A 144,179-nucleotide genomic window follows, 5' to 3' on the forward strand; every position below is an offset into this window, starting at 1 on the left:
TGTAAGATGAGTCCTTCCAGAATCACCATCTGCCTGTCACAGAACAGAACCCAGGATGAATTCCTTATCATACTATAGATGTCCTACAGGATAGATTCCATTGGAGAACTTTGAATGAGAGAACACCCTTCTACCCTTCAGAGATGCCTGTTGACACACTGTACATGGTAGTTCATATGTAATTGCCCAAGAAGATGCTGACTGAAAAGTTAAGTGTCTGCTCATGATTTTCTTCTTTTCTTAAGGGTAGACTTGAGGAAGTCATTTCCCTATAGGACACCAAGCTTAGGTTGTGATCTTTAAGGCTAGGAAAAGCCTGTGTGTAGGGAACTGTTCATTTCGGCTACCTCCTTCTCACCAATGGGTACATGGGTCATCTTCAGAAAGTCAAACCTCTTGTATAACAGCTGTCTTGCTTCACCTGTTTACTCTCTTTGGGCATGATTGCTGTGTCCGAGTACCTGACAGAAATGACTTAAGGTGGGGAGGGACTTATTCTGGCTCAGTTTAGAAGTGTAAAGCATATTGTTGTGGGGAATACATTCTGGCTTCAGCAGGTAATTTTGTGATTTGGAAGATTGTGGCAGGATTTGTAGACATTTTGGTGAATTAGGGATCTGGGAGGCTATAAATAGGCCTCAGATGTATTCTTCAAAGAGTTATTCCTGTCACTAACCAGTGTTTGTCATGCTCTATGACTCCGTGCCCGAAGGTTCTACAAAATCCCCAGACAGTTCCACGGTTAGAGATGAAGTGTTCAATCCAATGATTCAGTTGGAGACATGTTACATCCAAACTATAATATTTCATCCCTACCACCATAGGCTGATTGTCATTTCATAACGAAAAATATATTCAGCCCAACTTAAAAGTGCCCATATTCTCAACAGCCCAATGCTGCTCAGAAGTTTAAAACACAGTCTTCTAAGATTCAAGGTAGAATCTTAGCTGTGAGCTTCTGTAAAATCAAAACTAAAAAAAAAAGCAACAACAACAACAACAAAAAACTGATTTAGTAAGTGTAAATAATAGAAAAACAAAATAAACCACAGAGAATGGGATGAGTAACAGCAGGAAGGTTTAGATATTTAAGTATACTTAGGGGATAGGTTGACAGAGACTTGTCCAGACATGAAACTGGAGTCACCTCCCCATGGTTGGGTGGACAGAGCGGGCAGCATGGGAACAGTTTGGGTGTTATAGAGAAGCTGGTGAACATTCAGAATATCTCACTATTCGTGAGGGGATTGAAAATTTCTTCCCCTCCTCTCAGGATTCATTTTTTGAGAACTAGAGCCTCCCGTGGATTCCTCTTGTTTTGTTCTGTTTACTTCTGCCATGCTCTAACTATCCTGAATCCCCCACACCCCTGCATCCCATCTCCAGCTTTCTATCCTTGTCCGAAGACCATAGTTTCTTGAATGGGGTGAGGGTCATACATTTTTCAGTGATGTAGCTTTGGTATCAATTTAGTGTTGGGAGGGCATTAATTCATTGATGACTGAGTCTCTTAATGATGACAATTCTTAGCAGAAAACGGAATGTTGAACAAGATCACAGGGAAGAGTAGTGAGGAGCTGGAGAGATACATCAGTTCACAAAATGTCTGCTGTGTGAACATGTGGTCAGGAGTTGTGACCCATGCACAAAGCTGGGAATGGCGGCAAGTCTTCAGAATCCTAGTCCTGTGAGGCAAAGTTGGGGGAATCTTGGAAGCTTCCTGGCAAGCTAATCTTGCCAAATAGGTGAGCCCCAAGATTAATGAGATACCCTGTATCTCAAAGTAATTTGTAAAGCAACTGAGGAAAATATATGATGTTGATCCAGGGCCTTGATATGTATGCACATGCACCACACACACACACACATCACAAGTGCAATACAAGTACACATTACATAAAATGGAAGTGAGAACTTTCTATAATTGCTCCCAAGGTTCTGGGTGGCAAACAGTACAATAAACAATGTAATTCTTCTGACTTCAAGCCAAGGTTAGAATACAGTTAAAACACTGCCACCCTATTGTATATTGCTGTGGTAACTGTTGTTTCTTATTATACAGAAGTAAAATCGCAAACATTATGACCCTAATAAGTAAGTGGATGAGACCCATCAATATTGTTCAAATAAACAGGATTTTATTAAGCTTCCTAAGTAAGGATGGGGGAATTGGAGGGAGGAGACATGATAATATTTAATTGTGTATGTGTGAAAATGTCAAAAACAAAAAAAAATTCAAATAGATGTTCTTTGAGCTATCTGTAGTAAAATACAGTTTCTGAAATAGTTTGATTTTGAGGAATCATTTTCACCAAAATAAAGCCCAGGTTATCAATTGTCTTTTTAAATAAGCAATAACTGATGCTTTGCTCATATGTGTAGCAGCAGAGGTCGACTGTGGACAATGGAAAGCCCTAGGCAGCTGCAATCGACTGAGAATGGCTTTCTGCCAGCTCTTTACCCTGGGACTTGACTGCACAGCAGTCCTCTGGCCTCCCCCCCCCCCCCAGACCGGCAGGAATGGTAAAAGCACACAACCAAACCACCAGAGTAGCAGCTATTTAAACCACAGCTCACTGAACCTCACAGTCCACCACGAGGAGATTGCTTCAACTTTCCATATTTAAATAGACACGAAATGGAGAGAACTGTGTCACCTCTATTATATTTTCAGTGTGCTCACATGAAAATAAAAGAGTCCAATTTCCTTTGGATGTGTGTTTGGCATCAGAAGTATTTCAGTGTAATGGGAGCATGACCAGGGACTGAAGTCAGGCACCGAAGCAAGAGCATTGTGGAAAATTTTGAAGAACTGATCAGTACAAGAACACCAGCCAAAACTGAGCAAGAGGAAATATCTGGGGAGAATTTAGACTAGAAAGGAAAGTATAAAGTTTGGATTGCTAATGAGGATGTGTACTAGATAAGAAGGAAAATCTAGGTACACTATAGGAAATATTGTCAAGAGAGAAATCTTTAACCGTGCATTAAGAAGCTGAGGATGTATTTGCATATTAATATTTTTAACCTGAACAGTGCTGAACAATGTGTAACAATTTTCAGTATTTTTAAGCCATACACAATAACAAAAATCAATTGAAACAGCATTTTGTAATGTTTCAAAATTATTGCATATAAGTGCTTTTAACGGTGGAATTTTGTGGGTGCCTTTTGCCTACACAGCCAACCCATAGTACAATGTATTTCTTCTGCAGAATTGAATGTGTGTTCACCATTAATTTCTAGTGACACTTTTCTCTGCTATGCCACTGCTTGGTATATTAAAAATTAATTAAATTATTGAATTGAGATTGTATAAAATTTCATTTTTAGGTTATAAATTTGTTCTTGTATTTGAAATAGATTATGAGATTGGAGGACAAAAACTGGGAAAGGAATCCCTGTGAAACAAAGTCTACTAACAGTTCTTCATCTAAATACATAGCATTTGGAAAACCGACAACTTAAAATTTTGATGTTGTACTAAATATTAGCACTTAAAGGCATGTTTATAAAGATGTTTTATAATCTTTAACAAAGAAAGACACCACAGTGAAAGTGACTTTGCTAGCTGAATGGCTGACTAGCTGAAAATTGATGCTGAGTTAATTTTCTGTCTCTGATGGAAGAGTTAAAGAACATTTCCCAATTGGAACATGTTAGATCATGTACTGCTTCAACCTGACTTTCTTACACATGTCGATCTTAGTTGCTAAGAAGCAATCTTATACATGGCTCTGTTACTGTGCCAATCACATTGGCCTAGTTTATGTCCACAGTAAATTACACATTGAGAGGAAAATTAAAAACAATGAATTTAAAGATGTTACTATCTAATTATGAAAGAATAAATTTTGCCTTGGCCATGATTCCAAATTGCCAAAATATGGGTTTAAAAGACAAATAATGCTTTCACATTTGAATATTGAAGAATGTAAAAACCAGTTAAAGTTCCATGCAGCTGACTTAGGTTTTCATATTGATCAGATAGAAATAGGCTTGTATTTGTTATATCTGCCACTGTCTTGTATACTTATTATTACCAAGAGTGAAAATTCAGTTACTTGTCTGGTGAAACATATTTTTATTCTTTTAAATAAACAATACTTATGAAAAAGTAAACAACATGCAAAAGTAACATCCATGTGTAGTTCTTCTTATTGATCTGAGTAGATAAATCTAAGTGAGTTTGCTCAATTCTTTCAACTAGCTTTAATAAATACATGATTCTCATAATTTTGGTTAATGCTGAATAAAATTGACATACACCATTCATTTTGCATGTAGTCCATTTATCTTGTAAAATAAATGAATTAAAAATATAGACCTGGAAGTAGGCACTAAATAGATGATGATACAACATCATTCTATACACAGGCCAATCATGGCAATTTACACATCTGCTGTATATATTTCCACCCTTACTGACAGAGGTGGACAGTGGATACTGACATCATCAACTGATTTTTTTTTTTCACTATAAATCATAAATGAGATGTAAAGAATTAGGTCAAATACAATCATGAAAAGAGGGAATATCATGTGGCCCTCCCTTTAAGCATACCATAGTTGTCTTTCCTTTGGTATTACAGTCATGGTCATGTGAAATCAGCCCTGCTAGGGATGCTCAGAGATATCACATTTAGGCATAAAAAGAAAGTGTCAGTTACAAAGGGAACTGCAGCCTCCTCACTATGTATCCATTAGACCACGTTGTTTTTAAATATTCCCATTCGTTCTCCCAGCGATCTATATCTGAGGCCAGCCCACTTGTGGTTGGAAGCCTTAGGCGAGACTCTAGGGAGAGCATTGTGGTTAACCCTCAAGGTTCAGAGAGCGGCTTTAGAACTTGGTCGAATTTCATCCTCACCTCTAAAAATAAGATGATGTAAAGTATATTCTTCTTGACAATGGGCCAAAAATAACCTTGCAAATACAAAAGTAGTACATTATATTATTGTTTAAAGGCTTTTATCATTCAGGGCAAAAACTGAACAGCAAATCACAGAGTCATATTTTCATATGTGTTTAAAAAAAAAAGACAAGATGGCCAAGAAATGGGTCATTTGGTACAACAGATTTTTTTTAGAGTTGACCGCAGTGCAGATATATTTCACTGGTATTTCTTCTTCCTTTTGCATTTCTGGTGTTTCTGGCTCCCTTCATTCCCTCTCTTGTCTTCTGAGCTACTGTCGGTGTCGCTGGCTTGCCTTTCCCTCTTTCGTTTGTTCCTCTGATAAAGGTCAGTGTCACTTGGTTGCTGGTGAGTCCACTCGTAGGAGCTGGGTCCAGCCTCGAGGTTTAAGGAGTGCGATCCAGATGCACTGTTGGGAAGGGACGCTGTCATGTCGTAGAAAGGAGGCTGCAACATTGGACTGTGCATGTGCCAGTGCTGTGAAGAGAAGACAGGCATGAACACACACTCAAAATGCAGAGAGAAAGGTAACAACTCCCAGGCCCTTGCAGACAGCAGTAGTGGGCCGAGCTGGACCTGGGTACAGCGACTGTATTGTACAGGGGTGGTGGGCATTGCTTCATCTGGGTAACAGGAAGCGGAAAGATCAAAGGTGCCACATAGTTTACTGCCGCATGGATTAGCAGTGTCCAGAAGAAATAGTATGCAAAAATACATAGGTAGTTTGCAAACACAATATAAACGGAAAAAATAAATAGATAAAACAGTATATTTATTTATCCCAAATCATATTCAGACAATTGTCATTTAACACCTTTACCAGTTAAGGAGTTTTTTGTTTTGTTTTGTTTTTTTCCAGAGCTGGAATATTGTGCCCAGGGCCTTGCTCTTGCCACACAGGCACTCTACCACCGAGGTACATCCCCAGGGAGATAAGTCTGCTTTTATTTTCAGGGGGGAGCCTTTTCAAATAGTCACAGTTTATCCTACTTGGAAGCGAAACCATCACTGAAGTTATTTGATTTGATGTAGACTTACATAAAATTTCTAACAGAAAAATTTCTAACTACCATGTTCTATTTTCTTAAAATATACATAGAAACTTCCCAATATGTGGTACACATACTGATTTTAAATTTGAATGAAAATTAAAAGCTTCAAATGAAGCTGAGAGTTCCCACGTTGTAAAAAGACATAGTTGTCACTTTTTTAGGTCAAGAAATGCTTCTTGTGTTTTAACAAATTAGCTGAAATTTCTGACTATTCTAATCAGAGGATAGGATTACCATGAGACAATCTTCCCATGCAAGCTCAGCTGGACCATATATATATATATGTTATTCATAACAGCTTCTGAATAAAAACAAACAAACAGAAACAGAACAACAAAGTTAAATCTCATACCTGTCATTAATAAACCTGTGGTGTGTAGAGTAATATCCCAGAACTTACATTTTTTACTTAAAAAACAAAGAGTTGTGAGGAAAATATTCTAAAATCAAAAACCACAATTAAGATTTCTAGGCTATAGCCAAACTATGGAGACCTTTAAACAGCAGTTCCTTCTAGTAAATGAGAACTTTAAAGTGGCTTTTTAGACAAAATACTTAAATGTGATTGACGGCCACACATACGAATATTACACACTAGGAGAAAATCTCCATTCCTAAGAACATCTTTGGCAATGGTCACTCTCTGGGGATGTGGGATTCAAGGGTTACTTGGTTACTACTGTCATCGCTATCAACTGTCTGTTACAGCTGAGCACTGAGGTCTTCCACACAGGATTTCTCATGACCATGTCTGAGCATGTGCTGGGCCATAGTCTGCACTGATGCCAGGTTCAGATTTCAACATCAAATATTAAGGATGGTGTTTGTAATTGTACACTGAAACAAATGCATTTCACACGTACCGTTTTCTGAAAGAAAAAATATTCTTGAGGTAAAGCAGCATTCGCAATTGGGAAAAAGTGCATGGGAAATGAAGATCTGCCCAGCATTTCATCATTCCTTTGCAAAAGAAGAGAAACAAGGACATCTTAAATTTCCAAGGTACAAAGGTCATTTTCTCATGAAAAAAAAATGACAGCCTTATGTAAGTAGAAGAAAAGAGTTTTCTGGTAGCCTTTAAGAATAAATGCTTGGAACAAATCCACATAATGTATTATTTCACAGATGACATGGTATTACATTAATTTCTTAGTTATAAAGTATTGAATCTACAATATTTAGAATCACATTTGGCTTTCTATCAGGAACATCTTAGATTATGTAATATTTGATAAAAGAAAACACTCAGATATGAACATAACAAAGCAAATGCCTTGCACTCACTAAGAGGACATCAGTTTTATATAGATAGAAAAGCAATTTAACTAAATGTTATGTGCCTTGACTGCTGTGTTAATAATATACTTGTTGATATCTGACAAATTAAGAGAATAAAGCCCATATTTATTCAAAAACATGCATTTGATTACCTGAAGCTGTGTGAGTTTATCTTAACACAGCTCTCAAAACTTTGGCTAGCTGGTTCAGAAGAGCGAGAACTACCTTTAATGAGACAGAATTAAAGAAAATAAAATAGAGAAGAAACATTATTTCATGACACAATTACTTGGAGTTTGAACATTCTAGCATTAGCTCAAAAAGTCATCTAAAACCCCAAATCTGAATGATAGATCAGCATTTGAGAGACTGAGGCAGGAGGATCCAGAGTTACAGGTTAGCTTGAGATATATATATAGTGAGACCCTGTTATATAAAAACCAAACAAAGACAAATATAAAACCCTACCTTTTTAGCATTCAAAATTCTGTCCTAGTTAAGACATATGCACATAAAACTTATATCTCGATGCACATTTACAGATTTTCTACAGGATTATAAATGACTTAATGGAAACTGAACTGTGTCCAAAAGCCATAGACAGATATGAAGATTATTACACAGGCATGGGACTATGTGAGATATACAATGTTGTTTTATTGCACATTACTATAAATTAAAAGTGCCACACTATCACTGACACTTGCTTCCAGAGTACAAAATATGAGTTCCCTAATCATGGATAAAAGCCAACTCAACTTTACACAAAATGCATCAGAACATAACATATCCAAAATTATTCTACCAGTTGGTAGAAAGGTGGGGGGGGGCAAAGAAAAAGGCAGAGGCAACTTTCCTTTTGCAAGAAGACATGGCTTTTGTTACTGTTGACTTTAGTAGATCAATAATAATACTAATACATCAATAAGCCAGCACCATCCTGGGTAGGCCTCAGAGTTACATAGATACCCTCTATCAGTCCTTTCTCAGGCTGCAAACATTCTTTGTACTTCTTGTTCATAGATGACTATTTCATGATGTGTATAACAGATGTCTTTTAAATTTTAAATTCAGGCCCTAGCAATGTTCATGGAATGGTTTCCCAAGAAAGACTAATTGAGAAGGACTTTCTTCGAGATAACAGGTACTTGAGCATTGTCAACAAGGTAAAACAGCCTCGCTATATAAAATTTAGTTATTTGTTTTTAATTTGTGTAGATTTTCACTTTCACGTTGCTAGCAACCTTTATTGGTACTTCTTGCTTGGTTCTGAAATAGAACTTTTAAAAGTTTTGATACAGAAGAGAGAAGTTTGTTTTGGTAATTTGGTAGGTAATAGCAATTAATTACACATTAAAAATTAGATATGTACCCATAACAACAGTGATGACAGAGACACTTTTTATTGTCCTATATTATATAGAATACAAAATGATCAAGCCCTTGAGAATGGTACCAACAAGAAAGCACATTTTGAAGACTGATGGGTGACAGAACTTACCAGATACTGCAAAAAATTGATAGTTCTGATAGAGAATTTTTTATTGTCCTACACCAGAGGTTCTTAACCTGTGGGTCAAGAACCCTTTGGGAGGTCACATATAAGATATCCTGCATATCAGATATTTACATTACAATTCATAACAGTAGCAAAACTACGGTTATGAAGTAGTAATGAAATAATTTTATGCTTGGGGGGGGTCATCACAACATGAGGAGCTGTATTCAAGGGTCACAGCATTTGGAAGGTTGAGAACCACTACCCTATATTATATAGAAAACAAAATGCTTATGCCCCAGAGCATAGCAGTAGTAATAAAGCACACGTTGAAGACTGATCAGGGACAGAACTTACCAAACCGATACTGCACATTAATTGGTCTTCCATACAAACGAATTCCATTCAGCAAAGCTATGGCATAAGACACAGATTCAGGATGCTTGAAGCAGACAAAACCAAAGGACTTCGGCTTTCCATCTCTATCTTTGCAAAGAGTCACTTTGGTTAGTGGCCCGGCCTGTAAGAAACTAAAATTATTTTCTCATAAATCCAAAGATTTTTGTTTTTACACTAAGATAAATTAAACAAATTCAAGTTTGACTACAGTCAAAGAACAGTCATAAATAACTCCACATATAATGCATCTTCCCAATAAACAACACAGCTACTTACTTATGCAACCTTTCTTTTTTTTTCTTTTCTTTAAATAATTTATTTATGTTTATTTTATGTGCATTGGCGTTTTGTCTGCATGTATGTCTGTGTGAGGGTTCTCTGGAACTGGAGTTACAGACAGTTGTGAGCTGCCATGTGGGTGCTGGGAATTGAACACAGTTCCTCTGGAAGAGCAGTCAGTGCTCTTAACCACTGAGTCATCTCTCCAGCCCCCTTACGCAACCTTTCTAGCTTATCAAAAACATTTATGGAAAAGGAACTTATAGGGTGTAGTTTAAAGATTACAAAGAAAGAAAGACTATCTTTATTTTCGGCTTTACAAATCAACTTAGAGAATATTTGAAGCTCAGGTTAAGACAGGACGACCTCTCTGCACATATTAGCCGTACTCAACTGAAAAGTAAATTGTAATGAGAAAAACCATATTGGTTGAGCTGCCTGCTGTCAAGAAGGACGGCAACATGACAAGATGGACTCATTTTTCCTGCTAAGGAACTGCAAAAGTCTAGGGTGTTGGCTCAGTGGGGAGAAGTGCCACCACTTCAGTGTGAGGACTTGAGTTTAAGTCAGCAGAATGAAAATTGCCAGAATCTAGAGGATAAGCCAGCCTGGGGTATACAACAGAAAACAGGTCTCAAACAGAGGGAAACTCAAGGACCAACTTAAGTGTTCTCTGACCTCCACAATCACGGACATGAATGCTTGTACACACACACACACACACACACACACACACACACACACACACACACACACACGTGTGTGCGCTCATATGTACACATACCTGCATATACTCCAGTGTTTCTAGGAGAAACTAAATCTATTATGCATTTTGATTCAGTAACACTGCTTCATAAATATGCCCAAAGGAAATCTATCTGATTATGTTTAAGATCTGGTAGACTAGGTAAGCTATTCATAAGAGTGAACAATTTAAAAAGTGGAAACTAGAAGTATTCCATGGTGACTTCTTAAAACAACATAAAGTACCACAAATTTTAAGTTGCAGAATGTGCAGCTACAAAAACTGTAGTGGGTAAAACAAAGCAAGGAAACAAAGCTAAATATTAGAGAACAGTGTTAATCACATCTGGGGAAAAATACATAAATTAATTATCTCCATCATTGTAGGTTATGTTCACAAGACTGGAACTGACTTAGAGCTGTATACTTTAATAATTATTTTTCTCTGCAGGCTTGGGTAAATATACTCATAGTTGCCTTTTATCCATAAGAAGGTACTGCCATGCTTACAACAGTGCTGTACCTTGGATTTTAGTCTTTCTTCTCTGAATGCTTTGCCTGGGGATTAGCTCGTACTCCCTTTCTCTGAACAGGAGGAAGTTAGGGAAACGATTTCCCCATGGCTGCCTCTCTATGAAGACAGCTTCCTGAGATGCTGTGTCATGGAACTTCACACTCAATATATTTGAAACTGCAATCATTGTCTTTCTCCTACTCTAAATCCCTAATATTTCCTGGTAAAAAGGACAAAAATATATTTGAATTTAAAAAAGGATATTGAGAAATTTGAAATAGATTATAAAAAATTTATATAGTAATAAAGGAATTATTCTGTGTTCTAGTTTTTATTTTCTTCTACTAACATTATAGTATGCAGTGGCATACAAAGACAAGATTTACTTATAAACCTAAGCCCAATTATTTCCTGAGTGCTGGCAGCTGAGCCTAGTAGATTGTGAATGTAGGGCAAATGCTAATCACTGACCCACACTCCCAGTTCTTCTATAATAGTTTTAAAGGTAAAATTCAACTGGCTTTTCTGAAATCAATAATTACATAACTTTCTTTTAAAGTCAGAAGGAGACATTTTCAGGGCAGCTGAAATGGGGTTTTGCTCCTTGCTCCTATTTCTGATGTTACATCTTTCAAATGATCCTTTACATTAGCAGACTCTCCATAGGCAAAGTGAAAACATAGGTTTACTACTCGACCCATTAAACAGGATCTAAATTTTAATCAAGGGGGAAAAGGAAGTCATAAAAGAAGTAAGGAGCTCCTATATATTGCCTGTCCTATACACACAACTGCTGTGGACCTCGCTCTTTCTGACTAGATAGCTCAGGTGTCAGAGGATTCGCAATCCCACAAACCATCACTCCTCAAGGTCTCCCTTGGAGGCTCAAGAGGAAAGCTTTCTGGAGAGCTAAGCTGACTCCTTTTCCCAACAGTGATTTTCAAACCCTATTGGGTCTTAAAATAATGATGTTTTTAGAGGGAAAACTTTAAAATGGCAATGGATAAAGATAAAAATCTTAAATATATGATTTTAAATAATAAAAATGTTAATGTTTAAAAGGAGAGCTCTCTATGGGTAGCAAAGGCATGCTTTACTAGAATTTAGAGACAAAGTAAGTACTTTAAGTATTATTTAAAACAAACAAACAAAAAATCCTTCCATGGCCAGTATCCAAACTTCATTCTCCATATGCATCTCTGTTATTGTGTCCCTGAGAATTTTCTCTTATTTTGAAAGTTCAAGTCACTCTTGATTTCTTTTTATTATTCTATTAGTAATAATATTATTAATATTATTACCAATAACGATAGTCCTATTAGTAGCAGTCAACAGCACTGGCTGTAGCTGTTTTATTGAGCTAAGTTTATTTCTGGCAATTATATTACATTTCAGACACTATTACTCCCATTTGACATTATAGGGCATCACAAACTGAGACTCAAATATTGATTACCCCGTCACCCCCGCCCCTCCCCGTCACACTGCTGTGGACCTCAGCGCTCTGTCAACAGCTTTTGCATACTATTTACCTGTCTGCTTTGCAGATTGGCATAAATCATGGAAAACAGTTTGGATTTCCCCCCTTAAAGCCTCCTGTCAGCACTTGAGTTTGCTCCATCATTCTGAGTCATTAACCAACTAGGTGAGAGGCTGAAGACGCCCCTCTCTGGCAAGTGTGTTTACCAATTCTCATAAAAGCTCCCTAAGGAGCAGGACCAGGGAGCCCAGCAGTTAGTCATGGAGAATTGATTGCCTAGCATTTCAGTAATCACTTGTATGATTCTAGAATAAACCGCTCTCCCCATCAAAAGGCTTGGGACAAAGGGTAATGGCCAGGGACGGGTACCATTTTTTTTTTTCAGATGGGACGTAAGGGTGCTTACTACCCCATGAGGACAGGGACGGGGTTGTATTGTGTTCCCGCAGCCCATCCAGGGCCCGCAGGGGCTCGGGGAGCCCTCACTAGGGGGCTGGCAGACTGGAGGGCAGGGCTGGGAGGTCGTGGCCCACCCGGGGGCTGCAGAGGAGGCGGGGACAGAGAAGCCACTCATCCCCCGGAACGAGCACTTGTGTGTGCCCAAGTGAAGGAAGGGAGACCCGAGCTCCGCTGGGGCGGGGTCCCGGGGCTCCACAGCCGCCGCCCGGCCTTCCCCGCGGACGGTACCTGAAGGAACAGCTCGTAAAGAATCTCTTCCCGTACTCGGGCCTCTAAATTGCCCACAAACACGGTCCTGTCAGCCTCCTCCTGAGCCGGGAACATCCCTGCAGTCCCCGCAGCCAGGGAGAGGTGGAGGCGGGGGGCGGGGGACGGAGGCGATGCCGAGGCCCCGCCCCCTCGCTCCGCTTTCCTGCGCGGCCCCGAGAGAGGGCAGCAGCCGAGCCGCCGGAGCCGGGCGCGCGCCGGGGGCGGGGTGGCCACGCCCCTCCGCTCCCTCTCCCCCCCCCCCCCCGCCGCGGGAACCGCCCACCACCCCGCCAGCCCCGCCCCCATCTGGCTAGAGACCCCTGCGACTGGCCCGAGGGCTTCACCTGCACACTTGGCACACAGTACCTCTTGTCTCTTCCTGAACGAGATTAAAGATTAATTTTAGTTCTTTTTTGCAAGCTATATTTGCAATAAAATGACTAGAAAGGTGATTTAAGATGGACTCTAACTTCAGTATAGATAAGCTTAGAGTAGTGTGAAAAGTTAATTTGCCTCTAAAGAGTAAATGGGTAGATCACTAACATGGTGGTAAATTTGTTATTGTTAAAGTACAATCTAAAGAAACATCTACCTGCATAGATATTGTTAGCAGAGAGAGCTAAACTGAACATTTATTTGTCCTTTAAGTGATCCCAAGACAGGTCTTTGAAAAATATTATGTGGGCTCTGAAAGGCTACTGAACTCAAGAAAACACCGTGTATCAATGAATCATTGGAAAATGACTACCAAGGACCCTCAAATCGTCCTGGAAAGATCATTCAGTAATCAGATCACGACTTGGTCTTTATTTGGTAGAGAGATGGGAATTTATGAGACCTGCTTCTGCTTGGTTGATTGATCAGAAAACTCTTTTCTAAAGAAAAGGAAATAGTTGGGGAACTCTTACAGAAATGTTTAACTTCCTTAGCCATGAGGGACATGCAAATTAAAACTACTTTGAGATTTCATCTTAACACAGACAACAGGGCCAGGATCAATCAGACAAATGACAGAACATGCTGGCAAAGATGTGGGTAAAGGGGAACACTAATCCGTTGCTTGTGGGAGTCCAAACTGTCTCAGCCACTATGGAAATCAGTGTGGCAGTTTCTTAGGAAGATCTGCCTCAAGATCCAGCTATACTCCCAGGAACATACCCAAAGTACCCTACATCCTGCTACGACATCATCCATGTACATTGCTGCTCTATTCATAATGGATAGAAACTGGAAACAGTCTAGGTGTCCATCAACTGATGAATAGATAATAAAAATGTGGCACATTTATAAAATAGAACATTATTCTGCTGCTAGATGTGAAATTAGGAAGTGTCCAGCTAAATAGATGGAACTAGAAGCAATCACCCTGAGTGAGGTAACACACACACACACACACACACACACACACACACACAAATAAATTAAAAAAAAAAAAAAACCCAAGGAGACTCACATACACAAAAACAAATGTTTCCTATTGTGTGTTTTCTCTCATGTGGGGATGTTAGTTTTCAAGCTATCAATATGTATGCTACAACCTGAATAATCACAGAGACATATACTTATTATGGAGCCAGAAGGAAGAGAGAATATTCCAAGGAAAGCAAAATAGAATATGGTGTTATCACGAGAGATAAAGGAGAAACCAGAATAGGAGTGCTAAATGGGTAAGGGGAAAGAGCAGAGTGAAGAGGAAGTAGGGGAATGCTGAAAGCATTTGAAAAACCCATGGGAACCTACTACTGTAGAACCTTTCAAAATATATACATACATATATGAAAGAAATTTATATAGAGTCACCAGTTAATAGGAGAGATAATACTCCAGCTAGACATCTTCTGCCACCAAGTAAAACTCCCAGGTCCAGGGATGGATTACAGCTTATTGAGTCATTGGCCACAGGGATCTGTCTCTACCTGTCACCCCAAATAGCATTTGCCAAGGCTATTGGTTGTTCTTCACAGCTTGATGGTTAGATCCTATTGCTGAAGACAACATTTACCTCATCAAACACACAGAAGTTGAGCTGTTTCCCCCCTGGAAGCTTCACCCTTCCCGAATAGGATTCATGGTGCTGGAACTTGCTCTGTAGAGTAAGGAAAAAGGTAATCATCAATATTACCCAACTATAAACCCTGGGACCTATGACAGTGAACTGCCCACAAGATATACTGGTACAAGAGTGGCACAAGACAGAGTGGCAGGCATCGTGAGTCAGGTGGTCTATGGCGGACTGAGCACGGCTGGCACCTGGGACCATAGACAACGATAAGCACCAAGAACTCGACTGGATAGCTTATAGACCTACTTTTATTTTGCAACTCTCTGACTCTGAATGACATATTGTTATTACCCATAGATCAGCGCCTCACTCAGTCTTTACCAGAGAAACTTTCTCTTCCAGTAGATGGGAGTTAACACAGAGACCCACAACTGGACCATGTGCAGAGTGAGTGACTTGACAGCAGTCAGTCCTAACGGGGATGTCTTCAAAAGCCCCTCCCATTGAGGCTCAGAGATGGATGAGGGAGAAAGAATTGTAAGAGCCAAAGATGGCGGATAGCTCCAAGCCAACAGCAGCATCTGTATACCACAGGAGTGACAAACAGGAAATCACAGAGACTGTCGCAGCATGCAATGGACCTGCGCAGGTCTGAGCTAGATGGGATCCCAGCACTGAGAGGGAGAAGTTGACATGGCCTTCCACCTAACCAGGCAGCAATCTGTGATTAATACCTGCTAGCAAAGGGAAATTCAGTTTTCTCGAATGTAGTTGTCACTGCTGTATCAGCCACACTCCAGGGCAGGCCCCATGCCCAAGGGTAATTGTCCAACACAAAACAAACTCCCTTTTTGTGGGCTTTTTCATGGGCTTTTTCTTTGGTTTTGGCATTTTTTGTCATACTTGCTTTTTAATTTATTTTTTAGTTTTTGTTGATATACACGTATGCATACATACATACATACACACACACAAACACTTACACACTATATGGAAAGATGGATAGATAGATAGATAGATAGATAGATAGATAGATAGATAGATAGATAGATAGATAACATGAAGTTGGGTGGGTAGGGAGCTGGAGAAGATCTGGGAGGAGTTGGAGGAAGAGAAAACATCATCAAACTATATTGCATAAAAGTATTTTAATAAAAAGATACATTTCAAGAAAGCTTCATTTCTTCTCTAACTCTGACATATTTAGTTGTGTGAGTTGGGCAAATAACTTGACTTTGGAATTCAGATTGTTTCTAAGGAATGGATTGGATCAAATGAATTATTTCATCCAGTATTTAGTTTTTGAATTGCTTCTTAGGTGTCAGGAACTGTTTTTAGTCCCTGGAACAAAGGTCACTATAGAAATCTGGGTAGTTGGAGAGACAGGCTTTATCTAGATAATGCAGGTTCCAGTAGCTTTAGTAGTTCCCTTGGTATTACTTCTCAAGTCTATAAATATTGTTTCTTTCTTTCTTTCTTTCTTTCTTTCTTTCTTTCTTTCTTTCTTTCTTTCTTTCTTTCTTTCTTTCTTCCTTCCTTCCTTTCTTTCTTTCTCTCTTTCTTTCCTTTATTCTCAAAATAAATACAGTACAGCAAGAGGGTAAGAGAAGTAAGTGCACACACGATCAGCACTTGAAACTTTCCAGTCTTTGTAGATCTCTTACATATTTATATGTATTTACTTAATAAATCTAATACAAACCAAGATCTTTTCTCCTTAACATTTAACAAACTCAGACAAAAAATTCATTATTTATCCTATTTTGGTGAGTCAAATACAAAATTGTAAACAATATACAAAAATCCAGTCCAGTGTAAGATATTTAAAACAAGTGGTTTGTTTTTAAAAGAAGATTTAATAATATACCCTTTTATCATATCCATATTCTCTCTCTTTTCTGAAGTAGATTAAAAAATCTACCTTTTATCTTATCATTTCCATATCTTCTCTTTTTTCCTTTTAGAGTAGATTCAATAATTTACCCTTTTATCTATTATCTATATATCTTTTTTTCAGAGTAGATTCAATGATCTACCTCATATCTATAACCTCTTTTTTCTTTTTCTTCTTCTAAACAAAAACCCTGAATCTAATCTCCTTGTTTAGTTTTTTTTCCTGACGATTAACAATTAACAACTTGTAACCAACCATTGTAAACAATGACAATATCCATAACTCAAACAACCAAACCATCCACCCACCTCTTGGGAATGTGGGCATCATTTTCTTAAAATTACTTCCTGTTTTCTGGGGGTGAAGACATCTTTAGGGGATTCTGAAAAGAAAATTTTGGGTTAATTGTCAAGTTCTGGGAGAGGTAGCTGTATCATTTGTTGTCCAGTCTCTGAATAATGCAAAGGTGCAGGGCTTATCTCAAGTCCTTGCTCGAATACTCTGTGAGGCTGGATCATCTCAGCTAGCCATCTCAAAATTGTCCTGAGTAGTTTGTAGTCCAAAGCTGATCTTTTGGTGGTGTTAATCAACTTAATAGTTTTATCATAGTCCATGTGGAATTGTCAATTGTTTTGGAGTCCCACCATCCTTTGTAGATTTCAAAGTTGCTGTTGTGTGGTCATGGTTCCCTGCAGACTTTTTTTTTTTTGCCTCCACTGTGGTTTGGAGCAATCACAGTCTGATAAATGTCTGTCTCTCAGAATCACAAACTGACCTTTGCCGATGCTTTCTTGTAACATGATGGTCCTCTGTGATTGTTCTCTGAACAAGCAGCGGTAAACCCTTCATCCCAGGTAGCAGCATCGCCATCACCAACAACATGCTGAGAAGCAGCATGTAGCTCAGAGTAGAAGCCACCACCTCCATGGTCCTGCCACTACTGTTTGTGGCCCAGCCCTGGCTGCAGCTTTTCCTCAGCAAGCCCCCCAGGCTGGCCTCAAACTGGGGATCCTCCTGCTTCTGTCTCCTTTAGCAAATCCTACCAGCATGCACCACCACAACTGGCCTCATGCACCTTGGGCCTGAGCTGGGGCCCTCAAGGCACAGGCAAGTAGCTTTTTCGTAAATTCGTTCCCCACAAGTTGGGCACCAGATGTAACATGAATCTCAAAAGGTCTTATTAATAAAAATAGAACCCAGAGCCAGGTATTGGGGGTAAATGCTGGAAGATCAGAGAGACAGAACAAGCCACAGCTAACATCTCACCAACTTTTCAGCTGATCTTGTATTCTCAAACTGGAAGCCTCTGAGTCCTTATCCAAATGGATCTCAGCTGAACTGCTGCTAAAAGCCTAAAAGCTAAAAGAGTTTCTAGGTCCCAGTCCTCATGCCTTAATATACATTTCTGCTTCCTGCCATAACTTCCTGAGATTAAACGCATGTGTCTTTCCCAAGCAAGACATGAGATCTCAAGTGCTGAGATTAAAGGTATGTGTCACCATGCCTGGTTGCTTCCAGTGTGGCTTTGAACTCACAGAGATCCAGATGGATCTCTGCCTCCAGAAGGCTAGGATTAAAGGAGTGTGTGCCACCATTTTCTGGCCTCTATGTCTATCTAGTGGCTGTTCTGTTTTCTGACCCCAGATAAGTTTATTAAGTTACACAATATATTGGGGGGGGGACACACAATATCACCACATCCTAATCAGATCCTGACACACCTGTGACATATAATGAATACCTATTGAAAAGGTACCTCTCGAAAAAAGAAGCATCTCTACAGTGCATCTTCAACAACTAAGTCTATGGATATCAGACAGCACTTAGTAAAAGTTATGTAAATGAATGTACAGATGAATGAATTAATGAATGGAAACACTTGGTAATGGAAGTTTTCTACAACCATGAATTATAATATGTATACACTATTTAATCTTCACACTACACATAATTCGAGAAATTCCTTCTTGTTAGACATTTATAGTTTCCATTTGGGTGCTACTGTAATGATTCTGAGATGAACACTTTGTTCTCATAATTTTGTGCATGTGTGATTTTATTATGGCACGGAAAGAACTTGTAGTTCTGTAGCAATGTCCTTTGGATGTTTAATTGCTGAGTCAGATGCTAACATTTTTTTTAAAATTCTTTTTATGTTTTTAACAGTATCTTGTCACTGTCTGGCCTCAAACTTGAAATGTAGCCATGGTTGATCTTAAACTTCTTTTGTGCCCGTCTCTTCCTCCTCCTAATTGCAAGGTTTACAGTGGACCACAGTCATATGCATTTATGTGGTATTAGGATCAAACCTAGAGTCTGGCACATGTTCTTGGTACATACTCTACTAATAGAACTACCTCCCAGCCTTTGTTAAATATTTTAAACAGAATTTATATAAATTAAATAAAAATTTTCTGCCAAAGTACATTCTGAAAAGTGGTCTACTAAATAAATATTACTTAGCCATTATAATTACTGTTCAAGTGCTTAGAAGCATTCCTGTTGCACAGAGATCCATTAACCATACATGTTTATAAATTATCATCAACACAACCTGCTCTGTGACATTGCTTATTTTTTACATGTATCTATAAGGTTCTCCCTCTCATATAGTATGTCTGAGCAGGAATAAAATAAATACACAGATATTAATAAAACCTATTGGCATACTTCATATTATATTATCATCTGCTGATGTTTTACTAGGCATTAATAACCCAATGTTCTCATGTTGAAAGCAAGAAAATTATATGATAATAAAGGGATGACATTTCATATTTTGAAACTCTGCTAAATACTGTACTATCTGAAACCAAAAACTCATATGATGGGGTCAGAATGATAGCAATGAAAATATTAATATAAGATACTTTCACTTTACAAGAACAGAAACAAAAGTGTAAATTCAGGCTGTGGTGGTACACACCTTTAATCCCAGCACTCTCAAGCAGAGGTAGGTAGAACTCTATGAGTTAGATGTCAGCCTGGTCTGTAGAGCTAGTTCCAGGACAGCCAACACTACACAGAGAAAAAAAGAGTCTCAAGAAAATATAAATTGTGTCTTTAGGAAAGAGTTTTCTTCTAGTCTATTAAGTATAATCTTTTTAAAACCATGTTTTTCATGTACTGCATACACTGTGTTCCTCCCTTCCCAAATAACATAGCTATTCACTTTTCTTTTCTTTTCTTTTCTTTTCTTTTTCTTTTTGAGATACAGCTATTAACAGCTGAGTGTGGTGGGGGTGTCTACATTCTTTCATTGCCACAAAACAAAATATAGTGAATTCATTCCTAAAAACAGTCTCAATAAAACTCCTAAAGATCAAACACTTCAAATTAATGAGGGCTTATCAGCAGTCACGTGTCCCAATTTCAAAATAAGTATCCCATGTTTGGGCATTTCTAAAGCGTATCTCCAGACTTCAGAATAGTGTCTGTTAATCGATGTAAATCGAACAGTCCATTTTTACTGTATCATTGAAGCTTTCCCAAGGCATTTTTTTCTAAAAGGAATTTTGTTTTGAAGTTGTGATCTGCGTATGTAGAACAACTACTGCTTATTCTTGCTTTCTCAACATTCTTTCTGGGAAAGAAAATAAGAGGAAAACTAAAACAAGCACATGAAGAGAAAACCAGTAATAATTTTTAAATGTTTGTCATATTAAAAACAAAAATATTTTTCCTTTTCAAATTTTAGCTCCAAGAGACAAGCTAGAATCTAACATTTAAAATAGCCACTATCTTTTAGATGCATAATGACATACACATGAAAAGCTGGACAGCTTCATGGGTGTGGATTTTGTTATTGATTTGTACCTCTGTGAAGAACTTAGTTTGTAATCAAAATGATGATAAAACAAAACTTTCCCCGACTTTCTATTTCTGGTATTCTAGTAACATTTTTTTTTTAAAGTATGCTTTCCATAAATATACCCTCCCATGCCACTTCTGAAATCCTGAGGTTAAGGAGTAAAGACGTCTACAATTAGGTTTCCCACTCCCTTAAATCCTACTTGCGTAGCTGAACATTTGTGAGTTATTACAGAGTCTCCGGCTTAAGCATGATCTCCTAACACAAGCCAGTAGGAGACAGTCCCACTCCCTCACCTTTTGCAGATGGGGGAGGAGCAAAAGTCATTTTTACAGGAAAGCTCACCCGACAGAGACCAGCCTATCCACCCAGAACCTTAATGAATTACAGAATTTCTTTTTGGTGAATCCCAGTGTTTCTTTTACAGTTTCTGATTCCAAATGAGAATATACATTTTCCTGTGTTTGATGTGCTGGTTACGATTTGGTAAGATGTTTGTTAATCACTTATCATTTAAATGCCTGTAAAATAGTTAATATGATTTGTATTCTGTTATGCCATTGTAGTGTGAAAAATTTGCTGATTATGGTTTTTATACCAAACCAGATTGCTTTTAAGAGGGTTATGTTTGTGCACTTATATAGATGTGCATGTGTTTGCTAAACCGGAGCTCTATGTTGTATTCATTTGTCTGAAGATTAGAAGCTAGAGAAGAAATATTCAAAGAGGGAATAAGTAGAAACATTCAAGATAAGAAGTAACTAAGCAGTAAGAATTAATTCAAGGTCTGAAAATTATGACTTACTATAAATCTTGCTTTCATGTTTGAAGAAAATTATTGAATAGGTAATTTACCAGTTGCAAAGGAAAATTATCAATACAGAAGGACTTTTCTTTTTCTTGTTTCACATAATGAAAGTTCCAAATGGTCTAATGGTTGTAAGTGAGAACTGTTGATAATAGTAATAAAGCTTACTAATGTTAGTAATGTGACTTTCTGCTTTATGGATGAATGTCTTGTTCTAGCCTGGAGGAAAATGTCTTATTGGTCATGGTTGAACAAGCCATTCTACCTTCTGAAAACAGTAGCAAATTCATAAGTCGAGATAAATAATAGCCCTTTGGTGAATTTTGTGAAAGATTATTTTCTTTTTGTCTTAAATATCTTTTATAAATTCATGACTATGCACTCTACAAACCATAAAACACCAAGTAGAAATTAATATTTTGCTTTTATTTTCAGTTGAGTATTTGAACTAATCACAGTTTTTGGAAGCATTTGAGAATCTAGGCAATAGTGCATAGTTTATATTGTAAATTTTACTTACTGGGATGATCTTTTATAAAGACATTTTAAGTTTGTGATTCGTGGTATCAGCATCTTGACTTGAAAGCTAGAGAAATTTGAACCAGACTTAGTTATCCTCTAATATCATAGTTCATAGTTATTTTGATATCATAGTTAGCACGCTTTGACACAGATGTTCAGAGATTATTGTTTGGACTAGAATTAGCCAGTTTCCTAAGTTTTCAACAGGAAAAATGGAGTTATAATTGTTAAATATTTTTGTTTCTTTCAAAAGTTTGGCTCATTTCTGATGATTACTAAATTAGAATATCAAAACTTTTAGATATTAACAACAAACATGAAATAAATAAAGATTTTTATAATCTAAAAGATGTTTTGTTAACACATGTAGACTTAAGTTTCTTTCATTTAAAAACAATCTCCAATCAATTAGGAGATTTTGCTGGATTTTCAGTAGCCTATTCCTTTTAATTATCTTCTGTTCTGCTTGTACACATTTTGCCTTTCTATGCTATCTATAGTTGGTCTTTCTTGTCAACACTGAACATCATTGATAAAGTCTGCTCTCTACAAAAGGAAAAATATTCCAGGAAACTAAAATGAGTAAAACATTTAAAAAGTATTTATAGACTACAAGACAAGTAGAAGGTAGCTAAACATATTGTATAAAGAAATTTATCTACATGTGTATTCAAATTATATGCACGTGTATTTTTATTGTAGTTGTTAATGGCTAAATTTGCAGTTTAGGGTTGTTTCTGTTATAAGGATAGGAAAATATTGTTTCTGTAGTAAGGTTAGGAAAATATTTCTGTTAGGAGCTAGATAATAAATAGTTGAAGTTTTGTGGATCAATAGCGTCAATGATGTGTCTTTTCAGCTCTGCTATCTGACTTTGAATGAAACTTTAGGCTCAATGAAAACAGAACAGTGTGGGTCTGTTCACAAAGCTTTATTCAATTTATCGAATTAGTTATAATTTTTAAATATCACAAAATTAACATTTTATCTTTTACATTCATATAAAATTAAGAAGTTGACAGAGATGCTTTTAAGAATTAGAACATGACTGCAGTTGTGACTCCTGTTCCAGGGGATCTGACATCGTTACAGAGACATACATACAGGCAAAACACCAAATGCACATAAAATATAAATAAATAATTAATTTTAAAAATATGATGTTATTCTTCGATTACTAACCAAATTTTACTTTCATGACATAGTTTGTGAATTCCTGTGTTTTAGTCCTGTGGGAGACATATTGAAGACAGGTTAATTCATTTCTTCTTTTCCATGTCATAGCTGAGAAAATTGAGACATAGAGATTTGGAGTCTTTTTTTTTCCTCTAAAACTATAGACCTTGCCCTATGCTGTATAGTTTAAATAAGAATTTGGTTAAAATGTAAATTATTTTTGTTAATTTAAATTTTTTAGTATTGCATGCATAAGTACTATATTTAAATAAGTTCCACCACATCGTCTCTCCTTTTATATCCCTCCTTTATATCTACTAGCTCACTCATTGAGAACTGCAATTCTTCATTTGAATAAGGAACCCATTCATGATTGCACTTCCAAGAAGCGCTGTGTAAATTTTAATAGGAATATTATGGCAAAAACCCAGAGGCCACAATCTTTCCATGAGATAAATGAATGTTAAGAGTGATCCAGGGAAACATTTGGTGCTACACTTCAGGATAAGTAGAAATGTTTTCAAATATAATTTTAGAAAGTGTTTCCATTTATAATGTGAGGAACATCTCTCTGTCCATGTAGAGAACAGTTCAATCAAGCAGCCACCCGGGAAGTATTATAAACTCTGCATTCAGTTGTAGTATTACTGCAACCAAACATTGTGAAATTGTACAATTATTTAACCACTATGAATTTATTTTCATATATACAATACAGATGTATGTATCTGCACATATATATGTGCAGTGGCTTTCTGCTACACAGTTTTGGGCTTCCTGCATTCTTAGCTTATACAACCCTGAAAGGCAGATAATCCTTTCTCAGTTGTTGTCAAGTGAGATTGAATTTGAAGTCAAAGATTGTAATAGTAGATAGAGAGCACCCCCCCCCACCACCGACAGGGTTTTTTTTTTTTTTTTTTTGGTTTTTCGAGACAGGGTTTCTCTGTGTAGCTTTGCGCCTTTCCTGGAACTCGCTTTGGAGAGCAGGCTGGCCTCGACGAGACAGGGTTTTTCTGTGTAGCTTTGGAGCCTTTCCTGGAATCCACTCTGTAGCCCAGGCTGGCCTTGAACTCACCCAGGCTGGCCTTGAACTCACAGATATCCGCTTGGCTCTGCTTCCCAAGTGCTGGGATTTAAGGAGTGTGCTACCATCACCCGGCTTGAAAGAGCACCTCTATCTCCTTAAATTCAGTGATGAAAACACCATTCCGTTAAGTGAAGTAAATGAGAAAAATTTGTCTCAAAGAGGATGAAAATGGACTGATGGTTCCATGAAGCATTGAGGGATAACAGACAAGGGTGGAGGGGAGGGGTGTCTTCCAACAGATACAACAGTACAGTTAGATACGAAGAATGAACTGTCTTATCTGTTAAATATTAGGTGGGCATTACCTAAAAAGATGTACTGTGCAGTACCATATAAGAAGAGGGTCTTCATTGTTATCACCACAAATAAGTGGTAAAGAGAGGATGTATATAAGAATCCTCCTGATTGATCTTTATACATTATAGATGTATTGAAACATTATATTACATACTTCTTTTGATTTATATTAGATGTTCAGTTTCATGGGTTTAACTTTGTCATGTGTAATACAAAAAAAAATCATTGTAATCAGACTTCATTATCTGTAGTCTGGCATTCATTTGTCTTTTGCCTAAATTTCACCATCCTCCTCATGGCACTAAGTTCATAACTTAGAAATGTACTGTACATGTAAGGAGTTTTAGTGGAATTAATCCTGAATACATTTGGACCATGATATATCTCCATGTTTAATCAAATCTTCTCTGTTGTTATGTAAAATACCTTTGCCCTTCAGTATTTATTTTATGTGACTATGGATCCCTTATCTTTATTCCAGTCTTTTATTATTTTCTTTCCTGTGGTCTCCTCCTCTAATTCTTCCTCTGTATCCTCCTCCTTCTTTTCTGCTTTCTTGTATTTTTTTTTTAAAAAAAACCAGTGAACTACAGTCACCAGCACCGCTTTGAAAGTAGCTGAAAATAATTTATGCTGTCCCGTTACTGAAAAGTTTTGTATTAAATGCCACTAAATCTGCATACTTTAAAAATTGGATGCTTTCATTTGAGCCCCCAAAAGACTGAAGGCACTTAGCATGTCCCTCACTCCTAAAAGTATCTGCCACGAGAGCTAGGCCTAGGCCAACTGAATATTGAGATGGTCCTAAAATAGATTTAAAGAAGCTTCCTGGTTAGCTAGTCAAAATGAACAAAAAACCCCAAAGCAACAAACACCCCCCGTCCCCCACAAATTCCCAAACCAACTAAAACAAAAATCAGTTAGGGTAGGAAAAAACTTCCAAAAGTAAATAAAGAAAAATTGGAAAATATAAATGTAATTATGGATATATTAATTGAAATTTCCATTATTTCAAAAATTGTAGTTCAGAATTGCTATTACTTATTTAATACAAACCATTTATTTCCTATATCAATTATTCTAAATGTACTTACACTTTCAGTTTCTATTCTCATATTTATGTTAGAAGTAAATGTCACACACACAAAATAAGTGATTAGTACTCTTATGATTGCTAAAAACAATTCACAGTGTCAGCAGATGTTTTTATACTTTCTTAATATTTTAATAGGATAATCACTACTATAATTTTATTATTTTAATTTACGTTGTTGGCTGAGTATGTAGTTTATGTGTGGGCATATGTGTTTATGTTTGATATTAGGGCTATTTCTGAATTTTAAGATGACTTGAAGCTAACATAGTGGTATATACCTGTAATTCCAGAATTTATAAGGTTGAGGCTGGAGGACCCCGGAGAATAGAAGTTCAAGGCCATTCTAGTGAAATAACTGAGACTCTGCCTAAAAACAAATAAAAATTAAACAAACAAACAAATAAATAAAACCTTTAATTTTTTGCATCCTTGGGAAATTGTTGGACCATTACTATTCTATATCCTTTAAAAATATTCTTTTTATCAAAGTGTAACTTAAATGCAGCAAAACGTACAGATTTAGCTGAACGTATTGACATATTTTGAAAAATACATGTACCATATTTTATAAGATATATAAAAATCATATCAATTGCCATGTAAAATATTTCCTGTACCCCAAATGTCCTATGCCCTTTGCAATTCCTTCCTTCTTGCTTCTTATTCCACTTGACACAGATCTCCTTCCTGATACTCTGAATCAGACATCCTTCTTCTAGAATTTTATGTAAATGATTATTTCATTTTCCTAGCCCTTTATATCTTCTTGACATTATATATATATATAATATATATATATATAAAAAAAAAAAAAAAAAAAAAATATATATACATAATATTATTTTTTATATACACACACATATATATATATATATATATATATATTTACTACTGATCAAACTTGTCTATTGCTTGGGGTGTAATAAATTACACAGACTACAACAACTCAACTCTTCATGTGTTTCTTGATTGGCATATGAGTTCTTTCAAAAGTAGGCCTGTATGGAAAGCATGCTATTATGAGCTTATACAAGCTTTTATGAGGATACATTTTCAGCTGTCAATGGTTAACATCTAGATATTAACTATTATGTTCCAATAAGGTGCACATTTTCATTATAATAATTTATCAACCTGTTTTCTGAATTGCTGTATCAATTTTTTCATTTTCTTCCATAGTGTAAATATGTTTCATAAGCTTCACATCCTCAATAATATTCCCCTTTTGCTAGTCTTTAGCATTTAGCATTTTGGTGTGTGCACAGTAGCATATTGTTTTCATATTAATTTACATATTTTGGATAGCTAATGATGTATTGTTTCTTGGGATACTTTGCCATTATATGTGAAGTGTCTTCAATTCTTTTGCCAAGTTGAAAGAGAATGTTATTTTGTCTTCTCTTTATATGTGTAGTCCACACATGCTCTCACATTCATACATAGTTCTTAAATACATGTGTTTCATGTGTACATATTGCTGTATATTAATATTCATGTTAATGCAAGGAAACAATCCCAATTCATTAGATAAAGTACAATTTATTTGTCTCTTTTTCTTCAAGCATATGTTTGTAACTATCCAACAAAGCCTGATAAGCTCATCAATGGGAATATGAGCAAAGAAAATGTCTGCCTCTATCCAGGCATCATTCAGTAGGGAGGGGGAAGATCCTCTAACCCACGCATGACTGTTGATGGGCTCAGTCTACTACAGGCTCATGGCAGACTGAATCATCTGTGGTGACAGCATGATTACATTGGATGTGGCATGCCCAGAAGACAGTATTTCATGGTTCTTCCCCCTTTCTTCTGGTCTTACTTCTTCCCATCCACTTTTCCATATGTTTCCTGAATAATAAGGAGATGACATAAATGTCCTGTTTAGGCCCAAGCACTCATCTGTCACTTATTCTAAGTACTATGAGCAGGACTTTTGATTGAGGTTGGGAGTAGCACTAGCCTATAGGTCTAAATGTAGATGTTTAGAATGCAGCTTGTCAATTTTGCCAAACAGCAGTAGTAGCATCTCATCTAGGGCCCAAGTCTCTTTATCTGTGGATTTTTGGCTGGGTTTACATTACAGACATGAATTCCTTCTTTCAGAATGGGCCTCAAATCCATTCAGAGAGAGCAGTTATTTACCCACCCCTCCCCCAATAGACCTGCCACTCTTCCACCAAGTGTGTTTTTTCAGGTGGATTGGTATTGTTGTTCAGAGGGTTCACAGTGGGGTAAACCATGTTGATGGCTGGTCTTCTGAAGCACCACCCGTCACTATAAAATTGAGCCAGCATGGAGAAAAAAACTAGCTGAACCTCTCTGCATCTTCCAGCCACTGCCTGTGATGTCTTTAACAATAGGAGCTTATCAACTAGATCTGGTGGACAACCAAGAGAAGTGGCAAAAGCCTGGGGTATTGGGCTCCCCTGTGGCCTCTTGGCCAATAACTAAGAAGGAACTAGGCCATATCTGGCATTGGGATTTTGAGAGCAGCATTACTGGGCCTTAGATGCTAACTCCCTCTCCCTTCTGAAATTCTTTCTATAACTCTCTCTGTGTCTGTCTGTCTGTCTGTCTGTCTCTACCTGTGTTCTCCCTGACTGTCTGTCTGTCTGTTTCTCTCTATCTGTGTTCTCCCTCTCAGTGATTTTAAGGTATTTTCTATTTTTGGAGTTAAAAACGGAAATCTTGTGCTACCTTGAATCGAGGACTTGTCTAATTTTCTATATTCTCTCTCACCTACATTCTTATTAGTAAAAGTTGCATGTGTCATAGGACAAGGATGACTTATGCTGTTAACTTCCTGTGAAATTCTGCTTTATAACATTCAAAGTTAAACCAATATCTGTTTTCACAATCACTTTCAGTATTTTAAATGAATTTCTATTGAACCTAATATTTTTATTTAAGAATGACAACATCAGGCCTGGGGAGATAGTTCAGTGGGTAATGACCCTTACTTTGAAAGCATGAGGACCTGAGTTAGAATGCCCAGTACACATGAAAAAGGCCGGCATACCTGTGTCTATAACACCGACATTAAGGACCAGAGACAAGTGGACTTTTAGAGTCCCTTGACTGCCAATTTAGTTAAAATGACAAATCAATAGCTTTTGGGTTAGTGAGCTATCCTGTCTCAAGGCAGTCAAGTTGAGAGTGATAAAGGAAGACACCTGCTGCGCCTTGCTACGGTCTTCTCATGCATGCACTGAGAAGACAGTACATTGATGTGCATGCACCACACACACACACACACACACACACACACACACACCATATCAATAAATGTAACATAATCATGTGTGAGTAGTATCTTTCAGGAAAGGCATAAGGTTGTTAGTCCCCAAGCATTTCCATTTAAAGTCCCACTTTGTACACTTTTGTCTGTCTGATTCATTGTTTCAAAAGGAAAAGCAGAAGTCATTACTATGTTCGTAACCTGAATTTTCTGTCTTAATATTTTTAGGGTATTTAAATTTGCCATCGAAAAGCAAGAGAGTTTATAAAAATCTTGGTGAGTCTGATTGAGTGAATTTTCTCTAAATGTTGGTGAGTTTGTTGAGCTTGCAAACCAGGCCATGCAGCTCTGTCCTCAGTTAATGAAGCAACCCTCTGCTCTTCTTCCACCAAAGGAACCGCGACACGTGTTCATTTGCCTAAGTTTTCTCCATCCTTTGTCTTCATTCTCGTTGTAATTTTAACACCTCCTCCCTTCATGTGTTCCTGCAGAGGGAGATTTCCCTATTTTATATGATTTTATGTTTAGAATATTTATTATGCAGTTGTGTTTTCCTTTAACTGTAGTTTTGATTATCCTGTTCTTTACCTCATCCTGCTTTTTTCTAACTTCTAAAATTTGTCTTAATAACTTCTTTCTCTTGCTTTTGAAATGATATTGTTTTCTTCTATTCTGAATAAGAATGTTGTAAAAAAAAATTAGTAATTGATACTATACCTGGTGATAGATAATTCATTTTTCTGATATCTATTTAGATGTAGGTCTTTCCTCCTTATTTACATCAGAGGAATCTTCCCATTAAAGACAAAGTCTTTCATGGTTTGTAACCAAGCAGCTGTTTGGATTATTTGATTATATTTCACACTTGTTCAAAGTTGGTGATAAATGAGATGAATATGTATGACTCATACAATTTGTTCAGCATAGCAAGTTTATAGCCACCATGGGTCTATACACTCCTCCTTACTTCTTTTTGCTCTGGTACTTGCTATATATGCAGGATCAAAGCTTTTCTAACTGCATATCCATTGTTAATCTGGGAATATTGTGCAAATATTAGAGCTTCTTAATTGGCTTCTTTCCTCTAAATTACTGTGGCATGAATGCATCTGTACTTTCAAAATTATAATTACCATTAGCATTGTATATTATGTGCAATATTAAAATAATTTTGTTAGTTCTTTTATTTTGTTTTCTTGTGCTCAATTTTTAATTTTGAATCACTGAGATTCAAGTTTACTAATGCTTTTAAAGTATTTGACAAGTGCTGAAAAATTTATTTCCTAAACATAATTACCAAATTAATGTTCTAGAAGTAGTACAAACCTATGCTCTCATAAAAAAATCTTTTATGCTTATGCTTGTTCAATAATTCACAATTATGCAAAACTATGAAAAGCTAAATATAAATCAGCCATTATTTCACTGCCTTACAGAGATCACTGCTGTTGAAAATTTTTAGTTAGTTCACTTTCTGGTCTTTGTTCTAGGATGGGTCGATTAATAGATTTTCTCATTGCATTCTCTCAGCATTCAATATATGTATTTTGTATATCTACACTCATCAATATTGGTACAATTTATTTCCTCTTTCTCTGTCCTCTTTTTCTCTCCTCTTTCTCTTTCTCTTCTCAGGTTCTTGCTATCTCAAGCTAAGCTTGAGCTGAAGGTACTTCTGCCTCACACTTTCAAGTGCTGGTACATGCCCTAGAAAGAGTTTTTCACTATTTTAAGTTTACAAGCAAAATGATGCCATATTATTTTGGTTTGTATTAATATAGGTAATGTTGAGCTAAACAGTTTTATTTCTAATAAGTAAGTACACTTCTGTAAAGCTTTTGTGAAAAATTCACAATCAATTTATCTACTGTTAGTGTTGACCTTCCCATGTGATTAGTAACAGCAATAATTTCAGTCTGACATATTCCATTTTATTTTAGAAGGATGTTTGTAATTTTTGACCTATCACACTTGTTCATATTTGTCATTATTTTTATTACTTCTAGTTCAGGAAGTCTTTTTGCTTGACCTGTGTTCAGCTTTAGCCCAGTAGATGCTCAGTAAATCATGTTAAAGTACTAATGAAATAGAATTCTCCTGCTCAGTTGTATAATATTATACCAATAAAACTGCAATCTTATCCTAATGCCCAGTTTGACTTTTTTTTCTTTACAGAGAATAAGAAAACATGTCTTGAATTCTCAAAATTAAATGCAATGACTTCCTTAAAAGATTTATTTTATCCCAAACTAAAGATAATTCTGATGTTGTACTCAAGGGACAATGTAAGCTGTGCAGAACCACTGTTTGAGTCTAATAACTCTCTTAATGTACGTTTCAACCCGTCAAAGAAAACTGTCTGGATTATTCATGGATACAGACCCCTGGGCTCCATCCCAGCATGGCTTCATAAGTTTACTAAGGTGTTATTGAAACACGAAGATGTGAATCTCATTGTTGTAGACTGGAACCAGGGTGCTACAACACTCATTTATAATAGAGCTGTTAAAAACACCAGACTAGTTGCTGAGCATTTGCGTGAGTCAATTCAAATTCTTTTGGTAAGTTTGAAAAATTGAATGTATACATGCTACACAGTATACGGTTTGTTATATGACACCACGAAATTAAGAGATTTTTTTTTCTATAAGCAGTTGGAACTTTGCCGTAGACATAGTGATCTTTTTAGCCTTGCTTTGTCTACTCTAAATAATTTTATATGATTTTTCAATGTGAAAAACCTTTTATTTTAAACTATTAAAAATTTAAAGCTCTTTCCAACCCTGAATTCAGGATGCATTAGTGATCTTATGTGGGGAATGGACATTACTGTAATTTCAGTACATTGTTTTAGTCATCTCTTCTAAGAGCTGGCTCCTATGTTTGTTGTTGGTCAAATGGCAATTGGTAAATATAAAAGGAAACCCATTTGGAAAGTGGTCCCGTCCCAGCTCAAAATGTTGTTCTCAGTGTCCTCCAGCTCTGCTGCCCTTGAGCTGTATTGATCAGATTCAAGGCTGGTTTCAGGTCATCTATTTGGTGCATAATTCTTGTTTACTATTCCAACCTTTAGGGTAGTTCCTATCTGTCCTGAGAACTGGTAGTGACAGTAAGGTTTTCAGAGAAAGGAAGGTCGTGTTTGATTTCTTTGGGTGTTCTTGGTTTTGAAATCTGAATTTTCATTGCAATGAGCTTCCAGACCTATGCCAAGTTGAACAAGCAGAACACAAATGCGTAACACAAACACACCAGGAGTCGGACTGGAGGGCATCAAAGCTCGAGTCTGTCACCTCTCATCTGTGTGACTTTGAGCAATCACTTCACCTCTCTGCCAAGTTTCTTTGTTTCTACAACCAAAGTAATAAAATTCGATTGTCTCTTGCATGAATTGTAAATTCAAATAGAAATATACATTATACACATGTAAATGTGTATATGCTTAAACAAGACATGACATTTGCTTATCTGTGAATAAAATAGTTTTTCATTATTATTTTTGAAATGACAGTTTTAAAAACATTGTGACCCAAGAGAGATGAAGAGGAAATAATTGACACAGAGGAAATTGACCATGTGTAAAACTGAATAATTGACTTTTTCCTGAATTATGATTGCCTCTAACTGATAAACAAAAACTTCATAATGTGGAAAGCATGGTTAAGTTGATAATTTAAGGAAACTCGTAGGATTTTGCTTGCAAAGGATTTATAGGAGCTGGGAGAAGAGTAGCCATAGCTTTATGTTTTGAGAAATACTCCTTCAGCTTTGGGGACATTGCTTGGAGGCATTTGAAGAACAGAATTGCTTTGTGCTGGGAAAGTCCCTCTCTGGCTCTCCAATAATGGTGAAAGTTCAACATCATTTTATTAGACTTCAGGCATCACTGTGTAGTCTTGACCATTACCAACACCTTTCAGCTCCCTGGAAGTCTGCTGGAAGAACCACACACTCAGTGAGCTCACAAAGCTAACTACCTGAGGCAAAGAGATGTTCACACACTGACCTTAGATTCTTTTTCTGTGCTATGTAACCTGCAATCCTGGAACCCACCTTAAGTCCAAAACACTTCATCTTAGCATTTCCAAATAAGAGTGACTTTTATACTTTTACTGGTTCTGCTAAGAGGCATTGATATACTCGGAAAGGAAAGTAGATGAAGGCTAGCATATATTTTGTAATCAAACTGATCCAGGCTTGTATCTTAGTCAATTTGAGCCACTATGATAAACACTGTAAATTGACTCTGTACACAAAGACATTTATATCTCACAGTTGTGCAGACTAAGAGGCCTAAGAGAAAGGGCCTGGTGGATTCTGGGTCTGTTAAGCATCAGGTTCTGGTTCATAGTTTCTATCTTGTTACAGCACTTTTGCACTATGGAAGAACCAAATAAGCTTCTTTAGGTGTCCTTTATTAGGACATTAGCTCCATTCTTGAAGGCCCCAACTTTGTAATATCATCACCTTCTCTATGACCCACTCCCTACACAGACCATAACATTAAAGGTTAGGAGCTTTAGCACATTAATTTTCAGTAGCACAAACATTCAGACTTTGTGACTTAAAACACATATATGTAGCTTGTACACGACTTTAACTTGTGAGCCTATTTCCTTAGTAAAATGGATATTCACTGAATGTTAGTTAGTATTTAATACGTGCCAGGCAGAGTTTTAAGTAATAGGATGGATATGAATAACTCAAAGGGCAAACAGGAATATTAAATATGAAACTTACAGAGCACATGTTGCGGTACCCAGAAACAAAATAAGCAGCCAATCATGCCTATTATTACTATTTGATCATTAAATGCCTTGATAACTAAATATTATTTTATAGATCTCACTCTACATTATGGATGATTAAAATTTAAATCCACAGGTGAAGTTTAATGATGTTACTGGAAATATAGAGGAAAATAAGATATTTCATGATGCAAGCTGAACAAAGCTTTATCTTTTCAAAGTTATAAGTCCCCTTCCTTATGTCCCAGAAATATACGAAGTCAGAATCGATAACGAAGTCCAGAGAATGTCAATATATTAGGAATGATTTGTGATTACTCAAATTAAAATTATTACATTGTATTTTCAATTACAGAAGCATGGAGCATCTCTTGACAATTTTCATCTCATAGGCATGAGCTTAGGGGCTCATATTAGTGGTTTTGTAGGAAAACTATTTCATGGTCAACTTGGAAGAATTACAGGTAAAGCTATTCTTTTTTCTTTTTGTAAAGTTATCATTTTAGACGCTGAGTGGCGGTGGCGCACACCTTTAATCTCAGCACTGCAGGAGGCAGAGCCAGGCGGATCTCTGTGAGTTTGAGGCCAGCCTAGTCTACAGAGTGAGATCCAGGACAGGCACCAAAACTGCACAGAGAAACCCTGTCTTAAAAAAAAAATATATCATTTTAGCACATTATACCCACTAGAGTTTATTCTATTTAAAACCTGAAGGCACAGCTACAAACTATATCCAAATATTACTTTTTCCTAGATTGTTAATTCTTCCTTAGTGATTATGATGAGTAAGAAAAGCAAGTATTGAGTTTGGTAGCTTTATCTAAATGTCAAAGATTACATGGAAAAGTTTGGTCCATTCTTTTAAAATTCATTTATTTATTAGCCAAAAATATTAACTACATAGTTCATTCTCACAAGCACTGTTGAATTTTAATTTTAATTCGCTAGTGCACTCGACCAATCAGTAGTTGCTATTCAAGTCTAAGACATCCTCATTCTCATGTTCACTCAGATTCACACGGTGAACTTAACTGTAGTTAAAGGCAGCAACCACGTGGTGCTCACACAGATTTCCATCCTTTTTCTATGTCAGGTTTATTAAGCAATTATCCATATCCATATCACTAGAAAGTTTATAATTCCAATTAGTTATAAAGGATAGCATTGTCTTAATACAATTTCATAAAAGAAAGGAAGGAGAGGTGAAGTTACTCATATTGACACAGATGTTCACTTACCTGTTGCTCTGACACCACAGAACCACGAAAGTATAAATGATCGAAAATATAGATTTCTTACATTCAAAAAATTTAGAGGAAGAGAGAGGTGGGGTATTCTGTCAAGCAGGCTAAAATAAAATAAGGGCGATAGAAGAGTGTGAAATGAACAATAGTTAAAATAACATTAATTTATAAATTAATGTGGGTTAAGGGAAAACTTGTGGGAGTCAGTTTTTTTTTTTTTTTTTTTTTTTTCCGCTTCTGCTACATGGGTCTGGGAAACTGGACGTCTCTTCCTCAATGGACTAAATTTTATTCCAATCCTTTTGCTACCAGGAAGTCATGATCTCTGGACTTCAGTTATATATCCATATTTCATGGAATTTATAACATGTTCCCCTTAAGAATGTATAGGAAGCCGGGTGGTGGTGGCACACGCCTTTAATCCCAGCACTCGGGAGGCAGAGCCAGGTGGATCTCTGTGAGTTCGAGGCCAGCCTGGGCTACCAAGTGAGTCCCAGGAAAGGCGCAAAGCTACACAGAGAAACCCTGTCTCGAAAAAAACAAAAACAAACAAACAAAAAAAAAACAAACAAACAAAAAAAAAGAAATTATAGGAAACTCTTGGGAGAGATGAATGCTAAGAAAACAGTAAATTCATTCCATTCATGAACCTGAAGAGTATTGGTATCTAAAAAGTATTCTAGACCTATAGACAGATATAGGATGAGGCCAGTAAGAAGAAGAATTCAAGAGAGGTCCAGATGGTATTCATTAGCTCTTTTCCTCAATCAGGAGGAATCTCAGTTACTATTAAATACAAAGTTTCATAGCTTACTCCATCTACTCCATCAATAAAAATGCTAAAATATCTTAATAATATTCTGCCGAGATATTTCTCCTGTGTTTGGACCACCTTTGAAAGCTGTCAATAAATATTTAAATAATGAGGGCACTTGTCACTTGTCAAATTCAGTAACTTTAGATATGTTTGGACATGTTTGAACTAAAATTATAGACACATATTTATAATTGACAATACTGCAAGTTTAAAAATAATGAAGTAGTAAAGCATAATTAGACTGACAGTTTCTATTTTGCGTTTCAGGCCTTGACCCAGCTGGACCAAAATTCTCTGGAAAACCATCAGATAGCAGATTAGATTACACTGATGCAAAGTTTGTAGATGTCATCCATACTGATTCCGATGGTAAAAGAATAAGTTTCAATGAGTTTTGTGTTTGAAAGCAAAATGTGGAATGTAGATCTGATCTCAAGGAAGGGGTTGTAAGATGAGGAAGAGCTGTGGATAAAATGTTTGGGGTTTAATGAGGTTTTTTTGTGTGTGTGTGTTGTTTGTTTTTTTTGCATTGACTTCTGGTATTGTTTGCCTTGTGTTTATTTATTATTTCCTTTTTAGGTTTCAAGAAGCATCTTATTATTGTAAAACATTGAAAATTTATTTTAAAATAATCGTCTTTATTTTATTGGCAGTCATCGACTTGATAATATTTCTTGCTATGCTCAATGCTGCTATTTAGTTTACTGTTCATTTTCCTCTTGTGATGTATACCAACTGGAGTTAGCACAACATTAAAACCACAGATAAGGACTATTTTTCTATGAGGAGAGGACACTTTCTCTATTGACTTTGTCTTTATAATGCTCTCCAATGGGGTGTTGGTACCATTGATTAGAAAATGCTGGACAAATTCATTAGACAAATTATTGAGACTATCCTGAGGCTTTTTTGTTTGGATGAGTGAGTTTATTAAATGGGGGGGGGCAGCGCCTGACTTTGATGTCTTTCTGGATTAAAAGCTGGCAATACTAACATTGACTAAACTCTTTCTACACAGCACTGAGTCTCTTGGTTACTCATCAAACTCATTTTAATGATATTTTCTACATGTATGTTATATAGCCATGTTTATGGTTGCACTACTTACAAAAATAAGGAAATAGAAGCAGTCTATCCATGAATGGATAAACACATATGGAAATGTATATAGCCATAAAGAAAAATGAAATCATAACATTTTGCAGGCAAATGGGTGGAAAGGGAAACAATTATATTAAGCAAGATAAGCCAAACACAGACAAATATCCTCCTTCTTTTATCTCCCCAATCTATTTGTAAATTAAAATTATGTATGTGGGGGCTGCAGAGATAGCTTTCTGGTTAAGACAATGTACTTGTCTTGCAGAGAATCAGGGTTTGATTCTGCACACTGATATCAGGCTTTTCACAAGTGCCCCATAATCCCAGCTCCAGGGGGTATCAGGTACTTCTCACCTCTACAGATGCCTGCAGTGGTGTGCACTTGCCCTCATGCAGACAAACTCACATACAAATCATGGAAAATAATAAAAATAAATCTTTAAAGTTATGCTTTTGTATATATGTATACGTATTTATATTTATATGTGTGTATGTGTGTGAGTATGTGTGTGTGCAAGTGTGTACGTTCTCAAACTACAGAGGGGGCTATAGAAGGGGAGAGAGGGACATTAAGGCAGAGGTGAAGGGGTAAAATAGTGATGGTTATAAATATGTGTGAAGAAAGGAGAAAGGGCAACTACCTAGGAGAACAGAGAGAGCTATTGGAGGGAGCAGACCATCAGGGAGGTCAGTTGGAGAGGGAAACAAATGAGAACACATGTTATGAGATAAAATGTATGAAAGCCATAAAACACCATTTCTTTGTATGATAACCTAAAAATAATTAATAAGAGAAGTTAATTTCAAAAACTTAAAAGGCCGTGTCTGCTATACATATATTCCGTAAACCAAAGGAGTGAATGATCTAACCTTTCCAAACCGACTTGCTACCATGTGATTGTGGCATGCCTGCCTTAAGGACCATTTGTGAGTTCATAATGAATACCTGTTGTTTCTCCTGCATGGCTGTGTAGCCCCCCTTTTTTTATCCTAAGTCATTGCCATGTGGGAGATCTGTCCCAACAGGTGCTTCTTGGTTTTGAACGTTCATGTTGACTGTTATGAAGATAACACGGAGATGTCAGAAATTCCTTCAATAGCTGACTTTCTTATAGGGCAGTGGTTCTCAACCGTCCTAACGCTCTGAGCCTTTCACTACAGTTCTTCATGTTGTGGTGACACCCCCCCCAACTGTAAAATTATTTTTGTTGCTACTTCATAACTGTAACTTTGCTACTGTTATGATTGTAATGCAAATATCTGATATGCAGGATATCTGATATGTGACCCCCAAAAGGATCATGACCCATAGGTGGAGAACCACTGTTCTAGGGTCATCTTTAGAATGCTAGAATTCTTTGTTTAAATCAAACAAGTGAGTAGGTTATGGGGCTGGAAGAGGAATTCTCCACTGCTACAGCAAAGTCACACTTGCTTCTATGAAGTATAAGGATTTCTAGTGAAATAATTTAAGTTGGTCTTCATCTTTATACATTGAACACCCTTCTGTCTGCTTCTGATGCTGTGCATGCCCAGCAGCTTCACGGCTTTCTGCCATATCATGACACATTTCTGAATTCTGTTGTAAGCTCTACCTAAATTGAGTTGCTGTATCTTGATCCATACTCAGACACTAATGTTTATCTGAAGAATGCACTAACATAAAATTGCTTGTACCCTAAGCTAAAGTATTTCCATCTTATCTGGCAGCAAGATTTCGTATGTAAGTATAGTCTCAAGTTTCCTTAGATTTATATCCTGTCTCAGGCTCTTCTGGGTTATAGACTGCAATACTGGTAATGAATTCAGAATTTGAACCTTCTCCAGAGCCCTGGAAATCTACAGGTTTATAGAAGCCCATAAATCATAACCATATAGTCTCATGCCACCCTAACTCAAATTATCCCCATGAAGGCAGCAAGCTTCATAGGTTTTGCCACTGAGTAAATCTAACATCAACAAGCCCAAGGCATCATCAGCCAAAGTGGGAGTAAGCATCACAATGACCTGAGAGGCTGCATGCGACCTCATATTTTTTCTTCTTGTGGTGATCATTACCCATTATATCTTAGCCACTCTCTTTGTGGACCCCAATCTGCTCCCAGATATCCTACTAACTCTCTGTTTCCCATCCTTCATTTATTCATTTCAGTTGTCAAACTTCTAAACTGCTCGGTGAGAAATTCTCTAGCCAAATTACATTAAATATGTTTCCATTTTTAATTTCCACTTTAAAAAATATGCAAGGACTACCCTTATCGGGTGTTTTTTCTTCTTTTTATTGCATTTATTGCTCTCTGATAAATAGTTCTTTTACTTTCTCTTATATTTTTCTGTACCACATGTCATTTCTACTGCAAAGATCCCCCCCCCCGAAGTATCAGGATTGGCCCACAGTAAACAGGTGGATAATAAGTGTGTGAATGATTAACACATGGTTTTCGTGAGAATTAATTTGAAAACATAGTGCCAGAAAACTGCTATTTAAAAATTTGCATCTGTGTATTGTGGTTCATACTTGTAGTCTTAGAATGTATGTAAGAGGCTGAAGAAAGAAGATTGTCCTGTGTTTGAGGCCAGGCTTAGGTTACATAGTGAGTTCCAGGGCAGTCTGGGACATTTTTATATCTATATCTCAAAAGAAAGGGAAAAAGAGTAGATGGAGAATGGTACAAAGGAGGGAGGGGAAGGATGGAGGAGAGAGACAGAGGCAAGAGTAGCTGGAGACAGAAGAAACTAACAAAGATAAAACAGAATTTATCATTGATTGGAAACTTCTAAGGAGCGAGTTTAATGGGTGTTAGCAGGTTATATATATATATATATATATATATATATATATATATATATACACATACATAATACACACATACATACACACACACACACACACACACACACACACACACACGGTTTCTCAAACAACTTTTTATGCCTTATAATTTTATGGGTGTTTTCCCCCTAGGTTTAGGCATTCTAGAGCCATTGGGACATATAGATTTTTACCCAAATGGAGGAAGAAAACAGCCAGGTTGTCCTACAACATTTTTTTCAGGTAAATTAAAAAGTATTTTCATTCTTTTTTCTTTTATTGAAAATAGATTTTATCATATAATATATTCTGATTACAGTTATAGATGATTCAAAATGATCTGAGAAAATAATTCAACATTTTGCTTTCTTAATCTGTGGGTAATATTTTGATATCATAATTTTGTCTTAATGACATAGGAGAGTTATTGGTAAGAAATAATTTCAGTTGATACCACTCAATATACTAGCGTATCCAACATTTGGCAACGGATGAGACCTGTTTTGTGTGTTTGCAACAATTTTAGGTCATCATTTTAAGTATGAAGAGGAATTTTAAGTCATCTAGAAAAAACACACATAGCTAAAGTACCATAGAGCTTGAGTTTGAGCCCAAAATTTAGCACCTGTGGTCAACCTAGGACTACATAATCACAAATTTGTCAATTCTGACCACTTGGTTGTCCCATATACAGAGTGATGCATGGCCTCTGAGTGTGGAATCTGGCTCACTCAATACCATGGCAGGTTAGCACATGATCAAATGTTAGTGTGACTAGAGAAGTTCAAACTAAAGGAAAAAAAATATGAAAGATTGGAAAGGCAAGTGAGCTGAATGAGTCATAACACTACTTGATTCCAGAGGCATGTTTAACTTTGGATCAAAATTTTACAGGTACAGAATTAGAGGAAAGATATCTAATAGTAAACATTGCAGCCTTGTGTTTTCAGAGACTGTTAAATTTAAACAGCTATACTTTATGGCTTATTACTTTATGAAAATGTCTTGTTAATTTCATGAAAAAGTCATGCCCAATTTAAAATTTTAATGGGATTTTTTAATAGGTTGAGATGTAACTGTATTGTGGTCAATGCTTTGTATATAGGAGAAACATAGAATTTAATATAACTTAAATGGTCAGTTTTTCTCTAATTCACTTGAACTTGGTTCTGTGTTTTTACAGTTGTTTTGCTTGTTTTTCTCACCCTCAAGGAGTTAATTACATAAAATGTGACCATCAGAGAGCAGTTCACTTGTTTATTGCAGCTTTTGAAACAAATTGTAATTTTGTTTCATTTCCTTGTGCGTCATACAAAGAGTATGAGAATGGTTTATGTGCGGACTGTAGGAACGGTTATGGAGACACCTGTCCTAGGCTTGGTAAGGGAACTTGTTATGTTTATTACAATTCCTTTTGAAGATGAGTAACATCATTTGGTAGTATTTTAGGCTGGAGGCTAAAATGTGCTTCATATCAATCTACTAACATGTTATGGTTTGGGGGAAATTATCAATGGGGATAATGGTAGACTCAGATTCTATATTTCCTACCATTTTTCCCTAAGGAATTTGCTCTCCCCTATTTCTATATATAGAGGCAGAAACTTCTCCATTCTTTGTGCACTAGGAAGTTTTTTTTTTTTTTTGCTTTTGCTTTTAATAGGAAATCTTAGGCACAAATGAAGAGGTATGCATTATAACTAGCTTCACATTTGCTCTCAGCAGGAAGTCAACAAATACACAGGATTCATGCTTTCTATATCAGTAAAACTTAACAAGGACAGTTACATTGGGAGCTTTTGAAAAGAAAAGTCTGCCAAAGGAAAAGTAAAAAAAAAAAAAATGTCCACAAGAAGATGGCATTAATTGGAGGAGGCAATGAGGACATAGAGGACATAATCAAAGTATATTATGTATATATTATATATCGGGTTAAAATGTGAAAGAATAAATGAATAAATAATATGTGTTGAGGTAAAAAGAAAAAAGAGTCAACCTTGAAAGAGTTCCAGACATTGTTCAGTAATTTCCAAAGAAAATGCCAGGTACCAGCATGGTATAAATATATCAATATCTGGTTAGTATCATAGAAGGTTTTCCAGAAATATTTGCAAAGTGAAAGAGTCTCTAGGAATGGGAGATGATTAAGAGGACCAAAATGAACCCACTACACCAAGCTTGACTCAGCAGTACTAGCTATATAAAGCATGATCCATCCAGGATTTGTCGAATCCACTTTCCATAGATTTCTGCTTTCCACAAGAAGTAATGTGGAAACTTATTTATCTTATATCTCTAGATAGGATTGCTTTTCTGGTGGAATTGTTTCTTCATCTGTGATTCGTGTCAACTATAAGATTGCTTAAGAGCATAAGAATGAGCCAGAGCTAAAAATTCAGAAATTTAAATGAAGTATTCTGTCTACTATATTAAAATTAAAAAGGTTTGAGGTAGAAACAAAGAGGAACTTGAATATATTTAATATGTTACTAATTTCATATTCTGTATGCACCTATATTAAAATATACTCAATACATAAGATTTATATATATTTGTATTATTTATATGTTTATGATATTGTGGCATAATACAATGTTGTATAGGTAGAAAAATTTGGGGGCTTCATTCATGGAGATAAACTGCATACTCAAATTTTGTGTAATTCACTTATTCTGGTGAATTTGCTAAAAAGAGTTATGCATGGACATCTGAATTTATAATATGGTATAAAAACTGATACAAATGGATCTCAGTAATACAGATATGTCAAGCACTAATAAGACTTTCAGAGAGCGGAGTGATTTTTGTGAATCTTGACTATAAGAATTACTTTGAAAATTAATGTAAAGTACCTTACATGTTTTCAAGGTGCCTTTTAATCTATATTTGATGGTGTACCTTGATATTGAGTGATATTTAGAGATTTTTAAATATTTAGTGATTTGAAGAGTCTGTGTGCTGCTTGACAGAATTCAATTCCGGTGTCTATTTCTCAAATCTTAGGTAATCAAGCTCAGCTATGGAAAAAAGGGTTGAAGGAAAGAATGGAAGGATGGCCTCTCAGGACCACTGCGTTTTTGGATACTAGCGCCCAAAGTTCATTCTGTAGTAAGTTGTTCACATTTTAAATAAATGAATCATTATCTACAAGCACATGTTATTTCAGAATAACCAAAACCATGGTTATAATTAATCTTTAAAGATTAATTTATCTTGGTTTCTAAACCTGTATATTGAGGAATTAAGTTATTTACTCCTAAGTACAACAGTTAGTTAAGTATAAGAAGCCTGGAAATATCAATCAGCAGGGAGAAGAACAGAAAGACAATGGAGTCAACATTCCCAAATAATTTTAGAATCAACCCAGGTTAGCTCCATTTAGTTTCAAGCCCTGGTTAGCCATGATTTCTACACTCACATCTCCATGCTTTTGATGCTCTTTCCTCCTCTTCATGCTTCTCTTCTCCAGCTACTTTCTCCAACCTTTCTCCTCCAACCACCCCTTGCATCAAATATTCATTTATATTTCATAATTTCAGCTCTCTATCGATATATCTGAACGTCACTCTCCCACTTCTTCTTTTCCCTGTTAATTTCTTTATTGCTAAAATAAGGCCTACCGAATTACTCAGTAGTAATTTTGGCCAGTTATTTTTAAAGCTAGTTTAAAAAAGTGTGTGTGTGTGTGTGTGTGTGTGTGTGTGTGTGTGTGTGTGTGTGTGTGTGTGTGTGTGTGTGTGTGTGTGTGTGTGTGTATGCGCATCCACATGCTCCTGTGCATTCACACACTCGGAAATGCAGGTGCTAACAAAGACCAAAGGTATTTGATCCCCCTGGAACTAGAATTGCAGGCATTGTTGAATCACCTGACATGTCTGCTGGAATTCAAATTCATGTATTCTGCAAGAGCAGACTCCTAATCATTGAACTAAATCTCTCCAGTTCACCATGAGCCCTTTTTGTTTTGGATTAGCATATCCCTGCATCTATCCTACCTGGGGTATGACAGCTCCAATGTACGTACACTCTATACAGTTGTTTAACTTCATTGCCATTCCTCAGTAGGCAATGAAATTGACAATTGAAGTTGGTAAGCAAATTCAGCTGTATATAATAATCAGGTAATTAAGAAACTTACAATATTTAAATATGTTCTTGAAAAACAAAATGCTGTTTCATGTTATTATTATTATTATTATTATTATTTGATTTGATTTGATATTTGCAGGCAAGTTATAATGTAGTATTGATTTAGCCAAATTATCACCATAGCAAGATTGACAATTGAATGGCAGATTCTTATTCTTCCAAACATGACTCTATGTTTGTTTTTGTTTTCTATAATGATGTGAGCCTTAATATGTTTACCACACTTCAGGGCAGCTTCCACTCCCAAGAACAGTTGGGCAACATAATCTGTACTCAATGGGGAGAAAAAATTAGAAATCTCACAAAGTTGGGTGTTAGGGAAATATAGGTGGATATGATGGATATGGGAGGAGTTGGGGTGTGAGGATGAATATGGTCAGAATAAAGTTTTTGAAATGCTCAAAGAATTAAGAAAAAATATTTTGGAAATAACCCAACAAGAAGCAGGATGCATTCTCCATTGATAAAATTATTCTATCTAAAAATTTGCTGCGTATAAAATATGGGACTCTACTACATATATCATGTGTGCTTTCATGTATTTTTTTCCTATGTGACAAAACCAAACCAAGTTTGAAATATAAAATGATTAACATTCTGTATTTTTATTTTGTAGCCTATTATTTTGTTCTCAGTATAGTTGCTTTGAATGGAACTACGAGGGACGGCTCAATTTCATTTAGTTTATTAAACAACCTTCAGAGATTTGAATACCCTAGGCTCTATGTGTAAGTACCAGTTATCATTTACTTTTTCCAGGAATTGAATGTTTGCTGATTTGAATATCTATGAATGGTTCAGTAGATAATTCAGAGTGAATTTTCTAAATGGAGAAGCTTAAATATTAGTAGCGTTTTGCATATCATGTTCTGATGTTTCATTCTTCGGGAAGATGTTGAAAGTGTAATAGGTAGGACATGCTTTACAGTTCATGGCTTCAAATGTTAGAGGAATGGGAGAAGCCATTGTTTGTCTTGTTTTTGACTCTTAAGTCCAGTATTCCTTGTAACCATTTGCTTGCTCACTTTCTCCAGTTTTTAATGGGATATGATTTTCACAGTGCTGTAAATAAAAACATAATGCCATCAGTCAAAGGCAGAGTGACACAAATTTAACATTTAAAGAACTCTGAATCATAAAGCTCAAAAATATAGGTTGAGGTATCTTTTTCCTCCATTCCAAATGACTATTTACATGCGTATGATTGGATATGCACGTTTCCAAAGCTACTTAATCTTCAAGCCCATTCTCAGTTCAAGTTTGCTGAACATCTGTTTATCTCTTAGATAAATTCTTAAAGTAAAAAAAAAATGTTTTAAGCAAAAGAATGACATAAAGGTGCATGTTTTCCTTGAAATTACAGTTTCCAATGTGCTGGTTTAATCATTTAGAACTCTTTTATGTCTGGTGATTAAATAAATAATAAACTTTATTTAACTATTAGTAGGCCACCATTGGCTTCAACTCTAACCTGTTATTGGTGACTTTTGAGTTGCAGAAGCCACAGCTGTTATCTCCAACATTTACTGCTGTCACAGCTGAAGTAATTATAATACATGAACTGGACACTAGACTAAATATAATTTGTGGTGAGTCTTGGCTCTGGACATATTGTGACATAACAGGTTTAGTCAGCTGCCAACTGTGAGAGAGGAAAACCTCCCTGACTAGAAGCAAGTTTGGTTGTCAAACCATGGTAGCAACATCCTTAATGTTACAATGCTATTAATACTTATGAAAAATCTGCAATGTCACAAAAATACAATACATAGCCATATCACATAATAAAGGTGGTATGTAACATAGAAAAAAAACATTTCAAATCTTAGAATCCATGAAGAAGATCATAAGGAAAAAGTCCATGTTGACAAAATACTGAAAGTCTTCCTAGTGAAGTAAAACTAAGAGCTTCCACCATGGATACTAGGATCATTCTCAGAAATGAAATACTGGGTCAACATCAGGCTAGTAAAAATTGACACAAATATTTTAATGTTGCATTCTACAAATATATTTTTTAAATTAGTAAGAATCATTGCAGATAAATTAGTGATGACAAGAAAATGGTAGTGTAAAAGTAATTTTTTCCTTCTCTTTTTCACCTCTTTAAGTCACTCAAAGAAGATATAGAACATATCATATAAGAATTTTGATCTAAATTCCTTACTTCTGTGTAGGTCCATATTTCATTAAGAGAACTTTTCAACACCTTTCACCTAAGCTTGGACATCGTTTATATATTATATGCTATAATACTAAATGTAATTGAGTAAATAGTTCATTAATAAAGATCTCTTAAATTGTAAAAAGGTTTTGTGTATATTATACAGACATATATAGTCTATTAAGTGTTCTTATAAGAAATATGCTGTTAGCTTTTAAATTAATTCACTTACCCAGATCATTACTTATGACTAAACATATTTAAATGTTTTAAGGACATCTGGGCACTCAAAACTGAAATAGTGTTATTGTTCAGAAGGAAATCACTGAACACTGGTAGAGGCTAATACCTAATTGAATCTCAGTAGTGAGTTTCATGATAGATTACCACTTAACGCGCAGTCAGAAGTCAGAAGAGGAATAAACACATTCGAAAGTAATGCAATCCCATAAGCAAGCTGGGAGAAGTTGCTTTCCCAGGCCCAGATAAAACAGAGTGATTGAACTCATAAATACCACATAGACCAACCTCCTAATGCTGTTGCTTCAATTTTTTTTCCAGTAGGTAAAGAAATTTGTTCTCCTTTATTTTGCAAACAGTTAAACACGTTGAAATAGTGATGAATTTCACTCAACGGATTCAATATATAGGGGATAAAATTATTAGAACATGTATACTTATTACAATATAGCCACCTAAGCTTGGCTGTTTATTTTTTTTTTCCATTAGAGTTATTTGGCATTTGAACTTTTGTTCAAATACTAGAAGAACCAAAGAATCTTAAAAAACCATGCATTTACCTTCAAGAACTGAAACAGGAATATTTGCTTTTCGTACACAATGCACAATATTATACAGAGAAAAATTAGGGTCACTTATGACTATAGCGTGTATGGATGCTGAACTTGACCTTTACATTATAATCACTTTTCTTCCTCCTCCTGATCCTCCTTCTTGTCCCTTTCCTACTCTTCTCCCTTCCCCCCTCATCCTACTCCCCACTCTTCTTATACAGGATGTGTGCACTATATGCTTTTGTTTCGTTTTTTTTTTTTTTGTTAGTAAAGGGGGACTTCACTGGAAATGTGTTGGCTCCTAATTTTCATATGTATTGTTGTGGTGTGGGTCATTGTTTCAAAGTCATGAAAGAGCACTCAGTTACTGTAGTGTGATTTGAAATGTAATGTTTTATAAATTTAGGGTTTTATTTGTTTATTTTTACTATATTGATTGAGTGTATTTTTGTGTGTGGTGGGAGAGCGGGTGCACAGGATACAGTATGCATGTGGCGGTCAGAAGACACATCTTGGATACTGACTCCGCTTCATTCCTGTGGTTTCCAGGAATGAAACTCAGACCGTCAGGGTTGGTAGCCTTCACTCACTAAGCTATATCACCCACACTCATGGCAGTCTTTTAAATAAGGAATGTGAGTATTAGATGTTCATATTAGAGCAGTCCATCAGGTGAATTATGGTGAGATTAAAGGAAATTTTGAGTCTTCACAAGTGGCTATTGTTGTATTTCAGTGATAGATGATGGGAACTAGACAAATTCTGTGGAATAAAGACAAAGACCAAGAGAGATTCTAGAGGTTCTAAGGCTTCCAAATCCTTGTGTGGTGGGTTTATCTGACTTATCTGAAGTGCTAAATTGAGAAAAGTAAACCAATCTAGAATAACTTCAAATTTTGAGTTGTGGACCCTCAAAAATATTTAAAATCCCCTTCCATACCAAACCATTATATGTGAAATAGAGGGTTCTATGGAAAGTTTCCAATTTAATCATTCGATAAATGTTTTGAGAGAGTACACTTGCTAGAAATCAATTCATAATATATATGTATGTATGTATGTATGTATATTAGATCTGTCTTTAAAAAGTTTCAGATTTGCCAGGCGGTGGTGGTGCATGCCTTTAATCCAGCACTCGGGAGGCAGAGGCAGGCAGAGGCAGGCGGATCTTTGTGAGTTCGAGGCCAGCCTGGTCTACAAAGTGAGTTCCAGGAAGGGTGCAAAACTACACAGAGAAACCCCGTCTTGGAAAAAAAGTTTCAGACTAGTTAGTGCAGCAGATAAACTTTAAATTAATGATAAAAACCAAAATTATGATATTCATCATTCCTCCAGAAAGTTTTTAATGATTGTTTACATTGAGACAGTCTGAACACAGGGGAAAGCGAAAGAACAGAGATACAGAGGGTGGTGGAAGGGAGAGAGGGAAAGGAGATGAGAGAGAAAAATGAGGAGAGAGAGAAGAGAAGGGGAGGAAAGGGAAGGGAAGGGGAGGGGAGGGAAAGGAAGGAGGAGAGGAGAGGAGGGGAGGGAGGAGAGGAGAGGAGAGGAGAGGAGAGGAGAGGAGAGGAGAGGAGAGGAGAGGAGAGGAGAGAAGAGAAGAGAAGAGAAGAGAAGAGAAGAGAAGAGAAGAGAAGAGAAGAGAAGAGAAGAGAAGAGAAGAGAAGAGAAGAGAAGAGAAAAGGAGAGAAGAAGCCCTTGGTATTGAGGAAATAAGAGTTCAGGCAGTTGGAACCGCTAGGGGATACATGAATTTTTAGGTGACATATTCCTATCTGTGTGTGTTGAAGGAATGCTGAGAAATTGGGTATGCTCTTTGAAACACATTAGCAATACACCCAATACATTTATATTCTGGGGGGAACGTGAGTACCCCTGCCAGGGTTAGAGCAGCGATGAACTTTAAAGGAACAGTGACATCCTTTGGTGAGTCTAACTTCTGTGGAGAATAAAAGGGGTGGTGGGGCAAAGAGAAGTCAAGCTTGGTAGGAAATATTGGGGCCCCCATGGGCTGCTGTTTTGCTCTCTGTTCTGGATAAACCCTTGCCTTTGCTCCACCACATTTTGATGAAAAACACTTTTTTTTCCAATGAAGATTTCCATATTCTTTCCCTTTTTTTCTCCTTCCTTCCTTTTCTCCTTCCCATTCACTTCTTTCTTCTGACCTAAACCTTGTGATTCCTCTGGTCCAACTCGCTTCTGCCCTTAAGTTTAGCTACTGAGAGATGACAACAGAGAGCTCTTATACTTGGACAAGTCTATAATGCTGGTAATTATTTTATGAACTCATATTTCTGGCACACAGAGACGAAGAACTGTGAGAGGAGTAATGAACAGAATTTACAAATATGGTTTTATACAGCATATAATGAACTAGTAGCCGTGTAAATTCTAGAAAGCAGTTTGTATGATCTGAACTTCAGTTTTCTTACCTTAAAATGTCCATTCTTATAATATCCTAAAAGAGAAGTTGCTGGCTAAATAAGGTTACTGTTACTTGATACATTGACAGTGGTCATAAAATTATGCTGATAAGATATTACTTTTACTTTTCATTTTAAATCTCAGTATTTTTATTGATATTTTCTTTAAGGAAAACATTATAAAATGTGTTGAAGAGTAACATTTTTCATTTGAACTTCTAGTCAACTGAAAGAATTGTGATGACTGAAGAATGCTCTACAAAGTCAAATACAGGATAGACCTTAGACAAAATATGCTCTCCACATGTTGATAAGGGAGTGCATATATCCTCACTGTTATTTTATTCTGTCTTGTCTGACCTCTATCCTATAAAATTGTCCCCTGTGTTTCATTAGTATTACATTGATTTAGAAAAAATATGTTTAAATTTATTAATATACTGAGACTATCAAGTTTTTCTATTTAGGAAGAGCAAACCATTTGATAATCTTCAAGGAGTCAAGATCCTTGCTCAGTTCATAAGTGATATTGTGAACATTTCATGCATATATGTAACATACTTACATTCCCCTGATTCCTGCTGTTCCACGTGCCAATACAGATTCCAGAGTCTTGTGTTAAAGTCACTTACACACCCAGAAAGGTAGGAAATCTAAATTTTGATTTAAACATTTTGTCTTAACATTAAAAATGCTCTTTAAGTTTTGGTTAAGAATTTATATGTGTAAATGTTCGTTAATTTTATTATAAAAGGATCTCAAAATATTTTTTTTTTTTTTTTTTTTTTTTTTTTTTTTTTTTGTTTTTTTTTAGTCATTGTAGACTGTCGAATACAAGATACTTCTGTAAGTTGGATTAAAGCATGCGCACCAGGCTCAAAATATTTTTAAAAGGACATAAATTGTATTTTTTTGTCTTGAGTGATACTTATGATAGTTTAGAGTCACATTATCTGAGCAATAACAACAACAGCAAAAACCCACACAAACACACATAATAATGTCATAAGGTATTGTTAAGGTGGGGAATTGATACAATATATCCCTTAAAGGCTTATCAATATTTTATTTTATTTTTTGCTTGTTTGTTGGTTGGTTTGTTTTGAGCTCAAAAACAGTTTTATTAGAGTTTAAGAGAAACAGAACAGGACATAGAAGCTGTAAATCTCAGCAGCTCAGCGAGGATCAAGCGTGAGACACAGTGGAAGAGGAAAGAGAGAAAGCAGGTTCTTTATGCTAGGGTGGACCACAAGTGGGATTCCTAACACCCCTGAAAAGGTCAGCCATTGCCCTCCACAACTGTGACTCCAGTGTTAGATGAAGGGACACAGGGGAATCATCGAGCTTGCTGACAGTCTGGCTGGTAAACACAGTGATCTCCAGGTTCAGTAAGGCATCATATCACAAGGAAATAAGGTAGACAATGACAAGAAAAGATACCAATATCATGTTCTAGCCTCTGCATGTGCATGCAGAGGTAAATGCATCACACATACACACATGCATACATGCCTATCCCATGCATAGGTACATACACACATGCATGCATGCATATCTCATATGTATCCCACCCATATGTACATAATAAAATAAGTGGTTTGCGGATTGATTGTAATCTCTTTAGATTGTTGAAATATTTCTACTTTCATTTACTTTTTATACATATAAAAATGAATTCCCAATTATCTTTTATAAAAGTGCAGCAAGAAGACAAATATTTGTAGAAAGTAAAAATAAAAACAATATATGATTATATACATATGTTGTGTGTGTGTGTGTGTGTGTGTAATAATATAGAATGCTTGTGTATGAGTGTATGAGTGCATGGTGCATGTGCATATGTGTGTGTTGAGGCAAGAAGTCAAATTTAGGTATCATTCTTCAAGTGCCACTCACATTTTGTTGAAGACGGGGTCTGTCACTGACATTACAATAATGACCCCCAGGGACCTGCCCCTCTCCATCCTTCCAATGTTGAAATTATAAGAGAGTTCCATTGTGCCAGCCTTTTTATATGAGTGCTAGGGATCCAATTCAAGATCGCCATACTTGTGTTACTGACTGACCGAGCTGTTTCTCAATCTGAAAACATGCGTTTAGATGGGTTCTACATCCACAGGGAAGTGTTGGGAAAGTAATTTAAATGCAAATCATCTTACAAATTTCAGTATGATAATATACATACATTCAATAATCAGTAAAATGCTATTATAGTGACAAAAGGCTGTTTTCATTGTCCCTGTGGTTGAAATGTATGCAAATATCAAAACCAATAGATCCAAGCAAGAACATTTACTATCATCATTCCTTACAAATGTGTGGTTGGAGCAAGATGTCATATCTTGGAGGACAAAGTTTTCAGTTTTCATCTATATATGGTTTGGTATTTATTTTTTACAATAAGAGCATTTTCCATTAATTAATAAATAAAATTAATTAATTAATTCCATTAATTACAAAATAGGGCAAAGTCACTTATATATGATCCAGTGCATAAAACATACAGGTATAGGATTTTCTTTCTCAAAAACCTAAACTATGGATGGCTTATGATTATTTACTAGATTTATGAAATTTGGATGCAATTCTTGTGATTCCAAAAATAAAAATCTAAAATACATCTTCTGGATATTTAATGAAGCTCTTAACATCATCTTCTGGACAGAGATAGAAATGCAAACTGATGATTGGATGAAAGTATGCTTTATGTTAATTCCCTAGATAATTGCCATAACCATCTAGTAGCGTTCCTCTTCACATATGTCCACACAGATAATATACAGTCAGTGAGAATTTAGACTGGCAGACTGTTGGAGATGTGAATTATAAAGGATATGTCTGATCCACCTTAGTCTGCACACCCTTGATGAGTAATTATATCTCCAAAAGTAGTTTGATAGAGACCAGCCAGAGCCTCTGCCCAGCCACTGCAAGTAAATTAGATCTTAGACTTGAGGGACTAAGAGAAATATACATGAGAGGTATGACCTTGGATGACTTCCAGAAAACTCGTGACTGAAGCCACTTTAAAAATTTAATGTGAAATATTTCTGTTGGTGTGTATTTGCATGGATTTTATTAAGTGTAGAATTGTAGTTAAAACCACAGGCAGAATTTAGAATTCACCAAAGTTTATTGATTCTATGCTTTGCTTTTCAGCTGCATTCTGACCTCACCTGCTGTGGCTGGTTCATATTTTTTCTGGATATTGTATACACAGGATTATAGCTCATTGTACACATAGAATTTTGCACTTAGCTGTTGTCTATATCATGAAAGTTAGGGATAAATATTATTTTGTTATAAAAGTATTACATAATACACTCATCCAATCACCACTTAAAAGACATGGGTTTGCAGTTTTGTTTTCTGTGAGCAAACCTGGACTTGTCTACAGGCTTTTATGTGACTATAAAATGTCATTTGCCTTGGACAGATACCTAGAAGCAGGGTTGCTTGGTCATATGATGTATCTTAAACTTTATATGAAACAGTCAAAGTATTTTCCAAAGTAACCGTATGTTTTGCGTTTTGAACAGCATTATGTATTATTGCTCTTCTGACAAGTGTACTTTCACCATTGTCTTAGTTACTTTGTATCATTGTGGTAAACAACATGACAAAAGCCCCTTATAGCAAAAAAGCATTGCAGTGGGGCTTGCACCTCCAAGGGGAGAGGAGTCTGTCAACATAATGGCAGGGAGCACAGCAGAAGGTAAACAGGCATGGTACTAGACATCACATTCTTTTTTTTTGAATTTGAGAGAACAATTGTTATAATGAACCAGAAGTACAAGATTCCACTGAAACTGAACAGCTGACAAAATACGCTTGAACTTAAACCTTCAAGGGGGTCAAATGAAGCCAGTTATGTGGATTAGACCAAAACTGGTTCTGGACAAGCATAGGTAACTGCACTTCAGCATGAGTGTCAGGTGACCCCTTCCCAGCAGTTAGCTTGTAAACAGTTTCCCACCCTTGTTTCTTCTGCCTTGTGTCACACCTGAATGGCTTCTTCTTCTATCCCGGATGTGCACAAGTCTCTTGGACTTGACACAAACCCAAACGACAGCTTAAAAATCTTCTTTTCGGGTGGAAATTGTACATATCCAGCTCAGCATGTCAGCTACCACTTATGTGATGTCAATGTAGGCAGCACCAACTTGAGCAAATCAAAGTTGCTACCATGTGTAAGCTGTTCCTGGCCCAGCAGCAATATTCTTATCCACAGCTGGAAACAGAGAGCATACGTGGGATGCAGGGAGACTTTAGAAACCTAACACTCCTTCCCCAGCAAGGCCACACCTCCTAATCCTTGCCAAACTGACATCAAGAGTGACTAAGTATTCAAAGGCCTGAGACCTATGGGGGCATCTCATTCAAACCACCACAACCAGGTTGGGTTTTGGTTTTGTTGCTATTGCTGCTTGGTTGGTCTCTTGTGTTTCACTTCTAGTTTTTTTTTTTAATAGACAGGCAAATATAGCTTGTTACTTTGCCTTTCTCAGATGGTGACGGTGAGGTAGTCTCTGCTCTTGAACTTGGGCACTTACACATTTAACTAAAGAAGTTCGATGGCAGTGCAGGTTAATTCAAGCATTGCCTTTCTGTTTCCTGTTTGTCCTATTGGTTCCTTGCTCATTTTATTTCCTCATCTTTGTTTTGGATAAATTGAAGAGTTATATAATTCCTTTGCTTCTTTTTGTGGATTTGTGAATGGTTTCTTTGAAGTTTATATTATGATATTTAGTTTAAGTGATTTTTAAACACTTTGCATGGGAGAATATTGCAGTACACTGCTTTTACTTTTCAATGATACTTTTTGTGCTGCTGTTGGCAAACATTTTCATTTCAAATGCTCATAAAACTGTACCATTTCTGCTTAAATAGTTAATCTATGAAAGAGATAACAAATAATTAGAGACATGGTGTGTTGTGTGTGTGTGTGTGTGTGTGTGTGTGTGTGTGTAGTATATGGGTGTGTACATACATCTTCAAATGGGGATGCATGTGTTTGTTCATGTATATGTGCACATGTATGTGAATGTGTCTTATAAAGGCTAGAGATAAAAATCAGAAGTTTTTCTTAGTCACTTCTGATTTTTTTTTTCTGAGACAAGATCTTTCATTGGATCTAGAGCTCATGGATTCTGTCACACAGATCTAACAGTTATTTGTAAGAATGGGCCACCTCACAGTGCACCCTCAGTACTGGGGTTACAGACTTGTACTACAGTACCTGGCTTTTATATGGGTGTGGAACTTCAAACTTGCCGCTGTCATTTTTTTTTCTGGTATGTCATTTTTTTCATGGTGTGAATGGGTGTTGGGGGATCCCCACTGCCTTTAATGTAGTGTGATTATTTTGTGGGAATATTCAGTTCTATTGGGCATTTTTACCTGTGGTTTATTATGAAGATGATTCCCTCTTAAGCTGTAGTATTTAATTGAAATAATGATTTTGTACAATAATAATGTTAGTTTAAGTAGAATTTTGATGATTTAGGATTTCTAACAAATATAGTAAGGAATTATGATAGTGGTTAGTCTAGTGAGAACATTAATATAGGTAAAGGTAAGATATTATTGCCCCCCCCCGATAAAGCAGGGGCTGCAGAGGATAGAAAATAAGAACAAGGAAATGTCACACAGCTAAGACTTATGAATTTCTCTTGAGGAGCCATACAGACTGTGATTTAGGTTAATGATTAAGGAAAACAACTGAGCCTCAGAAATTAAGCTAGCTCACATTCTTTTAATTTTAATGTTGGGAGATCTGTTCACAGTTTTCAGTGTGTGTCATAGCTAAAACAAAGCTTTGAATACTGACTTAAGGTTAGATAAAGATGTCTTTGTTAATGGCTTTGAGGTAGAAAATCTTGGGAAACAATGTAAAGTTTAGAAAGACACACTTTTAATAGTTAAGTGAGGGACTCAATGAGGTCAGGGAACAAAACCAATGGCAGCCTGGCTATTGCTGGCTGACATACCTTCTTGCTAGGATGGGTTGGTGATCAAAGGTGCTGATTAATTCCTTGCACCCATTTCTGCCCTCAGCTTCCTGATATATATATTAAAAAAAACAAAAACAAAAAACAAAAAACTTTTGATTGGTGGGTATGCACTGTGAGGATTTAGAGTAGAGATAACTGATTGTTTTTCATATATAAAAGTTTAGATTTGTGATTCTCTTAAGATTTCTTTATAAGATTACTTTTTGAGATAAGTAATAAAGTGATTGATCTTTTCTTTGTAACTGCAAAATGCAGCCTGCCAGTAAAAGAACTGACTGGGAAAAATACCTTGCTTGCTTCCATGCTGTTAATTTATAACAAGTTGCTTGGACCTGAATGTATGTGGGTTCTTGGGGATCATTTGTTTTTCATCTGTAATACGTACAATGTTTAACCATGTAAAGGAATTATTTTCAAGTTTTTCCAAACGTTAACAGGAAAATAAACAACTGGACAAGATGCTTAACTAACCACAGTGGTTTAATCTATTAGTCTTCTCAAGCACTGTGTACATGTTCTCATTAACATGTATAATATGTTACATGGTGTTATTTCAATTTTAATAAATGGCAAAATAGGAAGAAAAGAATTTAGATAAAATATGTCTTATACGTCACTCTTTCTTCTTGGTAGTAGTTGTGATGGAAGATGTATTATACCTACTTTAAAGTTAAATTCAGGAAGGGACTGATTCACTAGTACTGTCTAGACTATACGACGTTAATATCCTGTGACATACCAGAGACAGAAGCGGAAGGAAAGAACAGTTTCCATGGCATAAGCACTCTCTCTATGTCATCTGTACACAGAGAGGACAAGTGGATTTGGTTCTACGGGATTGTTACAAGTCCCTGCTTTTGGAAAGCTAGGTAGTTACAGATTTAGACTATTCTAAGATTTACATGAAAAGGAAATAAAATGTGCTACTTTACAAATAACAGTTTCCCTCTTTTCTTCTCTTTTAAAGACCACCATTTTGTAAATATAATTTTGTACTTAAAGAAAAAATCAAGACAGAACTTCTACCAGAAGCCTGTAAGACACAGATGGTGTGAGAGCCTCCTTTTACCAGGTTTAAAACTGTGGACCAAATCATTTCTCAACTGCAACAATGTAACTGCCATTGTTTTAGAATGAACTATTCAATCTGCAATTCAGGTGTGTCTATCATTTCTTATTTGGGATTCTTCAAAATAATATGCATTTAATAAAAAGTATTTGAATATATTCTAAAGCTATTTGTTTCTCCTTATCTGCTTCCTATATACATTTTAACATTGAGTGTTTATTGCTAATAAATGAATATGTTAAAAAACATATTTTCTAAAGGGAAATGACAAGTTCAGTGCTTTAATGTGGAGCAAAAATCAATATCACTGTTCCTCTCTATTGTTGTAAAAAAAGAAATGATATTTTTAATTTGAAAATTTATTGTTTAGTGAAATAAGTTGGATTAATGTGAACCTTGTGAATATGAATAAATTTTTATGTGCTGCAAACAAGAATGTTGTGCTATTGTACCCAATAAATTAATAATTAGTGGACCTATGATGCTTAAGATGAAATCCTAAATCCTTAATTTAATGACATATGATTTTGAGTAGATTAATTTAATTCATTGTGTTTCTAAGTCTTCTATGAAATGCATGTGAAATTTACCGAGCAAAACTTTGAATGGTGTCTGTTCACCATGATGATAAAAATAAATAGGATTATAGCTAACACTTACATGGGTTATTGTGTTGTTGGAACACATTAACCCATATAATGGTATAAAACCTCACAAAACTAGTCTTATTACATAACTGAGGAAGAGACTCCATTGTAAAGGTGCTGAAGATTCAATTGTATAACTCAAATTTGATCAGAGATGTCTGGATACCTGTCAATCATCTTGCAATGTCTTTCATTAGCTTGTGTTAGTAATGTGAGGAGTTAGATTAATTGCCACTATGACTTGGAATACAATCTAAATGTCCTTGACATTCTCCATCTTGCCTGTTTAATCAAGGCACTTCTCTGCCACAGAGCTTTCTTATGTGTGAATCTGTCTCTGCCTCTATAGTTTGTTCCATGCTTCTGAACCAGAATGCCAAGTAGAGTCCCTACCTATGCTCTTCATTGTCTGTTTGTTGTTTCCTTTTTTTGTATTATTGTTTCAGTGCTTGCAGATGACCATCTTCTTGATATATATCCACAGGGTCTTCTGTGTATGGGAATGCTAACTGTCCCTTTCTGTTTCAAAATGTCCACTTAGTACAGCGCAAGTTTACCAGCCAGACTGGAGTGTAGCCCACCCAAAGTGTCTTGTTTTAACATAACCACATCCCTGAAGTTGGATGTAATTAAATTCATTTTATAATTAAAATTTTGTATGTGTTTGTGCATGTGCGTGTGTGTGTTTTCTTGTGTATGTTGAGTCATGTGTCCATGCCAGTATGCACACAAAAATGCACATGTGTGTGTAGAAGCCAGAGAACCAACTCAAGTGTCAGTTTCATGAGTGTTGGCTATGTCCTTCGAAACAGGAACTCTCTTGGCCTGGATCTATGAGTTAGTCTAGGACGGCTAGTCAGGGACCCCCTGGAATCCTTTCTTTGCCTCCCCAGAACTAAGATTATTAGCATGAAAAACCATGCCTGGCATTTTGTTCGAAAGATTATTTATTTAGTTTAGTTTAGTTATGTAGATGCATGTGTTTGAGTGCAGATTTGTGCATATGAGTATAGAGTCAAGAAGAGGGTGTCAGATCACCAGGAAATGGAGTTATAGGTGGTTTTGAGCTTCCCAGACATCGGTACTGGGATCTGAACTCAGGTCCTCTGCAAGACTAGTAACTACTCTTAATTGCTGAGACATTTCATCATCTCCATTTCTGTCATTTTTACACAGGCTTTGGAAATTGAACTCAGAACAGGCATGCACTTTCTTGACTGGGCCATTTCCCCAGACAGTGATTAATTTTCTAACCAAATTATATATCCAACTGAATGCATTATTAAATATAATATTCATGTGATTTTATGAAGTTTTTGCTGATATATTAAAATTATCAATAACAACTTGAGGAAAGGAGGGGGCTCAGATTCCAATATCTTCTTCAATACTGACCCCCAAGGGCCTATCTTCTCCCCAGTAAGCCCATTTCCTAAAGATTCTAAAACTTCCCAATACCTTCAACATATAATCCTTCATCTAGATGACACTTGAGATGAAATTATATCACTATCAGGTCAATCTATGTATTAAAATTTCTACTTGCAATAGCTCATGTTCCTTTACAAATTCCCTAAAAGCAAGAATTTTTAATATCCTCAGTGATGGGGTTAAGAATCAAAGATATAAGAATTGAATAATGGACAATATGAGAAAGACTTTTTGGTGTGATTTGGTTGTTATATAATGAGTAATCAGTGAGAATTATGTAAATCTGTGAATGAATAAATGGATGAATGAGAAGTCAAACCCTCTGCAGAAGCACAGACAATAGGTGGAGCTCGGCTCCCCCAAAGTGTTATGTGGCTGGTGAATATTAAGCCAAATGACACAGAATTTGCTGAATGTGACCATCTTGACAAACTCACAGAAACACATGCTGTTCCTCTGGGGCGTGCTTTTAGACTTTTCAGATGAAGACATTGCTAAACATTACATAAAATAGCCCCAAGACAAATAAATACAATTTGTTTCTCAGGTGGCATAAGTAACATCAGTGAAGAAAATTGGGGGATAGTTTTGAGATCGAGGACTTCTAAACATGAAGAGCCTTTTCCTTAATATTTTATTGTCTTGTGAATATGGCGTACTTGAAAAATGAAAGAGAGTCTGAAAGGTGAACAGCTGGTAATACAGATGGTGTTGATGAATTTAATTTGGATTTCTGTACCATGGCTTACATTTCTGGAATGCTAGGCTCTTGGCTCAGAGTATAATTTTGTCTCATAGGGACATGGAAGATTGTTTTTGCATGCAGGCTAAAAGTGCTTTAAATGGAACACAAGATTACAGAAAATGTTTGAAGATTAAATTCAAAGGCACCATTCCCTCAGACCATTTGCCCTGCTCTGCATACACTTCCAGGTTTCTTCCCTTGATCCTTATCAACAGCAATCGGTACTTAGCTCAGATTCACCCACATATCCCCTCCCCCTTGGGCCTTCGCTTGGCCATTCCGTGGTTAATTTATTTGCCCCAAGCACACTCCCACCTATGCCTTTTTCTCCACTGTTAACCAGAAATGTGGTCCCACATCTGTGTGACAGCATGGCTCTCGTGGATCTCTGCACCCTTGTCTTCCATCATCAGAATGTGTTTGGGAATGCCTAGATCTTTATTTCAGGGTCTCGATGGATAATTGGATTATTTCGATTGTTCAGCAACCTGTGCCAAATTAAATAAATGAAGCAGTAACATTTTCAAGTTTCTGTCTTTTAAGTAGGAAGGAGTGGGCAGCAATCATTATTATTCAGACTGTCTGGAACAAAATGTTACAGGTAGGCCTGCTTGAAGATCAGAGGGTTCTCAGAGATCATTTGAGAGTCTCTAGGTTTTAAACTCTTCTAAAATAAGACTTCAGGATTACAAAATTTTAGCAAAGACAAATAGAGTATTTAAAAAGTTCAATTAAAAATTAATTGAAATAATTCTCCTAACTATACGAGTATTAAACATTCATTAACATCTGAACAGATACAATAGTAATCACTTTTATGCCTTTCTTTAACAATATTTTAGGAAAATTAAACATTGGCTGACAAGTAAACAGCATCCACAACAATAAAGATTCTAAAGTCATTACACTTTACCAAATGAATGTGTCATTACTTTCAAGAGTGTTTTGTCATAGAGATTTTAAAGAAAAATGTTATTGCATTTAAAACTTTATTTCTCATAATAAAGTTTCATCAAAACTAGCACTTGATATTGATTGGTTTAAACATAGATTCAGTTTTTGCATGAAACAAAAAGATTATTTGGAAGCTTTATCAGGGTTGTGATGCATCCCTTCCCATTGAACAAGTCAAGAATACCCCCAGAAGATTGGTTTAAAAATTGTTTCATAATATAGAAAAAGGTAATGACAATATTCTAAGCCCTAAATAGAAACGCCCATAATCAAAGACAATTCTTTATTTGTACATTCTACATAATACCTAACTATATGACAGATGCCAAGTTTTTTTTTCTTTTTTTTTTTCAAATCTGTAGGCTCCCTCTTCACTACAAAAATAGTGTCCATTTCTGTATAGAAGTTTTCCAATTCACGAGTCAATCCTCTTTGTCATTTATTGCCCTTACTGACAGTGCTATCAGGATTCTGTCCAGAAACTCTTTTTTGTTCCAGTGAGTTCAAGTGTGTCCCCCACTTTCTCCTCTAACAGATTCAGGACATCAAATTTTGTGTTGAATACCTTAATCCAGTTTCAGGGTGAGTTTTGTGCAAGGTGAGAGATACGGATAGTTTATTTTTTCTACATGTAGTTATCCATTTGAACCAGCATCATTTGGTTAAGATTCTGTCCTTTTTCTGGTGTTTTATTTTGGACTCTGTCAGAAATTAGGTGGCTGTAGGAACATGGCTATTGTCTGGGTCCTCAATTCTATCCCATTGATAACCATCCATTTTAATGAGAATTCTATGCTGCTTTTGTTATTTTGCACAGCACTTTAAATTTCAGTGAAGAATTGCATTGGAATTTTGATGGGGATTTCATTGAATCTGTAGATTGACTTTGGTGGTGTCTTAGGGTTTCCATTGTTGTGAAGAGACACCATGACCACTGCAACTCTAAGCCCATTATTATCATGGCGGGAGTGTGGTAGACACAGGCAGACATGGTGCTGGCTATGTCTTGGCTTGAAGACAACAGGAAGTCAGCTGAGACACTAGATGATATCCTGAGCATAGGAAACCTCAATGCCTGTCCCCATAGCAACACACTTCCTCCAACGAAACCACACCTCCTAATAATGCCATTTCCTATGAGATTATGGTGGCCAATTACACTCAAGCTACCACAGGTAAGTTGGCTATTTTCAGAATATTGATCCTTCTAATATATGTGCCTCGGAGATATTTCTGTCACTAGTATCTTTTATTTCTAAATTCAGTCTCTTGACATTTTTATTGTACAGGTCTTTCACTTCCTTCATTAGATTTATTTCAAGATTTTGCTTTGGAGTCTGTTGTTAGCCGGATGGCTTCCTTAGTTGAATTCTCAATATGTTGTCACCTTTAACCACCAAATAAGTGCACATTCAAACTATATTAAGGTTATATCTTTCCCCAGTCAGAATGGCCACAACCAAAAAAGAAAAAAGGAAAAAAAAAGACAACTAATGCCAGCATGAATGTGGAGAAAGAGAAATACTTATCCACTTTTAGTGGGCATGCAAACTGGATAGTAATTATGTAAATCAGTGTGAATGTTCTATAAAAGTCTATAAATAGGTCTAGCAAATGATTCAGTTGTACAACTCTTGGACATATTCCCAATGTACTATTATAGAAATACTTGTTTACATACCTATATAAATACTTGCAATATACTACTTTAGAAATACATGCTCATTCAGGTTAATTGCTGCTTTTCTCAGAATAGCCAGAAAATACAAACAACTAGAATGTCTTTTACTTAATGAATAGATGATGAAAATGTGGTAGGGTTTAAAATAGAAATCCAGATGATATAAAGGGGCTTCTCTGATGAGTGATGCAATAATCTGTATGTTTAAAGATAATAATTAACATAGGTTAAAGTTTACTAATATGGCCATGTAACAGAATAACAGCATTAATTTTGAATGTAATTGGCCCCCATAATCTCATACTCACCATAGAATATTACTCAGCTGTAAAGGAAAGCAAAATTATGAAATTCTCAGGTAAATGGGTGGAGTATGAAATAATCCTTCTAAGAGAGGTAACCAGACCTTAAAAAAAAGACAATGACAAATACTAAATAATCCCTACTATATTTGGATCCCAGATTTGAAACTTTGTAAAAGTGTGTTTAAGCTGGAATACCACCCAAAAGGGGGAGAACTAGTGAGTGGCTACAGGGGTGAATTTTAAGGGAATTTGATGTAATATAGTTGACATGAAGGAGGAAAGAGAAATTATAGTCTAGGAGGGATTGAGAATGGAAGAGCAGAGTAGAGAGAGTGTGTGAAGGAATAATTATCAGTGGTGACCTTTGAAACTTCTATTTGGTATCTAGTCCTGTAGAAAATTTCTAACTTACTTACATATACATATCTAAGGCAGGGTTTTAATTGAGTCATTCTATACTAGGGACCAATACCTTTCTCAGATACCACAGACCATTAAATAAAACGCTCAGTCCCAGGTACAAGTTTAAAGCTGATGGTCAGTGGGTTCTCATTGATCCCCAGATATTATGGCATATTGTCGTTGCTCTGGGTTACATTCCAGATCTTGATGTTAAGGTCCTATTGCCAAAGGAACCGAATCATAGAATATGGAGAAGTCAGGCAGGCATTGACCTGGAACTTCACCCTGCAGGCTAGCTTTCTTAGTACTAGAAAATTCTGTTTATGCAAACATGGGAGAAAAGTGCTCAGTAATCAGGTCCAGCTGGGAACAACGTGAGCTACAGCAAGGACTGACTTAGCTTGCCCATTGGTGCTGTAGTGGTACGTACGGATAGTGTAGGCATAACCAACCACTTTTTTTTGGGGGGGGTACTTAAGATTAGCTCCACAAGATGTAACTCATGACTGTTTGGTATTATTAACTGTATTCCAAACACTTGACTATGATGTCATAGGTCCAGGAAGAAAAAAATGCTATTATTCTGTTACATGGCCATATTATTAAATTTAGCCTATGTTAGTTATTGCAGGAGGCCATGGGAGTATACAGCAGGTGACAACTAGTATTTAACAGGTCAACCTACCAGACCCACTGGGTGTGGAGGCCCGAACTGGCAAGGCCATGGAGTCACTGACTGGTTGTTTTTGTTTGTAATTTTCTCTTGTGCCACTTCATTTCTTCCCTAATAACAGCTTTGGTTATTTTACCCACTGCTTGTGTGTTTATCTCATGAAAATATTCCACCTTTGGGCACATGTACTGCTGTGGATGGTCAGGAAAATGATTTCTGCTTAAGCTGTATAATCCTAATAAAACTAGAATATTTTTCATAACTGACACAGGAAAGCAACAGCATTTTCAGTCACAAAGGCAGCTAATTTTAGATTTCAGAACAAATTCAAATTAGACTTGTGGCTGCATCCCTGCTGAGCTACTCCTGTCCTGGCTCCAGAGACTAGCGCCTAGCCCCAATCCATCCTTTGTTTAAGGATACCTTTTGTTTCCCTTACCACTCTATGTGAATCTTGTCCGAGAGTCTCCTAAGGATCAAAGGCCTATGTAAAACTTGGTTCAGGAAACCTGGAAAACTTTGGTACCTGATGAATCAAGGAATTTGCACTTGGCATTGTATTTTTGGGAGCTCCTTTCAGGTTGTTCTGAGCATATGGAAACCAACTGGCTGCACTGTATACATTGAGAAAAATAAAAATACCCTGGGCAAAGGGATAGTGCTTCAGTCCTTAGAAGCCGGTCCCTCCTGCAGCCATGAAAGGCTAGATTCATTCTTAAGGTACCTCTGAGTTTTCTTTCCATGGATCCTCATGAATCTGCACACCTGTGCCACAACAATCCGTGCCATAGACTGATTGTCCATGCAGAGAAAACACAAGCATAAGTTTCAGGTGTTTTTGCTAAATCAAGGTCAGAACTGAAGCAACTTTGGTGGACATAACTCCCTGTAGCTAATTCTCTTTCTGTACATACTGTCTACAGTAATTGACTCATTGCATGCTGTCCCAGCCTCAGTTTATGTTACAGGCTTGAGGTTCAGCCAATTGTTTGCTTTCTGTCTGGGAACTCTCACCAACTGAAGCTATGTGCTTGGCCAAGATTTACTCACTGGCCAGTCAGTGCGACCTTCCTAGCTTGAGAAAAACTGTGTGACTTACCATGTGTTATGAGAATGGCTCGGACCCTGAAAATGTAACATACACTTGTCCAAAGTTTGGCTATAACGAGGGAGGGAGAATGCGCAAGTTAGGTGAGAGACCGGAGAGTAAAGAGTGAATGAATGATGCAGTGGTGAGTGAAGGAATACACAGAGTAGAGAAATATATAGCTGTGTGTGTAGAGATGTGTGTGGGGGGGTTGTGTAGAGCTATGTAGGGGAGCTGTGTGAAAAGAGCTGTGCAGTGCAGGTTAGAGAGTGTGTGTGTGTGTGTCCAGAGGGAACTGAGGAAAGAGAATGAATAACTAGGCTGGAGAGAGAGCAAGAGGGCTTTTCAGAAAGAGAGTCTGAGATGTATATATGAAGATATATATATATATATATATATATATATATATATATATATATATATTAAGAGATGTCACTGTGAGGAGACAGATTTTCAGAGAAAGATTTTTTTTAAGGTGAAGTAGAAGAGAAAGTTAGCATCAGAAAGCATGTGTGTTTCCTTATTTTTCCCCTCAGATAGAAATATTCTAGTCCTCAGATAGATGAGAATTTTTCCTAAGCCCTCGCCACCTTCGTGGACTTTTTGCATACCCAGGGTGACTGGAGGCTGACCCCCAAGCTACTGATAAGTTATTATCTTTAAACCTATAGATTAATGCATCTGTCATCAGAGAAGCCCCGTTAAATCATCTAGATTTCTATTTTAAGCCCTGTTCCTCTTGTCTAGCATAAAAGTTAGCCTCTGTTTATGTTCCATTGCCCACTTCCAGATTATGCCTTAGGAACATACATGTTACCATCACATTTTCCAGAACAATACTCTAAAGATTCATCTTGAGATACCTCTGACAACCTATATAGCAGTGAAGGCCTTAGGATTGCACAGAGCAAGAAGTTGCCTAAAATCACCAGTATGACCTCAGCCCACCCAATGGGGATTTCTCATTCACCAATTTATGATGCATTTATATATTTATTATTTTTATTTTTGATATTTTTTTATATAGAGTATCATTTTTTTAACCTAGGCTGTATTTAAACTTGCAAAGTTCCCTCCATGCCTTAGCATGTTAATGCCTAGGGTCACCGGTGTGTACTCCCTATACCCAGCTTCTCCATGGGAATTTCAATGAGTACACAAAAAGCATCTCAAACTGAGTCAAGGATACTATGTCTTTTTGTTTCCATATTGACTATGTGATGTCCCTGTAGATAGGCTGCTGATTTATGTGCGGGGACATTCCTCAGGTGAGAGATTCATTGCCAGAGTCAGCAGCCAACACTCCTAGGAACTGGGGGCTGATATTCCAGTCACTAAGGACACATCTAGTGCCAGATTTGAGCTCCTTTGAGCAGAGCCTGAGCATAGAAGAGGGCACTGGAGCTTGACCATCTGTCCACCTGTCACCGGCCTCTCCTTGGTCCTTTTCTCCTTGGCCTATTTTAATAGGGGCTTCAATGTTACCTTTTTGTCACTTTCACCGGGTCTCTTTCATGCTCTAATTTTTAAACATAATTTTGTATTGATTCTTTGGGAATTCCACATCATGCAGCCTAATCCCACTCATTTCCCAATCCCTCTGTATCTGTCCTCCACTCTTGTGTGTCTTCCCCCAAAGGAATACTTAAAAAGAAATAATAAAAATACAAATAAAACAAAACAAAAAAACCACACCACTCCTCAGTCTTTTTCCCACCTCTCCATCGCCTCTTCATTCATCTTAGTGGCATTGGGGGCTGTGGTGTATCATGCAGTGTATACTTTTGTCCAAACGGCTTTACTTGCAACTGTTCCTCTTGTAATGTGCTGTTGGTCAAGTTCAAGGCCTCTGACTTCACCATCAGTACTGAACCCTCACTGAAACTCTTCTCCATATCCTGCTGTTGCCCAGAGACTCTTCAGCTATGGTTCCAAAGGACCAGGCCCTTCACTGCTCCAGCAGGTCATAGATGGGTAGATGTTGGGAAGTGCTAACTCAAAGCTCTGGCTGTGTGCCTGGATAGTAGCTGAACTGGTCAGTCCTGCCCACTGTGAACATTTCTTAGAGATGAGGAGTGGAGCTAGCTCTCCCATATCCATGGTGACGGGGTGGAGTCAGCCTTCCCAAGTGTGGAGGCCAGAAGCTCTCCTAGGAGGGGTGAGGGCAAGCTCTCCAGTGCTGGGGTCATCAGAGTTCCTACCCTAGGGCTGGTGAGGTCAGCTCAGCATGAACCTCACCCGTCAACATATGGTTCAACACATGGTCTTCATGGGCCCCTGTGGTAACACAGACAACACACATCAACACAGACTCTGGCTGCTGTAGAGCCATGGATCCAGACATGGCCCTAGGAGCAACTGGGGCCTGGATGACACCATGGCCCTGGGTAGCAGTGCAGCCACTCAGCTCAGCATGGCCTTGGCAGCAGCATGTCCCTCAGACACAACATGGCCACAGGTGGCAGCCCAGAACCCAGACATCCTTGTGGCCTTCAGTGGTAACAGGAGCTAAGGACATTAATACAGACCTCAGCTGTGGCAGGGCCACAGACTCGGACAGGGCCTTTGGTAGCAGCCCAGGACCAGATGTCAGCATGGCCTCAGGTGGCAAGCAGACCACCCCTATCAGTATATTCCTCACCAATTTCTCCTCTTCAGATATGCCTCTCTCTGTAGGGCATGAAACATCCCCCCTCCTCTCCCTACACCCCATCATATATTTGTTCACCAAGGCTCTGGGTGGGTCCATGGTTTCTTCTACCTGATCAGGTCAAGTGGTCCCAGGCAGGTGTGTGGGTGCCCTTCACCCACTCTGTCCTACTCTCCCTTTCCTGCTTTTAGGTGTCATACATACCTGTGTCACAGCACATACAGTTTTGCTTTGTTTACATTTGTGACCTCAGTCTTGGACCGAAGGCTTTGTAAAGCTAGAGGCTGTGCACTGCCTGCCATTTGATGAGGGAAACTGACTGATGAACACAAGACTCTTTCCTGGTGGGTTATATATTCTACAAAATATAAGCATCAAATTAGCTAAATAACGAGGTTTAAACAATACCTGAAACAGCTACAGAAAATGAACTTAACTACTCATCAAAAAAGGCATCATAAAAAAAAGGGACCAGGTATTTAAAAACAACAACAACAACAACAACAAAAACCTATACTTAGGTTTTATTTGTTAAGCTATTGAGAGTCAGATTCAGAGGGGACAAACAGCTCTTTACTAGTAAAATATATCACATTGTCACAAGAGGGCAGTCTTTTAACAGAAATTTCTTCACAACCACAGGGTTTGACCAGGCTTTTGTTGTTGCTGCTGTTTGTTTTGTGTTTGCAATCTCCAGGCAGTTAATCTAAAACTAAATACTGATGTGAAATCCAAAGTTGTTGAGCAAGTTCTTTGCCCTCTGCAAGTTGTGTCTTTACCTTGCTGCTAATCGAAATGATTGCTACATAAACAAAACCAGGGATGGAAGTTCTCAATCCTTTCTTTAACTTGTGTTTTTAAATGGCCAGGCAGAAAGTCAAACTCAATACACCCAGCATATTAAGGCACTCAGATGAATATACTCACTTGCGACTGTGTCTCTGATCTACCTTAGATTCTAACCAAGCAAAAACTGCAAGGCAATGTATGGATTACAGTTCTCATTTTCAGCCTTTCAAGTACCTCAGGACACAGTGCTCCTGAGACAGGTTTTTAGGGAGCAAACAACAGTTTGTCCTTGTCTTGATCTCTGAGACTTGCATGGCCCTCTCAGATCATAAGTTTCTGATTGCTTCCTCACCAGTGCTTTTCCTTAACAGGACAGAGACAGCAAGACAGAGGTCAACCTCATGTCCAGGACCAGCTTGAACTATAAGTGTCTGAACCTTGCCTTGTCCAGATGTGAATTCTGCACTTTCTGACTTAGAAATCACACAGATGAAAGGTCTGAACTTGCCCCATTTTACACCTGGGCCTGAGTTTCAATTTCCTAAAGGGACGACAAAGGAGATAGCATGTACCAGTCCTAAAGTAGCCCCCACAGTATCTCAAGGCAGTGACCAAAAAGGACAGTTCCTGTAATCTCCCTAAAACATACCCTGCTTTGACCAATTATGTCCCCAAATAGGAAAACTATAAACACAGTCAATTAAAAATGTACTGAGGTAGCTACAGCTTGCTTAATCAATTGTGTTTGAGATGACCTAACTGTTCCTAGAATTCCCCTAGGTGAAAGTAAAAGGGGCCTGCTTGCCCCTTTTGGGGTCGCCATTTTGTGCCAGTGGTAGACCCCTGCATGCTGGAATACACATTCATTGCTTTTATATACTCTTTGGGTCTGGGGTCTTCTTCAGCCAATTCTCAGACCCTTACACAGCTAGTACCCAGCATTTCAGAGCACCAGGGGCCTCCAGGTGTTTCTGTTGCAAGTTAGCAATCATTGGCAGAGCTCGAGGACGGTCTAAATCCTTCTCATGGTTCACACATTTATTGCATTGTCTAATTCGGTGGTTCGGTTCACTGGGCAGCTGGCTGTTGTTGCTCAGATTGTTCTTAACCCAAGGCAGACAGATCAGCAGTGCTTTCGTTTTGTTGTTTTCCAAGAGGTGCTCACATTGTAGCACAGTCTAGTTCATAGCAGCCATCTTGCCTCAGCCTTTTACTATTGTAACTAGAGTTATGGGTTGCCACACAGGACTAGGCAGAAGGCATTTAAGAGGGACACTCTTGTTTCTGACAGATTTAGTTTAGGTGAAATCCAGGGGCTAGCCCCCTTGTTTCTAGACATGTGTTCCATTTCTCTCCAACCTTCAACTTTGAAATGACTTCAGTCTTCCGCTAAGTTAGCAGCATCTTCCTTCAGTTATTTCCGTATTTCTGAGTTGATGTTCTGGTAAGTGGCTTAGTATTTCAACTCTACTTACTGTTCATTGCCTGAGATGCATCACCTGCATTCTTCTGTTTTGGTTTACCTAAGTTTCAAATCATAAGCCCAAGTTTTTTTCCAGGTATTAGAGTTGTAAAGCTTATATCAAATTAAGACATTTTAGAAATCTGTGTGAATAAAGTTGTCCCTTTCTTTGATTCTCTCAGGTAGAAGAGGAGGGAAATAAAACTATTGAGCAGAAACCAAAGAAGCATAGAAACTGATGGTTGATGCCTATCCTTTTTCCTCAGTGAGCCCAAGGGATGCAGGGGTGTGGGGAATAGTAAATGTCTTTCAGCTAGTGATTTGAAGGATGCATGTGAAAATCAAGATCTTAAGATTAAAAATTTTCCATGCCAGTTTGTGAAGAAGAAATTACTGACCTTATGTAAGTATTCCAGCAAAAGGTAAAGCCTTTGTGGTCCCAGACTGAGAGATGGGTATCATTATAACACTATGGTCTGCAATCATCAAGATCTACATTGTAGATCTGACATAACTGAAGAAGCCTTGTGATGGTGGGTCCAGGATTGAACTTTGTGTGAACTAATAATCAAAGACAATAATAGTACATCTATCTTGGCTGTTAATACTTGTTGTTGCACCCCCACTTGTTATAAATGTCTGTGTTGAATAATCTGTCTTTAGCTCCTAGGATCTAGATCAATGCTGGAAAAAGGGATGAAAGAAACTGAATTGATAATTTCATTCTGCCACTCAATGGCTATTGCACGTGGCTTGCAAACATATTGGTCACATGTATTTTATTTATTTGTGTATTTTCAACTTGACACAAACTTGGATAGTACACCTCAAGTGAGAAAATGCCATCATCAGCTTGGCCTGTGGACAAAAACTGTAGGGGTACTTTATTTCATGATTGATGTGGGAGGGAGTAGCCCACTGTGGGTGGTTTGGTCTCTGAGCAGGTGGTCCTGGGAGGTATAAAAAAGGCAGCTGAATGTGAGCTTGAAGAGCAAGCCATTTATGGGAGTCTGCCGGGGTCCAGCTCCAACCTTCTCCCACCTTTTGAGGGGTTCTTGGGTGGAGGAGAAAGGAATGAGGAAATATTAGATAGAAAGACAATCAGAAAGGCAGAGATACAGGATAGCTTCTGGAGGGCCCTGAGTCAATATCCAGCCACCCAGAGCTTTATTCAAAAGGGTTTTCTTTTTCTTTTTTTTTTTTTTTATTTTTTGAGACAGGGTTTCCCTGTGTAGTTTTGGTGCCTGTCCTGGATCTCGCTCTGTAGACCAGGCTGGCATCAAACTATCAGAGATCTGCCTGGCTCTGCCGCCTGAGTGCTGGGATTAAAGGCGTGCGCCACCACAGTCAGGCTCAAAAGGGCTTTTTATAATATGCCAAGGAGAGAGGCAAAAGATCTCCCCCTTGCAAGATCAAAGCACACCATACAGCCAAGTATAGACCCTTCCAAACACCTGGTAAACACACCCGTGGCCAAATCATCTCCTTATGTAGCCCTGCTGGGTAAAGCAAGCTCGGATTCTCTGACCATGAGTAAGGTCTCACTAGGAAGCCTCTGTGGGCCACCACAGCCAGTAAACTTCATTCCTCCATGGCCTATGCTTCAGTTCCTGCCCTGACTTCCCTTCATGACAGGCCTTGAGGTGTATGCTGTAATAAACCATTTCCCCAGGAAGGCTCATTGTGCTTATGTCGGCAGTGAAACACACATTGGACATCAGTTGGCATCTAGTTGTTGGCACCTCACGACAGTTCTCAGTCTTGTAACTAGAGAAGGAAAGTAAATCTTGCCTTTATCAGTTTATTTGCTGATGGGGAAACACCAGAGCCATTGACCAAGAAGTGAACATTTAGCCATGATACTCTTTGCTGCCAAGACTGGTATCACAGAAATAGCCAATTTCCATGTAAGATAGATTTGAATTTATTAAACTATTGAGAGTGAAAATCACATTTTATGCCCTGATGATAAAAATCATGGTAGTGATCATTTCTATTCTAAAATATAAACCTTGGCATGTAGTCTTTGGACTTCATGGAGTTGATTTTATGCTAGGGACGAACCCCATTAAATTCCTCTTCACTGCAAGATCTGAAAGAAGAAGGTGAAAGCATAAATTAGTAGTAGACTTGGATAGTATGTCAGCATGATAGCTTAAGGCTATCCTGAGAGAAATAATTAAGACTGGTCACTGTAGGCTATTCTGAATTCAAACTAGAAAGATGATTGATTAAAGCTCTAAGAGCATAATAATAGCTGTTCATATAATATATATGGCTCCAGTCTCAGGGGATCTGATGCAGACCCCCATGGGTATTGCACAAGCCTGTGGTATACATAAATGCATACAGGCAAACTCCAATTAAAACAAAATAGTAAAATAAATAAATATCAACATAAATAGAACTATTAATGAATAGTTAATAAATGGCATCTCATGAAACTAAAAGTTTCTGTAAAGCAAATGACATCAAGATTGAGTGAAGAGGCAGCTGACAGAGTGAGAAAAAGTTTTACCAGCTATACATCTTTTCTTTAAAAATGTTTGTATTTGTATACTGTATTTTTCTCTTCACTCTCTTTCCTCCTACTGCTGCTATGTCTGCCCCTCATTCACTCTCAAGTTCATGGGCTTTTTCTTTGATTACATGTCCCTACGACTGGGACATGTAATACAAATATGTTCATATAATTCATATATATTATATGAAATACATATATATTATATGTTACATATATATTATATATAATAATGTAAAGCATGTATCACTAGCCACCATTTCAGGATTGAAAATAATTACACAAATTTTTCAGTTTATGGCTGAAGAATTTTAAAATAGCAGACTCTAAAAGAAATATATCTGAACTGAATAGTTTTGAAAGACATTCATAGTTTCTTATAATTGAGTATTTCTCATTGCTTTAAAAATTAAGCATTTCTCTGTGACTAGGTATCCTTATGCCCATGTATAGTTACGAATTTGGTCTTAAGTAGTGGAAGTAGTTGGTATTTTGTAGAATAATATAACTAAAGTGTTTGGGGATGCATTTCTTTTTATACCTGGTTGAGTAAACTCACCTTTTTCTTTTTAAAAAGAGAAAAACAGCTGTATGTGTTATTCAGATGGTAGTGTGCTGGCCATTGCTACTGTTCTTCTGGTTCTAGCCTGTTACAGAAAAGCATAATTGGTGGTTATTCAAATTGGCATCTGTGTACACATAGTCATTATAGGTTAAGTCTGTAGTAAAGATTGGCTTTCACATTGAAAAAATTAAGTGTGAAGAAACTGAATATGGGGTGCAATACTAAGAAAGGTTAAACTTTAAACGCCTGACTCAAAATGTTGTGAATTTACAATAAAATGTCAGAAGTTTGAGTGTGGCTATGCATGCGAGTGGCATGCAAGTATATGTTTTGATTCCAAAGATATCTGTGGTTTATGAATCACTAGATTGGATAATGAAATAGGCAAATGATGTTGCAATAAATATTTTAGTTGCTTTATACTATTCAGCTCACGGTTCCAGTTATACATGTCAGAGTGGTAGACAGTCAAGGCAGGAAGGAAGAACTTGAAGCTGCTGTCCATATTGTATCCACAGTTAGACAAGGACAACAAAGAATACATATGCTTAACTCACTTTCTACACTTCTATACATACCAGGTTAGAAACCCAGGAAATGGTGCTAACCACAGCGGGCAAGCCTTCTTACATTAATTAACCTAAAACCATGTCTGAATTAGTTGTTTTGCACCTTGACACAAGCTAGTGTCACCTGGGAAGAGGAAACCTTGGTTGAGAAAACAGCCCTGTAGGCAAGTTGTGGGGAAATTTCTTGATTAATGATTGATATGGGAGGGCCCAGCCCACTGTGGGTAGTGCCACGCCTGGGCAGGTACTCGTAGGCTATATAAGAAACAAGACTGAGCAAGCCATGGGGAGCAAGTTAGTAAGCATCATTTCTCCATGGCCTCTGCCTCAGTTCCTGCCTCTAATTCCTTGCCTTGAGGCCCTGCCCTAATTTCCTCTCCTGATAACCTACTACTGGGATATGTAATACAAATTAACCCTTTCTTCCCCAAGCTGCTTTAAAGCTAGACTGCTTTATATCAGCAATAGAAAGCAACCCAAGACAATCCTTCAGGGGAATCCTCAGAGATCATTTCTAGGTTATTCTGTCTATCATCTTTAACACATGGTGCTGGCCAAACTAAGTTGCTACATGTAGAAGAATGAAACTCAAGATGTATCTCTCACCCTGCACAAAATTGTATCCAAATTGGGTCAAGGACCTAACATAACACTTGATACTGTGATCTGATAGAGAGAAAGTAGTGAATATGTTTGTACTTATTGCCACAGGAAAGGACTTTCTGAAAAGGATCCTAATAACACAGGCATTAAGAACAATAACAATTAGGGGCCAGGAAGTTGGCTCAGAAGTTAAAAAGCACTTGTTACTCTTGAAGACGACTCGGGTCTAATTCCCAGTACTAACATGGTGACTCAAAACTATCTGTGGCTCCAGTCTCAGGGGATCTGATGCTGACCCTCATGGGTATCGCGCAAGCCTGTGGGATACATAAATGCATACAGGCAAACCCCAATTAAAACAAAATAGTAAAATAAATAAATATCAACATAAATAGAAACTAAAGGTTTCTGTAAAGCAAATGACATCAAGATTGAGTGAAGAGGCAGCTGACAGAGTGAGAAAAAATTTTACCAGCTATACATCTTTTCTTTAAAAATGTTTGTATTTGTATACTGTATTTTTCTCTTCACTCTCTTTCCTCCTACTGCTGCTGGGTCTGCCCCTCATTCACTCTCAAGTTCATGGCCTTTGTCTTTGATTGTTATCACACACACACACACACACACACACACACACATGCATGAACACACACATGCACACAAGTACATATATAGATACAACAGGCTGAGTCCATTTTCTCGATGAGTTTTTATGGCTGACCACTTGGTACTGGATAGCCAAGGAGGGGCCTTATCCCTGAGGAAGAGTGGTTTTTCCTTTTTCAGGAGTCAGTCATTGATTGACGATAGCTCTTCATATAGGTGTAGGGCTTTGTAAGATTTTCCCCATCTGTATTAGCATGTCCAATACTGTTGTCATTATTCATGTCACGTTTAGGAACAACTGTTGAGGTTTTATAGTTTAGTTTCCCTGTCACATGTAGTAGAGACTATCCTGCGCCAGACATCTTGGTATTCTGGCTCATACAGCCTTATGCCCCCTCGTTTGCAATATTCCCTGAGTCTTATGTGTTCAAGTGATCTGATATATGTATCGGTAGGGGCTGGGTGCCCTGCAGTCAGTTGTCTGCGTTTTGATTGACTGTAGCTTAATCTCTATCTGCTGCAAAATGAAATTTCTATGATGAATATGGAGGACTACATTTATCTGTGGCTTTAAAGAAAAGTATTAAGAATGCAGTAAAAGATTATCCTAGCTTGGGAAAGTGACAGGAGTGGGTTCTTCTCTAGGTTTTATGGCCTCATATATCATGGGTAGTTGGCTATGTTTAGAGTACCAGGTGTGAATTAATTACCTCAGATTCAGTGGGTCTAAAGCCCAACTAGGCAGCTATTTGTTACTGCTAAAGATGCAATGGCCATTGTTGCACCTTTGAGGATATCATGCTGTACTGGTCATTGTTGTGGTTTGTAGCTATCACAGCTGGTTAGGATTATGAATGGCTTCTCTCCCTTGGCAACTTGCATAGCCACTTCCAATACTATGAGAGCTAGTTCTCAGGGAGGAGGCTGTCAGGTCATGTCCAAATGGAATCCTCCAAGTCCCATGTCTGAAGTGTGCAGTGTTTTCTAAGATAGGGACTCCTCTTAAAATTCTGCAAGGCAACCAAAGGCAACACCAATAGCTTATATTGTTTTGGAAGTTGCCTGGACTCTCTTGACCATGTTTATTTTTCAATTAAACTAAGCACACACATTCACAGCATTTCTTCCACAGTTTCTGTGTTACTTAGAGTAATTATATCTTTGGATATTTTTATCATCATTTTTATTTAACAAACCTTATCACATTGCAGAAGTTATTCTCTATTCACATCAAATACAGTAATATGTTCGTTAGACCCCCCTAGCTCATTGTGTCTCCAGAAACTGGTGACATTTGCTTTGCGACACTAGAGCAGACATGTTGTCATTAGTATTTAGAGATTACATTCCTCTTCTCTGAAACCTGACTCTGGGTTTTTAGCTGATACAATATAAGCTACAGAACTAAAAGCACTCCCAAAAACCTTGGCTCGTATTGGTCTCTGATGGTGTGCCTCTGCTTGCCATTAACCTAATTCATCTGACAGGAATACATCTTCAGCGTTGGAATAAGAGGAGTGGTTGAGCAGAATGCTGAATGAGAAGGATATTCCCCACTTCAAACTCCTCCCTGAGAGTTCCTAGGGATTTATTTCAAAAACTTTAAAAAAATGTAAATATGACAGTGTCTTACCCAGCAAGAAAAAGTGAGAGTCCGTGGGAATGAAGGAGGCCATACTGCAAGGTTGAAGAGTCTGGAGACAGTCTAACAGTCTTTGGATTATTAAACTCAGTATTAACCCATAGCTTTGATTACAATCATATGTAAGTGTATTTTGAAACATATATTTATGTGTGTGCATGCCAGTATGTGTGTGTCATTGTAGGGGTCAGAGGGTAACTTGTGGGTGTTGGTTTTTCTCTTCCACCATGTGGGTCTTGGGGATTGAATTCAGGTCGTTGTATTTAGCAGCAAGTGCCCTCACCCACTCAGCCACCTTGCTTGCCCTAAAGTAAGATTTTTAAAGTGAGGGATGTTCATAGTCCATGACAGTTTTCTAAATATTAAAAGCAGTCCAACATTAAGTTTAAAGAAACAAGAGTAAACATGTAAAGTTATCAAGTGAATGTGAAATAGAAAGCAATTTCAAATGGTGGCAGTACTCTCACAGAAGCAAAAATCTGATTTTTACTTGGACATATAGAATCTCTTACAGAGGTACATTTTAGAAGCTACACATATTCCCAGATGGAATTTACCTCATATCTTTGCTCTTTACTCTGAGGCATTCCCCTGCAATATACACTCCTGTTAGACTCCCTCCTATTCCTCAGATCTCTAGTTTTGTCTCCCATCTGCTCTGGCTCTTTTAGCTTGTAAGGGGTTCTGTCCTCTCCGAAGACTTCTCATCTCACTGACTTCTCATCGAGTGTCAGCAGGTGCAAAGCAGCACCCAGGCGAACCGAAACCAGTTCAAGAAGTTTCCTTCAAAGAAATAAATTTTCTGTCACACCTCAGCCACTCTGACTTTTTTTGCCTTCTGACTGTTGCTGGTACTATTAAATGTCGTTTTTACTTTTTGTGGGCTCATTATTGTTTTCCTCTACATTTAAAATAAATAAATATAAACTACTATCCTAGTTTATGTTCAAAACTATATTTATAAACTTAAGAAAATATTTTTACATTTAGAGACTTTTATAAATTCTGAATCTGTCTACCAAAATCTAGGATCAAGGAATGTATTCTTAATTATTCTCCTAGCCAAGTATACACATGAAACTCAGGCTCAGCTAATCCACATTTGAAAGAATAAGAGAGATCATGAGCACTATAGGTGGATCCATTTTAGCTGCTAGCAGTAGGAGAGATTAACCAAATCTTGCTGATAATTTCTATTTTTCGGGTATTTTTTTCCTGAGTAGGCAGTTAAGTTCATAGTGGAAATGATTGCTATCCTGGTTTTATCTTTATTAAAATGTGAGTTGCATTCATTTTTGCTTGTCTTCCAGTCCATACTCTGTCATACATGATGCTGTTCTATTATAAAATCCACTGATCAAAACTCTCACTCTTCTATGACAAAAAATGTTTTGATGGAAAACGACAACAAAGAGAAAGGCAAGAACATAAATCTGTCATCTTGTAGCATGCTGCATATTAACATTTTGAAAAAGTAAAAATTACCTTTTCCCCAAAACTAGATGTTCTACTATTTCTCCATATTTTTAAGGCCATGGGATTAGTTGGGACTTTTGCCCATGAAGGATTTTCAGAAATATATACCACTTCATAACATACAGGCCACTGCTCAGACAGTGGATAAAGACTGAATGAGATAAGTACTATGTGACAATTGGTACAGGACACAGCAGCATAAGGAACCCTGTGCTATATACCATGGCATTTATAAAATAGAGGCTGTAGTCCTGGGAACTTGCTAATTAATAAAGCATTCATAGGCATTTCATTAACCTAAATGGATTAGGTGTCCTGTAGATAGACTGCATGTGTTCTCATCTTAAACCTTTCCATAATGTTCCCTAATTGCAAATTTCATTGTTTTTTAATAGCAAAAGAAGAGGAATAGTTTATAAAGTTATCTTCCAATTGGTTTCTCACTAACTGCTAAAGTGATTTTGTTTTCTATTTCACCTCTTGAGCTAACTATGATTTCAGGGTTAACAGAAATCCCTAATCATGCTGCCATTGGCTTAAACTTCATAGTGACCTTTTTATTGCCATTTATGATTAGCCATCTTGTGGCACCACATAGCTAATGGAATCTCCAAATATCCCTTGGGAGGTCAGAGTACCTCCAGTAAGTACTAAGATTAATTTGTTTATTTGTAGCTTCAATCAAATGTTTCATTTTAATGTCAAAGAAGGACTAATGAAGCTAGCAAGTAAGGGTGACCTGGCTAATGAAAATGCATTGCTCAAATAAGTTGTTAAAGTTTCTCACTTATACTATAGCATGTGGCTCCATCATTTAACAGTGACTGGTTTAAGTCTGTCTGAATCAGAGGAATATGAGCCTCAGCTTACCTGCTGGATGACTTTTGGATAGCCTTATTTTTAGCATAGTCTTTGAACCATTTTGGTATTGATATAGAATAGAGGAGATTGTCTTTTAAACAGTAAGTAGGATGTGTATCAAGAATATGGTTTTTAATACCAGTTTTTAGAAATTTTAATCTTCTTTTGCTTATCAACAGGCCACATTCTTAGAAACAGCTTTAGGACAATTTTGTCATTGTGCTCACATCATAGAGTATGCACCCCAACCTCCCATGGCCTAGTGTACCACACACCTTAGCCTAGCATTGCTCATTTCTTCTACATTAGAAACCCATAAAGCAACCCTTCTGAAAATTGTAGCTAACTACTTAACAAGAGAGTAAACATGTAATTCGCTGATCATATTCCAACATAGAAATGCTGCATTAAAAAAAATCTGTTTAAAGTGGAAATGACATGAGTTTGCAGAGTTCACACCAAGATCAGACCTTGTGGGAGGGAAGGTTTCCCTGGGTGAGTCAGACAGGGAACAGAACCGGGACGTTACTATACCTGAATAGACTTTATAATATCATGTACCTGTGACATTTATAACCCTGACTATACACTTCATAAACATTATATTCTTAGGCTACATTACATTCGTAACTAATGCTTTCCCTCAATAATATATTGACCTTAGATTACTGTGATGTATCTTTGTAGTACATTTTAAATAATGTGAGTTCTTTGTTTAAAAATGTGTAAAATAGGCCGGGCAGTGGTGGTGCACTCCTTTAATCCCAGCACTTGGGAGGCAGAGCCAGGGGGATTTCTATGAATTCAAGGCCAGCCTGGTCTCCAGAATGAGATCCAGGGCAGGCACCAAAACTACACAGAGAAACCCTGTCTCAAAAAACGTGTAAAATATAATATCTGCAAATAGAAAATAAAAATCCAACAAAAATCAGTATTGATTTAAACCTAATTTGGGTTTAGAATGTTAGAGATGATTTGGATTGTTTTTCTATAAGAACTTAATATTTTGATAATTAAGACAATACAGACTTGTAGTATCCTTCATTGCAGCTGCCAAAATGCAGGCATGCCACTTAACATGGATAATTAATCATTTTCCTCATGACTGTTACAAATGGTTTTCTCCAGTTCAGTTAATAGAAGAGTATTAGGATGTCATGTGGGCAGTTGCTGAAACACGTGAAATATAACACAGCATGCCCTCAGTACCTACTGTGACTTAATTATGAAAACCTTGTTTTTTCTTTCTCCAAGTCCCCAAAGAAGAATAACATATTTTTATGTAAAGTATATTGTGAAACTATTTATTCTAAGAACCCAACCATTGCACATAATAATAGACCAACTCTTATTACATTTGACTCCGGTAATAACATTTAACCTAAGATACAAATGCTTTGAAGAATATAGAAAAGATTTTCTTATACCTAATTCTATTAGCTTTTTATTATATGTTTTAAAAAAAATGAAGCTGTGACAAGAGCTTAGGCCCACACAGAGTCACAACCAACACTAAGGGATTTTACCTTCTGTCTCCATTGTGTCCCACTGGAAAGGCTGTAGTAGTCCAACACAAACAGACACTGCCTCCTACAGCATGAGAGAACAGCCCGAGGTTGTTTTTCAGTGAGCTTTAGAATATATATTATTATATTATATATATATATATATATATATATATATATATATATATAATGAGCACATGCACAAAGAGTAAGGTTGTTATACTAAATACATAAACTAGGAACATATACTCATTCATTCTTATTATCAAGTAATTGCACTATTGATAATTGTGTGCACTGCATTTCACACAGCACATCTTGGTATACTTCTTTACACACAAAAGCCATAGTCATGTAAGAACTTTCCTAGAGTACTATGATGGCTGTGATGTCATTAGGCAAAAGAAAAATTTGAGCTCTTTTCTCATCTCACAGGCCATTAGCATGGAAGGGGACCATTGCTAACTAAAGCATAGCTGTAGGATGCATGGTGTCTTACAATCCTATGTGACTGGATTAAATGCATTATAACATGTGAAGTATTGATGGAAATGTGGCATGGCCTCAATAGCATAAATAGATACAAAATAGCTTTTAAAGAAGATGACATTAAATTTGTAACATAGAACCTATAAGTATTGCCTAGTAGATGGGTTGGTAGAAATATCTGAAGGAAGAAAATCTGGCAGAAACTTATTTTTCCTACATGGAATGTCTTCATAGCAAAGGATTTCCAGGAATATGTAATGCTACAGGACACGATATATGATACTCAGTTATGAAATGAGATGGGCACTGAAGATGAAAATAACAAATAGAACCAGGATCTTAAGCAGAAATGCTTTTGTAGGAAAATTCTCCAGTGCTAACTTCAAAATGACTTTGCTAGGCAACATTTTCTGAATATACCACAGAATAAAGATTATAGACCTGTGCACATAATAAAAATGGAAGAAGCGATTTAAAAATATGTTAAAGGACTTAAGTTAGTTGAGAGTGCATAAATTATTTGTATTTGTAGTAAAACAATATACTTGAGGTTCAGTGACTTCCTAAAAAAATTAAGATTTTTTTTTTAGGGTGTGAAATTTTTCAAAACCTAGCTCCAAAATGATATTTACAGTTGTTGATGTCTACGCGTTTTCATTTTCAGCCTGTTTTACTTTACATTGTTTTTGCAAATTTGTAAAATAAGTGCATATCATATCAAAAATCAAGGAATAGAATGAATGTATTGTACAAGTGAGAATGTGTGTAGGCAGAATAACTCTTCCTTCTTGATGAATGATTTTTTTTTTAAGTTTCCTCATTCATGTTCTTCTTCATAGAGCAATATTCTGGGGACCTTTTTCAAGACTCCCACCTGTCAATGCCACTGTGACATACAATTAATTAGCCTACTCACAGGGTAGATGCTGAAATTAGAACTAATTTCCTAGTTGTGTGCCCTACAAAAAATAACCTCTTAATTACAGCTTTTTTTTTTTTAAAGAGAGAGTATAATTTAAAATAAAATAGCATTTTGATTTTGATAAAAAAAATGAACAATTAACCTCACAGTAATTCAATCTCCTGGTCATGAAATTGTGTTTTTGTGTATGGCATGACACTGTGTAAATTGTATGGCAACAAGGCTGAAAAATAGAAGTTTAAAATGTCTTTTCTTAAATTCTCTGGAAACAACCTAGATGCCCCTCAACTGAAGAATGGATAAAGAAAATATGGCACATATACACAATGGAGTACTACTCAGCAGTAAAAGCAATGATATCATGAAATTTGCAGGCAAATAGATGGAACTAGAAAATATCATCTTGAGTGAGGTAACCCAGACTCAGGACAAACATAGTATGAACTCACTCATAAATGGATACCAAATGTGAGGAAAGGGATGGTCAGACTGCAACCCACAACTCCAGAGAGGCTAGCTAACAGGGAAAGACCCTAGGAGGGACACGTGGATGACCCTATGAAGGAGAAGTCGATGACATCTACATGAGTGGACTGGTGTGGGGGACTGGCAGAGGGCAAGGAGTGGGGCATGAGAACATAGGGAAATGGGAGGGTCAAGCTGGAAAAGGGACAGAGTGGGAGGGCAGGGAGGAAGATACCATGATAGATGAGGACACCATGGGAATGGAAGAGGCAGGGTGCTGGGGAGGCTCTCAGTATTCCACAAGGTTGACCCCACCTTGGTCTGCTGGTAATGGCCCAGAGGGTGCCTGGACCGGTCTACTCTGGTGACTAGCCTAGCAAATAACCTAGCTGTCACCATAGAGCCGTTTTCCAGTGACTGATGGAGGCAGATGCAGAGATCCACGGCCAGGCACCAGGCTGAGCTCCAGGAATCCAATTGATGAGACAGAGGAGAGATACTGCAGGCGATGGACGTCCAGATCATGATGGTAGGACATGCAGAGATGACCGGTCACACTAGTGGAAGCCCATGAACTGTGGACTTGTGGCTGTGTATCTCCCAAGGGACTGGACAAGGCCCTCTGGATACAGAAGATGGTTTTCTGGCTTGAGCTGTTTAGGGGGCACCCATGCAGGGGGATCGGGATCTGTCCCTGGTGCATAGGCAGGCTTCTGGAACCCGGTATCTGTGGTGTGACACCTTGCACAGCCTTGGTGCAATGGGAAGGGGCTTGGACCTGCCCAGGCTCAGTGTGCTGGGCTCTGCTGACTCCCCGTGGGAGACCTCGATTTGGAGGATGTGGGGATGTGGAGTGGCTTGGGAAAGAGGGCTGGGGGGTGGGACGAGGGAGGACAAGGGATCTGCAGATAGTATGTGGAGTGAGTAGAAAATGTCTTAATAAAGAAAAACGAAAGAAAAAATACAATAACCAAAAAAATTACAAATAAAATGTCTTTTCTTAAATTTCATCAGATTCCTTAAACACATCACTGCAGAGTATTTTCTTATCTCTCCTACTCTGGAAATTTGTTCCTGGTAAGGAAAAGGACAAATTTCTCTATTGTTCTGTACATAAATTTGACATAGGGCCAACTGACATATGTATATTGTAGTATCACAACTCAGAGAACTCCATAAAAGGTCTGAATAAATGAAAATCGGATAAATTGAGGAAAAAGTGGTATGAGATTTACTTACAGGTGAAAAACAAGGGAGGCAGAGCTGACACAGGATATGAAACTCTGGGAAATGTAGCTGTTGGGCAACACATGGATCTTCTACATGCTTGAGTATGAAGGAGCTCTGAATGAAATCAAGGTATAGCATTGGGAATAGAGTGGGTGACAGGAACCAGTAACCAAGGTCAGTGCTCTCAAGGCAGATGGAAACTGCCATGAGGAAGGGAAGGTTAATAAAGCCAACACGTGGTTAAATGGAAGAATGGGAAAGTGGCTGCTGACCTAGGAAGATAGACGCAAATAGACAAGGCTAGATGTCTCACGCTTCCCAAAAAAACCCTTTTTTTTTTCCACTAATAGCTGTGGAGTGCTATGAAGTGGGAATAAGCAGTTACATCATAAAGCAGTCTGAGAATTCAAAAAAGTCATGTGTATTAATGCTAACATGCTCACTCTGCTCATGATAACTTAAGTGTTTAATATCTTCAGCATTACATGTAGCACAGTATAATTCCACTCTGTTAGTTGCTTAGTCATGAGGACAGGAGGTATGGAAGAGAGAGACTGAAAGTCATTGTTTAAGAGATATGGTTCAGTATTTTAAGACATAAACAATTATGAGATGAATGGCAGAGAAGACTGCAAAATACTATGAATATTGAATAATATACTTAAATGATTAAGATGGAACATTTTGTGTTTGTGTAATTTTTTGCAAAAATTTTCTGCAAAAAATTACACAAATGAACAATTGTTCCTAAATAGATAGGCAACATCATCCAAGAACAGCAGATATCTGCTCAGCTGTGGACAGACATTTCTGATACCACTGACGAAGTTTAATGATATCCACTGGCTGGGAAAATTGACCTCAATGGCCAATTCATGTAGGTGTATATCAGCTAGGCAATAATGATGCAATAGTCATCTTGGTGATTTACATTTTACACACCTTGTATTCATAACCCCCATGGAACCACTTAAAGACATTATTACTTAATACCATATCCCCTTACCACATTCATCTCCCTTGTCTCTGCTGACTTCAGAAAATCTCTCCCACAACAGTCTTCAATCATCTGTCAAAACTTCTCTTAAGTCTCAGAGTCTCCAAGATAATATTCCAGACAAGCCTCATCAGTTTCCAGTCACTGATTCACCATGCCCTTAGAGACCTTCTTTCCCCTTCTCAATTTAACATAGCTTTCAAATACCTTTCCAGTAAAATGAAGCTGTTTATATGGTTTTATATTTCCTCCTGTTGCCTTGTGAGCATTTATCCATATTGACATTGATTTCCATCTGGCCGTGGACTTGTCAAGTTGAAGAAAATGTTACATGATGGGTACTTTTGAGCAAGAGTCAGGTGTTTGTTTCCTACGAGTAGAAACTAGTAGAATTCTTTCTAGTCCAAGAGAGGCAAAACTTGATCAAACTAAGACAGATAGACACAATTGAACGTTCCCAAGATCACACAGCTGCTAGATTTAAGTACAGACAATTTACTTCTTCTGTTTTTATCTCTGTTGCTATAATAAAATATTCTGGCAAAAAGCAAATTAGGAGATGAAAGGGCTTATTTCAGTTTACAGATTATAGTTCATCATTGAGAGAAGTTAGCTCAGCATTTAGGGCAGGCTTGCTTGGTGTTCCACACTTCATTACCTCCAACAAAGTATAGGAAGAACCAGGGAGAATGCTGCTTATTAGCAACTCAGAGGCCAATGCTTAGTTACCTTTCTTATATAACTCATCTACCTGCCAAGGCAATGGCGATTCTTACAATGGGCAGGGCTCATCTATTAACAATCAAGACAATCCCCTACAGACATGTCTATAGGGCAATATGACCTGGAAAATCCATCTAGATTCCATTCTCAGGTAATTATAGTCTGTTTTAATTTGGCACTTAATGTTAAGTAGGACATTACCCAAGAGACACTCTTTTCAAATAATATTTTAGTGCTTCTCTAGATCATGATGATGTTGATGATGGTGATTTTTAAGACTGAAACATAGAGTATCAACTCTAACCATACTTATCTTGGTAATAGTGTTCCCAACTATCTATATAACTTAGTTTCTTTTTCTGTACAGCAGTAAAGTTCATATATCTTATAAATTTGTTATAATGAGTGTGATAAAATAATTGGTATGAAAGTTTAAATCATGAAATTGTTATCCAAGTAATTTATCAAGGTTTTATTAATAGTTTATCAGCATTGTACATGATTGATGTTAAATGAATTTGACTCAAAAGGTAATAGATTATTTGATATATTAATATAATGTTAATTAATGTATCCATTTAATTATTATCTAATAGTCATCTTGTTTTATCTTTTATTTTCTTTTGACTTTCTCCACCAAAGACAGTTAAGCTTCTTCAATCACATATGCTTTTTTAAATTTTGAAGGAGGGTTCTTATAGACATATGCATTATCTTCCCTTAGTAAGCATTTATTCTATCAATAAGAGAAAGGAGGCTTTGTTGTTACTGGTATAGTGTTTTAACAATATCTTTTATTCCCTGTGTGGTAATTCTGACCTTATTGGGTAGAATCACTCTTGCTAGTTGTTCCATGCTGTTATAATTACAACTTTTTCTTTTAAAGGCTTCCACACATATAGTATTCTTTTATTTCCATTTTTACTTTTCATAATTATTGCATTTGAATTTTAGGAAATGTTCTATGGAATGCAATCTACATAAAATTTTCTTGAGTTTATAACATTTTTAAAGTCTAATAGGATATGGAATTCATAGTTGAGCAGTCCTCACCAAGGATTTACATTCATTGCTGGTATAACTTTGCTCCCAGAGGGTAGTTAGTGATACAACATTATGGCTCTATGTCCAATAAACTCCTCTTAAACTTAACGAATGAATATTTTTAGCAAAACAAAAATCTGTGAATCTTGTCATCAAAGGAGCTTTAAAAGTTGTATTAATAGTAATTCCTAACTACATTCTGAATATTTATCCTCACATACACAGATAACTGTAGTTCTCTCCCCTAAACAAAGGAACTTCTCTTTGTAAAAGATAGAGACCATTGCAGAAAACCATAACTGATAAAGTGCAGGGAACAAGAGATTGTGTGGTGCACAGTTCCACCTCATAGACCTACAGCATAATTCCTTCTCTTAAGTCTTAGAGATCATTCAATAGGAAGGGGCAGAAAAATTATAATAGCCAAAGTTATAGGAAATTTGCTTCAAGATTGTGTTTTCTAGAAATGATAAAGCAGCTACTGCCACAAAGTCTCATCAACATGACTGCCTAATCAAGACCTGAATAATGAGGACACCATAGGACATGCTAACATGGGAGGGGGAAGGTTTGTGGGGTGTACTCAACTATGGTGATATATTGTGTACCCTAATAAAATTTGCCTGAAGATCACAGAATAGAACAAGCCACTAGATTAAAAATAGACGCCAGGTAGTGGTGGCACACACCTTTAATCCTAGCATTTGGGAGGCAGAGATCTGTCTGGATATCTGTGAGTTCAAAGCCACCCTGGACTACATGAAATTGATTCAGTCTAGGAGAGAAACAGAGCCAGGCAGTGGTGGCACACACCTTTAATCCCATTATTTGGAATCACACACCTTTAATCCCAACACGAGATCTTATGTCTTTGCTTGGGAAGCACAGATGCCTTCAATCCCAGCACTAAGAAGGAAGTGATATGGCTGGGCAGAGAGAAGTATATAAGGCATGAGGAGACAGGAACTAAAGGCTTTTCAGCTGGACCCCTTTCGGCAGAGGACTCAGAGACATTCAGTCAGAGGATTTGTGGAGTTCACAAGGTGAGATGTGGCTGTGGCTTATTCCTTTGTCTCTCTGAACTTTCAGTATTTACCCTAATATCTGGCTCTGAGTTTTTATTAAAAAACTATGTTAGATTTCATGTTACACTCAACAATAAAAACAACAACAAAACAAGGCAAAAAAAAAAAAACCCATCCCGCAAAAAAAAAAAAAAAAAAAAAAAAAACCCTATGTGGATCTGGGTAATTTTGAGAGCTGGAGAAATAGTCTTTTTCAGAGAAAAGACTCCCAATTAGCTATCCAAAACTAGTGGTCATCCCTGTCATCATATGCATACAGATAACATTATATGTCCTAAGCCGATTGTATTTATAGATCTAGGAATGCACACACACACACACACACACACACACACACACACACACACACACACACAAATGAAAGAAAAAGAGGACATAAATTTGAGAGAGAACAAGGGATTATATAAAAAGATTTGGAGGGAGGAAAAGGAAAGAAATGATGTAATTATATTATAATTTAACAAATAAACATCATTATAAAATGGCATTAACCAATAAAAATTTCATAGCACAGTCAGAGAGATAATCTGATCCCAGAAGAATGTTGTTTGTGACACATCTTTAGAACATGCTATGGTCTATCCAACATTACACAGAGAACCCCACTGGGAAATGACTCTGTGTGGGTAAGGAGATGCATGTTTATAACACATGATCTGAAAAGGAGGTTGCCAAGGATATGCTGAGTTTAAGTCAGAGAAATGCTGAATTAAATAGCCGCTGTGTTCAGCCAGGTGTGAGAACAGATACCTATCACCCCGTAATGAAAGGCTGAGGCAGGATTATGAATCTGCAGACATCAAAGCTGTGTTCCCTTAACTCCCACCAATAAAAACAGGGCTAGCAAGATGGCTAAGGGGTAACGGCCCTGGCTGCCAAATCTAATGTTCTGAGTTTGATCCACAGGACACACTTGGTAGAAGTAGAGAACCAACTTCCACACAACAAATGAACTTTCCCAAGTCGCAACCTTTCAGACAGCTTATGCATATGTGAATGTTGATGTTGATCATCAAATTAGCTAGAGTCATCAAGCAAATAGGCTTTGGCTATGTCTGTGAGGAATTATCTAGATATGGTTAGCTGAGGTGGAAAGATCCATCTTCATTACTGACAACACCATGCCATGGGCAGGGGTCCTGGACTCAATACATACATAAAAGTGATCTCTGCACTTGGGCATCATAGCTTGTCCTTCTTGACTGATTACAATGTAACCAGCTGCTTTAAGCTCCTGGTAGCATGATTTCCTGGGAATGATAAACTGTACCCTTGAACTGTGTGAGCCACAACAAGTCCGTTCTTCCTTAACTTGCCTGTACCAGATAGTATATTATGGCAATAAGAAAAATACTGGAGAACTGTGTTAGCACTCTGTGAGAATTTTCATTATCAACACCCCGGAAAATCTTTCTAAGTCAGATCATAAGGACTTCAGTTTCCTTCAGGTACCACAGAATCAAATGACAGAGGAATGATCAATTTGTTTCCTCAACAATGTTAACAGATCTATAGATAGTGTAATTTACAAACCTGAAGTACACAGATAAACGTACTTCTTAAGCTCCAAGCATCCTAAAATCTCATAGTCTAATGCTGGCATAAGTATACCCTCTCCCAACTTCATGATAAACCACAATTTTGCAAAGTTAGGTATCTTAGTTGGGGTTTTTGTTACTGTGCTGACACACTATGACCGAAGTAACTTGGGAAGGAAAGGGTTTATTTGGTTTACACTTCCATATCAGTGTTCATCATTAAAAGAAGTCAGGACAGGAACTCAAATAGGGAAGGAACCTGGAGGCAGGAACTGATGCAGAAGCCATAGAGGTGTGCTACTTAGTGGTTTGCCTTCCTTATGACAAAAGCTAGCTATTTGGGCAAAGAAACTGCCCTTGCCTCAATTGCTGACAGTATACTGTCCAAAATGGACCAGCAGGACACAAGAGAAAGCTACAGCCGATCTTTGCCAAGACAAAATTCCCTGCTTCTCAGAAACATCTGTCAGATATACTAGGCCTGTAGCCAAAGATGGATATCCCAATGTTGCAGAAGAACCTAGCGTGACTGTCCAGGTAACCAGATGTCCCTGTTGTTATATAACATTTCACACTTCTAGGGTTTTTGATGGACTTGAAGTCTAGATTCTAGATAGTCATAGTTAAAGTTTTCCTCAGTAAAAGTAAATTAAGTATAAAACTTTAGAGTCAAAAAGATAAGATAGATTAAATAGAGTATTTTCTGTAAATTTGCCAAATACAAATGGACTGGATATTGCAATTGTAATTCTTACTTTGTAACTGATTTGTTATATATAGTTTTACTATGTTCAGGTTAAAAACTTCCTTTTTAATTAGACAAAAAGGGAGAAATACTGTGGAAAAATCTTTCTGTACATTATGCATATGTATTACTCTGATTGTTTTAATAAAGAAGCTGACTGGCTAATAGCTGAACAGGATAAGGTTAGGCAGGAGAGCCAAACTAAGAATGCTGGGAAGGAAAAGGGTGAAGTCTGAGGAGAGACACCAGCTCGATGCCGAGGAAGCAAGGCATGTAAAAAGTCATGTGGCAAGCCATGTTACCATGAGCTTTGTGACAAAACATAGCTAAGAAATATGGGTTCGTTAAAATGTAAGAGTTAGCTAGTAACAAACCTGAGCTATTAGTCAAACCTTTATAATTAACATTGAGTCTCTGTTTCAGGTATTTGAGAGCTGCTGGTGGCACAGGAACTGTCTACCAACACACCTGGATGGTTTTATGATGTTACCAGGTAGACTGCTTGACACCATGGCTATCTTATAATGCAAAATGCATTGAATGCTACTTCAAAAGTTCCCAGTTTAGTCATTTCAATAATTTTCAAAATGTAAATGTAGAGTTTCTTGACTGTGAGCCTTACAATGTGAAAAACAGTCATCTACTTCAACCTACAGTGTTTGAACATGAGTTTTTGTCAACACAAAGGAAGCATTAATATTATAAAGTGGAGAAGGGCGGTGTATTCTGGATAGTGTTGTTGTTTTTTGTCAACATGACACTAATAGAGACATTTGTAAAGAGGGAACTTCAATATTCCATCAGACTGGCCTGATGGCAAGCCTGTGGGGCATTTTCTTGGTTTGTGATTGATATGGAAGTGGGGGAATTCCACTTCCCATGGGTGACTCTGGATTGTATAAGAAGAACACACAGAGCCAGAGAAAACAAGCCAGTAAGTGGCTTTCCTCTGTGGCCTCTCCTGCAGTTCCTACCTTAGTTTGTTTCTTGGATTCTTTGGCTGACTTCCCTTCATGGCAGGAACTATAATAAGCTTATTCCTCCTAAACAGCTTTTGGTTGTGATATAGCATCACAACAGTAGAGAGCAGAGTAAGATAGGGTTGTGGAGTGTTTCTGTGACAGAACTGAAATGCATGGCATTTTAGGGAGGATTCTGGAAGGAGTTGAGGCTAGAAAAGCCATGCAGTGCTCAGATCTTCGGGAGCTATTCTGTGGGAGATTGGAATATATAGACGACACTAAATGGACTCAGCAATTTGCATTTATATATTTATTCATTCATATGTGTAAAATTAAGGAAAAGAAGCCATGGAGGACATGAATTTGAAAGGGAGCAGAGGCAGTGTTGATAGGACATGCAATGGCTTGGAGAGAGGAGAAGCTGGAGGAAATGATGCAATTATATCGTAATTAAAAATAAAAACATTCCTGAACAATCTTTTAACAAAGGTTTTATTATTATTTATTTTTATTATGTGTATATGTGTTTTTCTACATGTAGGTATGTGTGTAGGTGTGTAGGTGCCTGAGGGGAACAAAGGAGGGCATCAGATATTCTGGAGCTGGCATTACATGTGTTTTTGAGTCATGAATATGGGTACTTAGAACTGAACTCAGGTCCTCTGTAAGAGATGTCAGCCTCTTGACTACTGAACCATTTCTCCAGATTCATGAAATATAGCTTTTAATGAAATAGGACATAAGTAATTGTCGCATTTAGAAGAAAACATATGTGTGTAAATTTGAATACAAAGTACCTCTCTCTTGTCAACTTTAATCATAATTATAGAAAATGACATCACTCAAATATACATATTCTAAATTTGTTATAGGTTAGAAGATAGCCTACACTAGATATTTTTAATATTGATTAAAACTTCAAGTACTTTGATATATTTATTGAGATATATATGCCCTATAGAGATGAAGATAGCGTCATCTTCTAGGTATGATCTACTTTTTTTCTACAACTTTCTGTGCAGGGTTATGTGAGTTTACACAGAAACATTTTGTTTCAACCATATGGCAATATATTTAAAGGTCAGGATACATCTATAAAAGACCTGTGTTCAATATCATGTATATTATATACTTCTATAAATGGCCTGCGTTCAACATCACATACATTCAACATTCCATTGTATTATTTTAGCGATGTAAACAATCTCTATTTGTGATGCTGTTTTATATTGATCTCGATGCAGAAGACAACATTCAGCATTGCCCATGTAGAAAGACACATTTCACCTCCTGAGTTTTAATTGTCAGTGTAATGGTTATGCAATTTCAAGAGGGTAATGAATGTCTCTTTCCATCCCTAGAAGCATGCTTTCATCTCCCATGCCACAAAGTGCATGAATGTCCCTTCATATTGCCAAAGTGCATAATTTGATGCTCACTATTGATGGACAACATGGAGGTTCTGTTCTGCTTTTACTAATTATTAGACTCACTAACATAAAATAAGCATTTTCTTTTCAGCTCTTCATTCTTCATCCTATTATTAACTGTCTGCTAAAAGCCAGGCATAATGGCACATACCTATAATCCTATTATCAGAAATTTAAATCACTCCTCACATACGTATATACAAACATACATGCATACATATGACCAAATGATATATATAAGCAAATGGTATCTAACTATATATATAATTATCAATCATTTATCTACCATCCTCATTTATCATCTATCTATCTATCATCTATCTATCTATCATCTATCTATTCTGCCCCCACCATGTGTGTGTATATGTGTGTGTGTGTGTGTGTGCGCGCGCGCGCGCGCGAGCACGCTGCAGAAGAAGCAGAATCTAATTAACTAGTTCACAAGCTCCCCTTTCTCTTAAGGTTTATTCAAACAATGCTTTCCTTTTTATTTATTTTAAGCTGTATTTTCCTTTCCCCTTCCAATACTAGATTTTCCTCTATTTGTTTTCTCTACCCCTTTAAAGAGACACCTACAATAAAGAAAAATATGTAGCTATGTAACATTCAATGCAGCTGTAAGTTCTGTATTGCTTCAGAAAAAGTTTTGCCTGTTATAAAGAAAAAGCAAACAATAAAAATATGAACCAAGAAATCACAGAAGGTGGTAACCACATTTAGATGTTTATCATAGAATCATCTTTATAATCCATCTGTTACAGTTCCACAGAGAAAAATGAGAGTAATTGGAACATTTTTCTTCATTTATATATCTGGGCTTCTAAGGGATATAGTACAGATTTTAGTAGTGTTTTATCATTTGTGTTTTGTATTTGTATTATGGCTTAATTTGGTTATGTGGACACCAAGTAGATAGTGGGTTCTTATGGGATACACAGTCTTTCTACAGTTTTGATGGTGTATCTCTAATAGTATATTTCCCATCCACTTATTGTTTTAGAAGCACATTTAATTAAGAGCATTAAATCAACAAATCATAAAATTGAAAGGAGAGATGTAAACACTGTTTATTAAAGTTCTTATGTAAAATTAGAAATTACTTTTACTGGTTCTTACATACTATTTTCTTCTTGAAACATATACTCAGTATTATCTCAGGTATGTAACCAAGATGATACCATTAATTTGAAAATGATCTCTTGTAGCACAAATCCTAATTGGTCTTAATAAAAACCCAGAGCCAGATATTGGGGTAAATTTTGAAAGATTAGAGAGACAATGAAATAAGCCATAGCCACCTCTCATCTTACCAACTCCTCTGCAGAAAAAGACTGAAGCTCTGTTCTCTTCAAACCTTATATTCCTTTCTTGGCCCAGCCATATCAACTCTTGTCTCAACCTCCCTAGTGCTGGGATTAAAGGCATGTGCCACCACTGCCTGGCCTCTATGCCTAACTATTGATTGGCTTTGCCCTCTGATTTTCAGGCAAGCTTTATTTGTTAGAACACACACCAAGTATCACCACAGTCTCTATTGGGCATTACCTGCTTGTTAGCTTCTGTAAATGCCAATGACCTGTTTCAATTACCAGGATGTCAATGCATTCTGATAAACAGCTGGGCTCTGGTGTGGTCTTAGTAATGATTGAAGTTGACCTGATGATCATGCTGTTTAACTGCATATGTGGGTGGCTGAGTTCTGCCCAGAGGTTATCCCAAAGCCTACATAGGCAATGAGAAAGAATATTGGCAAAAGTATGTGGGGGCCCACAGACACTCCATAGTGGGTGTTATTCCATCTTGACTCAAGGTCAGAGAGTCTGAGCTTGTTTTGCCCCACAAGGCTACATAATAGGATGTTTTGGCCAAAGGTGTGGTTACCAGTTGTCTTTAATTGTCTTCAAGGTCTAATTACTGAATGCTTTGCCTTAAGGCATGGCTACTAGATGTTTTGAGAATTAACAAAGTGTTTACACTTGTCTGTATTTTGTCTATGAGAGGGCGAGGTCTTTTGACTCTCCCCTTGCTGGTTGTATAAAGAGACCATGAGGAATAAACTCGGGGAGACTGTGGTATTGACCCAGAACCCTCTCAAAGCTATTTTGTATCTGTCTTTTTCTTTTATGTCTATATCCCTATTTTTTATATCTTTTATTTCTCAATTCTCACTCCTCCCTTCAAGGACTGTTCGATAGTTGGGCAGGACCTGGCAAAAGGATAAATAATTTTGAACTATGGATTGTTTTGAACAGTGGATTCTGCCAGCATCTGGCATTATGAAATTGAAAGATGGTGAATGGAATATTTAATTTGCTCCATTTTGAACTTAGGTTAGGCAAGTATCTGGGGAAACATTCACCTCAAGACAAATCTGGAGCATGAGATTGATGACAAAGAGTGTCTAGGCCAATTAGAAATAGCCATCCTGGACATAGGACACATGACTCTAGACAAGTAATGCTTTTTTTTCCCATTTGAAATTTAGACTCTTTTCTATATGCATAGAAATTGTGAATGACTGTCTGACAGAGGACAAGTTGGTCACATATGAGAATAGACAAAGAATTATAGCAGAATTGCTAATAAATTGAAAGCCACAAATGAGTCCTTAGTGGATCAAGACGGAGGACTGGGGAAAATAAGGAAGAAAGAGTTAAGAGGCCAAATAACCTCACTGCTTCTTCACCTTTGTGAAAGCAAAGTTGTGAGCAACACATATTAATAATTAATCAGACGCTTTTTGGAGCGCAAGACTTCTAATAGATCCCTCCTGATAGACAAAATCCTGCTTCACTACTGTTCATGGGCTGATCAGAGTCTAGTCATGCTTAATTATTTATTTATCCAACAAATTGATATTAAATTCCAAGCATAGCCCTAAATTATGCAGGTGATTACAGTGAAGAAAAGGTATTCTGCTTCCTGGATTGGAAAATGCTGCTGGCTCTGTGAGACACACCGAGATGCCTTTTCTGTGCGTAAACTGCTGCTACAGGCTGGTCTCTTCTGTTGATAATGTCTCCTTGTTTACGTCAACATCAGTCTATTATTTGGTTCAGTCTGTACCCATGCTGTGAATTGTTTATGTGAATGGACTTCTCATGCCCCAATACTTGTCTGGTCATTATGTTTTTTTTTTAATAGATGGGTAAGCTGAAATAAGATGGTTTAACTATAAACTGAGGCTAAAGAATGTCTGTAGTTGTCCTGACTCTAAAGTCTTCTGCTGAACAGACCTCAGTATCTCACCTTCATTGTGTTTGTAAAATCCACACAGATCCACCCTCCCCATTCCACACCCAGAAATGTTGTGTATTCTACTTAATAATAATAAAAAAAAACAAACCATTGTGTCTCATTGTTGTTGCCTATATACTCCTATGTGTGTTCCATCCACTCTAACAAGTTAGACCCAAAAGGGGCCAAGCCCTTAAAGAAATCTAACTCTTTGTCTCTGGGCAGCTATCAGTTACCAATAGCTTCTCATTACTAGGTTGTCAGAATATTCTATTCACCCACTGAAAACTTCTATTTCTTTTTACCTTTAATTTTAAACTTAGAAAATTTGTTTTAGTTAACAAATGTGACAAAATTATTAATAATTATGCCTTTTCATATTTTCTTTTATATATGATAACTAAGCAATGAATGTGCTTTTCAATTATCAAAAAAATTAGATCAAGAAATGTCTCATGTATATATTTGTGTCCCTTGAAAATTCTCTCATTTGACATGTTGCATGTATCCCTGGGTAACTTCAGTGATGTTTCCTATTAGCTCAAAACATTTTGGTGGTGGGCACTTATGAACTACATTGTAAATGAAAATACACTTCAGCAGTAATGGTTTTTTGCAAAGTACTTTTCTAATTAGAATTGATGATTTTTCTAAGTATTGAAGGTCCCTAAATCTGTCTTTCTCTTTCAATTTTGCTTCACAGAAACATCTCATTATAAAGAGTCAAAGGCCTATTTGATCATTAATGAGGTCACTTTCACATTTCCAAATAATTGCACATGACACAGCTGATTTTTTAATAAGATTTGAGGTGCAAATTGCATACCTCTGTTTAAATCATTAGAGTAAAATATGGACACTATCAATTTGCACTCCACAAAAACAACTAACTCCACTTTGTCTCTATAATGAAGGCTTAGTTTTTCAGGTCTCATGTACAAAATGAGGTGTTAATAAGCTGCATATTTATTTTCACTTTTAAGTCCTTTCCTTTTAATTGTAGTATAGTGCTACTACCCTTTGTGTGGAAGTGAAATCATGTCTCACAGAGAGAAAGTGTACCTCAAGGAGATTATTATGACTTCAATCAGATTTTATGTATTTGGACTTTCAAAGTAGGGACAGAAATTCACAATCAGTTATTAAATTATGCTGGCCTCCTTGTAGATGTCCTCATACTACGAGGTCCTTGTTACACCACAGTTTTCATGCATGTATTGTAAAATCAAACAAAACTTACTATAATTTTGTAATTATTGACAACAAAACATAGAATATGATGTTTAAAATATAAATTGTCTAGTTTGGGAAGAGTGTGCTCAGTGAGCTATCACAGTGATTTTATTGATTCCCCGATTTACCATAGAAGAAATAAAACATTATGATGAGAACTTCCCAGCACCATTCTTCAAATGTGAACACTAGTAATAAGAGAGTACTTGATAGCAAAACGCCCTCTCATTTTCTTCCTTTCTTGTGTGTGCCCTCTATGCTACCTCCGCCCTGTTCATACATTCTCTGTACCAAGAGAGACTGTCCGGGTATGGATAGAGAAGGTGTTTATTTTTATTATATGTAATGTAAGGTCCCATTAATTGAAATTTACTCAACAGCCTTTTCATTTATCTCTTCTTTGTTTCTTTGTTCCTTCCTTCCATCCTTCCTTCCTTTCTTTCCTTGGATGGCATGTGGGTGGGGCAGCAGAGCCACAAAGTCTCTCTTTGTAGTCTAGGCTAGCCTGAAACTGACTATATAAACCAGGCTATCATGCAGCTTACGTTGACCCTTCTGTGAGATTTTTCATGTGCTGCGATTTCAGGCATGAGCTAACATGCCTGGCTATTGATACCATTGTCATATAATTGGAAGTTTATGTATATGCAGATTTCATATATTATAACTAGAGAGCCTCGTACATTAGCTGTGATGATGTTACAAATATAGATTGCTATCATGTCTTTTAACTATTAAGACTTATTTTTTTCAAGTGTTATTTTTCATGTTTTGAAACAAGAGCAAGAAGCTATGGCATGGCACTAGCTTGCTGTAGATTTCCTGGCTCGCAAGAGGAAGAAACCACAGTGGAATTAAGGTTGATGTGATTCCATACTCATGTGCTTCCAGCTCTCCATGTTGAATAAAAAATGAGTGAAATTGGGTGCAACCCAGTTTTCCATAAGACCTGAATAATCTGTGAATTTAATAAATTACATAGTAAAATTTTAAGATCATGCTTGTAAGCAGTAGCATGGGTATAAAGGATTTAAATCTAGTAGCATGGTAAAACAGAATCCCTATGAAAATCTGACCAAAAAACCACAGTTATAATTCCCAGGTCAGATATGCAGCTGCATTTAACAATGGTGCTATGAATCATCATTGACAGCCTCTGAAAGCACAATTTTCAGAGTATGTTTAAGATTTCTAACAAGGAAAATCATGTATACATAGTAACAATATGATACTAAACACAAGACTCCTATTCCCAGGCAGTCTGGTTTAGAGTTCAGCTTGTTAAGTATTATAAAATATGACAAGCAAAATTATATAGAAGTTCTTTTGGTTTTGTGCTTAATATTGTTGGCCATTCTTCCTTTTGGGAATAAAAGATGATATTTCTAGTTAAAATATTTTTTTTCTATTATGTTCTAATTTCCAGTTTTAGAGAGATGGAGGGTGGGCATGCCTTAGGTTAAAGAGCATTTTTTTTTAAGTTTAAAATTTAAAGTTAAATAGAGATGTTGTGATTTCTTAAGATAATTTTGAAACATCCTTTACTGAACTCCGTCTCCACTCTAGAGGTGGTAGGACCGGGAGAATGGAGCCATAAATGAGGAGAACTAAAGTCTCATGCAATAGCCAACTTTATTCAGACTGTCAGACAATTTATACTCTGAAGGTTAAGAAAAGTCACCCAAGTAAAGTGCCCAATGACAAGGACAAGATCTATGTGGCAAAAACATGTTTTTCCAAAGAGACATATAAATAAATAACAGAAGCCAATTGTAATGAACAATATGGAGTAAATTTCCTCCTATTCGTTATACCTATGAGAAGCATGAAAACACAATCCAAGAACAATTTCATATTCCGAAAAACCTGAAGTCACTAGACGCTTGTTTGTTTGGAGTTTTCTCACAAGCACACAGGATTATCCTTACAGGACTTCCTTCTTAGACTGTGTTCTGACAAACTTGAATGAATTAACCAATTAGTAAGTTTAACTCTGATTTAATGTACCTTTCTTCCTTATAGTTCTGTCTTAATTCTAGTTGATATCAGTATGGTGTAAGCACAGATGACATGGAGTCAGGATTTCTAGGATTTTTCCCCCAGACTGTTCCTCTCACAAGGCTTCTTTTCTAGTTCTCTACATTAGAAGAGGATTTATCCAAGTGGCTTTACATTCTGTGGTCCAGGTAGACTAACAATCATTGTCTTTCTACAGAAAGGCTGAGTGATCTCAGCTGATTTTCTGCCTGTTGGAATCCCAAAGAAGCAGATTCATAATAACAGGGGAGGGATGCCTCAGCCACAGGACAGGTGAACTTGCCAGTAAGAGTCAGGACAAGCAGGCAAGAAGCAAACACTTTCTTCTTCCATGTCCTTTTTTTATGTGTGTTGCCACCTGAAGGTGTGGCTCAGATTTAGAGTGGGTCTTTGATCGCAAATGATCTCATCAAGAAAGTCCTTCTGATGTGTTTACATCTGCTTGCATTTTAGGTGACAGCAGATACAGTCAAATTGACAACCAAGGTCGGTCATTACAACTCCACCCCTGTCACCTTGACCCACAGTCACTTCTCTACAAGTCATGCTTAATTTCCAAATGAAACAACGACCAGGTCATAATCATATCTAACATGATACAACCATCAGATGTCCAACCAGAAATTCAGCTGTATCATATACAACCACAAACGTATTATATATCTTAAAATAGGTGACAATGTCCCTTCAGAGACATTCTTTTAGTGTCTTATAGCTTAAATATGATAACCATTGATATTATTTCAAATGATATCAAGTTACATAATAAAGAAATAGAGGAAAAACCCTCAAATATCTGCCTTATCTGCCATATATATGTATATATATGCACAAATAGATGTATAGATTATGACAGAGACACTCATGTCAATTATAATCCATATTTCTGCAATTAGTCACATAGCCTAAACTGGTATTTGTAACCACTTTACTCTATTACCCATTATTTATTTCTTCCACCCTCAGGCCTTTGTAGTTTGAGATTTCCTGTGTCATGCCTGGCCTGCGGTCGGAACAAATCTCTCACGCACAGTCCTGCAGCCTCTTATAAAATAATCACACAGAGGCTTAATATTATTTATAACTGCTCGGCCATTAGCTCAGGGTTATTATTGACTAGCTCTTACACTTAAATTAACCCATAATTCTTATTTATGTTTGGCCACATGGCTTGGTACCTTTTCTCAGTTAAGCCTTGTCATCTTGCTTTCCCTGTGTCTGGCTGGGGACTCCTGACTCAGCCCTTCTTTCCAGAATCCTCCTTGTCTGCTTATCCCACCTATACTTCTTGCCTGGCTATTGGTCAATCAGGATTTTATTTATCAACCAATCAAAACAAGGCATTCACAGCATACAGAACAACATCCTACAGCAGGTCTTTGTCCTTTTTCTCTGGGAGTGACTGATACCTGATTGTTGAAGGGTCTGGGCCCCTTGTCATCCTCCTGGATTGTTGTAGTTTCCTAGTGACTTTTATATAGGACAGGGTAGCACCAAGAGACACTGTAAAGGCTCTCCTGCATGTCAGTCAATTTTCCTAATTCCTTTGTGGAAAAGAAATCCAATTTCTGCCTGGTAGCTTGAATGGATCAATCACCCCTCCTAACACTGTTATTCCTTCCTTAGCCTGTTGGCTTAATGGCATTAGAAACCCAAAGTGACTGGGGTGGGCTTAGGGGGTACAGATCTGAACTCTTAGTTCATAAGAATGTTTGTTATGTCTCCTGGCAGGAGTACTCCTCCATTTGGAACCCAAAACTTGTAGATCAGAACTTTAAGGTTGTGGGAACAAGAAGCAAAGATTTCCTAGTGTATCACAGAGTGGGAATAGAGCAGTGTTGGTGATTGGAATCATTTGCATTTCTACCCCTTGATTCCTCGACCCCTTACTCCTGACTGTAGGAGAAACTGATTCTTCTTATATACGGCACTAAGTCAAAGCATATACTTTTATTCTGGAGAACCCTGCCCCAGATCCTAGGCTAACACCATCTAATTGCTGGTGTGACTGTGTTTTCAAAAGACTGTTTCACTATTCTATCAAGTCAGCTGCATCAGGATTGTGGGGAAAATGGTAAGAGAAGTGGATTCTCTGATCGTGAACCTACTTAGTGTCACACTTCTCTGGCTATCAAGTGAGGTCAGAAGCAATGCTCTGTGGAATACAATGACAGTAGGTAGAATATTCTCTAAGTCCACAGATGGTGATTTTGGCAGAAGCCTTACATGAAGGAAGCAGAACAGACAAATTCATAACCAGAATAAATATCTATTCAAATAAGGACAAAATGTTGCCCTTCCTAGGTAGAAAATGGTCCATTGTAGTCAACCTGCCATGGGACTGGTCATCTCTGGGGCATGGTGAATATTGGGGCTCAAGGTGGTTGCTGCTGCTCCTTCAAAAACCAAAATAATGTGATTTTCTTGTCACAGTGTATTCTCCTGCTAATTATATTTGGATTGGCATCATTTAAGTTAATTCATTTCTGACACAATGTTCTTGCTGCTAACATTAATTCTCACAAGTTAAGGTAACATTAAATCTCACAAGACAGCTTCCTATTTCCTAGGCTTCTGTTCCCCTAACCACAGGCTATAAAGCAGTACTTCCAGGGTCCCCTTCTCCAGGTTTTATGATATGCTAATTGAATCTCAGCACTAGAGAAAGGACTTTATTTGTTTGTATTTATCGGTTTATTATAAAAGATAACACTCAGAGATAGAGATGCCTATGGCAGGGTCTGGGAATATTTGCACATGATTTCTATTCTCCCTGGAAGCATTCAGCTTTCCCTGGTGCTGGGTTCAAAATCAATGTATTCTAAATGGGATAGCCAAATGGAACAAGGCAGGGGAGATCCTAGACAAAGTGCTGATTCAATTAAATGGATATTTTTATTAATGAATTAGTGTCAGTTCATTCCCTATAGTGAGTTGACCAGGTATTTGGACTTTAAGGACCCATAAATAAATGTCTCCATTCAGCAACTAGAGGTAAAAGCTTAGCATGGACATTATTTTAAAGAAGGAAGGGAAGTGCTCTGTTGCCTTTAGCCTACTGGCTATGGGTGGGTTAGGACTTCTGTTGGTCTTTTCTGTGTCGAACACACAGATTGCAAGCCCAGTGCCACTTTGAGATCTTTGGTAGCAGTTAACTCTGCAGCTCACACACAATTGAGCCTGTATGATAATGAGTATTCAGAGATGGGTAATGCCTGGGGGGCGCTCACCAACCTAAGACAGAGCACCTGTGTGGCCTGGGCAGGCATCTCCATGACGGGTAAGGTGATCTGCTGATGTCCCATGCAACCTAAGTCAGAAGCTCGTTTTTTTTTTTTAGTAAAAGGGGGGACCTGTAGGGCCCTGGCCCCCATTTTGGGTAACTATTGCCTTGCTTGCTGACCTTGACCTTGATATCCTCCCCATGTTAATTCCCTGCCAGGCTCCACCCTCCTGAATGCTTAAGGGAAGTTCCTTGTCTGTGTATCCTGCATATTGGGCGTTAGCAGCTTAGATACAAGATTGTAAAACATCCGTAGCAAACTTCTGCCTTCCGGGTTTCTCCCAATGTGCTGTAAGCCTGTATTTAAGACCTCCTCCCTCCTTCAATAAATGGCACTCAGCATAAAAGAAAATAATGTTAACTTAAATTAATCTACTTATCAATGTAACTGTAGTGTTTGTCTTCTATCGTTTTATCCTGAATGCATAGGAATAGAAAGAATGGAGAAAACTCAGAACTTTCCTAGATAAACATACCTTTTGGGTCTTTTGTGTAATCTCTACAAAAGATTTGATCAAAAGGGATTACAGAAATTGAACTGTATTTATTAAGTATTACCTTGTTTGTCAACTCTTGCAAACGTACATTATATCTCAAGCTCTTTATCTTTGGTCTCTGCTGCTATAGATATAACCATCCCAGAGAAGGAAAGTACTCAGAAAAAGAATGGTGACAAAGATATATAAAATAAACTTTAGTGGTCGTAACTTTTTGCAGCGAAAAAGAGTCAATTAAACAATAATACAAATTATTGTATATAAAGAGCTTGATCATTCATACTTGTCAAGACATGCAGCAATGTTTGATTTAATGTTTAAAGACTTCTGGCTCAGTAGCTTGAGAAGAAAAGGCTATCAATATGTCTAAAAGTTCTTCAAATGCTAAAATTATCAAACCAAACTATAGCACACATAGATAAGTTTGTGCTAAAGTATACGTTCCATGTCAAGAGCGACACTACACTACACTACACCCCCCCCGCCACACACACACACACACTGGTATTTTGGTTCTATTTCTTTCTATGATAAATATGATTAAAGTAAAGACTGAACTGAGTCTTAGGATAAGTTTTTCAATGACGTCACACATGGAATATAATCTTTGCAAATAAAGCTGATTGGTTATTAAACACATACAAAGGGTCTCCTTTTTATGCTCTGAAATATGTCTAAATTTATGCTTATCTATCACAATACAGAGCTCAGAATGTCTGCTCTCTTCTTAAAGGCCTTTTGTGTAATTACCACAAAAATGTTAGATTAAAAAAGGATTGCTGTTAAATGTAGACATTAAACTGTACTCATCAAATATTGCATTGTTCGTCAAGTCTTGCAAAAGTAGATTATATCTTGGGCTCTTTATCTATAGCTACAGAATTCCCCTGTGATTTTAATTATGTTACTCACTTTAGTTGACCTGTGTCACTTTCCCACCTCTGGGAATCCACAATTCTCTTCCCCGAGTCTATGCTTTTCCATACTTCAGCTTTGTCTTTGGTTTTACATTTTCCTTCTCATTTTTCTGGACTGCCAGTCGATTTCTTTTGGCCTTATCAGAGATTTTCACTTTATTGTTTATTACTTCCTTTTTTCCCCTTGAGTTTTGTAATTTACTACAGTTATATCTGCCTGGGCTTAGAGCCCTTACAGATTTGTTTTTAAGACTTCAAACCTTTTCCTTTTATTTTTAGCTCATGATACTTGGAAAAGTCTGTACCCTTTTGATTTGCACTTACTTCATATTCACATTCATATGTTTTGTTTTTATTTCAAAATTCCAGAAACTAAATGTCTCAGTCTCTTAGAGAGTGGAATGGTTTATTTATAATTCAAAACTCTTTCTTACTGCAAGCTAACTACTCACAAGTTAAGCTTTCATCATAAATTTCTAAAATCTATTAAATTTCGGAGGAATTGGCACATATCCTTTACTCTATGAAACTACTGATGTAACTTTGTATTCATCTATATAGTAAAAATATTAACAAATATTTATTAGTAACAGCACTTAATAACTAATATATTTTATGCATCATTGTGTCACAATTCACTTTGATTTAATGTGGATGGCATAGATGTTTTTAAAGTATATAATTTCCCCTTATTCATGTTAGACTTCTTTTTTTTTTGATGAAATAAGGATTAATTTTAAAAATGCTGACAAATTGACTAAAGGAGAGGGTAGGTAGAAGGCAGCAAAGGCATGATGTGTAAAGTCCACTCATGTAAACGGTGTAAATTATCCCCTCACAGCTAATTTTGAGAATCTGTAAGCTTGATTGTCACCACACAAGTTTTGAAAATGTGGCAATCAATTAGCTCTCACAAGCTGGTATAGGCCACTTCAAGCCAATACCATCCGAAAACTGTAAGTAATTGTTACTTTTTACTAGGTTGAGAAATCTTTGAACATACACTGAAATCTAAAGACAAACAATACTTATACACAGAATTTTATTTTAAAAACAAAACACAACTCTCCAGACTCACTAACAGATTCCCTGCGTATGTTCAGTTGTAATTGCGAGGGTTCATACTAGGATTCAATTTGTCATTTAATTTCAACACTGTGACTTTTATAATTTGTGAGCTGCCAGCAGTTTCACTGAAGTGATGGAGGTGTAGCTTGGTAGAGTGCGTACCTAACAAGTCTTAGGAACCACAGCAGCACAACCACAACAGCCAGGTTATCCCAGCAATGAGAAGGCAGGAACAGCTGGGTCAAAAGTTCAAGTGCATCTTTGGTTACACAGAGAGCCTGAGGAAAGCTTGGGGTACATGATGCCCTGTTTCAAAAAAAACCCCCAAAAAACAAAAAAAAACCTAAAGCTTAACGAAACCAAAAGCTTAATATACCAGATGTTAGCTGTGGTTCTAACCGAAGTATCTCAGAGGTCTTATGAGGGACCGCTCTAGGAAACCCACTTTGATGCCCAGTGTGCCTCTTCATCCCAAAGTGCTATACTGCCAGGCTATTTCTGTTTCAGGGGTTATCTGTGACTTCATATTTAAAATGACTAGCTGTTGTCATATGGAACTGTTGGGAGTGAATACTCTCCTTCTAACTTTTGAGGGTTTCAGGACCGAGCTGATGTGATGAGGTGACAGGAGGGACATCACAGGAAAGAGCCACAAGCAGAAGTGGGAGTGAGCATCTTGTAAGCTTACTTCACAGGGCAAAGGGAAGAGGAAATATGCAACTCAGGGGTGAGTAAAGAATTTCAGAGCAAGATGAATAGGCTCTTCAGAAAACATATGATCGTGACATAAACTGTAGGCATCTAGACTTTCCTATACGGCAAACTTCCTTGAATGACAAAGGGCCTGGATAAAGGATTGATAACCATGTGAAAACATGCTGTATGCAGATAAGGGGACTTCCAAGAAAACTTTTGCCTGGATGTCGCATTTTTACAATGTCTCCAGTTGGAAGTAATTTGAGTTCCATAGCACCGTATTTTGGGGTACCATTTCTGCAACTCCTTCAGAACTCCTTATGACCTCTTACTTCTATGTGATAATTTGAAGGCAGCACTTACTGTTTCCTGTTGTTTTGAGAATTCAAGCTTTTTTTTTTTGAATGATTTGCTAATCTTCTTCTGGAGTATAAACATATAAAGTTAAATTTAATGTATATCTGAAATTGTATACTCTATTTTTATTACAATAAATTCCATAGATTTTAGTAATTCTGAGAAGAGAAAAAAAAGTCCTGGATGTTACTTCAGTAATCCTTTACACATAATGCTTATAATTAAAAAAACAAAATTTACTATTTCAATTTTAAATGCACCAGTTGCCTGATAAGGTTGGCTCTCCGGATCATATAATCTTGTGTTAATAAACTTGTAAAAACTACACTAATTTTACTGCTGATAAGTCTGTGAATCTAAATCCCAGATACTGTGATGACTTTATCCACTTTATGCCGACAAGACAGTATCTTATAGCTTTGTATTCCAACTACATTCTAAATCTGTAGACTATCAAAGTCTAGCCATTATGCTTTGGGTGTTATAGTAGATAAATGCTATCTCCACAAAGATACATTCATTCGCTATTGAAAATGCCTACTTAAAATTCAGAAGGAATAGTTTTATTGAAAAAATATGTAGACAAGCCATTAATTATACACAGTGACTTGGAACAAATTCTTATAAGAAGCATAGTGTGCCTTCCATTAAATGTATACATTTTATACCAAGTTACTGAAAGTCTTCCTGAGGTTAAGTCATAAATCTTAGAAATGTAACTGCTATGCTCCACAGAGGTAATTATTTTTCCTCTGACATACACACAAGGCAAGCCCTGATCTTAGCACATTTTTAAAAATTAGGGAATATTCTGAATGCATTGTGTTAAAAAAAAAAATCTGGTTGCTGAGGATAAGTTGCTCAATTATCTTGTTCAATTTCATTTTGTAATTATTACTTTATTTTTGTTTCTTCTTTAGAATTATAAAATATCTGGAATCAGAGAAGAAAGGGAATAAATAAAGAAAGAATTCATAAAGCTCCGGATATGTTTTGTTAAAGATTATAGTTTAACTTGAAGCATGATTTTATTCAAAGCACATGAGGCAGTTCCTGACTCATTTATTTTACAGGATTTATTTTCCTTTTGTCTGAAAGGAAATGCAGCAGATGAATGATAAATATCTTTGCAGTGTGACCTTGATTTTTCTAACTTGGAAGTTTTTTCATTTTTGTTGAAAATAGGTTCTGTTCTCATACAGTACACCCCAACCACAATTTCCCCTCCCTCTACTCCTTCTAGGTCCCCCCACCTCCCCTCTCCAGCAGATCTACTCCTCCCCCATTTCCCTTCAGAAAAGAGCAGACCTCCAAGAAACAACAACCAAACATGACAAAACAATATACAATAAGACAAGGTGAAAGGCTTCATATAGAGGCTGAGTAAGGTAACCCAATAGGAGGTGAAGAGTCCCAGGAGCAGGCCAAAGGGTCAAAGACACAGCCATTCCCACTGTTAGGAGTCCCACAAAAACACTAAGCTAACATCCATAATATTAAATTTGTTACTTTATATGGGTGAAAGAAGATTCTTTGTATGTAAAATTCAAAATCTTAAAAAAAAATTACTAATAGAGTACAAATAGCGGTGTCATATCTGAGATAGACAAAAAGAACTAAAAGTTATGCAAATTGGCAAATCAAAACTGTCTAAACATGGATTTAAAACCTGAATGTTTGACCAATATTCATTTAAAACAATCATCTCTGGAGGGAAATATTTGAAAAATACCCCTAAAATATATTGAAAATAAATTACTAATTATGATCAAATATACAGTAAGCACGGTTTTTCAGTAAGTGCTACACATTTTTTTCTTCTGAAAATAAAATTATTTGGGTGATGGAAATTTGGATGGTAGAGCTCCTTTTACAGATATATTTTTCTTTTGACTGGTATCAGAGAATTGTCTTTTTCATTCATTAGTGGATTCAAAGGAAAAAAATAAAGCTGTGCTAAATTTCTTCTCAGCCATATTAAAAAATTATGAGCTACAGTTAGGATTCAAAGTTCCACTAGAAACTTTTATTTCATCTTCTACATTAAAAAAAAAAAAAAAAAAAACAAAACTACCAGGATTCCATTCACTTGGCAAATAAACCTTGTGATATCAGATATCCAACACCAAGAATGTAACATTATTTTATTACCAATAAAATTCTTCTGTGAATTCATAGAGATGGAGGATAGTTATTGGGGGCAGGGTTCAAAACATGATGCAGAGAAATGCAGATAAAATGAGATGCATTGGCAGGTACTTAAGATAAAAAAGTCTAGAAACCTAAGGTACAACAGAAAGACTATAGCTAATAACACCGTAGCTGGCATTTTGATAAAAGAGAAGTAGTTTTCAGATATCTTGCGATAAAAATGGATGACTCTGTGGGATGATAGGTGTTAATTTGCTTCACTAGATTTACCATTTTGTGTATTACATATATGTAATGGTTAATGTTAGTTGTTAATGTGTTAGAACATAGAATTATCTGGAAAATGGGCTATGGGGGATCATCATGACTGTATTGAGGTGGAATGATTTGCCTGCTGTCAATGCTGCCATTTCCTGGTTCAAACCCTGGGTTTTATAAATGACTAAGGGGTCTGAGCAGCAGCATTCAGTTGTAGCTTTTTAACCTCATGATTATGGATGCGCTTATGTGACCAGATACTTGAAGTTCCTTCAGGTTTGTTTTCCCTATCATGATAGACTGTAAGCCAGAATAAACCTTTTTTCTAGTATCCTGATTTTTATCCCAGTAACAGAAAAGAAACTAAAACAATATCTTAAAAGTGTGCAAAAAGAAGAATAGCATTAATTTTCATTGAGCTGGCACATTGAATCTACTTGCAATTTTACTCTGCAACACATTGAGAGAAGGCGTAGAGATGCATTACATCTCATTAAATTCAAGATACTGTGACATACACTGGAAAAGTTACTGTGAAAAAATAACCTAGTCATTAACCTTGGGTTGCTTATAATTGATCTAATGAATCTTGTGTTTAAACTTCTTGTCATCCAGCGACTGGTCCGAACTGGTTTAGGTGTTATTTCTCCCAAGATGCAAAAATAGAAGCCACAAAATTTTGGCCTTATTCTGTTTCCTTTTAAAATTAATTTTAAAACTCAAATTTCTGTTTTTTTTTTTCTTTAAGTCTATCTAGGAATTGACCACTCAGTGTTTAAATTCTGCTGTTTTAAGCTTTTGGGGCATCACAAATGTTTGGCTTCTTTTCAACTTACACCATTACTTGTAGATGATTCTTCTTTCACCCAGTCGAGTTCTGGTACCTCTCTGAGGGGCTGGATATCAATCTCTATTCTTCTACGATTTTAATAGTGAGTATGTCTTTGGATATGGATTATAATTCCTTCATTTGTATTTATGTTTCCTATGTGTTTTTCCAGCCCTCTATGTGACTCTTTCCGAAGTCTCTGGGAATGTCACAGAGTGCTCATGCACTAAGCTGTTTATTTTAAAATTTTTATCTCCATGTCTTCTCCTACTTACTCTGTTTTTCTTCCCTTATTCTGCCTGGCAGGTTATCACATATTTGAGCATCATAACCTGCTACTGTAGTTTCATTTTTAGTTCCTGTCCATTTGGCTCACCCATTACCTATTTACACCCATTATCACCAAACTCTTTTGATTTTTGACCTGTAATCTATTCCCTATCTGTCCTCATATTTTTAGGTATGTTATAGTTTTGAACTCTAGTTTTAAAACTGTTCATTTCTTCATTTCCAATTCTGATTCCTATAACATTCATCGTTTCAATCTTGTTATATCTCCCAATATTAAGGTTCTTATTCTGAAATTAAGCTCTAAGATTTAGACATATCAATTATCATTAATCATCGCCCTTTGTTTCTCCAAAACACTTGGAAAACTTCTTTGCAAAGCAGATGTTTCCATATCATTCTCTGCGCAGCACTGACTTAATTGGCCTGGGCTAATGTCTATGTATTAGTTTCTAAACTACTTCTTGCAGGGTTGTGCAACATCTTGGCGTTGTTGTATCACATTGTTGCCTGCAAAGGTGTTATTCTCCACTCATAGCTATTCTGGCATGTATGTAGCCCATGGGCCCCAGGATGGACCTGCCTGCTACAAATTCAAATATTCAGCATAATGCAAGAGCTTCTGATTCAATATTTTCTTTTTGCCTTATTCATGTGTCTCCTCATCGGATCGGTGAAAACTTCCCCATAGTGTTACTTAGGGGCCTGTATATAGTTTTTCCATTTGTATACTTCTATGATCTTGCACACTTGACTCTCAGGCACACATTTTTTTAATCAATTACCCTGTCCACGTCCATTCCTATTTCCTATAAATATTCTTCAAGGGTTGTCAAGATAGTTGAAATTTTGCTTGTATGAACAGCTGTAGAATGCTTTTTATATTATTACCCTTACAATACTGAAGCATTCACACTTTGCTGTAATCACTGTTCTATTTCCTTATTTAGGCTCTAAGTATATTTCAGAAGGAATTCACATTATATTCCCAGAATTTCTCATTTACCGTAATACCTGTGACACATTAGGTTTTCAGTTTTGAGTCATTATTATGCAAGGTAAGATTCTTTATCTGACTGACATTATTTTAAGTTAGAGGGTGTCAAAAAATTCAAAAGTTAAACTTTTAATATCTTTTGCTGATCTGTTATTTATTTATTTGTCCATTTTTAATTATTTGATAATTTCAGCACACACACACACACACACACACACACACACACACACACACACGATTTTTATCATTTTCACCAAGCGTGTATCTTTTAACTGGTTTACAGAACCTCCTGTAAAGTGAACCTCCAATCCAATTAGAGAGCTTGTGTTTATTTCCATCATAATAATGCCACTATTACACTTACGGACATCCCTTGTAGGCAGATGATTATTGTAGCTCATGGTAGTCAAAGCTGAGTAGAATAACTGATACATTTTCTCTCACAGCAGCCTGCAGAGCACCTATCAGCAATACGAAGTGAGCCATGAGGAAGGAAACCTCCATCTGAGTTCCAGACTGATGGGTCTGTGTCCTGCGACCATCTAGTTCACGTGGGCAATCAGAGCAGTGGCAACAGCCTGTGTTGACTTGAAAGCCTCTGACCTCGCTGACACAGCCTCACAGTGTAGCTCAGATTTGCCTGCACTAATTAGGTAGCCAGACTGGCCTCAGCCTCCTGTTTACACTCCTACCCAAACCTTCTGAATGCAGGCATAGTCACCACACCTGTCTTGAGTGTGTCCTATTTTCTATCCTTGCTTCAATAACCCGTTTTTCACATGATCCTTCACAGTAAAACCTTCCGTTCATTCACCATTACACAGGAAAGCTCTGCTTGAGACACTTCCCCTGATGACTGCTCTTGTTCACTAAACTACAGCCACAATAGTCTCTCATGAATGCCATGGACACTTTGCAACTCTTGCTCCTTTATTCTGTTTCCATGTTTTCCATCAGTCTCTTGCCTCTAACCTGCTAGCTGCACCTTGTAATGTGAAATCTGTACTCATTTTCTTGTGGTTTTCCCTTGAGTTCAGCAACTATAAAGAATGAATCAGAAGGATCCAAGAATATTGATGGTCCCACAACTCCTCAGTGTGATTCTGGCACATACTGTTTCTATATTGTCACAGCTCTCACACATACCTCTTTTAAACACTTAGCACTACCCAGGTCCCGTTGACACTGTTTCTGTTTCTGTTATTTTTGAATTGGAAAGTGTCCAATGTTTCCCCCTGCTTCCAGTTTCCGATAGTTCTCCAGGAAGACGTGTTCATTCCTTGAACATTGCTCACATTTGGTTTCCCTAGATCAGTCTTTTTATTAGAGTTCTGCAACTTATTAGTTTCTGTTTGCTGCTTGCTTTGTGACAGTCCTTTGCTTTACCCTTTGCATCTTTGTCCTTACGCTCCCGGTCTCTTCAAGGTTGTATTTTTAAATATTTGAATACTTACTTCCATCAGACTGGATCCCTCTAGTCAAGGGACACCTCCTCAGAGAAGACTTCTCATTCCGTTAGTTTCTAGGCACAATCCTTTCCATTTTATCTGCATGTTTGCTTAGTTTTTTTTCTATAAAGTATCTTACTATATTAAATTATTTCATTTTGTGTGCTTTTCCACTCATTTACTCACTAATTTTCTTATTGGCCTCTGTTCTCCAAGTCGTTTTTGAGTAATTGTTCCAACAATTACTTTTGCTAAATAAATAAATAAATAAATATTACTTTTGTCATTGAAATTTCAGGAGTCAAACTCTCTAGAAAATCCAATAGTGTATGTTAGTTATATTAGCAAATTGTTCTTTTTGTGTGCGTTAAGATTGTCAAAAATTATTTGACTCATTGTGAAGGGTTCTATGTTAAAACTTTGATTTGGAGCAAATGATTAATGTTCATGTAAACATCAATTATACGCAGTTCTATTTATTTAATACTCCCAAATATTAATATGCATTTAATTTTACTCCACAGTGGTCTCAATGCCTTTGGCTTCCACACTATGTCCTTGGGAAGAGGGCAGCACTGTATTATCAGAATAGAAAAAAAATTTACTCGGGTAACGATAAAATGATTTATGTCTGCATTTCATATGCCTAGCCAGTCTCTTTTCTAGAAATCCTTAACTTCTTCCTTAGTATTACCTTTTCTTTGCCCCTAATATCTATGATCTTATTGTCACACCCAAACACTCAACCATTCTTGTTTTCTGAGCACACATACCTTGATTGTACTACCACCAATTTTACAAAATTCTGTTCTCAGCTTTGGAATGATTCAGTGTCATTCACTCTTGGACACTTTCAGTAATATTCAGTGTGTGTTTGACTTTTGCAAATATACTTTTAGTCTGGCCCTGCTGGCAATTTCCTAGGATCTGTCAGTGTCCTGGAGTTCAGGACTTCTACTACTTATCACTGAGTAAGTCAGTCACACCTACCCTTTACCAATTTCCCCAGAAACATCATTTTGATGTCGCTGTTTAGTCCTTTCAATTGTGTGTGTTTATTTTATTTTATTGGTAGATTTCTAAAAGAATTTCATACATCTAAGTCACTTTCACCACCCAACCCCTCCTCCTCCTTTTTCCTTCTCCCAAATTCATTATTAAAAAAAATATGTACACATACACACACAGACACACACACACACACACACACACACACACACACACACACACACACACACGAATGTATATAACCTGCTGAGTTTATTTAGCTCTGCTCATGTGTGTATGTGCCTGCCCAGGATTGATGACCTGGAATCGATTCTCCTTCTCTCAGCAGACACTGATCTTGGTAGCTCTTCCTTCAGGGTGGGGCCATGTAGAATTTCTCTCTCTCCATTAGCATGACAGCACTAGCTATCATACTGGTCTTGTTCAAGTAACAATGTTGTTGGGAGTTCAGTCCATTTTTCCTGTCAGGTCTAGGAACATGATCTATAAGCAAAAGACCTGGGCCTCTAGCTCTTCAATCTTTGCACTTCTTGTTTTATTGTTTTCAATGTTTTCTCTCTTTTTTTGAACTCCAATTTTTCAATCACTTTTCTCTTCTGTCCTTACAAATACTGTCTATTATAGTCTTTAATTGCCCCCTCTTCACTATTCACATCTAAGGCTTGGTTGCAGACTTTTTTCACTACTACAACAAAGATAGAGAGGATGAGTACTTGGATGAGAGTTCTTGGGCATCAATGTGAATTCTAAGCAACTGGTATACAATTTTAATCACTACCAATAAAAAAAATTTGAAACTTCTGATTATCTTCACTTGATATAATTTATTGGCCATTGTTTGGTCTTTAAAACATATTGACTGGAGAGATGGCTCAGTGGTAAAAGCATTGTATAGTCTTTCAGAGGACCTGGGTTTGATTCTTAATATCCATTTAATAGCCAAGAACTATCTGTAACTCCAATTCCAGGGAATCTAATACCCTCTTAAAACTTCCCTAAGCACTGCACACATGTGCTAAACAGACAACATGCAGTGAAACACCCTTATACATAATAATTAATAAATCATTAAAAACATGAAGGATACTGACTGACTAAATACTGTCCATGATGAAAGAAGTTACATATATAGTGCATCTGTACAAAGTATAGTTTCTATGTTACTAGGAAACGCAACATGGCTGCCCAAATGTGAGCTGCACAAGCATGACATCAATAAAAATGCCAAAATGGGTGGGAAAATTCTCAAGAGGCCTCTACCCTATGCAAAGAGCTACAGGCGACTGAGTAAAGCTTTGAGCTTGAGAGGTGGTCCTACCCAGGAGAGAGCACATGGGTTGGTTGTTCACTGGCAAACACTCAGCTCTGAAAACATACAATCAAGTAACACTATAAGGACGCAGCAGATTGTATTTAGCAGGATTTATGTATATATGTAGACATACATGTATGCAACAATTATGGAAAAACAGGCTATGAATTTGAAGGAGAGAGGGGAGGGGTCTATGAGAGGATTTGGAAGGTAGAAATGGAAGGGAGAAAAGTTGCAGTTAAATTACTATCTCAAAGACAAACAAAAGATCGGGGGAAAAAGAGGACTTGAAGTTGGGAGGGAGGGATGTTGATAGGTTGGAGGGAGTGGGGAGTAGGTATAGTAGGGAGTAGGATGACAAAGCACACTGTATACATGTATAAGGTTCAAAGATTAATAAATGCATTTTGAAAAGATAATCACTGGGAAAAATCAGACATTACGTTTGAGGTCATAATTATTTTCATTGAGATTAAATTCTCTATTATTTCAGTTAGAATACATTTTCTTACACATACATGAACTCTCCCTCTCTGCAAAGGTAGCGTAGTTCTACATTTAAAGTATCCAGTCAAGCAGATTAGCTATTGCTTAATTTCTTACATCCACATACCCTTCAAATCAACCCAAGCCATCCAGTTAGTAAAATAGTTTTATCACTCACTACTTTAGAAACACCACGTTTTAAAATTCCTCAGGGTATAGATATTTCAAAATACTACTTTATAATTTATAACTATATACAATTTTAGTCCCTTAAAACACAAACCGGTAATCCCTTCTACTCTAGAGAATGAATCAGGAGGATCATGAGTTTAAAAAAAATAAAATTTTAACTTTTTTTATTTCAAGTGAGATACATTTTCATATTTTAAGTATCATCTTCAGTGGGTAATCAAATATATACTATATATATATATAGTATATATATATGATTATTCATCACCTTCAAAAAGATTGTACTTGAGCAATGTGGAGAATGGATTTAGCACATTTATTTTTCATTACTGGGGTGTGAGCTTAGGACCTTCATCATGATAGGCAAGCTACCCATCATGAGCTATATCCCAGAATTTATTTATGTATTTGAGACTAAGCTTCCTAGACATATTTAAAACTCATGATCCTCCTGATTCATTCTCTAGAATAGAAGGGATTACCAGTTTGTGTTTTAAGGGATTAAATTTTATATATTTATGAATTATAAAGTAGTATTTTGAAATATCTATACCTTGAGGAATGACTGAAACACAGTTGATAGTGTATTAGTTCACATGCATAATTCAATGAGGATACTTTAAATCGTTCTGTGAGCAAGTCAAGTATATCATATTCAATTATTGACCACAATTCCTGTGTTGCACAATAGGACACTTGAAATGTCGCTTCCTGTCAAGGAATTTTTAACTCTAACCTGGGAACTGATTTTATCCAAATATCTAGGTCTCAAATCACTATATAGTAAACACATGATATGATTCTTGCTTATGATTTTCCACTTCCCTAAGTAACTCTACCACAAAAGATTATAGTTGTGCTTTATTAATATGTATTATGAATACCTATTATGAATGAGGTACATTCATCTGAATGAATGGGGTACAGTGTGAGCTTTTGAGACTTGTATACAACATGGACTGTTCAAGTGAGTGTAGCCACTATTTCCTCTCATTGCTTCTCTATGCTTAGAGCCCTTCAGCTCTGCTCTTCTAGATATTTTTAACCCTGTTCTATTCCTATTTTCATCTGACTATTTATTATGACTTCATCTCACAGCATTTACAAACCATGATTGGCCAGAGGCTATAGAGCAAATTCATTAGGATTTTCTGTAATTATCCAGACAAAAAAATCATACAAGCTTTTGAATATGGAATTTGGAGGCCCTGGGAGATGCTTTGGCATTAGCAAAGAATCTCCTTTTGACCTTTCTGAAAGGCTGCCTGCTTAAAAGGTAGCAACAGATAGGATACTGGCTTGTGAGTAGCAAAGGTAGTTGGGCACCCGTAGTAGCCTTCTTTATGAAGTAGGTGTCCTGAAATCTGCAGTTCTCTGGAAAATATGGAACTTCTAATCTCTCTATGCATAGCTTTTATATATGTAAAGAACAATTTATGATCTACTTTGTTGAACTGAACATAGACTACCCTGAAATTTCCCATCTACTTCATGAATGTCAAGTGTATATTTTAAAGTATATTATTGATGCTGCCTCTTTCGTGAAAGTCGTAGCCTGAAAATCCACATACTATCTTGTCTGTGGTTTGTTAATATGTTAATCTAAGCCATATAAAGTAGCATTTTATCTACTTTACTATATATATATTTATATTTACTATATATATATATATATTATATATATATATATATATGTGTGTGTGTGTGTGTGTGTGTGTGTGTGTGTGTGTGTGTATTCCATATATGGAATATTCATGTTTTTATATACATATATTCTTTAGTCTATTGACAAATCTAATATTTACCATTGAGCAATTCTACATAATGAGAACTATTACACCTATTAAAGATTGTGAGAAATTATATAAATAGTTTTATGAAAGGATAGCAAGAAAATAAACCAAACTGTGAAATACTGTGGCATCCATTTCAAATTATCTTAAGTTTTATGTCTAAAGCTGTATTTCTAAAAAGTTAATTTTTATATATTTAAGCATATTATTTTAAATTTAGTATTAAGTGGAATAATCCAATGTGTATTTACATTCCACATGTTTATACGTGGGAGTAACAAAAATACTGAATAGGTATTTCTAAAGACTAGTGGCTTCCTGTATAGACTATTAGAAACTTTTACAAGAAGAAGAAGTGGTAAGGAGAAAAGATTCAAGACACATATCCCCAATAAGGCACATGCCACCAATAAAAGATTAATATGTTCCCTTCTACCGAACTGAGAGTATACAGACAAAATAAAAAAATTCCACTTAGCTAAATAAATCATCAAAGTTTCTTTTTATACTACTGTGACAAAATGATGCCACCTCTCTTCAAGTCTACTTTCTGATACAGAGATTGAGAATGTTAGTTCAAAGTCAGGCTGCACAGACAGAAAATGTCCTCTGCCTTTTAAGTTTTAATGAAGGCTGGGGGTGTAATTCAGTTGGTAGAGTGCTTGCCTAGGATGTGCAAAGCTCTTGTTTCCTGTCCACGGAGCTGCATAAGCTAAGTGTCGTGGCACATGCCTGTAACCCAGTGCTTGGGAGGTGGAGACAGGAAGAACAGAAGTTCAAGGTCATCCTCATGTGCATAGTGAATTTAAGGCAATCCTGTCTCAAATCAACAAAAGTAAATAAATAACAGACTGGAGAGATGTCTCTGTGGTTCAGAGCACACACAGCCTGCTCATATAAAGGACAGATATTCAGATCCTGCCACCTACATGGCAGTTCACAACCTTCTGTAACTCCAGTTATAGGAGATCTAGTATCCTGTTCTGGCTTCTGCTGGCACTGCACCCATGTTGTGCATTGATATACATGAACACACACTCACATACAGAAAATGAAAATAAATAAATCTTTAAAATGATTAAATAAAGTAAAACCGGTGGGAATTATTTAGCCTTTCAATGCCTCTTACTGATACTAGTACCTGCCCCTTGTGTCGTGTTGAAATCAAAATGAGCATATAGAATCCAAACATTTAGTATTTAGTCATGAACTGACAACAGTGGCTAATACTATTGTTTTGATGACAGTTACATGTCTATTTAATTGCTTATTAAGTAAAACATAAGCTAAATTGACTTATAGAATAAAAAGACAGGAAGAGTGTTGAAATTGTGTCTCATGAAGCACAGAATAGGCTTATGAAGATTTCATTGAGAGTGAGATCCGGAAGCTGAAGCTATGTTCTGTACATCTACTTCCAAAATCTAGAACTCTGAACTCTGGAAATGTCATTAAAGCTTTCTGGACATTTTTGTTTTTTTCAGTCTCCAACTTGTGAATAGTCAGTGAAACAAAATAATTTCTTTCTGAGGATACCTGTATTTGAGTTACAGCCATTCTAGGTTCACATAAATTCCTTTGAGATGAGATGCTCATCATGACATTTAATCTCTTTTGCTTTATCAGAGTATGATGATAAGGCTATTGCTTTGGATCCCAACCATGACAACAATCTAGTTCTTTTGTTCCTAGAGGAGAGAGGTTCACTTCAAAGGGCAAGTGTTGTGATCGAGTAGTAAAGGTTCATTTCTACAGGCAAATAAGCAAAAAGTAAAGTATCGCCACCAGAATTCGAGGCATTCCATGCAAGGCAACATCAGCAACAAGCTGTCTCTAGTTTCTGGATTTACTATGTCTTTTTCCCCAGTCCACTTCTAGGGATTTCTAGGGTGTCCTTCTTGAAATAGGCAACATCCTTCATGGAAGTCATTCTTACCCACAGTACACTCTGTTGCAATTAGATGCATTAGAAGGACTAATGCATGCAAAGGTGGAATGATCTGTAGATTTGAGATACTTGGTAACAGAGAGAACAATGGTGCCTTCTATTTGCTCTCCAGGTAGGTACTTCATGGGCGTAGTCCATAGCCTGTGGAGACTAGCTTTGCTGTTTTTCCTAGACTCCAATCCTTGTTCTTTTTCCTAATTAGCTTTACAATGTCATACCCAGTTTCAACCCTTCTTATTTATCATCTCCACTGTCCCTGTCCTCAATGTTTTAACTCTAATATACCATTAACTCCAACATTTATTTTAACCATAAGACTATTAAAAGCAATGTTTGAAAATGCAATTAAGTGTATTTTATAATTGCTCAAAAATTAATTCTTATTTATAAAGGATCAGTAATTGCATATCTGGTCCTCTGCTCTTCTTTCCCTTTTACTATTGACACTAAAATTCAAATTGGATCATACATAATCAATCAAATGATTAAAAAGCATTTGAAGTAATATTCTGTCACTAAGTTGCCTTTGGGGAACTGAATAATTGGTCTGCTTCATGAGACAGTCAAATGCATGCAAATGTGCTTAGTGCTTGTGACTTTCTCCAAGGTATCCCCAGAGCTCACACTGTCAATCCTGTGCACTGTCACAGGTAGATGACTTTATATATTTTAAAGCTTTAATTGTATAATGAAATGGCATGAAAAAGGAGTGCTCACCAATGAGTTAAAAAATAACTGATAGGCCATTTTAAATGATAGCTAGCTCCAGTATCCTACTGCTTGGGGATACAGAGAAAAATGTTGTTAATGATTTCTTTTTTATCTAGAAGGGTGTACAAAGTACTTCTTTCTTCTTAAGTATCAGTTAAAATATATTTTGCATTCTCTCTGATCTTAGGTTTTGATGTTATGTGCAGTGAACCAAAACATTGCATTACAAAAAGAAATCTTTATACAGTTGACAGCTTGTAGGTCTCTGAGGAATCTATTCAATTAGTGCCATGTCTTGGCTTCTCATAGTTTCTACAGCCACATAGAATTACAGATGTTTTAGAGATTACATCTAATGAACCAGAAAAAAATTTACAAAATCCTGTCCTTAAAACAGATAATAAAGCAAAAACTGGTTTCCTGTTTGTGCAAAAACAGTTGTATTTAGAACTTAGTATTTGATATTCACTTAAAATATTTTATTTGGATCCATATTTATAATCATATAGCTGCAATTTTAATCAGATTTATCAAAAGTTACCATGACTGTGACTTCAACCTGCTGATATTACAAGGGGAGCTAGGTAAATCCTATCTCTTGTGGAAGAGATGGGCCATGAGTTACAAATTAACAGTGTAAATCCAGTATGGAACTTATGTAGATTGGAGTAGATCCCTAGTAAATAGTAGTAGACTTTCCAGGTGAGTGTGACTGATTAGCTTCATAGAAAAAGAAGATCAGAGATGTAATATATGTTATAGAGAACAAATAAAAAACAAAGTGCTATGAGGTTAAAATATAACCAAGAAAAAGAACATATGTAATTGAGTACAGACATACAAAAAGGGGGAAGAGAGCAAGAAACAAAATGGTGGTAGAAAGTGATGTTTCAGGCGTGTTGATCTTCCCATACCTGTATCCTTGTAGTTTTGCAAGCTTACATAACTAATTTCACACTATTATCTTGGCATCCACTAGTAGTATAAGCTTGATTCCAGGTCGCCTGTATTGATCTTTGCTCTGGAATTTGGTCCTGACCACAGCATTCAGGAGTCTAGTTTATCTACATCCCTAACAGACTTATATGTCCATATATGACCCACACCAGAATAGTCACTCATTTAGTGATCCTTACATGCTCTGAAGTTTGTTCCCTATGAATTATGTGACAGCTTATACATACTGGAGACCTACAGTACAACCCAATGTGGTAAGGTAAGGCCTAGAGAGTTGTCTTGGTGATCTCAGACTTTCCTTGTTTGTCTTTCTCTCCTGGTTAGTTGTATCACTGAAATTATTGGAGAGATGGCTCAGTTGGAAAAATGTTTGTGCCACAAGTGTGAAGACTCAAAATTGCATCTTCAGTACCCACATGAAAAGTGAGGCACTATGGTGTGAATCTGTAACCCCCAAAACAAGGAGTTACAGAGATAGGAGGAACCCTGTAGCCTGCTGGCTGGCCAATCTAGCAAAAAAAAAAAACAAATAAAAACAACAACAAAAATTGAGCTCCATGTTCATTTAGAAGCTCTATTAATAAGATGCACTATGACTGAGATTCCAGATGTTGACCTATGGGTTTTATACACATGTGCCTACACATACACCCCAACATGAACATGCAAACACATGCACACAAAGTAAAAATAAAACTTGAAAATGATAAGTCTCTGCTTCCTATCACAGTGAATAATCAATCAAAGTCCTTTTGTTTTTCTTTTGGTATTATTCCACTTAAACATTTTAGCTATCATTCGTATGTATATAATTCCAGGAATTAAGGGTTTTAACCTCTGAAACAATGAAACATTTTCATTAGAAAGTTTTGTCATGAAAATAACATATCACTATTGATATATGAAAGGGAATATTATTTTAAAGGAATAGTTCTTAGTTCTTATTTTAAATTATCTATTTTAATTTGTAACTTCTTTTCTCTCATCAATATTCATTCAGAAAAAATATTATGTTAATATAATTTCTAAAAATGTCTTTATTGCAGAAAATTGGGAAATTGTTTTTATTATTAAATTTTTATTTATCATAATTTTATAATATAATCTATGACACACATCTTAATATTTATAGGTGTGGAATTTGTGTATGTGTTTGTGTGTGTGGACATCTGCATGTAGGTGCTTATTGATATTGTGTATCTTTATCAATTGATTTTTTTTTTTTTGTTTTTTTTGAGACAGGGTTTCTCTGCGTAGCTTTGTGCCTTTCCTGGAGCTTACTTGGTAGCCCAGGCTGGCCTCGAACTCACAGAGATCCGCCTGGCTCTGCCTCCCAAGTACTGGGATTAAAGGCATGCGCCACCACCGCCCGGCTTTCAATTGATTTCCATCCTAATATTTGAGCAAGGTATGTCCCTGTACTGGAGCTCATTGATTGTGCTTAAGTACCTAGCCAGCCAGCTCCTGAGATCTGCCTGTCACTGCTCCTGCCCAACACTGGAGTGCAGATGCATATAAACTTGGTTGACTTTTTATGTGGGTGCTGGAGATCTGATCCCTTGCTCTCATAATTGAGCAGCACTCTATTGACTAAACCATCTACCAAGCCCCTTGATATTTTTAACCTAAAGGAAAATAAACTTGTTGTTTTTAATAATTATTAAATACACATTCTATGCCTGTGTTTGGTCTTCACATTAATGCACACAATTGTTAAAATAGCAATCTTTACTTGTGGATGGAATTGATTCAGGGAAAATTCAGTAGTATTTGTTAGACTATTCAGTAAATGAGAGTGGCAAAATTCAAAATTAGAACTCTCTAATGCAATCCCCATGATCCCTTTGTTGTAAACTCACAATTATGCACTATATTCATATTTTCATTTAGTTTCTTTGGGAATGCCTTGCTTTGGATTTTTTACAACTATTATATACTGTATAATAGCTACTTTTTCTAATTTTAGTTCAAAAATGGAAAAAAAAATTGTGTTTTACCATTAGTATTTTAAGTATCAATCAATACATGTTTCTACTTACTAAAATATTATTAAGTTAATTTTAACATGCTTATTATATATTAAATTTTATGCTATTCACTGTGGTTGTTAATTTTATGTTGTTATACATACCCTGAAGTATTTTAAATTTTGTTTGTTTATATTTTTATCTTTAATGAGAATGTAATGAATTTGATGAGAAATACATGAATTGTAATGATATCATTTAGTAGAGTTTTATGTTTAGACCTAGGAAAAATAATTTGAGCAACACTTAGAATTTATATGTAGTTTTCTTCTTCCTCCATAGAAAGGATGACACATGGTAAAATGTCATGAAACATTTCAATTTCATGTGCTCTGTGATAAAGCCCAAGAGATTACACTCTGAAGGGGCAGGATATGTAAGCATTTCATTGTCGTGGTGATCTTTGCCATGTGATACCTTCCTCAAAATTTCAAGCTTACTTCTTACTTAGAATTTTTTAATATCCTGATCAGTTCTGTGTCCTCAGTTGAAAATGAAAGTTCAAGAAATGAGAGGTAATCACTTAATGCGGTTCTTACTGGACCTCTTTCCAATTCCCTCTTGATTTATCTACAGGGAGCTAGAAAACATAAGCTTTATTCTTTGGATGAAAAAATGGAGGCACAAAAATTTGCTTTCTCAGGATGAGTATGGAGGGTAGGAAGGGAAATGGCAAACAGGACAGGGAAGAAGGCGGGGAGACGAGACGAACACAAAGGAGACTATTTCTTCTTTCCTTTTTTCATCTATTCTTCGTTCATACAATACATCCCAACTGCAGCTTCCCCTCCCTCCTCTCTCCCAGTCATCCCTACCTCCTATCTCCTCTAGATCCACTCCTCCTCTGTTGCCCTTCAGAAAAGCGCAGGCCTCTGAGGGGTATCAACCCAACATGGCCTAATAAGTTACAGTACAGCTAGGCACAAACCCTCATATCAAGGCTGGACCCAGGAGGAGGAAAAGGGTTCCAAGAACAGACAAAAGAGTCAGAGAGAGGCCCCACTCCCACTGTTAGGAGTCCCACAAGAATACCAAGCTAACAACCATAACATATATGCAGAGGACCTAGCTCAGACCCATGTATGATCTGTGATTGCTGCTCCAGGCTCAATGAGCCTCTATGAGTCCTCCTTAGTTGATGTCTGTGGATTGTGTTAGAAGAATATTTCTTAAAACTTGACTTGGAGATGAGAGTTATAATTATCAACTGGGATTCATTTTTCTTACCATTTTTAGAGTTAGCATGAAAAGTAATGCATTTCATTCTGGCACATACATACACACACACATTTAAAGGATACACAAATAAAGACACATTGTAAATTAAGAGTTTGTAAATGAGAAAAAAGTAATGTGATTTTTGTCCTTCTGAATCTGGTTGATTTTGTTGAACATGTTATCTACTTGCGTAAATATCCAAAAACTGTGACGATTTCAGTTTTTCTTTCTTTTTTCTTTTTGACTAAAACTCTATTATGTATATTCGCTACATTCTTTATCCCATCACCCATTGATGGACATCTAAGATGGTCAAATTTCTTAGCTACTTTAAATAGTGCACCAATTAAAAATGGATATACAAGAATCTTTTTGGTATATTGGCTGAGAATCTTTTTGATGTAATAACTGACTTTTATGGCAGCTCTATTTTAATTTTTTATGGAGTATCCATTCTGACTTTCATATTGGCAATACCAATTTGCTTTCCCACTGAACCTTGTAAAACAGGTTCTCTTTCTCCACATCCTTAATAGCATATATTGTCAACTGTTCTCTTGAGGATAGCTGTTTTGGTTAGGATGACACAGAATTTAAATATAGTTTTAAATCAATCTTTAAAAAATGTTGAAAAATTAAAAAAATTATTGGTTATTTATATTGTTAGTTTGAAAGCTGTCTATTCAGTTCATTAACCCATTTATTGATCAGATGACCTCATGATTTTTGATGTTTAAGTTTTGCAGTTCTTACTATATTATATGTAGGAGCACCCTGACATGAGTGTAGATGATAATGGTCTGTTCTATATGCAGACTCTCTACTCTAGAGATGATTTTCTTTGTTATGCAGATGCATCTACATTTATGTAATTACATTTGTCTGTTCTCCAGATACTTCCTATACTGTTGGGCTCTTATAGAAAGTTCTTACCTATGTCTAAGTCATAGGTTGTTTTCTATATATTTTCTTCTAGCTATTCCAAGTTAAATTAAGTTCTCTGACCCATTTTGCATTGATATTTGTGTAGGGTAAAAGATATAGCTCAAGTTTCATTCTGTTATTCAGTTTGCCCAGCCATTTGTTAAAGAGGTTATCTTTTTTAAAGTATGTTTTGACAGCTTTGGAAACACTGGGTGGCCATCAGGTTAAATTCTGGAGCCTTTATTATATTGTGTTGTTGTGTTGTTGTCCATGCCTGTTTTAGTGAGTACCATAGTATATTTCATTGCTGTATCTATACACACACACACACACACACACACACACATACACACACACACACACACACACACACAAAGAGTTTGAGATCAGGTAATATAATACCACTAATACCTTTCTACTTTGGGCTGCTTTGGCTATTCAGAATCTTTTGATTTTCCATGTAAATTTTAAGATTAGTTTTCTCCGTGAAGAAGCTTTGAGATTTTGATAGTTATTGTGTTAAAATTGCAGATTATTTCCAATAATATTGCCATTTTTATAATATTGATTTTGCTGATTAGGGAGCATGGGAATTCCTTACATCTTCTAGTATGTAATTCAATTTTTTAATGTCTTAAATTTTTCATTTTGAAGTTATTCCTTCTCTATTAAAATTATGTCTATACAATTTATTATTCCTAAAGCTATTGTGAACATGAATTTTCCTCCTGATTTTTTCTTTTGGAAAATTCAACATTGATATGGAAAAATCCCATTAGTTTCCATATGATAACTGGTTATCATGCTACAACAGTAAAATTACTTTTTAGATCTGAAATTTTTGATGGAATCATTAAGTATCTCTTGAGTGCAGGACCTTGTCATTGTCCAGTTGAGGTACTTTGATGTCTTCCTTTCTTATCTGTACTTACTATGGAGCCCATTATTTGTTGGTGAGCTACTCCAGAACATGAGTTCTGCCATGGAGTGGTTGATATACAACAGTGTTATTCCATTGGTAAAAATGATTTCCCCTTTCTAGGAGGTAGGACAGTTCCATTGTTAATTTTTACCCCAATGGCTCGGTTTACATTTATTCATCCATTAGTTTGTTCATTGTTTAAAATAATAATATAAAATATGTACATATTTGATGAAGGTGATCAAAATGAAATCACCAAGTAATAATAGGGGAGACCGAAACTCAACTGGCCATCTCTTGTCACCAAACAAAGCATCTAGTACAAGGTTTGGGTTACATCTAATTGAGTTGTTGGCCAAAGGGGTCCCATGGGAATCCACAAACAACTCAGGCTGTTTCCAAGACTATTAGTTACTCTCCACAAACTGGCATCAAGGCCTTATTGCTGAAGACAACACCTATACAATTCATTGAACGTTGAGATGTCAAGCTGGTGCCTATATAATGAGCCTTCACCCTATGTTCCAGCATCTTTATTACAGAAAGATAGTCCACACGTTATGAAAGGAGAAACATAAACACAAATCTAGCCACCAAACTTTTATCTATAATCCTGCAAGATATGATAGGACGATGGTGGCACAAATCTTGTGGAAGTAACCAATCAATGATTAATCTGACTTAAAGCACACTCCATGAGATAGGACTAGTACCAGACCAAGAACCCAAGATTAGATATCCTAGGGATTCAAGGCAAAACCAAATAATACTAGTCTAAAAAATGAAAAAAATATAGTTATAAAATGACTCCTGAGATATTCTGTTGTATTCATAGATCAGTGCCTTGTTCAACCATCATCAGAGAAGCTTCCTCAAGCAGCAAATGGGAACAAATACAGCAACCCATATCCAGAAATTGCACAGAGAGTATGAGACCATGGAACACTCAGCCAAAAATATACAATGTTAATACTAATGTAATACATGCATACAAGTATATATACATATATACTGTATGGAATGCAAAACTAATTATATATGTGTATATATATTATAATTATTGTACCTTCTTGAATAAATGTTCATATTTTAAATATGGAGTTCCTTGATTTATCTCTTTTAATTAATTTTGTTTAATGTCTTCTTATCAGATTTCAGAACGGCTAAGTCACTTTGTTTTCATACTCTGATATATGGACTTCTATTATTTGACTCTCAAACTTGGGCATCCTTACCTATAAACTTTTTTGTCCGTTATATTTTTTAAACAAAACATAGTTGAAACTAAATTTTCAGTCCAGTTCCCCAGTGTTATCTATTTTCACTTAAAATGATTATTAAAGGATGTTTACTGATTCTGGTGATCTTCTTGTGTCTGTCTTTGAGTTCCAAATTCCATGTCTTTTACCAATAAGAGTTAGTCCTAGTCAAATAGGTACTTATATTCAATATTTCTTTTATTTAAAGTCTTGTTTCACCAAACATTTTCCCTAAGAGGATGGATTAACTGCAAACAAATTTAATATATATTAAATGATTTAATAGAAATCATCTAATATGATTTCCATTAATAACTTGCCTTGTAATAATATTTTTAAATTTCTGCATTTTAATTTTATGTGATGTCATAATAGTTTAAAGCTTTAAGAACCAGAAATTGTACCATTCTTATTCATGATGACATGGAAGAGTCAAAATATTGCATAAATTAAATGCGGAAAAGGGACAAAATCTAGTCTGGGCAGTCTGAAATACAGTATTTGTTTTCTTAATCTCTATATTGGAAACCCCGACCAAATAAATGACCCTTGCCAGTCCATAGCTTGACCACTTTAGAAACATCATTAGCAAACATATTTATGGTATAATTTAGGACATGGAATCAGTAATGGTTGCTCTTAAGGAAAATTGATTGTCTGATGCCTGTCACAAGCCAACTCTTATTCAGCAACTAAAGGTTGTCCATGATGCCAAAGATTAAGCAGAGTGCATGCAAGCTAGTGAACTATTTATAGTACTATGATAAGGGTTGTACATAAATATTTTATCATCTATAACAGAATATTTCTTGGTAGTAAGATATTTTATTTTCTGATATATTCTAAATTTTAAAAAGGCATTTTAAAGTTTGCACTTTTAAAAATATAGTAGCCTCCATAGTTTTATGAGTAAAAATGGAGATCATTTAAATTTAAACAGGTTAATTGGGAACAATTGTCATCAGTAGCAATATCATTAGTAGTATCATGAATATTCCTTAGTATTAGCTTTTGATATGGTTAGAATTGTCAACGTTTTTGATGTTGACATGGCCAATATTCATGTTGCTATTAAATATTGTCTATGTATGAAATGTAGCTTATATGGAAAGATTATGGGGAAAGAGGAATGTTTCATTTCTTAAACTTCTCTTCACAAATATTTTTGACAAGTTAAAAATAACTTCTATATTCCTTAATTAGTATGAAAGGAACTCAGCATCCTAAGTTGGTGATAATTACCTGGAGCATACATATCAAATCCTTTTCTCATTATTTATGATACACACAAGGACATATGCATTTGATACTTGCTTATTTTCATGACGGATTCATCACTGTAAACTTTTTCGCTCTTGAATATGTAACATGTTGTGCATAGCCAGATGTGTGTAGTCAATGACAAGCAAGAGATAAGTTCACACACTCCTTCTGCTGACATTCTGGTGGCAGAGAAAGAAGGGAGCTGATAAATCTCAGCCTGTGGTTCAGTGTGTTTCTTGAGAAACCCTCAGTGCCAGTGAAAATGAGTCTCAATGAGTTTCCACAATTTACTGGATTTCCAGAAGCAAGGACATTTCCTTTCCCTGCCAGTGTGTCATCACAGCTCTGTTTTCCCCACACCACTAGCTAGGGATGTTTCCTGCTGTGAGTCAGCTCAGCAGTTCTGTCTGCATCCAACTGTTTTCAGGAGAGCTGCTCGGTTGATGGAATCACTCCACGGATGTGAAAACAGATTCTGTTCCATAGTCTGTTAAATAAGCTAATATGAGAAAAGCTTTTCAACAAGTTCTTGGAGACAGTGACATGGAATATGATGCTATCTATTTTTTTCCCTGAAACTAAGTGTTGATTCTACCGGCAAATTTTAAGATAATACTGTGACGTTGCCTCACTAGATTTAAAAGGTCTACTCAATAGCACATGTTATTTATAGTGTATCCTTCAAAGTAATCACCTTGAATTTATCACAGATTTCAATGTTAGTCAATAGACTAACACTGTGTATACACTGTGAAGTGTTGTATCTTGGAGAATATAATTGAATTACAAATAAATGTTGCGTATTGTATTATTTATTCATTTCATTGAGTATGATTGTGTATGTTATGTAGAGTCACCTTCAATGGCTTTCTTGTCTAGACTGTTGCTTTACTTTTGGGGGAAGGATGTATGGTGGATGTGAGGTGGTGGTAGGGGTTGTCACACAAGCATTCAATGTCCCTCTTTCTCCATTCTCAATGTGCAATCATTGATACCACTGTAAAAGTAGTTTCCTTGCCCTTTACAGTCAGCAGTATCATGGATCATGCCTTTCTACATGGTTTATGGCCATTGAAGAACACTCTTAACACTTGTGATAAAGATGCTGAAGTGTATCTCCCCACAACTGATGGCTTTTTTGGAGTGGATGTGGATGGAGGACTCGGTGTTCTTTAAGGTGCTTGCCACCAGGAGTCTGACCATGTTCCAGTGAGTATATGGGCAACATCAATTGGACTTTTTGGTGGTGGGAGGTCACAAGGGTGGGTAGGCAGCAGACTTGGGAGCACTGGGAGGGGAGTGTGATTAGAGTGCATAAGACAAAATTCCTGAATAAGCAATAAAAATGTTATGTAAAGAAAGAGAAATAAATTACCATATTCTATAGAAGAATGAAGTATATCTATCTGTATGTTATGCATTCAGTGCACTTTCTCAGGGAGTTTGCCTTGTAAATTAATAAAGTAACTCTAAAAGCTTTATATGATTAAACCTTCATAGATGTCTATTTTAAAAAAGAAAAATAATTTCAATTTTATAATAACTTTTTAATCCAGCATAGATTTGTATACATGTGTATATGTTTGTGTGTGTACATGCATGAGTGCTTATTATTTTGGAATGCTACACAATAGAATAAATATAGAGAGGCTTTTAGAGAACCATACAGGAACATGAATAGTGTCAAGTTTGAGAAATTTTATATTGTATTAACCAGTGGTACCTATGAACAAGCAAGGAACTTAATGGAAAGATTATACTTATGTAACTAATAAAAAATTGCATGCATGCATAATTGAAAATTCCTGCTAAGCTTAATGTTAAAAGTTACTTCTTATCAGCTATTTCTAAAATAGCCTATAGTTTTCAAAATAAAATACAAAGAGGATCCTGACATAACATTGTGTTCTTTATATTTACATTTTATATAAGCTCTCCTGCAACAACAGGTCTTTTAGCGCTGTCAGATTAGATGCTTTTGTTTATTTCTTGTCTAGGCTGTGGTTTTTAATGACTCATTTCCCACTTGAGACCACTTTGAGGCCAACTGGGATTCAATAATAAAGGCTAACAAACAGAGGCATTATAGCTCAATTTACCCTTATTATTTTAACGATGCATCATGGTATGTGAACTCTTGAGGTTAACAATCAAGATACTGTATCAAATTTAGTGTCAATGTATAGACTTCTGTAGATCCAGAAGTAGATCCTCTCATGCAAAAGATTAACACAGGAACACAAACAACCTCAGAAGGCAGAGACACACCGAAACATTTCAGTTTCTTATCTTAACTCTATAAGGATGTACCAATTACAACGGGACTTGACTGTAGGAAACCATCTGTAGGTGGGAGGTAATTATAATAAATAAATTACTAATAAGTCAAAAGACCCCCCCAATCCATAAGTAGCAGGTATCTGGGAAAAAATAAGTAAAAGATAAGAGAAACTGAAATTCTATCAATGAACATCTGATCTTTCAGTGGCTAAAAATGCCATTGAGTAAGAGAAACTAGGGAGTGGTCCTGATACCAGCAGAATCACTAAAATTCAGAGGAGTCTACACTGCACCATTCTAGGTTTGTGGTATTGATCTTGTTCTAAAGTTTCTCTGGATTTTAATTGTCTCAGATATATACTGGAGCTAATAAAATCCATAATTTGCTGGTATAAGAAATAAAGTACTTAGAGAAGGTCGTTAGCAGAATTTTACACAAGAAATTAAGGTTGTAACTGTAACCCTGACTGCTATTATAATGTCATAGAGCTAGACAGCATCTTTCACTGTGACCTTTGAGAATGCCCACCTTCCTCTGACAAGGGTATAAGTAGAGCAATTTAAAGAGTTAAGGTTTACGTTTTGTCTTTGAAGATTGGATAAAGATTACCTGCTCTCCTTTAAACATACAATAAGACTGTGAACACATCATCTAGATCTCCTTGCATCCTCTTTAGACTCCTTCTAATATGTTCGCACTTGGGAAAGATGGCTGTTCAAAAATGCTCCAGGGTTTCACATCACTCAACTCTGTTTACACAGGTACAAAACACCAGTGTCTTGCCTTGTAGTACTGCTGATGAACTCATGAATTCATATTTTCTTTGTTTAGAATGTTCTTCTCCATGTCCCCTTTCTCTTTACCTGTAAGAAACACCAGAGATGCCTTGATGCTTTTGTGACCATCCTTCCTGCTAGATCTCTTCTAAAACTATATATTTTATAAATATTATTTCAAAAGATCTCTTAGCTAGGCATAGTAGCTTGCACCTATAATTCTAGCATTTGTGAGACTGTGGCAGAATGATCACTAGGATTTTGAAGCTAGCTTGGGCTACTAAGTGATACTGTCTTAAAAATTAAAATAATAATAAAATAAAATAAAGACAAGTATGTATTTGTTCATGATATAATGGACATGGAAGAAGAGAAGTTTTAAAAGAAGTTTTATATCTCACCCTTTCCATTTTATTTCTGAAAAATTCTGTTTCTCTTGAGGCTTTGTATTGTGCAATCACCTTCTATAATCATTCCCCACTACTAACGCTGGGTTTAACAAGCACTGTTTTACATTTCTACTTCATTTTTATAGCCCTGACTATTCTTCATACTAGCCAATGACAGATATAATATAGGGACATCTTCATATGTTCCTTGTAAATATCAAGTTCCCATTGGGGAACATCACCCAATATTATTAGAATAGTCTTTCCAACTTGGATATGTTCCCTTTGCTCCCTTAAAAAATCTTAGTTTTCTTGAGATATGAAAACTTATATACTCCTGTCCTTTCATATATTTTTTGAAGTATATAACTCTGGGCATTTCCCCCACCATCTCTGAATGAGTGGACCAAAGGAAAAGACTCAATCTTTGTCATCTTTGAATATACCTAGCCAGCATAACTCACTGATAACCATCTAGACTCTATCCATGTGACGCTTACTAAATATTGATGGTCCTTCATATCATGGCCCCATGGTGCTGTCATAGGGACAGAATCGTGGCTATCAAATTCCAAAGAGCAATTTTTAATACCCATCAAACAATTCTTCCTCATATGATTTTATCCTTTAGAAAAAAAGAAGAAAAACATGCTGTAGGCTTGCCTGTCATGTTAGCTACAACCCTTGCTTTTAAAAATTCAAACTGAGAACTTTGAGCTCGGACCAGAATTAGAACCATAGCAATTCCTCTGTCCTCTGTGGGAAAAACAAGGAAGAAAGCCACAGATCAAATGCCATTTCCAAACAGCAGGTTGAGTCAGAAAAATGAATAATTTAAAGGGAGGATACTTTGCGGCTTTCATGTCTTCAGCAGCGTATTATGGTCTTGGCCCCCTTCTGCAGTATCCTCTGCCTCCTGACTCACCGTCACCAGCTACAATCTGTATCAAAGTGATCAGCTGCTGGACGTTTCAGTACCTTAAAATGGCGTTCTAATTAATCCACGTAAGAAATACCATTGCTCCTAGAAGCTCATGATCAAAAGAGAGCCTTGATTAGGCATGTCAGTTTAGACAATTTCATCAGCCCTCTGCTTCTTGTAAGGACTTAATTGTCAGAAAGCTACATTGTTAAAAGGCAGCCAGCTGTTCACCAGTGTTTCAAAGAGAATAAAACAAATGGCCACTACATGAAAATGAAGAGAGTGATAAAAGTAAAACCAAGAGACAGAAAATAATTATTTAGTTACAACTTTGTGTCTTAGAGGAGGTTTTAAGTCCCCAATGTCAAACAGTCCAAGGAGTCCTAGAATTTCTGCACCTGGCTGGTGGCTCAGTAAACACTTACTTGTCACTTGATTATTTTCTGATATCAGTGAGTGAAAATAGGCAAGCACTGTACCAAGTAGTTCTTAGGAGAAAATGATCTAGGTAATAATAATAGCAGTGATAATAATAATGCAACATAATGATACAACTGGTAGAATATATTAAGTTATGCTAGTTATGGTAGAATATATTAAGTTATTATCAACATAATGATACAATTGGTAGAATATATTAAGTTATGCTAATATATTAACATAACATAATATATTAAGTTATGGTGTTGTAGCCTGTGAGATGCAGCTGTGGATAAGGACACTTGTGGCCAGGACTGAGGACCTTGATAACCAGGATCTACATGGTGGAAAGAGAGAAATGACTTCTGCAAGTTTCTTCTGACCTCCACATGTGCTGCTTTCTCTCCCCCACCCGTATACACCCATTCACTCACTCGCTTACAAATAAATAAATAAATCACGTAAAGGAACACTCAATAAGGGTTTTACTTAACTATACTTTTCATAACCATTAATAATATGAGAACTTCACAGCTTTTTGTGAGAAATAAAACAGGTGTGTTGCACAGAAAACATAATTTTTTCCTGGTAATTTACTTAAGTTCTTCTTTTTTTCTTTATTAAAGAACTTTTTTTATTCACTTTGTATTCCCAACCACAGATCCCCCCCCTCTTCCCTCCTCCTGCTACCCCCATCAACCTTACACCACCAAACCACCCCCCACTCCCTCCTGTGAAAAGGTAAGGCCTCCCATGGGGAGTTAGCAAAGCCTGGTACATTCAGTTGAGGCAGGTGCAAGCCCCTCTCCCCTGCATCAAGGCTGTGAAAGGTGTACCACCATAGGTAGTGGGCTCTGAAAATCCAGCTCATGCATCAAGGATGGATTCTGATCCTACTGCCAAGGCTCCCTTAACAAGTCATGCTACACAACTGTCTCATGTCCAGTCCCATGCAGGCTCCACAGTTGTAGGTCTAAAGTTCATGAGTTCTCACTAGCTTGGTTTGGTTGTTTCTGTGATCTTGATGGCCCTTTCTCATAGAACTCCTCTTCTTTGTCTTAGACTGGACTCCTGGAGCTTGACCTGGTGCTTGGCTGTGGATCTTTGCATCTGCTTCCATCAGTTACTGGATAAAGGCTCTATGATGACAGTTAGGGTATTCACCAATCTGGTTACCAGGGAAGGCCAGACCAGGCACCCTCTCCACTATTGCTAGTAGTCTAAGCTGGAGTCATCCTTGTGGATTCCTGGGAACTTCCCTAGCACCAGGTTTCTCCCTATTCCCAGGATGTCTCCCTCTAAATATTGTAACATGATGAACATTGAAAAAGTCAATACTGACATTTAGAGTGCTTAAATTATATATTATGTTATTTATAGAAATACATGTGATAAATGCCAAGAAAGGTCCCACATTTAGTCATGCAATGTGATGATTTCAATGTAAAGAATAAGCAACTATTTTCAACAACTTGAATTCATTCCATCTAACTCAAAGTCAATAATTACATTTTCTATGACTTGTTCGTGTTCCTTATAATAGTCCTTGAGGGAAAAATGCCTTAGCTTGGCTGTGGAGTACTTCCTCGCAGTGAGCAAAATGAGCATCACCAGTGAACAGCATATTCAATTGGTGGTGGAGAACAGGAAATAGGGTGGTTTTATAAAATGGCCTCCTAAACTTCTTTAAAACTTTACCTATTGATTGGTGCTGGCTGTTTGCCCTACCCATGGAAACCACAGTAGACCTGTGATGGCACAAAAGCAAAGAATGTTTTGAAATGCTTTCTCAAGCTGGGTCATAAAAGACTGTACAGCTTGAACATGGTCACCCTAAAATGCTTGCTATTGGAACGATTTCTCGGGTGGGTGTACCCTGTTGTACTTAGCTGTCATATGGTGGGGAACAACTGTCACCTTGAGAGAATACCTGTGAGTGAGCAGTTAGTAGTTGCAGTATTTGATGATCCCACCCAGATTCTACAGTACTAACTGCAGATATCTTTGGATATTTTCAGGCATTTAGATCCGAGTAAGGTACAGAGTGACTGATTTCTGAGTTTTTCACTCTCTTGACCCTCAGAATAGAGAGAATCATAAAAAAAGAGAGAACTTTGTGACACTCAATTTTATGTCACAAAATATCAGTGGATGCAAAAATAAAACTAATTGAGATTACTTCATATCCTAAATTAGTATATTAAGAGTTTATCATGTATCTAACTTAATCTTTACTACAACCTAAGAGCCAGATCCTTTTTACATTGTTTTAGTTTCACTTATTTAATGTATATGAGTCTTTTGCCTTCATACATGTCTATGCCTGTGTCTGATGCCTGTGTCTGATGCCCACAGAGGTCAGAAGAAGGTGTTGGAGTCCTTGGGACGAGAGTTATGGCTGATTGTGAGCTGCCATGTTAGTGCTGGGAATCAAACCTGGGTCTTCTACCACATCTCCAATCTGAGACAGTTATTTTAAATCTGCTTATCCATAATAAACTAGAGTTCAGATCAGGTAAGAAACTTCCCTGGAAGATTATACTTTTAAATGGAAAGACTGAAATTGAAAACCATATTTGTCCATGTCTGGAAGCCATTTCAAAAATATTGACTTTTTGGTTCAGTCATGTTTATAAAAGCTAAAATGTAAAAATAAAAATAAAGCCTCAGTTTTAAGTGGTTATTCCAATGTTTCCCAAACTCATATTCATTTGATTCTATTAATTGTGATTTAAATTAACATCACATCATTTGTGTGGAAAGATACCTGTCCACAATGGACTTTGGAAGGAGAGCAGTTGCTGAGTTAATATTTTAATTAGGCTGAAATCATAGCTTTTTTTTTTAAATGATTGTTGGAAGATGAATGAGTGAATGTAGAAATTAAACCAGCTTGTAAAAGACTAATGTTCCTTGAGAAATGTTATAACAGATTGATGCCTTCACAGAAGACACCTGTCATATTCGTTTACATTCAGTTTTATGTGTTCTATGGTAATTGTGGCAGTTTGAATGAGAATGGCCCACATAAGCCATATATTTGAAGGCTTGGTCCCAGTTGTTCTAGTTGTTGTTGGAGCTATTTGGAAAGGGGGAGGGAAATGTTTTGAGGGTTTTAAAAGTCCATGATTCCCAATTCTCTCTCTCTCTCCTCTCTCTCTCTCTCTCTCTCTCTCTCTCTCTCTCTCTCTCTCTCTCTCTCTCTCTCTCTCCTGCTAGTGTAGTGGGTAGCCATTCCAGCTTTGATCTGGAAGTTCCAACCCCCATTGAGGCTTTGATCACTGTCATGCCTACAAGGCAGGGCCAAGAGAGGGCCCTGAAGACCTGAGATCCGGATGCACCGCCTTCTCTTGGTGCCTGGACCCTGGATGATGGAGGTAGACTGAGCAGAGTTCTCCAGAGAACATTGCCGGACTGCGCTACATCTTCCCCAGACCCTGTAACCTGCCTATCCCTTCATTTGTAAGTTACGCCACTAATAAACCTCCCTTTTAACTACGTGGCGTGGCCTTAATAATTTCACCAATATACTAGGGGATCGGATATAGGACATTGACATGGTTCCAATGCTTTGTCTGCATAACATTGCTATTCTCCCCACCACTGGTGTCATGAACTCTAACCTCTGGAACCGTGAGCCCTCAATTAAATGTGTTCTTTGATAAGTTGCCTTGGTCATGGTTTATTGTCGTGGTCATAGAAAAGCAATCAAGACCATGTGGCATATCATTTACTTTCTTAAAATCTGTAAAAACTCTGTAATCAAGTGGATATTAAATACTCCAATGGTCTTAAGATAGAATGGATCTGTAGATGAAGGGACGTGAAATATAAATCCTACAAAGGAAGAATGGAAGTACAGACTTGAATCAGGTTCCTTGAGCTATTTCTACATAAGAGACTAAAATATATAGAAAGAATAAAATTCAAAAATGAAAGACAAGAAACTTTCAGACTTTAGAAGTTGATTGTGGTGTTCAGAAGAGGGAATCCTGTTACTACATTAGGAATCAAATATCTCTAATCCAAAATGCTTGGGATAAGACATTACAGATATTGAAATATTTTCATATACATAGTGAGATTTCTCTGGGCTGAGATCCATATTGAAACTCAAGTTATTAATGGCTCATATACACAGAAACATGACACCTGATGGTATTTTATTCAGCCTTTGTGTATATGTGTGTAACTACCACAGTGCACTTGTGAATGCTGGAGGACATTCTGTAGGCCTCAGTTCTGAGCTTCCATTATGTAGGTTTCAGGGTTCAAATTCAGGTCATCAGGGTTGGCAGAAAATGTTCTTATCTGCTGAGCCATCTTATTGGGCCCTTTAATCAGTGTATTTAGAGTTTAGAGTGTCTCTGTCTTTCCTGTGCCTTGACAAGATTAGAAACAGGATTTTCCCTTTGTGATATAATCACAGCACTCAGAACTTTCAGCTATCAAAGCATTTTGTATTTCAGATTTTTGGAATTCATTAATATTTCCACATGAAAAGCATTTAAATGTGTATTTATTGAAGGCTTTGTATTGATATTATTCTCTATGATACTAAAAATCATATGGGTTAAGACAAGAGTGTGAGTTAATAAGATCCATTCAATATATCTTAGCATTAACATTGTTGCATTATTAGGTTAATGATGCTCTTTTGTAAAAAGCAGCTTTAGGAAGTCAGAGGGTACTTAACTGATGGATCCTGACCATTTGACTCAGGTTCGTTCTGACTCAATTTGATATTGATTTTTATTTCATAATGGACTAACAGGGCTTTGTAAGATTTCAAAAGGGGGGATTAATCTATTGATGATATGTGAAAAATAATATTTTAAGTTGCCCTAGACATCAAAGGTCTTGGAATATGGCAATCTATTATAAGACTGTACAGTTCACAGATGTTTTCTAAATCCTCTTTTCTAATAACAAGTTCTATTTGTAGTCATTTACATAAATTAACAGAGACTGACACATTAATTATCTCTACCAATTAAAAATATTTCAAGATTTAAATGACTACAAAATTGTGATTGTTCATTATAGGATTCTCAATTATTTATTAACAGCCATATAAGCAGCCACTTGGACACAGCCATGTAAGAGCAGAACACTGAGTGCTATATGACAGGAATGTTCTACTCACCAGATGAGTAAGATGAATGTTTATCTACAATGAATTAAAGTGATGCTCCATTTCTTTGGATCAAGATAACAGCACCAGTGCTTGGAGCAATATAATTTGATGCTGACTAAGTTAAATGTCTCTCTCTTTTTTATTTTGTTTGGTTTCTTTTTTTGTTTGCTTTGTTTTCTTTTTGCTCATTTTTTTTCTAGTTGAGTCCTTTTCCCTCTAACTTCATCTTCTCTCTGCTGTCAGCCTTCTCTCCAGATGATTTGAAGATGATTTCTCTCTTTCTACAAATGATCTACTGGGAAAGGAACAACCCCACAAAAGCACTCTCATGTAGTAGAAAAACAGTCAGGGCATTCAGAGCCCTCGGTTGGTCATTTTGCCAAGCTGTGTTCTGTTAGTCTGTGTGTAAGAAGAAGGCTGTATTTTCTGCCTCCCTCTACTTTCTGTTCCTTGACTCCAGGGCATGCCAGACAAATCTGAGAGCTCTAAATAATAAGGGAGGGTCACAGATAGTAAGACAAGGTTACAGAGGAAAAAACAAACAAACAAACAAACAAACAAACACCTTGAGGTAACAACATGTCAGTCCCTGTTTAGAAGAAGACTATATGACAAGTGAATTCCAGCTAGTGAGAAGAGCACAGATCAGACTCCCAGGAGGGTTTAAATGTGGTTTGGAAAAAAAAATGTGCCTACTTTTCGGAAAAAAGAGGAGTGTAAAGATCTCTTGTCAATTCCCATACTAGAGACACAGATCGATAAGGTAGAAACTGAGAAAGGAAGAATGAGAACCAAGCAAGCACAGAGTTCCAGTTGGGTTGGTAGGAATACCCCTGAGAAGACCCGAGGAGAGCAAAGGGGCTGCTGGGTTAACTGGAGAACTAAGCGAGGCTGTGTTCAGAAGTCAGTGTGGAAGGACTCGTGGTTGGAAGACTAATCCTGTCATAGCAGGTCCGCTAGGAAAAAGTTCAAATTCACCCTTGTTGATTAGCTTTGCTTATTTCTAGTGTAACAGACTGAGCAGCTGCTCTGCCCCTCTCACTTTCCAGACGGGCAAGAGCTACCCCGAAGCCACTGGCAGTTCATGCAGGCAACCCTGGTATATCCAGAGAACAGCTTACCGTTGTCACCGCTGTCTGGGTCTTGTAGTCTTTCCAGCCCCCTTTCTACAAAGATCTCTGAGCCCCGAGAAGAGGTGTGTGGCCCCCAAGAAAGTACTTCAGTAGTTGGTCCTGTATCCATGTACAAACTGGAAACACTAAATTGACTCCGTGAGTATATTAAAAGAAGAAAAGCAAGAATATTGGTAATTGGGGGCGGGGATAGTGATTGTGAGCATAGGGGAGAAACTGAAGGGGAAAAAATGGGCGGCCTTGATCAAAACTCATTGTATTGCATGTAGAAAATTTTCATTAAGAAATAATTTTTAAAAAAGAAATTTATGTTAGAAGAATTTAATTATTTGAATAAAAGTGGCTTAATTTAAAAATAAACACAGGTTTTGAAGTATAGAACGTCTCAATTATATATACCACCAGTGTTTTAGTAATTCTGTATTTATCATGGAAATATTTTTTATTTTAAATTGATTTATTTTACATCCAATCACAGTTTCCCCTCCCTCCTTTCTCCCCTGTCTCCCCCCTATACCTTTCCTCTGCCCCCACCCCTCCACTGTAATTCACTCCTCCTCTGTTTCCTTTCAGAAAAGGGTAGGGTTCCCATGGATATCAACAAAACATGGCATATCAAGTTGCAGTAAGACTAAGCACTTCTCCTTGTATGAAGGCTGGACAAAGCCACTCAATATGAAGAATAGGGTCTCAAAAGCCAGCAAAAATGAGAGACAGCTTCTGCTCCCAGTGGTAGGACTTCCACAAGAAGACGAAGCTACACATCTGTCCCATATCCGCAGAGCGCCTAAGTCAGACCACGCAGACTCCCTGGTTGTCGGTTCAGATTCTGTAAGCTCCTATCTATGAACCCAGGTTGTTTCTGTGAGTTGTCCTATAGTGTCCTTGACCCCTCTGGCTCCTACCATCCTTCCTCCCTCTCCTTGGCAGGGTTCCCCAAGCTCAACCTACTCTTATTTTTAAGAGGCATGGAAATGACAATGCTAGTAGATTTTTAAAGAAAAACATCAATGTCTACAAGAAAAGCAAAGATTGATCCTGTAAAGTATGCTTTCCCACTGTGACTGTTATCAATGAAAAGCACAAATAAACATGACTAGCAAATATGTGCTTAGAGATATTGCCATTGAAAATGGAACCCACTACCATATTTCTGGGGACTGTCCTTTTCCTCTGTATTTACAAAATGTTGTCATCTATAGAAAGATTATGACAATTTTTTCATATACTCAATAGGTAAGATATAGTGTCATAGCACTTTTCTGAGTAGATAATAAAGTATTTCTACCTATCTTAAAAGCTTTTTAAAACATGTAATGTGCTCATTACTGTAAAGATAATTTCATGGCCAAATTCTCCTATATCTTGAAAATGGTAATCCTTTTAGGATCTTCTGAGGATAATGACATTCTACTGTCTTCTGATGTGATTATTTTTACTCATTCATATCATTGATTATCTGCAGAGATTCACATTATACATACTGAAATCCATTTGTTTAAAAATCATACTTAAATTTGAAGGCCACCACAATATAAAGAGATTGTCATTTGTATCATAGGATTTTAAACATGAATTTTAATCTGGTATTTGTGCTTTAGATTTTTACGTTCCTAATCATAGATATTTCTAATACATCCTCCAAGTGTAGCCTCAAATATTTTTCTAAGTTCTACTAGTTGATTTTTTTCAAGTCTCCTTAGGATAGTAATAATGTACAGTTGCAAAGGGTTCACATGGAAAACTAGTCCCTGTGTTGGGGACTGAGAACCCACAGTGAACTGAAAATATATCAATACAATTTGAAAGACTGAAGCTATAGAATTCATAAAGCAAAATTAATTAAACTGGTTAATCTGCTGCAGCATGGCTAGTATATATTTAAATCACATAGTAGTCTTCTCTAATAAAGTTTTGACATTACATATTTAGACTGAATATTTAAGATTATCGAATATATTTTATAGGTAGTAAATAACATGGTCTTTTAATATACGGAATTATGGTACTCTGAATAATATTTTACATTTTCTCAATCTCTTTGTAATATTTAGTTTCCTCAGGTTGCATTCCTCTGATGCCTACAAATCAAGAAATTGATGGAATTTGTGCTGAAAACAGGTTTAAAGAAGGAACATCACGCAGTTTGCCCTGGAGAAAACAGTACAGGAAAGGGAAACAGCGTAAAATTCAAGGTCACAGTTTATGTATTTAAAAAGCCAGTCTGACTTGTAAAATATCAACTTTCATTTCTTTCTGTCTTCATAAAAGTATTAATTGTTGATAGCTTTATTATAAGAACTTTCCAAATGTGTCTTTCTTGTAGAAATACATAACATACACTCACACACACACACACACACACACACACACACACACACATACACACACACAGAGATACACACACATGAATGTATTCTATATGGTTGGAACCTAGGAATACATGTACATGTCTCTGTATATCTATCTATCTATCTATCTATCTATCTATCTATCTATCTATCATCTATCTAGAGAATCACATTCTTAACACTGATTAAGAGCATCTAGTAAAAATTCCTGGACCATAAATCTTTAGATACCTCTGAGCCTAATATGGTGATTTATTATACTGCAGTGCACAATCAATTGTACAGACACTTCTTTTTGATCATATTGCAGAATAGAACCAAATACTAAGTACAAAATTCTAAGCCCATGATTCTTATGGATGTCATTCATATGACATGTTTATGCTCCTTCTTTGTTATACAGAAATTCTTGTTCCTTTCTTGTTGGCTCTTTATGGAATCTTTTGTCATCTTAATAATCTTATTCCATTTGAGCAATGCAAACTGAAAATCCCAAGTAGAAGAAAATTACCTTACTTTTTATACTAAGTGCTTTGTGTAAAAATTAAGAAGAGAGTTCCATCTTTCTATTTGATTTTTTTATAGCTATCTCATTACAGTTTCTCAGGGATGATATGTTGTATTGTGATTATTGATCTTTAGTATTCTGTGTTCTAAAAAATTACTGGACTGGTTTAAAAATTGGTCATGTACAAATGACATTAATGAAATAGAAAGGAAATCAGATTCAGGAAATGGCAGTAAGTGTATTAACTAAAAGTGATAACAAACTTGGTCTTCTCAAGGAGGTAGCCTAAGTTTACAGACACAGCCTGTAATTCCCTAGCTCCATGACCTTGAGAAAGTAACAGATTTCTAAGTCTCAGTGACATTAATTTAACCTCATAAAATTATGACAAGTGATGACAAAGAACTTAACTTCAGGGAGATCACATAAGGCTACTAATGCCAGTTACAGTATTTCTACATTATCATAATTATGGTCTTTTCTTACAATGAGGATGTGTTAGGCCATAAGGCAGATTTGAAAGAGGGCTTTTAAATTTGAATGTTTATACAAATCACTTGGAGTCTTGTCATAATGCAAATTTTGGCTCATCAGGTCTGATTTCTAAGAAAATCCAGGTGACACTAAGGTCACACTGTTCCACATGGTGCAGTTGATGTCTCGAATGTTGCCAGAAGTGGAATTGCATCAATACTTCAATTTCAACAGAATTAGAGATTTGAATACTTATTTCCATTTCTTTATGAGACATCCTTTTTCCAATGATGAAATTATTCTGATTATATTGAGCAAAAAAAAATTAAATCTTCCCATGTTAAGTCTCTCAAAAAAATATTTCTAGATCTCTACTTACTGTAAAAGACAGAAGGTAAGTTTGACCTATATTTTTAAAAATGTTTCCCATATTGATTTATATAGATACAGGCAATTTCATGTCTTTCTTATATTTTACACACACACACACACACACACACACACACACACACACACACACACACACACACACACATATGGTAATGAACAATATCCATCCACATCTTTTATAAGAATAATCACACTTCCAGCTTATTTTTGTAGGAGGTGGGAAGATTTATAAAAAGAATCATAATGCATGTGACAAATTGAGAAATACTAACCATTATATAGGCAAAGTACAAGAGTAGTTCAGGGTGCAGAGGGACTTATCCCCAAATAATATCTAGAAGTAACATTAAACTGCCTCCCCCTGCCGTCTTGTCCCAATAGGTCATGAACCTGAGCGCATCTCACTTCTTTGGGACACCACTTCTTGCTTGCTGCATTTACATGTTCTCATTTTTCCCTCCTAGGAAAAGTGAACAAATATGCCATATATGGAGTAGGACCTATTTCGTATGCTTCATTTACATACACAGTGTCAATGTCCATTAGAAAATATGAAACACAAACACCATTGTCCTCATTTTACAGACACAGAAACTGAGGAAAGAGACATCAATCCCATTTCTAAGTGATCAAGCTTGCTTCCCTTCTTTGAAAGCCAAATGACTCTTTCAGCTCTGTTCTTTTGCAAAATCCCTTCTGAGCAACGCTTTCCATCTGTGACTTTCCAGTTCAGTTCTGTTTGAGTCACTCAGCTGAACTGGCTTTCAGGATGACTCCAGCGCTCCTTGTGTATGGTAGCTCTTAAGATGAATTTGTCATATTTAAATATAAACTGGTGAATGTGTGCTGAATATTAAAAATGATGCAGTGGCCTAAAGATGTGTCAGTTCTTCTGCCAATTATATTTACAGCTCTCTTCTGCATGAGAAATTTAGCATGCAGGTGAGGGAGATATAAGCTATGCTATGGTATGCTTTGGTGACAATTCACTCCCATGGGGTGGAGCTAGTCTCTCATTTTCCTAAATGTTGAGTCTGTACCATGTATTTTATTTTCTGAGAGGCCAGTATTTGCTCATCTTATTTTTTAGAGAAATGCATGAAGAACTTCATTGAATAGAAATAACAGTGATGATTCATGTTTTAAGGTTTTATGTCATGTTTCAACGCTATGGGCAGTGCACACATTTAGTAAATTTGAATAGATTTTTAGAATCTTATTGATTTTCACACCTTTGTTTGATTTCGCTCACTTCTTACTATTTCCTATCACTATGATGAACCCTGGTTATAAATACATTTTCACAAACAATTTCATGGTATATTCAAATAAAAGTCAGTTTCAGAAGATCTTGATCATAATATAATCAGGTGTGAGTTGCCTCAGCCTGGCTCTCTATGTTTTCCCTAATATTTTGAAAGCTTCTCCATATGAGGTACTATGACAGCCTCTTTAATATTCTTCCCAGTGCCTTTGCCCCTCATTTCTTTATCTTCCATTTTCTGGTGTAAAGGCAAATCTTTGCAAGCTCAATATGTGGTGAGTGTGTCATTATATGCTTGTTATCCATAAAAGTAGACAAGTAATTTTATCATACTGAGCGAAAGCTGAATAGACTTCAGAGAAATGTATGTGAGCACCAAGTTGGAGCATGATAAATACACTTCCCTGTATCGGCATTCAATTCCTTAGACAAATATTTTGTAGAACAAAAACAGATGTGTAAAAATATTATCCTGTGTGAAAATTTAATGCTGTATATGGTTTTGAAAGATGTAGTTTTGTTGTTAAGGAAGGTGAGGTCAGAAAGCCCAAAGGTCAGCCACACAGTTTCTAATTTTCTTTCATTATTTCCATAATGAGATGTACTATTCCACGACAGAGAGCCTCTTGAGAGTTGCTTTTTAGTGGTTTCAGGCACTCATCTCCTTGACTTTTATTCTGAAGGAATTGCAGCATTTTTCATGTCTCCTAAATGAATATATACAATAACCATAAGCTAAGAACAAGCAGATTGCTAAATGTTTTGTACAATTATTCTATGAACTCCATGCTTTCACAGACCATTGTGAGTTCAAAAACTATCGCACATATCAAAGCTTGCAAAAGGACTAGAAAATACCTTGCTTGAGAATTTATTTTAATAAATCGAAGAATGAATAAGTGAAGTTTAGTAAACACTTCAGTATCTGGTCTTGGGCTTAAGATAACACGTATAAAAATTTAGAGGCAAAAATCACATTTAAACATTTATTTTTATTTGTTGAGAAGAAATGTGTATGGAATGAAGTTTAAGGAAAATAATTATGTTGTTTCAAGTAATGAAATATTAGCATTGCATTTCTATTATTCTTAAACTGCTGATTAGAGAGATTTTAAGTGGACAGAGCTAAAAATCATCTGAGAGAAAGCATCACAAATAAGAATAAGTGGAGTATTAATATTAAAAGGATGAAGATGCATCTTTTGACTAGGCAAATCAGAGGAAGATTTATAGATACGTATACACTGAATATTGAAAGATGACTATGATACTATTATGCCAGAAAAAAGAAATATTCAGTTAAGAAAAAAACCAATGTCTTTGTGTATTAAGTGGGAGTAGCACTAATTACACACACACACACACACACACACACACACACACACCATATATATATGTATATATATGTGTGTGTATATATATATATTTGTGTGTGTGAAGGAAGGCATTCAAAATGTTGCCTTCATTAATTTCTATTTCTTTATGTTTGACTAAACTTTACTTTTATTGCTACTTTCATCATCCTGTGAGCGTTAATGTGTAATGAGTAAGTTGAAATAAACTATCATTGATTTTAATTCAACATTAGTTAGTCATTGAAATGAATGTGATAGTTTACTAAGTTCTTTTGCACTGCAAGAAAATTATGTCCACTCTGGGTCTCTTGGAAGAGTTCCTATCAGTTTGCTTTATAGAGTCAGAAACTAAACTGACTTTTGGCTGGACAGAGATGCTGAATATTTTGAACATTTTTTGATTTTCCTAATTTTGACTGCTGGCTGTACTTTTATAATTATTCAATACAGCTAACATGCACAAACTAGACTGGTATATTTTGTTTACACTATGAGGTTTATTCACAGACCTCAAGATTTTCTGAAT

At 36.6% G+C, this 144,179-nt stretch overlaps 2 protein-coding genes across 2 annotated transcripts; one reads left to right on the top strand and one right to left on the bottom strand.

The window, feature by feature from the left end:
* Positions 1–4,064: 4,064 nt before the first annotated feature.
* On the bottom strand, positions 4,065–13,019 carry Rbm11 (RNA binding motif protein 11). The gene is made up of 5 exons (XM_028874773.2): positions 12,847–13,019; positions 9,101–9,263; positions 7,398–7,470; positions 6,831–6,927; positions 4,065–5,392 (listed from the first exon to the last, which is right to left on the bottom strand). Exons 1-5 carry the CDS (start codon positions 12,940–12,942, stop codon positions 5,114–5,116), a joined length of 708 nt encoding a protein of 235 aa, XP_028730606.1. The 5' UTR covers positions 12,943–13,019; the 3' UTR covers positions 4,065–5,113.
* Positions 13,020–30,985: 17,966 nt separating this feature from the next.
* Lipi (lipase I) lies at positions 30,986–56,507 on the top strand. The gene is made up of 9 exons (XM_028874768.2): positions 30,986–31,362; positions 33,902–34,010; positions 35,875–35,976; positions 39,674–39,763; positions 40,733–40,900; positions 42,524–42,628; positions 44,286–44,397; positions 49,518–49,694; positions 56,032–56,507. Exons 1-9 carry the CDS (start codon positions 31,018–31,020, stop codon positions 56,117–56,119), a joined length of 1,296 nt encoding a protein of 431 aa, XP_028730601.2. The 5' UTR covers positions 30,986–31,017; the 3' UTR covers positions 56,120–56,507.
* Positions 56,508–144,179: the final 87,672 nt, after the last annotated feature.

This window comes from Peromyscus leucopus, chromosome 12 (assembly GCF_004664715.2).
Source record: "Peromyscus leucopus breed LL Stock chromosome 12, UCI_PerLeu_2.1, whole genome shotgun sequence".
Lineage (NCBI taxonomy): Eukaryota > Metazoa > Chordata > Mammalia > Rodentia > Cricetidae > Peromyscus > Peromyscus leucopus.

Excerpts from the sequence above, each read along its gene's own strand:
- Rbm11 (XM_028874773.2), bottom strand. The coding sequence starts at position 12,942 with ATGTTCCCGGCTCAGGAGGAGGCTGACAGGACCGTGTTTGTGGGCAAT. Across the intron at positions 7,471-9,100 it reads TAATGTGCAGTATCGGTTTG|GTAGTTCTCGCTCTTCTGAA; the intron begins GTAAGTTCTGTC and ends GTCTCATTAAAG. Across the intron at positions 5,393-6,830 it reads ATTTTTTCTTTCAGAAAACG|CACTGGCACATGCACAGTCC; the intron begins GTACGTGTGAAA and ends TTCTCTTCACAG.
- Lipi (XM_028874768.2), top strand. The coding sequence starts at position 31,018 with ATGACTTCCTTAAAAGATTTATTTTATCCCAAACTAAAGATAATTCTG. Across the intron at positions 34,011-35,874 it reads TCAACTTGGAAGAATTACAG|GCCTTGACCCAGCTGGACCA; the intron begins GTAAAGCTATTC and ends TTTGCGTTTCAG. Across the intron at positions 42,629-44,285 it reads CGCCCAAAGTTCATTCTGTA|CCTATTATTTTGTTCTCAGT; the intron begins GTAAGTTGTTCA and ends TTTATTTTGTAG.